The following is a 144,179-nucleotide window of genomic DNA, read 5'->3' as shown; positions in this document are numbered from 1 at the left end:
TCGCACATATATTGCCTGGGGTAAAGAATAAAGCACAGGGAACCTTTTATTCAGAAAAAAAGATATCCCAAAAGTTTTATTCCAATTTTAAATAAAACCTTAAATCTGAAAGTATCTCATCGAAAACACAAGTCATATTTGTTTGATTTTTGTAGCATGTAAAGCTCGTAAAAATCTGCAAAATGTGAAGTTCACCCGAAGTTTGAGGGATAACTAGAATGTCCTCTAATTCTTCATCGTAAGTTGATTTTACTAAACCGAGGCTTATCTTGATTATTAAAGACTTATACTGCGACGTGTTTTCGCCAATGGAGGAAGTAATATTTTCATCTTCTAAAACAGCGTTTCTTAATTTCTTTGATCAGTGGAACCCATTTAATTGCTCACATTTTTCGTGAAAACCTTAGTTTTTTGTCAGTAGTTTGCAGTAGTGTAACCAAGGTTCTGTTTGAGAGGGAGCCCAGGCTTTTATATCAAAGAGACTATCACATAACTATTTGTCGTTAAAATGATAATTAAATAGACTTCATTATAGTCCATGGTAATTATTTATAACTGCTAATTATTTATTATTATAAAACACCAAAACAATCCTATTTGCATAGGTGGCTGGTGCCCCAAAAAAGTGGGGGGGAGGGAGTGTCGAAAGAGGTGTGGGGGGGGGCAGGTTTGTTGGGTGACACACTCTTGAAGCTAAAAAAGAAAGAAAAAAAACATTCTTCGAAAATTCATGCAAGAATTGCGTTTTGTAAGCCAGTGGTAACAATCCGTCGTGCTTTTTAGTGACGCAAATAGTGACGCTAATAGTGCAAACAAACAAAAGGTTGACTCCCCAATTATGGCAACAAGTCATCTGACCTGATGAATCTATCTTCAACATATTTCGGACAGCTAGATGTGTTTAAGTGTGGAGAACGTTCACAGAAGCATTTTCTCTCGGCAGCCTTTTGCTGACTGTGAATCACGGAGGTAGTTCCCTAATTAGTATATGGGGGCGTCTTGGGCCGCTCTGAATGGTGAGGCAACAGCTGTTTGTTTGAAGATATTCCATGGGAATGTGGTACTTCATTTTATCCATAATTTATTTCCACTAGATTGTCCACTGTATCGAGACGTCCTATGCAGGGTGCTAAAATATCTAAAAATATGTTGAAAAACATGAGGAGGAAGTAGAACATTTTGCTTGGCCCCCTTAGTTTCTTGACTTGAACATTCACAAACATCTGCTGGGATATTTGGAGTAAAAACTCCGCAATCAATTTTGCACGTCATCTGAGCTTTTGGAATTTGAGACCTTTCTATAGGAAAAAGACTTCGTATTCCATTAAATGTTGCTCATGACCTGTGTAAGTCCAACCCACGTCTCAGACAATCCATTACTAAGTCAAACGGTGACACAACTCCTTACTAATTAAGCTTTTATCTTATTTCCTAAGTGTTGTGTTATTTTCCTCCCACCTGTATGTATAAATATGTCGCTTATTTTCAGCTCATAAGCGAAAAGTGAAGTCTACCGTCGTATCAAGCAGCTTTGCAGCTTTTTCTCCGAAACCATCGAGTAATGGGACTCTAATAGATTCCAATCATTTTCAAGTTTCAGACGACTGGGGACCAAAAGTGAAACCTGTGAATGCTAAGCATGGCAAATACCATCGACATAAGATTCATCACAAAACTAGAAACCATATTCGATCGAGTATGGTTCGTTTACCAAGAACTAAACCAGGTAAACTACATTTTTTACATGGTAATAATTTAATTTTGAAATATTAGCACTTGTTACTGATCAGTAGAGAACAGTTTATCATGTAATATCAAATTAATAAGAGATTTTTTTTTTTTAGTTTTTACGTCATTTTGGCAAAAATTGCTCACAACGTGCCAAGAAGTTTTTTTCGTCTAAGTCTAAATTTGGTAGCAGCGTCATCTAACCTAGCACGATATCGTGCTTTTGCAAAAATTTATAAATATTTATTTGACTTTTCAAAATAATGTTTATTAGTTGTACCACTTTTCAATTTTTTTAAACTTAATTATTTATTTTAAATAAGACCATTTCGTTGATTCTTATTCAAAAACTTTCATACATTCATGTTTTTGTAGAATCTGAAGGGTTCTTCGCTTCAACTTGGCGAAAAATAACAAATCTCTTTGGAGGGACTGAATCGACAACTGAAACGTCAAGCATAAGTACAACTATCAATCCAGGAATCCTAACAGCAGAAAATTCAACGGTCAGCAAGCAGACTTGGATTATAGCTAAACCTCATGCGAAAAAAACTCGTTCTCAAAACGAAAAGAAAATGAAATATAAATATAAAAACTTAGGTACATTTCTTCATTTATTTACACAGTTCTGAATTTCGAATTAAATGAAATGGGTATTTAAAAAGTCTCATTAAGTTTACTGGTTTTATTTATTTCGACTTTAGTCACACGTTGGTTATGACGTCAGACAGCGGCGACTGACGCTGAATTTTCCAGTCAAACCGCATCAGTTATTGGGTGACTAACATTCAACTTTCTGTTCAGCTAGAGAGTTTCGACAGTGTTTGACAGCATAAAATGCGACATGAAACTAAAAAATTACTCTGTTGGTAACTTCGAAAAAGTATCATTTATGTACTTAAATAATTACTTATCAAAAATTTTAGTGAATTTCGTTGAAACAGTTCAAAAAAAAAAAAAGGTTGCCCTTCAATACCTTCGCACTGCATTAAATTTTATTAGAACTAATTCCTCGAATGTTGGAGTTACCACGATTTGTTTATTACATATATCTGGGGTTTTCTTCAATAACTTGAATACTCGAACATTTCCAGAAAAAACGCAACTCTGGTAATAGTTTTTTTTTTCTCTCTCTCTCCGCTCTGAAAGGCAAAAAAGCATTGGTCATCCAGTATTTATTTTGCCATCATTAACCCGCAATTCGAAAGGATTTATCATTCACTGTTTGAGATCTTCCTATTGTTGTTGTTTCCGGATGAAGCGGCAACTAAAAAGGGAAATACAGCTATATGGAAAAAAAATTAAGTATACAGGGTGTTCCGTTTTAACCTGCAAGACCTTTATTTTCGCTATCGTTAGTCCTAGATGTATACTTGCAATTGCAAAAATGTTCAAAATCAGATGCAGAGTTAAGGTATTGAAAGTTTGAAGAAAAAATTAAAATGAAACAAAAAATACAAATTTTAACATTTTATACGGGCCCCAGGTCCTCTAACTAATATTTAGAGAAATAATCTCTATTGAAAACTATTACTGACGCAAAAAACTTGACATTTGTGCGACCGAAACTCAAATAGATATTCCAGTTTAAAGTTTTAAGGGACCATACGGAAGATGAGATTGGAACTTGTCGTCCTTTCAGTGGAATGACAGGTTGTCAAAGCAAAAAAAAAAGTATTTATATTTTTCACTGTTATTCAAAAATAAATGCGAATGTTATGTCGTGATACGCAAAACACACTACAAAACTCGAACAATTTGAAAAACCGCACTCTATGCACACATAATTTTAAACTCTTGTTAACCGCTATATTTTCCCACAAAAGGTGTTGTTGACGACGAGAGAAAAGTGGTGTAAGTCACAAAACTGCGTTTCATCTCTCAGTGAACATTGGTTGAGCTAATTTCAAACTTTTTGTGTTAGAATTATTTTTTAATGGAGATTATTTCCTTAAATATAATTTAGGGGACCTGGGGCTCACATAAAAAGTTAAATTTTGTATTATTTGACTTATTTTTACTTTAAACTTTCAATGTCTTAACTCTGCATCTGATTTTGAACATTTTTGCAATTGGAAGTATACATCTAAGATTAACGGTTGCAAAAATGAAGGTCTTGCAGGGACGGAACACCCTTTGGACACTTGCTACTGAATAAAATTTTGAATTTTCAAGTGTACCTTTACATATAGTTCCTGAAAAACTCCATTTTTTTTTTTACAAATGCCTCTGAAACCTGTTGTACTCAAAAGTGCAAGCTCTCCTTTAAAGATAATGTAGTACTTACTCAATGATACTAATCAACAGTAAAAAAATCAACATTTTTGAAATTTGGTTTTGAAAAAAAAAATCTAAATTATTTTAGGATTTTTTTTCTTTCAAAATTTTTAGCAAGAAAAAATAATTCATACATGCTTCCCAGTGGTGCATTGCATAGCGTTTTATTGCAGAATTTATTGTTTTTAAAGTAAAAAAACTGAAATAAAATAACATGCAATATCTGAGAAATAAAGCATTTTAAAGATTTTGTGAAAAAAACGCGAGAGAGAAATAGCACCTAAGTTGCCATCTTTGGCAGACTGTGTCGGGGGCCATGAATTTCTTTGACAGAAACAAAATATGCCCCTATTTTATTTTTTATGGATTTTAAAAAATATCAATGTTCAAATATTTCGTTGACTATGAAGGTACTATTTTTTAACTTGGCCGCCTGAATTGATATACTACGCTACCTGTAAAAGATTGTAGATATTTCTCGAAAGTGAAAACTCAGTTCGCTTAGGAAATGTTTGTTTTTTATTGCTGGTCATAAAATGTTCTACACAAGCTAAAACCCAAGTTTTTCAAGCTTTAAATTTTGACATTTTTTTATTTCAGTAATAAATGTAAGTTCAATTTTTTTGAAGAGATTATAATCGTATGGTAATTTAAATTTTAAAAATAGTTTTTAAGTTATTCGTTTTGCAATTAAGGTTTTACAATTTGCAATTGATAGTCCATGTAAACACTTTTCAAAAAAATAGAGTTGTGACTTGTCACTCCTTAAATTAGTTGAGACATGTTTGAGTACAACTTTCATTTTCAGCCACACGAAGTGACTATGTCAGTTGACTAAAAAAATAAAATAATAAAAATTGATGACCTCAAACGAATCTACCGAGCCTCAAAGGGCTTAAATGATAGTTTCTCTTTCAGTCTTTCAGTATAAAATTAAAATTACTAATAAAAGCCTTATAAATAATAAACCTAATAAATAATAAATAATAATAAGCCTTATAAATATTATTTAAAGCCACTAGGGTAATTCTTTCACCAAAATTTTCAGCAAATAATAGCATTTATGAAATAATGGGGAAAAATATTTTTCATTCCAAACAGGCATTGTTAATGCAACATCTCCTGTGTTTAACTTTGAAAAAATATATGCTCACGTTTATAAATATGTAATGGGCATTTTATTGCTTGAAATTTTCTTACATTTTACTGTTGAGGTCACTTACTCATTATTCGTTTGCAAAACAACATTAATACAAATGAAATTGTCGTATAACGAATCGTGTTCATCAAAAATAACCTCATCAGGTCTGGATATTTGTTTCCGTTTCCTCTATGCTCAGTTCTGAAGGATAAAATAGTTTTATCCACTGGTTTCCTTAGTAGGTTTTTTTTTTATTAATTTAATAGGTTTGTTAACATGTACAGGGCATTCGTTTTGGTTTCATAAATAAACTTAGCGGAGGGATTTAAAACCATCTTTCTTAGTTGTTGCAATTTTAAATTTCCTAATTGTTTTAATTGTGTTCATTTTTAATTTTTAACTTCATTTTATTTTTTTAAATAGCCGCTTTTGGTATTGAACCAGTTTTTAAAACATCATGCTACGAATTGTTCCAGATTTCTGCTCAACAGTTTACAATCGATTACTGCAGAGAATTTTAATGGTTTGAATTAGACATTTCTCAAAATAAGTTTTAATGTCTTTGCAAAAAAAGGAAGATATTTTCCCCAGAACATATTGATAAAACTACTAACTACTATACATACTTGCTTAATTATAACTGTTTTTTTTAATGATCTAATAAGATGAACTTCTTTTTCTTTTTTTTTTTTTTTTTTTTCAAATGTGCTGATTTGGTGAACAAATAGTTTTTTTTTCTGTTCTGTTTTTTCGTTCTTTTTTATTATTTAATTTTAAAAGTGCTGAGAAACTCCACCAGATATTTGATTTTTGTCTTGATACTTACCCACATGCTGAGTATCTGAACTATGTTTTACGTTTTTTCCATAAAAAAATGCTGCCTGAGGAGAAAATTAAACGATATCTGATGATCCAGCATATTAACAAGGTCTAAATCGAGTTTTTAAAGGTAATTAGAATGTTAACAAGATGTTTAATTTTTCTTTTGTTTTAGGTAATCGTCATAATCATAAACACAAATCAAATCACATTGCTCCAGTAATTCGGAAAAGAAAATCATTCCATGATTTAAAACCACATTTTGTTCAGAAGAGATTTGAAAATATTGGCAATAACACTAAAAATGGTAAATAATTTTCTTTGCTATCTTTTTTTTTCGGGGGTATATTTTTTTTTTTTTCCAATTTTAATAACCATTAAAACCTCAAACTTTTAGATAAGGTGAAAAACATTGCAATTTTTAAAAAAATATCCTGGGATTTAAAATTTTTGACATTCATGGTTCGGTACCATCATTAAACAGCTATACCTTGTCTTCCTGTCGGCTGGGTGGCGTACCGGTTAGGCTTTGGCCTCGTATGCTTTAGGTCGTGAGCTTTGAATTCACAGCACAAGTGACCAGTCGGTGGATTTTCAAGATACAAAATATTTCCAGTGCATTGTCGCATGATTATGATGCGTTAAAAATTCCTCGGTTGCCAATTTGGTTCAGGAACTCTCGACCAAATTAAATTCTTTCTGCAATTTCACAGAGTGACGGCTCGTTGCCCGCCATCTGGTGGGAAACTTAGAGTCAAAATTCTCGGGCATTGACATCCGCACTTTAGCGATGCCCCAGGAAAGACTAGTTTAGGAGTAACCCATCGTGAGATTGCAAAGTTCAACAAAAGTTCAAAAGCATTGATATACTTTTTTCCAAATAATCCTTATTTTTTCACTTAATTTAATGTCAGCAAAGTGTAAATAATTAAATAAGAAATTGAACTAGTTAACCATACGTCGACGGACCAGATTAGAGGGTCTTGGTCCAGTTGGGGGTCATAGTCAGGCTCTAAATACCACGTGTTAAATTTAGTACAACGGAATTTAGACCGATTAGTTTCTTCCTCTATTAAAACCAGTAATTCAGACATAGTAATAGATGACAAATTTAGTTTTTTAGTGAATTGTACGGAAATCATTCTTTATAGCAGCATTATTTTGCTGAATTTCAGATTCGAATCCAGGAATTCTTGTTTCGGCTTGGAATAACATAAAGAATTTCTTCGTTCCGACAACAACAAATGCTTCAACAACATCCGATAATAATACAAGTGATGATACTATATGGACAGCATCAAACATCATAACTAATTTGCCTCCCAACAGCTATAACTTCACTACTGAAGTCAACAGGGAAGTTAAGAAAACTTCAGAAGTGACCAGAAATAAGAGATTTGGTAGTGAATCAAGAGGTAAGAACTTTTACTTTTATCCATTTATTTATTCTATTCATTTTATTTATTAAAATCATTTACTAAATCATTCATTTATTTGATTGCCTATTTCTTTGTGTGTGTCTGTATGCGTGTGTTTTAGAAGAGCATGTTATAAACAAAAAGGACAGTGTCTAAAAGACTTAGAAATAAAAGTAGTACATACTAATTCGTGAGTTAATATCTAATACTGCCATTGTGTTTGAAACAAATAATCAAGTTTATAGAAAGCATATCACAAGAGATGCTCTTTTAAATATCTATGTTTTCCGGCATATGAAGCGTTATTCCCACTTCTCTTGTTCACACTTATCATCAATCAAATATTAGGAGATCAATGGATCATATTCACAACAAATTAACTATTTTATTGCTCTACACAGTGATATATTTTACAGGATGGGCAGCCAATTTGCCCCTTCCCCCTAATAGCGGTCAAGAAATATTCCATAAAATCGCTATCCCTTTATTCGGTCTGGATGTCTCATCATCTCTAGATCACTGCTAATAGCCTTATGACCTCAGGCACTCTTAAGCATCTGTGCCTCAGGCAATCGCGAAACACCTCATTACGCAATTATGGTAATCCCAGTTATATTAGTCATGAAATCCCTTGAAAGCGTTATGCAATCGAACCTCGTGCAGCATATAATTTCTTACAGCATATTGGATGCTTCACTTGCCAAATCGATTAACTCCATAAAACAAAAAGTCGAGAAAAGTGATGAAGAAGATAGTGTTATCTATAGGAGTAAATGGGCCCTCGTGTTACATTTTCTGCCATCGCAGGATCAGAAATGTACTAAACTAAAAGTTTAATATAAATTCCCACTCTAAGCGTTGATTAAGCACTACTAAAGCAGAAATGAGGATTTTTTTTATTTTTAAGTAGAGTTAAGCGATGTAGCAACTGAGGCATCCATATAAGTGTCAATACTATAGCAGATTATACACTTTAAAAAAATAATTGTTTGTATGTTTGTTATTATCATTGATGCTTTATAATTTCAAAAACCACATGCTAAAATGTTTTTCCTGTACGTGTACCGTTATTTTTCCGAATCTAAGAGCGAGCAACAAACAGGGCTCATTTCAGATATCGGGAATCCTAGGTTAAACGGCTTTTCAGGGTCCCTCTGCAGTCAATCCTTACATCTTTAACAATTGATTAAAACAGTTCAGTTCATAGAAGGACCCCGAAAAGTGGGAGCCCTAGGAAACGGCCTAGTTGGCTTATTCAATAATCAGTCCCGGGCAACAAATGTCATGTAACCACCAGTAGATGAAGGATTTATTGATTACCGCTGATTGAATGGAGGACACTTGTCAATTGAGTGTTTTCCTTCAACCGTGTACCAGAAAGTGACTTTTAGAGACTTATTCTTTTTTTCTTCTTTTGCTACAGTTTTATATGACGTTTTATGCAACCGTACATCTTCTACAATCGCTTCCATAGACTCTTGTGCATACTTTCTGTAATGTCCTTTTGTTGGAAGCATCTAAAAAAAGAAAAGAAGGAATCATTCAGCAGTTGACGCGTTGAAACTCCAGTAGTTGTCGTTGGTGGAGTCAATTATTAAACACGATGTTTTAAAAATGTTTCATAGTTTTTACAGGTTTCTCAGCCTTTAATAGGTTTCTCTATGTCATGTTTAGCATCGGCAAATGGGTTTTCAAAAATATTTCGGTTAAGAGCAAAATTTCTAAGAAAAATATTGATTTGTGTTTAAAATAAATAATTTTGATCTGCACAGAGTATCACAAACATTTTATTTTGCAAGTTCATACATTTATAGATTTTCATCTAAGCAAAATTCAAAAGGAAACAGATAAATCCATTACAAGCTTATTTCAAATTTTTAGATGACCCAAATCTTTGGAATGCTTCTGAAAACGCATCGGAGCCGATTGGGAATGATATTAATGTCGTTCTGGTTCATAACCGTTTGCCAATACTATATGAAAATGATAACAAAGACCAAAGTGATGCACACGGTATGAAGAAGATTTTCTTGCGTAATCCTTCTCTAAAGAAAGTCGTTTTTTTTTTTTCCTTCAGAAAATGAAGACTCCCACACACAGGATAAATAGATAGACGCCAAACCTTCCCAATAGCGGACACCGTCTGGACCAAAGTTTGTGTCCGTTAACAGGGAGTGTCCGCGATTTGGGAGTCTGAATTTACAATGAACTTTTAATTTTGTATTCTAAACCTACTCATACAGTGTATAATGCTAAATTATTAAATAGCGCTTATATAAGTGTACTTACCCAATAAGTAAATAATCCGCTGAATTTATCGGGAAAATAAAATAGGAAGGCATTTCTTATGTGTTACATCACTTGTTTGAAAAAAAGAATTGTTGAAACTGCTTTCTTTGCATGGTTAGAGGTATAATAAAGGCTTTTCCCCAAATTAATTTTTAGTTTGTTGGCTAGTTCCAATCCTTCATAATCATCCGCCTTGTATCTTCCCGGCACTAAAATCCTAAGAAATTTTTCCAATGCTAACTTTTTCTTTTTCTGCATGCTCAATAATCTCGATTTTTTCCTTTAAAGTCAGCCTTTTTCTTTTGCACGACATTATTTATGGCGTAAATACAACTAAATATTCTCTTCTAATGAAGAATGAAAGTCAACACAATACAGGGTTGCCACTTCCTAAAAATGTTCTAACTAAACTTAACTCATATAACCCCGAATTTCTATTGGATAATTCCGTAAATTCTACTCAATAAAGTTTTAAATCGTAGAAAAATGTAGCCCAATCGGCTACTTTTCACTTAATCTGTCAATACTGTGCCGATTCCTCATCAGCCATTAATGAATAAGTTATTAAAAATGTCGAATTTTAATACCTCTAATCTGCACTGAAATCGGTTTCTATATGGGGGAAATATTATGCTAAGTCTTGGGAAAGTATCTGAGCGCCCCCCCCCCCCCCTCTTAAAATTTTGCATATGGATCCCCATGATAATATATCTAAAAATCAGACTTTGAAACGCAATCAAAAGCAAAATGTAAGGAAGTAACGCGTTTAAGAAATAATTTTGATGTCGGGAATGTGCGCTGGTTTGAGATTGTAAGAATCCTTGCTTTCATTTCTAAACTTGGTTTTTTTAATGCAACGACTTTTTCATTTAACTATTACTGTGAAAGCACTTATTTACGCGAGTCTTTAATTTTCGAAAGCCCGTCGTAATCGTAAAAATTTTATCTTCACGAGAGGTTTTTTTCAACTTTCAGTTCTGTTCATATGAAAGTAGCGAAAATTTCAGCTCGCAAAATCATCAATATCTTCATTTTCGTGATAATTACAGCTCGCAAAAATAAAAGCTCTTTCATTAGTATTAGCTTGCATCAACAAGATATTTTCTTAAGAAATATTTCTTGCTTTCGAGCTTCTTAAATATCCGCTACTAGAAGAAAATATTTTTTTTCTTTTATTGTTTTAATTAAGATTTGAATTCAAATTGGTTGCAATATTTAGGAGAAAAATATTTCTTTATTTGAAAAGTTTTAACACTAATGAAATGTTAACAGAAACTCTATCTTCAGGGGAACCCCTATCCCAAAGAGCAGGGGTGAACCCCCACCCCCAAACATCACGAAGACCACTTCTTAAAAGCAAGAGCCTCCAAAATGTAAAATTACCCCTCAATCCCCTCCCCCACCCCCTCAAAAAAAATTCAATAGCGCAGTCTGCGCCATGACCCGTGGGCGCTAACCCCTGCTATGTTATTACTTCTGTATCAAATTTCTCAAAATAGTTTCATTCGTACCACGAAAGCGTTAGAGCTATCGCTTGTGCATAAATATTGTGAAAGGCAATAAAATGAAAAAGACAGTTATTTGTTTCTTCACTATCAGTTGGAGGTGTCGTTAAAGTAAAGCTTGCGTCATTCAAGGCTGTAGAAAGAAGATTATGATGTGAAAATTTTCAGGTTTGCTCTCTAACTGTAAATTTACATGTTCCAAAGATAAAATAGGGAAAGCGCTTCTTCAGGCGATTTAATTAACCAGCTTCATTCCTTTAAAAAAAAAAAAAAAACTAGTTCCTCTTATGCATTTTACTTAACTTAAAATATTTTCGAAAACATAAACCTTACTCAAAAACCTTTTCAAAGTCAAATGCTCACTCAGGACGTTTGAAAGTAAGCAAAAACTGAGTCCGCAAGGGTTACTCTCTTAAAGTGAATATAGGGTGCGCATGTGAATTGCGCATTCCAAATGGAAACTTCGTTTGGAAGAACGTTCGCAAATTCTGAACAGCTCGTTACAAAACTCGAAACTGAAGTTTTGTCCTTTCTGGGGGAGTTCGTTAGACTAAAATAACCAAGGCTAAGAACTTCACAAAGAAGCTGAGTATGGCTTCGCATTGGTAGCTATTGATGCTGCAACGAGCTGTTCAGTTTTTGCTTGTAATGTAGCCTTACATCCGTCTGTGGGGTGATTACTATTATAGTAGCTTCATATTCGTATCAACTGTTTTACACATCAAGTTCTGTATATTACTTACACTTGTTAGAAAATGGATGAAATATTTACCTAAAGCAAGATTATTATTTTTTTTTTTTTAAATTTGAGGACATTGCAAAGAAAAATACTAAACAAGAATCTCTAAAAACCAGAATAATACGAACTGAAAACATTCTACTTAGTGTGGGTATCGGGATATTAGCAGAAGACATTAGTGACTCATTAGTGTGAGTTCATTGCTTAAGTATAGCGTAAACAGACGTTTTAATTTTTAAAAAAATCACATACTGGTAGATTTCCGATGAAATAAGACTAACATCCTGTTCACATGCGGAAACGGGCGCATCTATTAGTTTGCTGAGATGCTTGCTTGTGGAAATCGAAGCAGTGGCACTTCGAAGTGAACGAAACATGCGAGAATCAAATTTTCCTTTTGTCTTCTAGACTAGTTCAGATGGAATCGTCTTAACTAGCCGTTTCCCATTTTCTATGGCAAATACAGTCGAACAGTGCGAACACTTGTGTAGCAAAATAACTAACATTTTAGTAGCAAACTACTGTAAGAATCATCACTCTGAATATTTGTGCCGCACGGGATTTCTACGACTGGCAAGACAGTTTTATGAGGCAGCGTTGGCAAAAGATATGATTTTGAACTTCAGAGACATATTCCGGTGTGGCGGGCCGAATTGGAAAAGGAAAAACGTTTATGAAGTCTACAGTAGTGCCGTATCCTCGATATTTCCGTGCTGAGAGAAATCTTTAAACTGCCACCCTTACCCATTTTCCTTCAAGTTTTCCTATCGAGTTTCAACGGGGGAAAAAAACACAGAAATTGGGTGTAAATTTGCCGCCTCAAAAAGTTGTCGCTCGTGGTAAGTTGACCTGACTTGCTCTCCCTAGATTCGGCACTGGGCTACAAAGAGCCATGTTGTTAATATTCTTTTGAACTTTTCATGTGACTTTCAAGTTTTAATTAAATGTTTCAGCTGTGCTTGCTTAATCTCGTATTTCATTGTGGTTTGGAATTGTGTACCCCAAGCAGAGGTTAAATTACGGAATTTACTAATGGAAGAAGAAATAATAGGCACAAAATGTTTGACAATGTTTAGAAATAAAATGTGGAAGAAAGAACTCATGCTGTACTCACTTTTAGATTTGACAAAAGAGCTCCTTGTTGCTCCGAAACACGTGGGTACACGGTACATTTTAATTTGATTTTTTTTGTACATCACATAAGTAATATTTCTAAAAGCGATAGCTTTTAGTAGCGTAAGGTTTTGGATTATTCAGAAGTAAAAAAGTGTCATTAATTGCTTTTTTTTCTTACGTTTAGATATTCGAAATCGCCAGAAAGATTTGCCAAAAATGTATGAAAAAGGATTAAAACTATCCAAAGTTATCGTAAAATCAGTCCGCCAGGATATTAAAGAAATGGTTCAAGTGTATGATGTTAAAAACAACCCATTCCAGGAAAATGCTTTAAGTAAAAGCCACAATGAGGAATCAGAAGATTATGAGCACATTCCGAATATTTTGAAAATTGGAAACAAGCCAATAGATAGTAATTTGTTTCATGACATTTCGTTGCCAAACACAAAAGTTTCCGATCAAAAAGACGCTGTTAGTAATTCAAATGTTCTAATAAAAGGAGATGGAAGGGAGTTTCTGTATGGAAAAAATCAAGTACCTTCAAAAAATACGTCTATGAGCTATACTATCAACCAGCCTGGGAAAGAAAATTTATTTATTTACAGCAGTTCTTTTCCTGACATTTCGTTGCTAAATACAAAGTTTTTAGATGAAAAAGGCATTGGCGATAATGCAAAAGTTCTGGTAAAAGGAGATGCAAGTGACTCTCTTCATGGAAAGAATCAAGTCGTGCCAGGAAATACTTCTATGACCTTCAATACTAATTCTCTTGGAAAAGAAATTGCACCTGAAGTCAACTTTAGGGACAAAGAGAGGATGACCCCTTTGAGATCTTACCCTAACGTCCTTTCCAACTTAATTCAAACGGAAAATAGTTTTATGACAACTACCTTGAAATATGCTTTTAAGGACGGAAATGGAACTGGTTTGATCATAGTATCATCTCAAGAAGATACCAAAAAAGCTCAAAATTTGTTGACGTCTGATCAGAAACTTGAAGCCATCGTTGAAGAAACCAACATATCAAAAGAAGAAATGACGAAATACTTACATGCTCAAAATGACGACAAAGAGGACGGTAATGTCAAAAAGAAATCTTTAATCAAAGCACGAAGTAGCCCGGAAAGTGCAAATGGATATTCCAATGCTTCGAGTGGAAATTTTACCTGGAACAAAACGCCTGAAGGCAATGTACCACCAATATCAACTTCCACCCAAGAAAGTGCTACTGGACCAAAGACTGTCACGGAAGTAACGAACAATGACTTCAAGTCAGAAAACTTCACCAACCCTCCCACGATAATCGATACAGCTCCAGGTACGAGTTCAAATCGTTCAGAACCTCCGACAACTCATTCCCCGTTTACAACGAATGTAACAAATGAAACTAAGAACTTAAGCGATGTGTTTAACGATTCTAAAAATTCTACTAACAATGAGCTGCTACATAATATAGGGTCGTCACATACACCTGTTCCCATTTCTTCAACTTCAACACTAGCATCAAAACCAGATGAAACTTTGAAAGGAAATTTATCGACTTCTTCTGAAATCTCGAAGAATGATACTGTTAGAGGCAAAAGGGATCGTGTTTTCTATCGTAGCAATTTCCCAAAAAAACGGCGAACTTCGAAAGAAATGGCAAAAAGAATAGAAAATATTAAAGCAACTGCAAATGACAGAAAGCTGAAAGCAAATAAGGAAATGAAATTAAGAACGTTAGAGAAAGTTAGTGATTCTGGTTATGACGAAGAAAGTTTAACTGATGAAGAGAAGACATTTAGTCATTACACTTATCCTGATGAGGATTTTATGCCTACAACTGAAGTATCTACTGAATATTTTATATCAGATAGTGATTTGGCAGAGGAAGATACAAGTTCAGTGGATAATGATTATGAATAATTCTTAATAATTAACCTGACGTTTGGCATTTAACTTGAAAAATGAAGATCTAATATTCAATACAAATACAAGTTCATAAACTCATTCACAGTTTCCATTCTTTTCCCTCAATTTTCTTTTTTTCATTTTATCGATGAATGTGAATAAAGTTTATAATCGTAATAAAATAAAATCAAGCTCTCAACAAATTATGTTATTTATTTAAATGACTAATGAGTGTCCAATATTAAGTTTTTAGATTCTGGTTTTAAACTAAAATTGTGTGTGTTTTAATTTGCGAATTGTAAGTGGTAACTTTTCCGCAATCATATAAATACTTCACAAGAAACAAATTTGTATGAAATATTGCATGCACTTGCACATGCATCAGAATAACTGAAAACTTCTTCAGAGACTTGAAAAGTTAAACGGTAAAGTAGATATGTTTCATGCAATTTGGTCTTTTCGCTTCTAATTTAAATTTAACCTGCGAAACTGTACGTTAATGTAATTATTAACTGTAATACAATGGATACCGGTTAATTAACTTGGTGGAAAATTGAATAAACCGCTTTAATGAATCAAATCGTCAAAAACGGAGCAAAATCCAGCTTTGTTGAACTAGTCGCTTTTTCGAATCAAAACTGTTTAGAACAAACGTGATTCATATAAGCGGCGATCACTGTATAAAGCACCGACGTACGGACCTGAAAAAAAAATCTAAACAAAACGAAACTCTTGACTAAGCAGTCGTTAAGCGGATCAAGAAAACAAGTAGGGTGTCCAATGTCCCCCAATGGTGGGCATTGATTAATAAATTTCTGAAGTAAACTTTTACAAAAGGAAAGTAGTCACGCTAAAAGAAACACTTACTCCGAATTTCTGATTGGAATGTTCCCCTCCCCTCGCTAACTTTAGCAGGAAAAATACATTAAGTGTCCATAAATCAACTTAAATATCATATAAATTGTATTCTGACTTGTAGAACAGAAGTTATTCACTAAAAGGACCATTACTATTTTTAATTTTCAAGTTTTAATATTAATAAGAGCATTTTTAATGTAACAGGTCGAAGTTCAAGGAACACAATAGGGAAGTATCAACCTATCAAATATTCCAATTTTAGCTATTGCACATTGTTGACAGGCTTACAAAACACAAAAATTCACCATGGCCGGATTTTTAAAACCAACGATTGATGTTTTATGAATTTTTTAAAGAGCGATGCGCAAAAAAGAGGTGTGGCCTAAAACGTCAGCAGCTGACGTCATTTCCCTGTTCCGATCAGAGCTCCATTTCCATGCCGTGTTGCGCCTACCAGGAGGTGAATAGCACTGTCTTTTTCAGCCTTTTTAAAGCCTTTAACCAGCATTTTTTCCATCATGGAGCTAGGATTCACGAAAGGTCAATCCAATAACCTTCCTCAAGTAAAGTCATTCATGGTGTTTGACTTTTTTCGAAAGGACGAGAGATTTAATGTCCTAGAAGTACGGGGAGTGAGACAACAAAGTTTCACCATTCTTATTCTTTAAAATTGTACGTACAAATCCGTCTATGTTTGCAGTTCATATTATTCGCATTAGTTTCCCTTATCAAGATTGATCATTTCCATTTGTGTGTCGATGGTTTTTTTATCTGAATATATAAATTACAATGTAAGAGCGCTATTCCAGTTCTTACTTGGCGGCTTTTAATGAGGCGCGCATTTTGTAACAACCCTACTGCAAGTGATTCCAGTACTAAGTTTTAGAGCAGTTTTTGCATGAAAATTTTTCGCTTTGTTGGCGATAAAAGTTGATCTCCTTTTTTTTGGTGTGTGTGTGGAAAATTGTTTTAAATCCATTAAAACATGTTTATTATCCTTGAGTTTTTGTGCAATTTAGCAAAAAAAGGAAAAATATATTTTTTTGCTCTTTTGATAAAAATAATAAATTTGAAAATGGTGTTCATTTCATAAAATAAGTACCTTTTTGCATGTGAGAAAGGTCTTGTATATATAGAAACGCTTCTGGTGATAAACTGAAAATGTATTTTTAAATTATCAATTTATGATAGTTAAAATTTGAAGATAGTTTGAATGTTAAAAAGAAAGTAATAATAGTTTTTGCATTGTTATTAAAATGCTAATAGTAATGCATCTATTACTTTCTATTTAAGTTTATTGTGCAGGGTTTAAATTCCTTTGTTTACTGGCATTTTTTAAAAAATATCTCATATGCTTATTAAACATTTATTTATGAACAGTTGTGAACATATGTTTCAAACTGTATTTCTCACTTGACATAGTTTTTAATTAAAATGCAGTGCAAATTTTCATTTTCAAATTTTATTTTCAAGTTATTAAAATGCTAATAGTAATGCATCTATTACTTTCTATTTAAGTTTATTGTGCAGGGTTTAAATTCCTTTGTTTACTTGCATTTTTTAAAAAATATCTCATATGCTTATTAAACATTTATTTATGAACAGTTGTGAACATATGTTTCAAACTGTATTTTTCGCTTGACATAGTTTTTAATTAAAATGCAGTACAAATTTTCATTTTCAAATTTTAATTAATAAACACACTTGAAAACACTTCTTTCGAAGATCCTGCTGGGACGGAACAATAACAAATCGCTTGTGAGGAGTTTTTTTAGATGTAGATACGCATCCAGGAACGAATCAATACTTGTAATTGATTCTACTAGCCATGACAAAGAAAATCAAATTAAAAACAATCGCAGAATGCATTAAACCCTGCAGACTGCAAAGGATTTTCACTAGCCTTTTATGCGCGCTGCTGTTAGAAGGCTCTTGTTTTCCCGCGCCTTCCCCCAAAAGATCGCCAAGCACTTCTTTGTCCTAGCCAACCCCGCCGCCTCGCAGCGCGGCAGTGACGTCAGTCAGAGGACTGATTTCGTGAACAAACAAATGACGTCACTCGCGCGTGAACTTTAAAAAATTATTTTAAAAAAAAGTATTAGTCGTATCGTAAAAATTTTTTCGCAGATGATGTTTATGTATGTTACTCTATCATATAAAAAAAAATTAGAAAATCGAATACTTCCCTATTAATTGAGTTTTTCGTGATACTTAATTTTTAAATTAACTCCTTAAGAAAGACAACAGTTTTGATAAGATTTTTAATTTTTAAAACAGAATTTCAATTTATGAATTTAGTAGTGTTGTACGGCGTCTAAAACAGAAACCAAATGCATTTTTATGTAACAAAAAAAAAAAATACATTTTTGACTGAAATTTTGAATTTTCATACAAAAGTTACTCTACATTAATTTATCGAAATATAATAGTTTCAGGTCCATAGAGTAAAGAAATTACACAGAGAGATCCGTTGCACCGCTTTATCCCAAGATCCTTAGCTTCCTGCTAAGTATCTTGAGATACATCTTGGTTCAAAACATTTTATTACTAAATCTCAATTGGTTGTTAATTTAAACTTAGATATTAATGCAAGTTTATGAAGCACGTTTTTGAAATTGCATTAAAACATGAATTAAAATGCAAACCAATCTGCCAGCTACTAGATTTGGCCTCTTTGCGAGATTGGTGAAAACTATTCTCGCGAAACGATTATGTTATCATAACCCCGCTTATCATTGCACCGCAGTATCCCATAATTCCGGCTTCAATTTCATCTAATTTTTACCATAGACGGGGCATCTCTATGTTTACTTCTTTACTCTATGTTCAGGTCAGATTCAAAACGAAAATTAAATTAATATTTACAACCTCGCAAAACATGCCTTTATTGGTGAGCTGATTCAAAGTTTATATATAAGAAAATAATCAGTGCGTTCATCACGGTAGTTAAGAAAAGATGTAAAAGACAAAATATCTCAAAACATTTTATCATTACGAATCAGATTATTCTTAATTTCGTTGTAAAGCAATAGCTGTCCAGGTACTGGTGGGAATTGGACCCGCGATCTCTGAAATGCAAAGCAAGTGCATTCCCGCTCATCCAATGAGGCCCAGATGCATCAATTAATGGAGGGAAACTTATCTTGTCCGTCTTGAGAACATTCGTGGATGATTTCAAAAGTCCCATGGATCATCTTTTAACAAAGGAAGCTAAGAAAAGCCTCTTCCACAATTATCTTTCGTAATGTGTATCAAACGCGCTGATGTGTGCATCACATGACTTCCTTTTACTCCAATTTAATGTTATTTTCTCATTATTGGCAGTTTTAATATGATTCAATAATTTACTCTCTAAATATCACCAACAGTGGCCAAATTAAAACCAGATTTAAAAAAAAACAGTCAAATTTGTCGCCAAGTTGGCGACAAAACTTGGCGACCAAAAGACTGGCGATATATCGCCGTGTCCGCCAAATAATAACACCGCTTGAGATTACATCGAAATTAACAATGATTTCCCCCCAAAAAGGGACAAAAGACCCCCTTTGGAGCATCCGAATGCAACCGAAAAAGATGTACAACTAGACCCCATTAGGACCCCCACTACCAAATTTCAACTTTCTAGGACATTCCGTTCTTGAGTTACATACACACAAACACTCATACGCATATACATACGTATATACAGACGTCACGAGAAAACTCGTTGTAATGAACTCGGGGATCGTCAAAATGTATATTTCGGGTGTCTGTAGGTTCCTAAGCACATAACCACGTGTGATCGGATTGAAAAAAAAAAACTCAACATTTATTTGGGGGTGAGCAAAATGGAAATGAAGGCCGATTTTTGGGTGAAAATTTTTTCGCGAATACAATACTTCCTTTTTTGTAAAAGGAAGTAAAAAACACATAAAACTAAATAATAACTTAATCTTCATATTATGCAGGGTGTCAAAATATTAATCCAGTTGGATATAAGATTTTTTTTTTTTTTTCCGCAGCATTGTTTGTAAACGTGAAATGTCTTTACAGATTCCGACGTAAGCATCATTGGTTACCAGGAAATATAGAGTTTAATAACGATTATTTATGATACCTTTGGACCACGTCTTCTATACTTTTAAGTTCCTCATTCCAATTTCAAGAGTATTTGCATCTACTGGGATAAAATGAAAGAAAAACCCTAAAAGTAGGGTTACCGGGACACATTTACGAGGATTTTTTTCAATGAATTTTCTAATTTTTATGTTTGAACCTAGGAAATTTTAGACATCGTGGTCTTATTAAGCAGTTAATGAAGTCAAAATTTGTATATTTAGTTGTTGCTCAGCTTGTTTTTTTTTTTTTTTTTTTTTTTGAGCAATCACGATTGCTTATTGTTCTCATTTGACCGTCCTTGGCGTCTGGTTCCTTTTTCAGCTTGGGCCAGGGGCCTCAGCAGTACCACCGCCCATCGGCTTCTGCAGGCGCGCCTCCTCTGGTCCTGACCACTGTCCCCCGGAATCCGGTGGTGTGCATGTCGTACACACACGCGCGCTCATACACACTCACACACTTGCGTGACCTTTACACACACATACACGCTGACAAACATCCACCCGCCTTTACATACATACACTCACGCGTACGTGCAAACACGCGGGTCTACGCACACACACAATCCTAACTTACACATGCACCCACGCACGCACGCCTACACACACATATGTAACCACCTAGGAGGAGGGGCAAGCTTGAGGGGACAGAAGCCGTTTCTAGCAACAATAACTCCAATGAGTAGAGTCCTACTGAAACTCGTGATTACGGAAAACATAATTTGAATTCCAAATCTCAGAATTCAAAATTTTTTTTTTTTTTTTTTTTTTTGAGTCCAAGTTGATTGCGTAAACTTGCTCCGAACACGGTGCAAGTTTACGCATCAAGTGGGACACGTTCACGCACATTAAAAATGATACCAAATAGTAAGTGAAATAGATATTTAACCAAATTTAAATATTTTATTTCACTTAAAACACTTTAAAAATAAGAAAAAAAATTTAATTAAAGATCATTTTATAGGCTAAACTAAAATCATAGGACTTATCACCAATTAAAAACAAACTATTTAGTCATCTTCTTCATTACTGTTACATTTTTACTAACAAAAATAAAGTATTTCATTTCGTATACTTGTCATGGGACTGCGTTTTGACATCTGAGACGGTGAACCTTGTCTTGTCCTTTTTTCGATTGGTTGTGTTCTTTCGAACAATAGATGCAAGCGCAATTCTCCACTTTGAAAAAAAAATGGTTCACTAATTTCCTTTTTATAGAGTGTACCAACTTTTCCCTGTCGCAGGTTTCGGTTTCATACTTTTTTCTTTGATACCTTCTATTTTTGCTTCAATAGAAACTTGTAAATTTTAAAATAATTTCTCCTTTTTGTTTTGTTCTGCCCACTTTGTTCCTTTTCTTTGTAGCTTCTAACTGCTCTTGTCTAAGGGCTTCAGTTAGGATTTTGAGGTGGGTTAGGATTGTGTAGGTTTTTTTTTTCCTTTCCTGGTTCTTAAGCTTTGGTCCTACTTTTTCAAATGGTCTCAGTTGAGGTAGTCCATATGTGATGATGTGGAAGGCTTACTGGGAAAAATACTTGGATTATTGATAAGCCCTTTCATTATTTCAACATATAATAAAGTTAAAGCTGAACAATCTTTTACTTAATTTAAAATGAATGGTTATTTTTAAAATTAAATAACCTGAAAATACTAAAGGTTTGAAACAATACAGAGCGAAAAAAGCGTCCGAGGCTCGTTTAAAAGTAAGGACAGAGTAGTAAGACACATTAAAAACGTGCGTAAATGTGCCCCGTCAGCAAGTTTTAATTTAATTTTTAGGTGCAACAAAATTCTAAAACTTTTCTGTCCACACAAATACAATTCACAAAAAATTAAAAATGTCTGCTCATTTTTATATATTTACTTGTTTTTAACTAAGTATTATTTATTCACAATAAGCTTCAAAATGTTCAATACAACATTTACTCGACTTGGTAGAAAACAGATTTTTCTATCCGCATGCTAAGCCAAAGCTCTGCTGATGCTCAAAAACTTGTGAGAATATTTGTTGGGGAGCAGCATCAATCTGGTACCATTGTTGGCTCTCCAGTTATAACTCGTTTTGGGAGAAGGGTACTGCATAAACGTGCCCAATGCGCAAATGTGCCCCGATCTACCCTGTTGAGTAGTTACTCGAAATTAAGAAATAATATTTATTAAAACCTTTAAAATGAATTATTAATCTAGCCCAAAGTTAGCCTGACACTCAGGGTGCTTGACACTCAGGCTTTTATTGCGTGTTTGGTGCTTTTTCTAACGAAATATTAGTTTTGAAAGCAAATAAAGAACAATTAATTTTCTGTCTGGAGAAGTTTTATCTGACTGAACCGAAAATGAATAAATAAATAAACTGCTCCTGTGCAAAAACTGATGGCATAGTTAATAGATTTTTAATAGACCGCAAGCCCTAGCTCTCGTTTTTGAAAATCTTACGACGCTCTCGGAGGGGGGGGGGGAGTGATGCCCCCTTCTAGAGCAGCCACTGATGAAAAAAAAAGTAAGTTTCATGGATTTTTTTGATGAGAAATCAAGAGGTTTGCAATATGGAAATACATTGGGGAAAAAAGCATGTTATACCGAATAAATGATTTATTTTTTTCCTAGAACATTACTAAGTGAAGAACTTTCGAAACAGCATTTTTCGTACATAAAAAGAAGCGATTTGCGCAAAGAAATACTGGACGCTGAAGAACTGAAACTGATCTTACCCACGTTAATGCAATGGTTCGTTTAATATTTGCTTGTGGCTGTGGCGGACGGGTATTTTGATTTCGGATGAATGTTAACAAATTCTTTATACCGTCAAAAAAAACTGTTGCATTTATTTATCTCTGGATTTCGCTAAAATTCTGAGCATGCTTAGGGTTAATACAAACTCAAGATAAAATTAGGTAGGGAAAGAGTATTGAAAAAAGTGCTAAAAGAAAACCGATCCGTTACCGATCGCATATATGTATGGAAACATTCTACAGACACAAACCAGCAGGAACGTCGTCAGCCATCATGTGATCAACGCCCGAAAAAAACGGTGTATAATTTCGAACACGACCTAAATTAAAATAAAACTTGGAGTGGCAACCAAACATTTAGGGTGCATTCGGAAACGCGGATCGGTCGCCTCGGTGCAACCGCAAGCGTTCGGAAACACTTGCGGTGGAACCGGTGACGTCACTTAACCGCGTTCGGAAACACTGCGGTTGTTTTCTGGCGGTCGACTTGGTAGCAACCTGTGGCACCGCTGTCTGGAAGCGGTTAGCGAGATCACAAACGTCACAAAGTCTGTGTTGGCCAATCCGGTCGTGTTTCATGTTTTGATCGTAACGCACGTGACTTGCCTATCATGAAAATTACGCGTTGATTGGAGTGTCGTTTGCTGCTGAACTAGAACTACCGCGGTTTAACCATGAGCGTTCGGAAACACAGCTGTTCTACCGGAATTCCTAGAGAAATTCCAAATACGTCATAACCACACCGGACTAACCACGCGGTGTAACCGGTAGATCGTTTCCGAAAGCAGCCCTAGTAGAAGTAGTAGTAGTAATTTGCTTGGGTTTCTTTTTGTTGTTTGTTTCCTTCCTAGTTTAAAAGTTGTTATCGTTATTATTTGAATCTGAATGTAATTAACGTTAAAAAAATATACGTTTCCCCCCAATTATTATTATCCCCAACTATCGGATATTTTCTTTGGTTTTACCTCATGTTGCTTAAGGGAAATTGAAAATGTAGGCACTACTTTACTTTTAGTTTAGATGAGCTTTGTTTATTTCATGTGCTTACATTTTACATTTTTCACTTATGTGATGAATGTTTTCACACCGTTTATTTTATCCAAAGTTACTGTTATGTGTTTTTGTAAAATTTTAAAATGATAACGCTGGAAATGTATAAAGATTGTTCATAGTTTCATTACATCTTGCTTCATTTATTATAATTTTTTGGGGAAATATTTCGCCCTCAATGTGTGCAGTTCCTATTCTTCCAGTGCTCCCATAGTTTTCTAAATTTAGAGTTGCTTTATTGCTTTGATTTTTTTTCACCTGAAGAAGGTCAAAATGCTGTGCACTAGAATTTAATTTGAAAGGAGTGTATCATAAGTGACGCAAAAATTAGTTTTTGTTAACAATGTACTTTATTTACGTTGTAATTTTGAATCATATATTGATTTTATTTTGAAAGAGAAAGTAATTTATCAAAACCATTTACAGTTTACATAAGTTTCTCTCTATGTATGTAAATAGTTTGCACTAAGTCAAACATGATTGAAATAATTCAGTGGCATTATCTTATTGACAACTTTTGAGCAAAAAAAAAAAAACTGTAGTCATTCTTTATGGTCCACCCTGAACATTGATTATTTTGCTTTATTCTTTTTTAGAAGTAAAAAATATGGGTGAAACTGAACAACTTTGAATGTCTGGGTTGAAACCATTATGACAGCTATAAAAAACTAGTACTTTTTTTTTTACAATGTGTGCCTCTAGCAGGGGCGTGCACAGAAATTTTGGGGCCCGTCATAAAATGTCTCCATTATACTCATATATAACTCCATATTGTTTTCCCCTATATTTCACCCCTAGTTTTAAAAAGATTAGATCCCTTTGAGGTTCGGGCCCGGGCCAACAGGTGTCCCTTCTCCCCCCCCCCCTCCCCGCCCATCATGTCCTTTGCACGCCTTTGGTCTCCAGTTTGTATTGTTATTCTTATTCTTCAGAAGAAAAAATGTGAAGTAAATGTTAAAAATAATTCTTTTGTTATTTTTAAAGAGCTGTAAACTAGTTCTAAAATTCATAAAAAATCATGTGCTTAAGTAGACTCAGATTTAAATGAACTTAGCGTTCAAAAGATTAGTTAATGGCAGAAATGAAAATAGAGGTATTAATTTAAGGAGCAATTTTAGATTCCATAAGTATTTTATAACCTGGAGAGTAAGGGGAAATTTATTGTATTTATTTATTTGTTATTTTATTTTTTTCTGCTCCAGCTAACTAACTGATCATGCTGGTGCAGATCCTAAAAGTTAGTTTTTGTAGCTCAAGATACATTTTTACTCCCACGTTAGGGTTTATTTACAACATTCACATGTTGGTATTCTTTTACTTAAAAGCATTTTTCTCTAAGCAAACTGTCAGATTTACATGTTTGGGGGCGGGCACGTTTGTATATCGTCATTTGTTACATGTTGTTTTTAATCCCTTGAAGGGTTTTATTTCCTACCCTAAAGTCACCTTGCGATTATTACATGGTAAATATGCTACTGAGCAAACTATTAAGATGAATTCTACAACTTCATTATTTGCTGTTATATTATTTAACTGTATTTCAGAAAAAAAATTCCTGCATACATGAGACGCAAGCCCTGACTTAAACTGCTGTAAGTGCATTAAAAGGCTTTTCCATTTTCTGAACAGAGGTAATATACCTGAAAATATTGTTTTTCTGAACAAAGTTGAAATATTTCATCAAAATGCTATTAATACCTTTTTCATAAGTAAGCAAATTTTTGAAGGAAAATGGTAAAGATGAACATACTTAAACATATAGTGAAAAACTAGACATCAAATTCTGATAGCAAGAAAGACATTCTTAAAAATTAAAAAGATAAACAAATGTTTAATATTAATTAAAGTAAATGAAAAACAAATGAGAATTAGGTAAAAAAATTAGGTTTTACTTAAAATTGCTTTGTGTTCTACAAGCCTTACAAACCCGGGAATTCAAAAGAAGAAAATAACAATTTCTAGTTTCAATTATTTTTTTTTTTTATGTAGTCTCAAAAAATTTAAATAAGGGATAACTCCAGCATTGAACTTAACACTAAAAAGAATCCCTCTCCCTTAGGAATCCTAACAAGATAGCTTTTACAATAAGTATAATTTTAAATTTATAGAGTATGGAACCAATTATCCCAAATACTTATGTCCAGGCTTCAAGAAATTTGAATTGTCACTTGCCCCTGTTGTGTGGCCATTGTGAATTTTACCTTTCCTGGAAAAAGTTTTACAGATCCTCTTACTACTTTTTGAACACTATATTTTCATTATATATATTTTAGCCACATTCAACAACTATAACAAACTAGATGTGTATTTACTTTTATGAAGCTCTAATCATTAAAACAACACAATTTTAAAGAAAAATGTATAACTCAAAAATTTGTTATATTTCTTGTGAGATTGCCCATCATTGAGCCTCATGCTCTATCATTAAAGCAGCATCAAATTCTTTTTTTTTTTTTTTTTTTGGTTTGAAGAAGGTTTTTTTGCTTTTAACATCATTTGTAAGAAGAACAATTTTATTTTTGATAAGTATGATTAATTAATTCATACTTATCAAGATTTTCCTTTATTTTATTGAATTTTACGTTTTGTCAGCCATCTGTTTACAGGAGCGCTCTGATGGGAGGTTACTGAGACTTTCTCAAAAAGGTTCTTTTTTGACAAATTTTACTAATGATTTGGTTAATCTGGAGACAATATTGCAACATTGAGAGTTTTTTTTTTTTTTTTTTTTTTTTTGAGCAATCACGATTGCTTATTGCTTTTATTTGACTTTTGATGTACTATCATATTATTTTCGCGCCAGCACCACCCGTTAACTGGATCCTCACGATGCTTCTCCTCCAGCGAAAACCGTCTCCAGGTTGCGTCCATATCCTACATACACACACGCATACAACTGCACACACATATACACACAACCAATACACACACATGCACATACACACAACCAATACACACACATGCACAAACACATACACACACACATAAATACTGCCGTGTGCAGGTAAAGGGCAATAACTGCAAATTTTTCATTTTTTTGCATTTTTGTCATTTATTGTAAGCTATCTTTATTGTACAAGCTTGCTTATTTGGTTTCCGCTGAAAAAAAAGGCGCTAAAAAGACGTCTAATTCCAGCACTTCCCTATTGTTAGTATTGAATCCAAAACGCATTTCTTCAAATATCTCAAACTCATTTCTGCAGATACTGCCGTTTACCTGCACACGGCAGAATACACCTACACATACACACAACTACCTACACATTCATGCCTGCATACAGACACAAACACACATGCAATACCCCCCCCCACACACACACACAAACACAGGCCTACATACACACACTCGTGATTGAGAAAAACGTAATTTAAATTCAAGATGACAAAATTCAAATTGATTTTTTTTTAAAGTTTTTAAATTATTTTTAATGATTCTTTCTCATTGCATGTTATGCATGGATGATAACATATTTTATCATTTGATAAAATTGGAATTGTGTTCTGTAAATTGAGAATGTTTACCCTCTTCAAAATTTTAGTTTGGGTCCTCCTGTCCATGTGTGTAATATGAATTTAAAAAATATATATATGTATGTTAGACCATCCCAAAAAAAATTTTTTTTTTTTTTGAAAATCAATATGCAAACCAACTAAACTTGTGCCAAATGACATTTTAAAGGTGTGGTGAAAATTTTAACCAAATATTTTAAAATTAACAAACCTCTCATGAACATCCAAAATAATTTTTTTTTTTTTTTTTGCGCTCTTTTTTTCATACAAAATCTGCGTGATGTAAAAAATATTAAACAGAAAAATGTTTTTGTTTTTCATTAGTTTATTCATCTTAAGCATAATAAAGTGTTAAACATGATGGTTTTTACAATAAAAGCAATCAGTTCCGGTTGACTTAGTGTTTTCAAAACCCTGAACCTCTTAATTTTGACTGCCATCTTATAAAGGTTTTATATAAAATCTATATAAAACCATCTTATAAAATACGATCAATATATATCATTATATAACACTGCCATTTTGTAATTGACTTATTGTAGTTCTAAAGTTAAAATTGAACGTTAGCGATTTGTACAAAAACTAAAGCTTACATTAAATACAGCGCCAGCTCAGTCATTTCCAGCCGAGGACTGCAGTTTCGTGCTTATTAGCACTCATCAGCCCGGCATAGGAAAGTGACTGAGCTGGAGATGGAAAACCTCTTATGGAAGCCAAGAGAGCCAAACAAACTGGTAGCTAATGTAGAATTAGCACAGACCAGCCGAGTGACCGAAGCAATGGCTCGGTTCAACTCGAAAATTAATAACATGCTCCTGGTTATGTTTTATAAGAGAAAGAAAAGCAGTGGTTATAGAATAATCAAAATGATGTTGTACTGTTATTTAGGCAACTACTAAAAGAGGAAATCTAACTTCCGTGATTATTTAGAATTTTTTGGAACTATCACTGATTGCTCTTGGTGATGCTGATCAAGTTCCTTGTAGTTATGTTGAGTTCACCTGGTGCTATCAGATGGATGGTGAAAGACATATATTGCTTGCAGATTGTGTGCTTTCGCAAGAAATTCAAGCTAACATCATATGAAATCCAGGCATTAAAAAGAATAAGTTTGCTCATGACAAGAATCTAAAAATGAGGCTGAATGCACCATATAATGACTTGCATCTTTTACAAATACTAGAACTAAATCAAGAAACGGATAGTGCTCTTATAGCACTTAAAAGTACAACTTTGGTATCTAAGTGAAGATTCAATTTGAATAGCTTTTTTTTTTTTCAGATCTTGTGTCTCCGTAGGAAAATGCTGCCCATGTTAAAGCTTTACAGCGACAAAAATCTAAAACGTTTTTCAGAAGACAAAAATATTAAATCTTTTCTAAATAAACCATTATCAGATTTTGTTATTGAACAGACTCTGAATATCTTACTGTAATGAAACTGTACTAATTTTTTACAAGCTGAAACTCATACCTAGACTGAAAAAAAATGATTACACCCAAGCTAGGGAAGTAGTGTCTGCATTGAAGGGAAAGACTGCCATGGCTAAAGCTTTACAGAGACCGAAATCTGAAAAGGTTTTTCAAAGTCTAGAAGTCAAAGCTATCAAATCTTTTCAGAATGAACCATTGATACATTTTGTTACAGAATAGACTAGGAACCTGTTTACTGTAATAAAACATTATACTATTTTTTTTGTAAGCTGATGTTCATACCTGGACTGAAAGAAATGCTTAAACACAATCCAAGGAAGTAGTGTCTGCATTGAAGATAGTAAATGATTGTGCTGAGCGAGCAGTTAAATTTGCAAATTATTTTAATTTGCAACTTACTAATGAAGAAGAGAAATCAGCGTCGACTCATTTTTCAAACAGTGGAACATCAAACCGAAAATTGATGCAATTGCAGTTTTAAAACAAAATTAAGTAAGTTCAACAAAAAGAATATTTAAGATTGAAACTATTGTTCATTATTAAAAGAAAAACACTAGAAAAAAGGCTTTTGTGTTGTGTAAATTTTATGAAAATTTAAAAAACAGAAATATTACTCGATAAATTAGCTTTTCGAAACTTTTAATGGCATTGAGCTGTCACTTAATACTCCTCAAATTGTTTAAAATTTTGCAAGACAGTTATTTACACCAAATGTCACAATAATACATGGTATGAGAGTTGAAATTCCAAAAAAAATTTTCCCCCGTACAATTTTGGGGCAGTCGAATATATATCGTATATATTTCAGACCATTAAACTAGTATTGTATGAAAATATTTTATTAATTCATAAAATGTGTTCTATGCTCATAAAAATTTACAGTCCCTACAACTCTTAAGTTTTGTATTTCAGTAAAAGTAAAATATAATCTATGGTTTAAGATAAAGAGATTGATTTATGTTTTCTTTAAAAGTGCTGGTGATCCGTAAATTCCAATAATTTTGGGTTGCCGTAAAAGTTTGAGCTGACAACACATTCTGAAACTGATTTTTTTTAAGGAATTTTGTATGCATATTCAAAGAGTTTTTTTTTTGGGGGGGGGAGGGTCAAACTTTCCCATAGTTTCCAAAAAATTCAGTGTCGTCTAAAAATTTTACTTCAGTCCACTTGCACCCCTGGTTTTCTTATTTATTTTTTATTTGAGATTATATAATAGCTGAAAAGCATAAAAAAAGACATTTTCAGGTAACTGTGCTCTTACGTTTTATGCATATTATACTTATTTTTAAATTAAAATATTTCTCTTTTTTAGTTTGAAATCTTTCTGGACATGTTTTTAGTTGGCTTAACTGGTGGAATTTCCACGGGTAAAAGCTCTGTGGCATTAATGCTTAGAAGTATGGGTGTAGAAGTTATTGATGCTGACATTGTTGCCCGTGAAGGTAAGTTTAACTTCAATGTTTAGCTAGCTGCTTTCTTCCTAGCATCCTTCATTCGTGTTTTGATAGGAACATTAAAATGATTCATTTAAAAAAAAAGACAGAAAAGCACAAAGAAACTATATCCTTTGATACCGAAGTTGACTTTAAAAAATTTGAATGTATAGTAGAATATTTATCAAGAACTTCAATAGCAACATCTCATAATATGGAGCATTTCAAGTCCTAAAAATTCATGCTTTCATGTACACACGTGCAATGAAAATGCATACATCTATTAATTCTTTTTTTTTTGGATGTGAGTTTAAACTGAGACTTGATTAGGAAGCTAAACTAGTTGGGAACTAAGATAAATAAATACCTTTGTGCTGAATAGTAAAGTCAGACCAAACAACGTAAGTAGAAGCACAAATTTGTAAATTACAGCAGACACGTGTTTCGGCGTTACAGGGAACGCCTTTTTCAATGCAAAAATAATGAGTTTATGGATGAAAAGACATCCGACAAAAGCTTTTGTCGGACGCCTTTTTCAATGCAAAAATAATGAGCTTATGGATGAAAAGACATCCGACAAAAGCTTTTGTCGGATGTCTTTTCATCCATAAGCTCATTATTTTTGCATTGAAAAAGGCGTTCCCTGTAACGCCGAAACACGTGTCTGCTGTAATTTACAAATTTGTGCTTCTACTTACGTTGTTTGGTCTGACTTTAGTTGGGAACTAGTTTATTTATACAAGAGTTCTGGCAAAGCACATCACCTGGATGTTGTTTGATACGCCCCCCAATTTTTCAATATCCTCAAACACTTGCTGCTTGCATTTTTCTTATTCTAGATGAAAGCTTGGCAATTGGAAGTAGCTGGTGAATTCTTTTCTCAGTAACTAGAACTGGCAAGCACTTCATCCTTTCCAGACAAGAGACATATTAGGTTAAAACTTAGCCATTATGCCTGTAAATTTTTGAACTCTTTGGCTTTACTCTATGACAGCAACTTGAGTCCCTACTTATAAAGAAATCATCAATATTGTGTCTTGAACTGTTTGTGTCCTGTTAGGGCAAAAGCAGCTTCTGATCAAACTTTTCTTCTAACTCGACAATTTTCACTTGTTGTTTTGGTGATTTTGTCTTTTTTTCCTCTTTCAAGAACCTTTTTCTTTCTTATATCCATTTTATTGTCAATATCCATCATTCATTCACACCTACCCTTCTTCCTATGTACCATTAAAAAGTATTTTCTTTCTTGCTATACCAATTTACTGGTTAAGACACCCACGTGAGCAACATCAAAAAGATTGTCCAGTTTAGAAAGAAAAGCTGATTTCTTAGTTTGCCTAGTTGATGAGTTTTGGTTTTCTTTAAATGTTGCTGCTCTTTGAGAAACTGTTCAAGTTTTATAGAAACACTTTTTTTGTCTCCCAATAAGATTCTTGCTCTTTGCCAAAATTTTGGTTTTTCCTCTAACGGTCACTGTTGAAGCTTCAGTTCAAAATGATGATATAAACTATATCCTGCAGACGATGTAATGATAGCAATTTCTTAACTTTCAATTCAGCAACTGACCCACCAAGAAGTATAAGTTGGTTTTAGATATTGTGGCTTTTATGGTGATTTTGGTTTCAATAACAAGTCTAAAGTAAAATTCTAAAAAATAAAATAAGTGTGAAAATAAAACAATTGTATACAGCTAAGAGTATCTTTATATATTAATAGGCTAGCCGTTTTCTTTCGGTACCGATTTCTCTTCTGTTTGTGAACCGATTTCCTTCATTCTTTTTTTGTTCAGTAGCCATTGCCGAGTTTTAGTGTCATCAACAAAATTTTTTGAAATCGAACGCTAAGTAACGGAGATATTAATAAAAAAACGCATTTTCGTCCTAAAGGGCACTTTCTACGCGAACGGATGGTCCATTTTTTTCGAATTTGATATGGTTGGTCTTTAAAAAATGCTCCTTACGAAGAAATTGTCAGGGCGCCCAAAGTCCAATAACCTAAATCCACTAGAAAAAAGTTATAAGCGTTTTTTAGTAAGCGAAACCCACAAATTACAATTTTATCTCTTTTCCATTGTTGACATTCATTGTTGGAAGCGTGAAATATTTAGTTTTAATTCATATTTTAAACCGCTTTTTCTGCCTGAAAAATGCATTTTAATGCTTTGAGCAATGTATGGTTGAAAAGCTCATGAAAAATACTTTGAAACACGTTCTACCCGGTTTACCGAGCAAAAACGCCAACCCGCTAGAAGCAATTAAAAGTTGGTGAAAATTATCTTTATTTGCTTTTTCACGTGACATGGTTAGCATGAAGAAATTGCTGGATAATATTGTAGTGTTGCCAATTCTCGCTTGAGCATAAAGAAATGAAATAACTGCATTTGTTAAGAAAAGAAATTAAAGAGTAGGGAAATGTATATTTGCACACTGTTGCCACAAAATTGGGGCTGTCCACGAATGAAGTCCCGCTTTAAGGTGGGGCTCACGAAATAGTAACAGTTTGTGACAAGGGAGGGGAAAGACGTGACAAGAGGAGCATACAATGGGGAGAACGTGACAAGCCTTTTTTAAATAGGAAGTTTATGAAAAACAGCGTGACATGTGACAAAGGGAAGAGGGGGGTATAGTGAAGTGCAAAACATTGTGATAAAGGGGGGGGGGGGTCGAAAATGTTGAAAAGTGACATCAGTTATGCACCGCCCGTAACCATAAACAAATCACAAAGTCAACCTTTTTTAAAAATTTTACTATTATTACAACGGCCAGTGTTTTTGAATGGACAGTTATATGTTGACACAAGTAGAGTTCGTTCATTTGATACTTGGAAATTTATATTTCTAATGACTAAGAAGCAACTTACTCAATAATAGTAGACGTTTTATAAGTAACATTGTCCACACAGAAGTTTTACATATAAATTAAGTTTTGATGCTTCATTTCATACAGGAAGATTTCAAAAATTCGATAATTGGTGATTTTTATCCATCGGCATCATTTTTTTTTTTGTTTCCAATGCCAGTGCCAAAAATGTTTTTCCTTCGCATACGTAAACAAACGTAGGGAAGTATTTATTTGCATAGGGTTAGCTCAAAGCAACATGATATCCAAAATAAAATTGTTCAAGCCAGCAATTTGTCGACCGCACCAATTTCTCAATGGGGTTGTTTCCTTCAATCAAAAGTACTACTTTTAGTCACTAAAATATATAGAATAAGAAAAAAAAATGTTGAGCCAGAAATTTTTTTTATTTTCTCAACAGTTGTTTTCCTAAAACTTTTTTGAATATCCGATTTTGGAAATAAGGCGTGGTCTTTATGACGTTATAAGTGATGTACTTTGCCCGCGACTCCATTGCCGCACTAAATATTTACGGTTTGCTCTCAACCACATTTTCGGGTTATGATAATTTACGCTGTGCGCTAATGGCATCAATGCGTGGCATTTTATCTCTTTTAATGCTAAAAAAATAATTTCAATCTGCACATCAATCAAAATAGTTGTTAAAAAATATTAATTTTTTTTCAAATTATTTAAAAAATGGTTAGAACCTTTGTTTTTAAGCATCCTCTTCCAATAAAAAATACTTTGAAAATTTCGGAAATGGCCCCATTACCGAAATATCCCCTTTCATCCATTTATTTTGAGATTAACAGATAAAAAGCAAAATTGGCATAAATTATTACTGTGGTGTTGTATGTTCGTATAAAAATTGTATGTTTTCAGATATGCAGTAAACATGAGTAAGAATAGAAATTATAATGTTGGAAATCGTTAACTTCATACAAGTTTTCCTCAAATATTCATTTATGAATATGGTTGAATTTCGACCACTGGGCAAACACTAGTCACATATTAACATGAAATGGCTCAATTAGAACTTAGACAGGCTTATAAATATATCTAGGTTGAGCAATGATGTCATTTTCATCCCCATATGTGAACATAAAATAGCTTTAAGGTATATTTATAAAGTAATGTTTTATGAACGGGCTGACTAACACCATCCATAAAACAAAAAAAAACAAAAAATAAATAAATTTTTGGTCAGTTCTAAAAAATTTTGGTGCGTTTCCTTTTGCTCTCCACATTAGCTCTTTGTTCTCTCACATGAACAGCTATCCTTGGAAACCTGAGCTCATTACATTCTACAATAACAAAATTCCATAAACTTTCCAAAAAAATTAACAAAATTTATTAGAAGTAAATGCAACTGGGTCAACATTTTCTAAACCTCTTGCAATTTTTTGTTTCTCTTCATCTTTTATAATAAAAGCTATTGAGCCCTGAGGATTTGAGTCTGTAATGGCTCTCTTAATCTGTTGCTGAGAATTCTTGGTTTTTTCTTGTAATTTTTCTGTTTTGAAAGGTAATTGACCTGGTTTTATTTTGAGCTTTTCTTTTCCAAATCTCTGATGTTTTTTTTTTCTTTTCAAGTTTTTATGCTGGGCCAAAGTAGGCCGCATTTTTAGATTTGGAGATTGCTGTTATTGAAAATGTTTGAATAAAAACCTAAACAGAAATGAAAAGAAAACTACACTACTACATAAAGTATTTAATAGTGTTCATAAATAGGTGCTTAACAAACTCTTAGCTGATATAGAACTGCTTCTACATATAAAAGTCTGAGAGGTTGTAAAGACAAATGTTAGCACAATTATCACAAAATTAGCAGAGTTCATAATTTTTTAATTTTTTAAAAAAATCCAAAAAGTTGGATTTTTTAAATTTAAATCAGATTTTTTTTATTTTTTTTAAATCTTCAAAAATTTGTAAATATTAATAACTTTACATTTGTAAACATAATATATTTCATACAATAGATGAATCCATTTAGCTTACTTTTTAAATTAAGATAAGTTCTCTAACTATTCAATACATTTTTAAAATTTATAAATGCTTTATAATGTTTAGATAAGATATGATTTTGTTTTATGCTTGCTTAAAGATAAGATTTCAATCGTCATGTAAATTTTTAGTGTAAATTAATATGTTGAACAAATCCTTTTCTTATCTATATTAGTCATGGTGCATAAGAAAAACTGCAAATTTTTGTTTTGTTCTGAACTGTAGTTTTGGAGTAAAAGCAATATTGCAAGAGTGAAAATCTGTTACATACACAGAAAGAGGTAGTTTTGCCTGTTATAGTTAAGATGGTATAATGCAGTGTGGTGAAATTTAGAGCAATGCATTCTAAAAATGCAAAATTAATTTATAAAAATAAAATCAACTGATTTTAATTAATGATTTTCTTTAAAAAAATCACTTGATTTAAATCATGATTTAAGTCAATCTGATTTAAATCAACAAACCCTGAAAACTAGTGTGTTGCTCCTTGTAGAGAGCTATCTGCTTAGTATACATTACTGAGTCATTGAGACTGCTCTCAAACAGATCTGTCAAAATACGTATCTTTAAAAATTGCTTCTTGAAAGTTGATCGAGAGTATTGTATTGTTTTCTCAATTTGAGCCACAGAAGGACCCTAGGGCCAAAGTAGCCCGCATTTGCAGGAATGTTTGTTTTCTTGGCTATGGAAGGCATTGTTTCAATTTTTTTAAAAGGGGATAAATTCAATGTATTTCACTAATCAGAGTTTCAGGAAATGAATTATTATTATGTGAATATTTTTACTACTAGTTTGATTCATGTAAAAGTTTTGATGCTTATGTTACTATTTTAATAATTTATTAGACTGAAAAGGTCAAAATCCAAAATTCCCTTTCTACAGCATTTTATTTGTACATTATTGCATTTTGCAATACTTAATAATATTTTTAAACTTTGTTTAATTCAAACAAGAGAAAATGTTTTTTATCTATATTAACCCTTTTTTTAGGGGAGGGGGGCTAATTTTCATAGCTTAGGTTGATTTTTTTTTTTTTTTTTTTTTTTTTTTTTTTTTTTTTGCATAGTGTAATTATTTTTTTTTTGTTTTGTAAAAGCAGTTCCAAAATCACATAATCAAATTTAATGAAATTGTTCAGAATAATGTTTTAAAGTATTACACATGTTTTAATTTTTAAGTGTCTTGGGAAGCAATTCTCTGTATGATATTGGAAAGTGAAATGCATAAATTTTGCTTGATATTTATTTATTGTGATGTTGTTAGTGGTTGAACCTCAAAAACGAGCTTGGCGAAGGATAAGAAAGGAGTTTGGAGATGCTGTATTTCATACTGATGGTTCTTTAAATCGTAAGGCCATGGCTGCAGTCATATTTGCTGAACCTGATAAGAGGAAACTTCTGAATTCAATTACACATCCTGAAATATATAAATCTATATTTTGGAAGTGTTTGAAACTATTTTTTTCTGGTAAGTTTTATGTTGTTCTCCATAAATTGTAGTTTCATTGGCATATTTCTTTCTTTTAATTGCTTTTACATTTTTCTTTCTTTCTTTTTTTTTTCCTGCAATTGATCTTGATCTTAACTTTCTGCTGGTACCTACTTTCTAATAAAATGCATTAAAATACTTTCTACACTGCCATGTTTCATGCATATATTGAAAGCAATGTCAGGGTTGTGGCCACAAGAAATTTGCCTTCGTTTAGAGACCCTTAACAAAACTCTGATTAGCCAAAATGAAACCTTTAATAAATTCCAATTGAACCAAATCTCACCTGTTTAAAAATGATTTTTAAACAGAGGTAAGCAGATCCTAAACCTAAATACTCTCCTATTAAATTGGTTTTAAAAAATGAAAGGCTTTTAAAACAAGGCTATTAACTATTTGACATTAAAAGAAATTATTATTCAGTGCAGCAATAGACCAATTAGGTATTGGTATGTTATGAAAAACCTTTTAGGTAAAATATTCACTTCACTCGTTGAAATCAGCAGCACTTTTCAGGATGGCCACAAATCAGGAAAGACGAGATTTATCAGGGAAACAAAAGTTTTGTTTCATTTTATTTTGTTTATTTGCTAGAGCTATCCACAGGCTTTGCAGGTATTAGAATATTGAAAGGTTGTTTGGTTCTCTTGTATATTTACAGTTAACGTCTACTATGCATTAAGTTTTTTTTTTTAATCTCTTCATATTTTTGGCAGATTTGAAACTTTAGCATATTGCTCAACAGAAACCAGCAAATTCCTTAAAAATAATTTAAAAGAGGAAGGAAGTGACCCTTCCTTGCTTAAAATGCAAAATAAGACATTTTGCCGAAAAGGTTGTAATTTAATACAGTAACCCCTTGTTATATCGCTCATTCAAATATATCGCTCTTTTCCTCTCTCTCCCAAAATATTTAGCCCCCCCCCCCAAAAAAAAAAACCATTGAACAAAACAAAAATGCTTCCATTCTTCTGAATTCACTGGAGATGCAGTAGCAGTAATTCCTGCCATCCAAATGTACATTACTACCAGTAGAGTATTTCAGTTTAAAATGATAGGCAGGCACTAGTCCAAGTAGATGAAGCCTTTTAGTACAGAAAAGATTTGTGCTTGCATGCATAAATCAGGATTTGCATCAAAGAAAGGAAGAATGATCTGGACAAGCAAAAGAGTTTTCTGGAAACAATCTGATTACTTTTACTTTTTACATTTTTTATAGAGCAAATCGAAAAGATTAGAAAATCTATTGAGAATAATAAGGTATTGGAAGTTTCACTCTTATCCGACGGTATTATGAAAGATCAACTTCATTCGCCATTTGATGTTTGTACCTTTCTGACGCTGAAATTTTCATAAATTTTAGTTTTGTTTAAGTTTTGATGCGCGTGATGGTACATTCACGAACTACATCTGAACCAATTGAAAATTATGTCAAAAAGAGTGAATTCTAATTTGCTTGTGTGTTGGATGGATAACTATTTTTAATGACCTTGGTTATATCGCACTTTCGGATACATTGCGCTTTTTCTTCGTCAAACCAAAAAAACAGTGGCGTAGCTAGACCCGACTTTCGGGGGGGGGTTACTTCTTTTATATATATATATATATATATATATATATATATATATATATATATATATATATATATATATATGTGTGTGTGTGTGTGTATATAATCGCTTGGAATTTTTTCCTTTCTCTTCTCTCTTCTTTTTCTCTTTTTTTTTTGAGACTAACTTTTCGGGGGGGGGGGGGGTTTTGTCCCCAAACCCCCCCCCCCCTTAGCTACGCCCCTGCAAAAAAAGGATGATATAACAAGGGTTTACCGTATTTTAATAATTTAATTGAACCTGATTCCTATAAAACTAAGAAAATAAAAGCAGGCAACTTTAACAGTCAAAATATTTTAATTTAGATCTTTTTCTATAGAAAGAAGGATTCATCGCCAAAATAAGCACGTTTTTAAAAAATTTTAAAACGAAAAAAAAAAAATTAAACATTCAAGGGGAGTAAAAGACGTAAACATAGTAACATACACATTTAATTTTTGCTTCAAAGATAATTTCCATTTATCTTTAATTTTTGGTTGTATTCTTGAGCTAAATCGTTTAGAATCGTTTGGCTTGCTTAAGATAAGCCTTGGATGTTAGTTTTCTCTAAACTATTCTTACAGCTCTCCTAATGCTCTTAGAACTTCAAACAAACTTCATCATAAGCAGAAAATTCCAAGCTTTCAGATGACCTAAAACTTAAAAATGTGAATAAAATATTTCTCCCTATATTATCAAATTTGTGTGAAAACGGACTGAAAATTAGAATTAAAAAAATAACAATCGAATTTTTAAAAAATTGCTTTGAGGTGCACACCCTACAAACTAATTTTGTGCCAAATTTCATTAAACTTGGCGGAACAGTCTTGGCGTTATGCGTGTCAAAGAGATCCAGACTTTGAACTTTATTAGTAGGAAATATTTTTTTATTATTTTTTAAATTTATTAATTATTTATTAACATTTTTATATTGTTGTTTGCTAAGTGCACTGTGTGTTATAGTGGTCGATCATCTTAGTTTCTAGTGTTCACTCTAGGAAAAAAAAGGGCAGGGTGCTGGCCTTTGAAAGGGGCACTTTTTTAAAAAAAGGGCACTATTTCAACGCGGTGTCCCCCCCCCCCACCCAAGACCAATGATGCACCCCCCCCCCCCCACCCGAACGCCATCACCACTGACTTTAGTACTAGCTGCGTCGCCCGGCTTTGCACGGTCCACCTCGAAAATAAAAGTTATATCAAGTGACGCGAGTTCAACACTCAGGCTTGAACCAAAAAAAAAAGTCACTGAAATTTTGCGGCAGATTGCGGAAAACCCCAAAAAGTAAACATTTTAAATCCCCTGATTACAGGAAAAGCCTCAAAATAAAAACAAGAATTTTACCTGTTCATATTCGAGAAAAAAAATGGCAACAGATCTTTCATCTCAATGATTTTCTTCACCCGCTATACATTTTAATAAAAGCATTGTTATGGAAAGTTGAGATGAAGCACTAAATAATAATTTGAATGGAGGAAAGCCTTCGAAAAATAGGGATTTGATTTTGAAATCTAAGAGTCATAATTAATAGTTTTTAATTGATATCTCCGCTAATTATTATCGGAGGATTATGTTAAATAGCCAAACATGAAGACGGGAAGATGACGAATCCATCGATACCTGGTTCGATGGTCAGTTCACTGTCGTTCGGGAGAAGAAGCTTGGACATAGATAGATAGATACTCAGATTTTATATGTATAAGATTAAATATGATTTCATCCAGAAAATGCACTTGTCTGCAGAATAGGGTTAGCTCACCCCCCCCCCCCACACACACACACACACAAATGCCAACTAAGCTAAGCACATTTTCCATACGCCATAGGAACATTTGGCAAAAACTGAAACTTGGCTTTGGGTGTTTTTCAACACTTTTCAGGCCATAATTTTAACTACCTATAAGAGTAAAAAAAAATTCTAGGCATTTCAAAACCCTTTGAATTTCAATTTAAGAAGAACAGTGTTTAATTACTGATCTCCCCTTTCTACCACAGAAACTGCCTAGTAATGTGCATTGTGCCATTGAGTATTTTAGTAGACATCAAAATCGTGATGAGTGTAAATTCTCCTTTTTACTTTCTTCTATATCTAATATATAGAAGAAAGTATTGGATTTGTGCAAATTTTCGAATTTCGAATTTTGACGGATTCGAACGTTTTGAGGTGTGCTGAGTCCATTTCGACTATTTTTGGAAAATGTCTGTCTGTCTGTGTGTATGTGTGTGTATGTGTGTCACGTGTGTGTGTGACCAGTTTTTTGTGGCCGCTCTACAGCAAAAACTACCGCATGAAATCGAACGAAATTTGGTACACATATGTGCCCCTATGTGAACTTGTGCCCATTGGTTTTTGGCGCGAATTCATCCAAGGGGGGTGGAGCAATAGGACGTTTTTTAAGTTACCCGTGAGTGCTATTCCTCAGGAAGTAACTGGCGGAATCAAACAAAATTTGGTCCATATGTTGCCAGTAACAGGTACAGGTGCTAATTCAATTTTGGTGTCAATAACTCAAACGGGGGTTGAGCTATAGAACGTTTTTTGTCGTCAATTGTGACTGCTGTATCTCAAGAAATAATGAACGGAATGAAAGAAAAATTTATCGGCAAGTAGCCCTTAGTGGGTATAAAAGCTGATTTTATTTTGGTGTCAACAGCTAAAAAAGGGGTAGCGTAATCGCCCGTTCTTTTTTTCCATTGTGAGTGCCCTATCTCAAGAAGTAATGCTACGTTCTGGTTGAAATTTGGAATATATGTGAATCCATATGTAAACACGCTTTGGTTCAATTTTGGCGCCAATCGCGCCAAGAGGTGCTGATTTAATTTTATTATCATTATTTTTTTTGCGAATAAAAATAGCTTTATTAATGCAACAATAAGAAAGATAAATCGTAATAGATTGTCGTCTGCGTATTTCTCGTGATTTTAACTGTATGGAAATGATCGGAAATATTATCTCAATGATTTAAAATTTTTAACTGTTGCCATCTTATGTTTGATAACAAATAAAATATTTGTAATTAATTCAAGCAAGGCTTTTAAAATAACTTTCAATTTTCGCTCTTTGCTTTGCTTTTGCAATAATTCAGACATTGGGATGGTCGTCAAGTTTTTGCATGTGTAATTTTGTTTTTGTTGGGAATATTGCTTCCTCGTCAAGCATGGGGAGGGATCAGAAAAAAAAAGAAAAATATAGAAGAAAGTTTCGTGATGGCCACAACATACTAGTTTAAATATACTACGCTTCAAATAGAATAATTAACTTAAAATACTGTGTGCAGTGCTTCAAAATGCAGTGGTAGCAAGTTGCAAAACTAAAAAGACTTTATTTGAGCTCTATTTCCTAGTCTTGGAGTTGTTCAAATTCATAACACAAATGTGTTGGCAGATGTATGCGCTCCTAAATGCAATACATAAGCAGCTTGGGCCAAGCTAAGATTTTTATCTCAGACAATTTTTGTGAAAATTTAATACATCAGCATTTTAATTTTGTGGTTTTTTTTAAAAATCAATTGTATAATATTTATAAAGGAAAAAGAAACAGTGCAAGATCATTTTAGTTAGAAAAAAGCACAAGTATGTCAAAAGTATGGTTTTTATTGTGTCAATAAGTGTTTTAAATAATCTGTTATATGAATCACACACACACACACACACACACACATATAAAAAGATAATAAAAATTCTTAGCAAAAAGGAAAGAAGTGAATGAACGCCCAGTCAATGCGATATTTTCCCATTTCAAACGGTTTTGGGGGGGGGATGGGGATGGGGGTTAAAAATCTAAGATATTAAAAAAATACCCTTGCATTTTAGCCCAGTAAGCTTTGGACTATGTTCCTCTTAGGAAACAATCAGAAAGTTAACTTTCCAGAAACAGATGTGAAAAGATTGCTACACAATCACTATCAACGCGCTAAAATTAGCTAGGCCTAATTTCCACGTGCAAACGAAAAACGGACACAAAGGGCTGAAATGTTAGGAAAATGTCCTATTCTCTCTCATTGTTGATTCTCAGAAGATCAAGGATGGGAAGGAATGAAACAAAGATCTCTCCCTTCCCAGAGGACCCTACTCCTTCCCACAACCTTTCAAAAACCTACCCTCAGTAGAAGGAAGAACATGACTTTGTTTCCTACTGATAAGCCTGTTTGAATTCTGAGAATCTCATCCCCTCTTTGCCTAGGTATTTGCTTCCCCTTTTGTTTATGGGGCCGTTTTCAAGGTGAAATTCTGGGAACAAGGATAAGACATGAGCGTTTTTGCAGATGATCGCTGGACAAATAAAATTGCCCTGATATCGCGGCAGGTCGAAACGATGGTTGAGGCATCTTTTTAAAAACACAGGGTGCCATTTCTTATTTTTGAAAAGGGCGGGGCCCATTTCGCGATCTAAAAGAAGGGCAGAGCGCATTCTGCTGATATGGAAAAGGGCAGGGCGCTGCGCCCTTCAAAAACGGCCTAGCGGGAACACTATTAGTTTCTTTTTGCTATATGTGTTATGTATTTAAATGTTTAAAACATATTTTTTTCGCTTATTTAGTTTCTTACATGTGTCAATTTTTCAGGTCATCAATTTGCTGTGATTGATTTACCTCTTTTATTCGAAAGCGGACAAATGGTTAAGTATTTGCATAAAACAATTGTTGTTGCATGGTGAGTTAAAAATTTTTCTTCTTTATAAATGAACTAGCTGCATTGCCTAGCTTTGCAGTCTATCTCGAAAAAAAAAAATTATGTCAAGTGTTCAACAATCAGGCTTGATAAGATAGAGGGTCTATCTTATCATAAATCTGAGCATTGAAACATGCATATTTTTCTAGGAAAGTTTGGTTTCAAATGACTTGAGCCGCACTTTTCTTCGTTTTGTTTCATTTTCTCGGAATAATTGAAAACTACCAGAATACTTAAATTGACCATCCTGCCCCATAAAAGATATTTTGTTCATTTGAGTGCATTATGAAAAATAGTAGTATTTTGTTAAAAATTACATTATTTTATTCTTTTTAGTGTAATATGTGTGTGTTAAATGTATTTCAGAAATAGTATGATGTTACCATCGCGAAACTTCACCATACTTTTTCATATAAATGCTCCGTACTAAAAAAAAAAAAAAAAACTATATACAAGGTCTAAAGCTTTAAGCAATGGGCACTAAAAATTAATATTTGTTCCTCTCTAGGATTTATTTGTATGCTAATTCAATTAAAACCATTTAATATTCAAGGTTCCCCAAACTAATTTATGTTTCACAACATACAAGTTATTCGTGATAACAGGGATCAAAGTCTTCCTATATTTCCTATAGGTCCTATATTTTTCAAAAAAGGTCAAAAACTATCCTATATTTCCAAAAAAAATCCTATAATTTTTTGAACCCCAGAGGAATTCTACACCAAATACATAATGAGCTATGTGACCTTTCATTGAAAGTCATGCCCTGCTTCATCAAAAAAGAAGCTCTGAAAGGGGAAAACTGGATGAAAATTTACTTGAGTTACAGCAATTAAAAGATTTGAAATTTCATGTTGATAAAACGTTGTCCCGATAGCCCCAAATGTACCACAAAAAGTTTCATTCAAGTTTAAAAATATTAAACTTGACCTAAAATTTATAATTTTCTTCAAAAAAACTAATTTTTCTATGTATTTTTTTTTTTTTAAGAAACATAAGGTGAATTTTCAGAAGTTATAAAACTGGAAAATATAAGCAATAAAATAGGTAATTGGTATTAAGTAGGAGATTTTGCTCTCATGCAGTATTTAAATCTCCCACATAGTACTCAAAAATATGGATTTTTTCATGTCTCAGATAAATTTTTTGTTTTAAATACATTACTTTTTTATTATTCATTTGTAAAAGTTGATTTAAATTTGTGTTTGCTAATAATTTTAAATTGCTTTTTAATATAAATTTATGTATAGTCTTTTAAGAAATAAATAAAAAATTTTTTTTTTTTTTTTTTTTGAAAAAGGGCCTCCTGCTGTATCCCATAATATTTTTTAATTTGGATGAATGTTTTTGTGGTACATATGGAACTATAGGGGCAACGTTATATCAACATGAAATTTCGAATTTCCAAAAAAAAAAAAATCTCGATTGAGCCGACATAAGTGCTGACTCACAATTTCAGATGCAAGTTGGCACAGGTTAGCATTGTTAAAATTAAATGAACATTTTTACAGTTGTTTTGACATGAAAGGAGAAATATAAGAAAATGTGCAACTTGAAAACAGAATTTTCGGGGGGTTTTTTTGGGGGGGGGTATACACCCTAACAGAGGCGGGGAGTGGAACTTATAAGTGCAGGGACAAAAAATTTTAAGTCTAGTTAATCATAATAATAGTAAAAACGAAGAAGTTTGGACTGTCTTTGGTAATGTAATGGTAAGAAATACTCTTCCCGGGAAAAAAAATGCTTAAACTGATGTCTTAAAGACGCAAATTAAAGCCATCTGTAGCAAACTTAGAATGCAAAGGGTTTGGGGTTCTCTCCCAGAAATTTTGTAAAGTTTAAACATCTTTTGAATCTTAATTTAGACTTCTCTTTTTATTGACTTAAGGAGAAGCGAAAAAATTCGGAAAGTCTCCCAGTTTTTTTTTTTTTTTTTTCTTTTAACTGATGAAATCTAAAGAATTTAGTCTTAAATATCTTTTGGGGACTTTAGAAAAAGATATCCTGATTTTTTTTTTTTTTTTTTTTTTTTATTGGAGACTTAAAAACAGTTTTTTGCTATCTAGAGGATTCTCTTCCTGATTTTCCCCCCTCAAACTGGAATCCTTATAACGTAAATTTAGGTCATGTTTGAATTAAAAGGGAGAAGGTAGTTTCCCGCTCAGGGATTTTCTTCCGGAAAATTTACAAAATTGAAGCTTTAAAACTGAAATTTTAAACATTATTTGGTGACGTATATTTGGTTTATGTTCAGGTAAGCTCACCCAGACTGTTTTGAAATTGAAATCTTAACGTTGAGGCGATGTTTGATGATGAAAAAAGTGTGAGGCAGTCGCCCCTTCATCGTATGCAAAATTTAATCATTTTTTTATGCCCTATAAATCCTATATTTTTTCAAAATGTGTCCTATATTTTTTTACAAACATGTCCTATATTTTGTCTGTTGGTCACTTTGATCCCTGTGATAAGGATCCTATGTCTCTTTATCTATCCTCATTATCTATTACTGTTATAGATGAGGATAATGCTATGAAATTTATTTTTAAATTTTAATTTTTTAGCGTTAAGTAGTAACTTAAGATTAAAGAAACCATTTAGGGAAATCCTGAAGTCTCTGAGTGGCCTATTTGCTGAGATATAAGCAAAAGCAGGCCTCAGAAATTCCGTTACAGACATGCCAAGTATATTAAAAGTGCTTAAAAATAGGCTTTATTTTTGCCCATCTATTTAAGCCAATTTTATGAAAACTCCTTATGTGATTGAAAGAAAAATTAATACCATGTTTAAAATTGCGCACCATGCAGTAAAAAAGTCACTCATTGCTGCACAATCCCTTTTTTATGGCCTGAATTTTGCAGGCCTGTAATTATTTCTAATTTCTAAATTGCTCTGTCAACAGTATAGTTTTTTAAAAAGCATTCATTCAAAGTAGCTGATTTCTGGTTTGACTAAAAATTCTTAACTCCTAAATAATCTTCGAAAACTTTGCAAAAAAAGTAGCTAGTCACTCATCTTCAATGTGTCAAGTTGAAGTGGGCACGCTGATAGTGACAGGATCAAGCACTTCCTCAGTCAGGAACTAAACTCGATTATCTGGGTGAAAGATCAAGATTCTTGACTACTGGCTCTCAGGGACGCTAAAGAAATGTACCTATCTAATCAAAAGGACATAAATTGATTGCCCAGTAGTGTAAAAGTACTTATGAAAATACCATTGCAGTTGTCATACTTTATAGCAGGTATCCCCAACCTTTTTGAGCCCAAAAACATGTTCTAGTTTATCGGTTGGACGACAGGCACTTTTTTTTCAATGGTGAATTAGTATAAGACTAAGGTGGATTGACATTCTTGTGTAAAAGAAATAATTACTAAAGAATGCGTACAAAAGCTACAAAGTATAAAAACTCTTTATTAACCTCACTGTCAGTAAAATTTGTATCATTGCATTTTGTTGCAAATTAAGTCAATATTAGAAGACACAATGATATTCCTCTTTGTAAACAAAGGTCCATGTGCACATCTGCAAATCGCGATTAGTGGTTGTCGAAAACGATAATTTACACAAGTGTATGAAATGGCAACAAGATATATCACAGACCTAGTATAACATTGCCATATCTCCAAAACTACTTTTCAAGAAGATCAAGTTAAATATAATGCTCCTTAGCTTAAATTTTTATAGTAACACACTCTAACATATAGTTTAAAAAAAATCTTGTTTGTGGCTGTTTTGCATTTTAATAGAAGTAATGAAAATGCACCATGAAATGTGCATATGACTCAAAATAGACAGTTTTTGACTTGTGGCAGTGTTGTATTAGGTGTGCAATATGTGCTGCATTTTTTAAAAATGGACATTTTTTTTTCTTTTAATTATATTCTCAAACTTATCTTATGCAATTAGTTTTAGTACAATGTCATTTTAAACAGCCAAAGTTTTTATTTCAATCTCTGTCTTTACTCGTACTAACTCAGAAAAGTATAGTTTGTACAGTTATATTTATACCTACTTGTTAATAAGTACTGTATATACTCGCATATAAGTCAAAAAAAAGTTTGTCTCAAAAATGAGGCTTAAAGTTAGGGGGTCAACTTATACGCAGGAGAGAATTTCGGAAAAGTTTTCCCTGATTGTTTTTGTAGAAAAAAACACTCAAAAACATGAATATTTTACCGATTTTAGCCCATTCCTTTTAAGTTAATGCTAAAGAAGTAAATACTTAAACATTCTGCTATGGTTTTACTTGGTCTGACTGAAATAAAGATTAAATAATTACACTAAACAGCCAACTATGCTAAAACTGCAAGGATCACCATATTTGCGAATTTTCCCGATAGTCCATAATTAATGCTCAGTTTTTAAAAATAATGTAATTTGGCTACAGCATTTTTTTTTTTTTTTTTTTTGGATATAAAATCAAAATAAAGGCAACAAATTTTTAAAATCGCATTGGCAAAATCAAACCCATTACAAAAATCGGATGTTTTTTTAACATAAAAATGTTCATTACATTTCATTTTCCTCTTTTTTATAACGTTCAAATTCAAAATTAGTGGCAAACGCTCCTTTTTGTTTCCAAAAATAAGGACTCAACTTATACATGGGTTTTCGATTTTGCTCCTAAAAGTAGGGGGGTCGACTTATACCCGAGTATGTACGGTATTGACTGAAAAGGGTGTCTTATGACTCAATGATACTAAAAAGTGAAAAACACTTTTCCAAAGGGATTGGTAGCATTTCACTTTGTGATTTTATGACTGTTGAATGCCATATCTACTGTTGTAGATAATAGAAAAAAAAAATGAAAAAACTTCCAAATAGCATGTTTTTAAAAATTGATATATATTAATTGTCGTCTTAGAGCTGCGGACATAGGTAAAACGATTGGCGGGCTCAATGGTGCCTGCTGACATAGGGTTGAGAACCTCTGCATTATAAGTTAGTGATAATGAGAATTAATTAGGGAAAATATGAAGCATTTTACAGAAAAATGCTTAGACCTTAATCAGTTATGAACATTTAGGTCCTCAGTAAAATGTAATTGAAATAAAATGAGTATACCTAGACATTAATTCTTCCCAGTGTGAAGATGTTAGGACAACCTAGCATTGATTTTAGGAATATACCAGACTTGAATTATTGTTTAACTTATTGTCTTCAAATGTTCTGAAGTGATACTGTGATGCTTCAGGAATTGATTCCAACCGAATAAACCTAACCTCCTTTCCTCAAACCCTAGCCAACCATACATATCTCAAATTTTGTGGGCATGGCATGTGGTTTATCAACTCTTTGTATTTGCATAAAATTATATTTAGTTGTCTTCGCAGTAAATTAGCATTGGTATTTCTAATGAAATGTTAGAAGGCTAAATGCAATTGCCTAGTCTATACAAATAATGCAAATTAAGAATAAATATTAATCATTCAAAATTTTAATTTGAGTCTTTTTTTTTTTTCAATTTCATTAAAAATAATTTTTCTACAACACTTTAATCAAAGTTGAGATTTTAAAAATTTATGAAAAAATCTGGTGAAAACTTTTTGATTGAAACCCAGGTGGGTTGGGCTTTCCAAACATCCAGAAGTTTTTATATATTTATTTACTTTTTATCAGTGTTTGTTATAAATGCAGAAAAAAATTAAAATTTCAGAATTTAATTTTATGAGTCTAATATGCTTCCTTTGCTTTTTAGTGAACCACATCAACAGATAGAAAGATTGATGAATCGAGACAAACTTTCTGAATCTGAAGCTCTGGCTAGAATAAATGCTCAAATGCCACTTCAAGATAAAATAAAGTTGGCAGATTTTGTTATATACAACAATGATAGCGAAGATTTGACAAAAAATCAAATCCAATCTGTAGTGAGTCAATTACGAAATTTTAAGACACATTGGAGAAACAGAATAATTTTCGGCAGCTGTGTTATTATTTTTGTTACTATTATTAGTGGTGGGACATATTCACTTTGGTCACTCTTTAAGCATTGACATTGGTTTATCCTTCTATCTATTTACATACATGGGAATTGGAAAATGTGTGGCCAAATTTAATAAAGGGCTTGAGGAGACAAATATCAAAACATTCACAGGATTATGTGTGTCTGGATGCAGCTTGGGTGGATTCAGGGAGGGTCAAAGGGTCAGCTGACCTCCCTGTGACAAGAATTTTAATTTATTATGATTATTATTAAACTTTAACTTTTTAGATCCAAAAAAATAGTACATGGAATCAATGTTAACCTTTTTTGCTTGGTTCTGTAAGGTATTCCTTCTCAATGCATCATAATTCAATTGATTTACAGAGTTTGTTTACTGGTCTATTGCTATTTTCAGATTTTTGTCATTTCTAATGAACTTAACGTTTTTTCAAAGCACTCTTCCGTTTTGAATCACACACGTCGTTTAAGTGTTATGCAGGGGTCCCCAGCTGGGGGGGTCATGCTGCAGACTGCAGCATTGAAATTTTTAGAGAAGGGTGTTTTGAGGGGTATTTTTCTTGCTTTTTTTTGGGGAGGGTCTTTGCAATATTTAGGGGGGGGGTGCACTTGCTCCTAGGGATGAGCACCCCTGGTGTTGTGTGTGCTTTTCTCGACTATTTTACTGCTGTAATCAAATACATTCAAAGTATAGGGAATGTGAATTGCCTGTCTGCCCAAAGAAAAATTTTGATGTACATTTGAGGGAGGTTTCCCCATTGAAAAATTTAGCGAGGATTTGAAAGGATTTTGATTTTTTTTTGGGGGGGGGGAGTATTCCATAGTATATGAGAGGGTGCCATCCTCTTTGCCGGATTGACTCCCATCTTAACTGATCTTTTTTTCTTTAAAAGTACAACAGGCTGGCAATTGAAACTTGACCCCTTTTACAAAAAATTTTCGGATTTGTCCTTGGGTAGAGGGCACTATGTAAAGCAATCGAAAAAGGAGGCAGGAGAGAGAAGAAAACCATTATGCGTTATGATTTTATGCAGCTGTGTAATACTGCTGGAGATCTGCAGCACATGGCTGGTGTTTGTTACAAGGTATGTTGTTCCATGCTGCAGTGATGTGAATCATGTATTAAATTGTGTAAAATTAGAACAACGAACAACTTTCCTCATTATCCCCTTATTCCAACTGATCTACATATTGTTGCCTCAAAGTAATAGTAAGATATCTAATCCCAGAAATAACACTGAGATATCTTACTATTGCTCTGAGGCGACGATATCGCCCTCTATCGCCTTTGTGTGTTGTATTTGAACATGCTCATATGGCCCACTACATTAAATACTTTTATATTTGTCCCTAATCCCCTTCAAAATTGGCCACACGTTTTCTGATCACCCAGTATACATATATGTTTCTGTATTTGTCATAAAAAAGAAAGTATAAGTGAAGGTTTTAATTTCCTATGCTTGATATATTTTGTATAATAATTCATATTTAAGAAATTTTTATAAATAATTTTGCGCTCATTATATTCAGCTGTGCACTCATACCGTCAACTCTCTCAAATTGCCAATACGAGAGCCACACAAAATTTAAGATGGAAACAATATCATGAATATAATTTGAATCATGAAGATTTCTTTGCTAGAACTTGCTGCAACCATATGATGAATTGCATTATTTTAGGCTTACTTTATGGTATATTTTTTGTTAATCTATTATTTTCAAGACAGTTTTCACAATTTGCATTTTATCTGAGTATGTGTGCATTAATAGGTTACAGACTACTTAGTTATATATCTGTAGATAATGAAAACCAAATGAGAATGCTCACATAGCCACTCACAGGTGAGATGGTATAAAAGAAAATTTAAAATCATGTTGGGAAAGAGGACTGGGAACTGTAATGATTGTTAAAAAATTGGAAGGTTGAGGATAAAAAAAAGGTTGTTATTGTATCCAGCTTGAGAAACTTTTTAAGTTAATTTCAGATAAAGTTATACTACAGTTGGACCTCCATATATCGAAGTAGCAAATTCCTGAAAAAAAATTCGATATATAGGAATTTCGATGTATAGAAACGATCTTTTTTTATCGTACAAATCTCCTAAAATACTAAAATTAAAGCTAATTTTCGTGTATGAAACCCAATTTCTAATTTACACGAGCATCAGATTAAATGAAAGTTGATAATTAAAAAATTAACAAATAACATTTTTGCGCCATCATACATCTTCATCCTTTGGCAATTAACTTGATCCGCAACATTAGGGGAGTTTCGTTTTGACAATGTAATCGAGAGAAAAGTAAAAAATCAATCTACTTAACTTGAATGATTTTTACTGAAGCTAAAAAACTAGGAATGACAATCAACCGACAAAAGGGATAACTTGAAACTGATTTTAGTGTTACTGGTTGTAACTTAGATTTGAAATGAACTTGAGGGAATTTAAGAACTCCATAACGGAACAACAACCTATCTAGGGGTGTGACCCTCAATCCCAGATTACTTCTTTTCGTAGCAACCTTTAGTAAACATAATATTCTCCCCTAACCTTCATTTTTCATGAGGCAGACAGTGTAAAGCGGAAAAAAATCTACGAATGTCTCGAAAAAAATTTCGAAATATAGAAACAATTTTTCTATGTAATGAACATGGAAATTTGCTGGGATTTCGATATATAGAAAATTTTGATATGTGGAAGTTCGATATATGGAGGTTCGACTGTATTGTAATGAAACTACAATTTTTGAAGATTCTTTTTTACAGAGTGATAAAAAGTCCTTTTTAAAAACTGATCATTTGATGTTTTCAATTCATTTTAAAATTCTAGATAATGTTACAAATGTAATAAAGGTTAAAGCCCATTTTGCTTGTATACATTACTTTCCTTCTCATGAAAAACATTATTTATTGTTGATTGATTCTGTGTATTATTGCAACTATTTTGTAAAAAAAGTTGTTAATTACTCTTGTACTTCTTGTAGAGATTATGTATATTTTTGAAGATTATATTTTATTATATTTATAAATTCATCTCATTAATCTAATTCTAATCATACCTTCATTTACAGAAAAACAATTTTTTTTTTTTTTAAATCAACTATCAGAGGTATTAAGAAGAAATATTCATTTACTTTCTGTTCAATACGAATGATTTGTATTTACTACTAGTGGCACGACTCTGTCCGTAGTAGAAAATTAAAAGGTCTTTTGGTTCACCTGTATATTTAAAAATAATGTATGGTGAATTTCTCGCCAATTGGCTTTCCCATGTTAAATCGTCCATCTTATGATAATTTTGCTCGGGAAAATGTTCTTAAAATTGGAATAGAAAAAGAACAAAATCAAATTTTCAAAAAATTGCTTCAAGGTGCACATGCCTATGCTACAGACTAATTTTGTGCCAAATTTCATGAAAATCGGCCGAATGGTCTAAGCGCTATGCGCGTCACAGAGATCCAGAGATTTTCAGCTTTACTATTAGTAAAGATAAAAACACATATCTTCAAAATTAGTTTCCTTTAGAAGCAAAGTAGTTATGGTGTTTGTTGGTTAAGGGACATAGACTTTTCCTCCATACTTAACTAGTTTTTTTTCTTTGGAGGGGGGGGGGGGTCCTACAAAAAACTTGAATTTACCATGTTGTTCTGAGTTTCGTCTTCACTTTTTAAATTTGGATCTTAAACTTTTCTCTAGGTATTGACGCCTAAGGCATCAGTTGTTACCACATTCCTTTATTATGTTAATAAAGCAGTAAATTAATCATATTCTCAATTTCCTGCTCTCTTTAGAATAGATTAATCTGCTGCCAAACCTCATCATTAGTGCTGATGCCCACCTGTCAAATGCTACAGAGACTCCCCCAGAACAAGAGGCCTCCCAAATTGAAATCGAAACCCTCGCAAATTATCCCTGCCCCATATAAATTTCAATGGTGCAGTCTGAAGCATGGACCCCCTTGCGGGCACTCACAGATAAATGTACAAGGCTGGATAATTAAAATATTTAGATTTGATAACAATTTTATGCTTGAAATATTGAAAACAAAAGCTAGGTTCAGGACCTACAACATCACACTACCCATAATGTTACAAGCACTGAGAAAATCTATTACTGAATCAAAGCAATGAGGCCATTAGTGAAAAACTGCTGTTTAAACTGGTTGGATTAATACGATTACCATTTTGATGATATGCATTGTAATTTCACACCTTAAAATGTTGTGTGTACTTGGACCTTGGTCAGTGTTTATCTTTCATGCTCTTCGTCTTTGTAGGTTATATCTCTTTAGCTTGTGAAAAATGTTTTTTTTTAAACTTCAAGATTTATTCACTGTGTGATATGCAGTAAGAAGTCAACAGCTCAGTCACTTAATTAGTGGACTAAAATCATCCAACCATAGTCCTAAACATTTAATTAAAAACATTAAAATATTGACAATTTCAGTACAGACAAATGCCCAAGGGCGCCCATATAGGGGGGCAAAGGAGGGCTCGAGCCCCCCCCCCCCCTTGAAATTAGAACTTCCTTGCTTGTAGTACTTTTTTCTTTTCAAAAATAAAAAAACATTTCTTCTCCAGCCATTAATGAATAAGTTATTAAAAATGTCAAATTTTAATGACTCTAATCTGTCTTGAAATCAGTTCCACAGGGAAAATATCCAGCTAAACCACGGGGGAAATATTTGAGCCCCCCCCCCTTACAACTTTACATATGGGCGCCCATGCAAATGCCAAATCATTTAAACTTTTTCTCAGGTCTGAAAAATGTGCATGATTTGAAAGTGAAAAAAAAAAAAAAAATGGTATAGCTGAAAATATTTTCAGAATATTTTTTCCTTCTGATAAGATTTTTTAATTGCACATGGTGTGGCTTTGTTGAAGTTACAAATAATACATTTCGGATATGAAGTCCCAGCAGTATAGGTGCATTATATCCTGACAGTGTTGTCTTAGTCCCTGAGTTTTACTAAAAATTAGGATTTCAGTTTCAATCCTGATACTACAGTAGAATATTTATGGGTAAGCTAGAAGGTTCCTATAACTCCCTTTTTTATATGTTGGCTCTTGCAGCCTGTTTTTCTGTGCAGTGACAAGTACTGAAAGCACCAAGGTAAGTACAAAATCACAAAATTAGGATTTAAAGCTGATGTTAGAGAAAGCTGGATAACTCATGCCTTGGTTGAGTTCGGTTATTCAAACTGGGATGTGTTTTTTGTTGTTAAGGTAAATAAGAGCAGATTAATTATTTTTCTTCCATGTTACAATTTATTTAAACCCCTCACATCATGACCGTAACTACATTAGTGAGGGTTCAACCAAATTAGTGATGTGCCGGATCGTTAAAAAAGTAGATCTGCGGATACGGATCATTGGTGTCAAGATTCACAGATACGGATCTCTTTTTTTACCCAATTCCACTATCTAAGTGTAAAATTTGTTACGGTTGGTATTCCCGTCAGAATAATGGCAGTTTCTTCAAAAAATGTCAACTGTGGCAAAAATATAATTAAGACTGTGATTTACTCTTAAAAGAAATCTCCGTTAAAATTGAGGGAGAGTTGGAAGGAATGTGTCAGCGCTGCATTAATGCTTGGATGGAATGTGAAAAATTATTTCTAGCTTACTCGGTAGATGTAGGATATAGGAGCAAGAGTGTAAAGCTGCTACTGGACAGGCTAAAAATAATTTTTCCCATTTTATTTCAGCATAAATGCAGCCCTGACCCATTCCACCGAACTTCTCCGACCGACGAAATACAGAGCCGGGAACACCTTTACAAACAATAAATAGAGAATTTAATCTCCCTTTTTTTAAAGGATGCCGAGAAAAACAAAAATGACGAATAACAGAAACCCCAAATCAATAACAAAAACTAATATTAAATTTAAAAAAAAAAACATGTCCCAGAGAGCCGACCTCATATTTAGATGAATTCCGCGGGTCAGAACACACATTTGTTAACAAATATGACTGACAGTAGGTAAAAATTTTAAATCATTGAGCTTTTTCTCCTTATCTTCTGACTATGAAATTGGTACTAATCACGCGTATTAAGGCTTAGAATTGCATTTAAAATTTACTTAACAATATTATAGCTCCTACTGTATGTAAATTGGAAGTTTCAAATAAATATAAACACAGAAAACTTCATTCTTTCAATTAGGGCCAACATTTTAACGTACGGGTAAATTTTTACTACCATAATTGTGAAAAACATTAAATCGGTTTTGAATTAATATCTCCAATAGTTAAAGTTCTACAAAAACGAGGCCAAGCTAAGAACACTTTCGATCAAGTCACCTTTTGAACGAAAAATGAACTATCAAAATCCGTTCATCTGTTTAGGAGCTACATTGCCACAAAAAGACACACTGATACACACTTTTAAAACTTATTTCCCCTTTTATTTTGCAACAGGGAGGGGGGGGGTACAAATTGGCTTCTGAAATGATACCTTCTAATTTAAATAGGGAATAAAACCTAATTCAAACGGAATTTAAGAATCTTTTATTCAAATATTTAAAAACTTTTAGAATAGAAATGATCCGTTTAAGATCCGTCAAAAAAGTAACGGATACAGATACAGATCTGTATTTTCCCTCAGATATCTACAAATACGGATATCCGGAACATCTCTAAACCAAATGTGGTGTCTGTGGTGAAAACAAGATCCTACAAGTGACCAAATGCGTACTGAGAAATAAATCATGTGTAGCAGCATATCCATTAACATGATGTAATATACAAAATGTTACAATGTACATTTTAGATGTAAATATAGTAATGTATACACAAAAACATTAGTAAAAAGGTAATGAGTGGAACAATTATGAAAAATAAATTATGTAGGATAAGTAAAACAATAAGAGTGAAATAGCATAGAAAAACCAATGAATGTTCCCTTAAAGTTATTTACAAGGAAATTTTGCTTTTGTGTGTTGAATAACAATATTACTTCATGCAGATTCTTGCAAGTGCTTTGAATGAATGGATATAGTATTAAAAGACAATTAAGTATATTCAGAAGTACCAGATGCCCTTAGTGGTGAATCAATTATCTTGACTTGGTGTAGATATAAGAAAATAGACCCTGTATACTGAGTAGTTGTGCTTCCATCAGGTGTTTTGCAGCATGGTTTCAGCTTGACTCTTGACTGAAAATTGTGCACCTTTTGACCAATTTCTGTAGTCTCAAAACTTTTACCTATTTTGAGAAAGTTTTCACAAAAGGAGATACATGATACATGAGAAAACATTCGGGCAGATGAAGTACAACTATTGTGTAATGTGTATGTATGGGATTTATTGCTGTTGTTTAGCAAATGAGTTAGCCAATTCATTGCCAAAGTAGTGCTTTTGAGCGCTAATCAAGGCCATTTTTAAACACTACGTAGCATAGAAAGTGTAACACTTTAACGTTTTGGTCTTATATTTTTCATGTAGTACGTGGCAAAATATGCCATGCAAATGATTTAAAATGTAAGTTGATCGTATGGTTTTTAAAATAATAGGTGGAGGACGTTGGAGGTGTCAAAAGTCTTATGCCTTTGACATTTAGGAAATCCAATACGTTGGAAAGTTCAAAATTGCTTCTAATGTAAATCAAGACATTTAAGGCAGTTCTGACAAACAGATATTAAGAAGTCAGATTGTAGGTTAACCAGGGGTGCCCACCTAGGAGGGTCGTAGTGCAGACTGTGCCATTGAAATTTTTAGAGGAAGTAGTTTTGAGTGGTATTTTTCTCATTCTCATTTGGGGGGGCACCCCTAGGTTAACATATGAGTGGTTGGTTTCACCATCATATTGCTGCAGAAATCATAGACTTTGGACAACATTGATGAATGAACAAGATGAAAATAATTCCAAAAGGCCAGGCCATTTAAGGCAGAGAACAGAATGTATGAGTTGACAGATCTGAAGGGAAGCCTCAACAGTTCCACAATCTACTTTTGCTGTTATTCTTTCTTTTTGATGTGCAGGGGCTTTGGGTTCTCCAATATGTGAGAACAGTTCCAAAATTGGTGGAAAATGTCTTGTTGACGTAAACTACATTAACCCCAAATCATCAAAGTGGAAAATTGTGATGGTGTCATCAAGGAGAGACTGATTGGCACAATGATATATTCAACAACTAATCTTAGCTTTGTTTTTCTAGTGATAGCCGCGAGATAAGCTGGAAGCTTCAAGGTGATGGAGAAAATTAGATCAATTGAAGCCACTTTGTTTGTTTTGTGTATTTTTAGCGAGCAGGTTTCGGATACAATCAGCTATGATGGCAGTTCACCAAAAGTATATATCAAAGGCACATTAACCGTTCAACAATGCACTGATGAAGGTGTAGCAAAATATAATGCTGCATTTCCTTCAGCAGCATCAAAATGAAAAATTTCTTTAGAACAAGATGACATCGCACATGGCACTTGTCTGCAGTGCAGACAAGCCGTGCAGCATATCCAATTGCATTCCTCGCATGCGCTGTTTTCCTGTCTTTCATTAATAGAGCGAATCTGGATAAGGAATTGGATATTGTTTATTTGTTATGCCCCAGCCTCTGCAAGAGGATGAAATTGGAAGAATGATTCTGTGTATGTGAACTTCCATTCCTTAGGAGACAATCCGCATGATAAATAAGTCCCTACCTAGCAGAGCATTTGCTAGTGCATGATGGCCGTGATTTTTACTGAGTAGCCTATATTTGGTCAATATAAATTTATCTTTTTATAACTAGCATCACTTCTTAACTTGCAATCTTGATCAATATCAGTTTTTATCCCGTTTTGTTTTATATTTTATAGTGCTGTATTTTCTAGTCAGGTAGTGTATTTCTGTGTTTAAATTTTGAAGCAGGCATTGGATCTTTCATGCAGTGCCGAATTTAGGGGAGGGCAGGCGGGGCTACTGCCCGGGGCCTCCACAACAAAGGGGCCGCCACAATAAAATTTTTACAAACTATCCTAACTTTCACAGGTCGAAAATATCGGATATATACATATATATCAAAATGTTCGGATATATATCAAAGTATTGGATATTTTCGAAAATATGATGATCTTTTCGAACCTGATTAGGGGCCTCCACTCCGTCGTTTCCCCGGGGCCTCCACACTTCCAAATCCGGCCCTGCTTTTATGACTTTAATATGACTACCCAAGGGTGCCCAAAAAAAGGGTAAGGGGTGACTCGAGTCCCCCCCCCCCTCTTAAAAATTAGAACTTCCTTGTTTTTAGTATTTTTTTTCTTTGCAAAAATATTTCTTCTCCAGCCATTAATGAATAAGTAATTATAAATGTCCAATTTTAATGACTTGAATCTGTGCTGAATTTGGTTTTCATGGGGAAAATATCATGCTAAACCATGCTTAAAATATCTGACCCCCCCCCCCCTTACAATTTTGCATATAGTCGGCCATGTGACTATCTACAAGTATTGTAGTAGTAGAGGATAGGTTTTTGTGGCAATATATATACAGTGTAAAGCTAAAAATGGAAGAAAATTCTGGGAATAATGGATTAGTGATTGTACATTTAAATGACCGATTTTGGCAACTTAATTATAGAAATGTGAGTTTGCTTTAAGCTGAAGCTGTTCCTAACATGCAATACTTTTTATACACCCTGTAGGTAAGAGGTGGTCTGTACCAGGGATGTTTTGGCAGTGGTCCCTCATTCCAGTGCTGCTTTTTAACAAAAAATATTTTTTTAAACAAATATTTTGTTTATTGACAATTTGTGATATTTTGTGATAAAAACAGAAGACTAACATCCATCTTTTGTAAAAGGAACATTAAAAATACATTCCATCCTTAAAACTGCTTTTCCAACTGTAATTCAATGCTTAGAAGCTTATTTAAGGCCCTTTGACCTGCGCATGAGAAATATAGGAGCTTAAAATTTGCATAAAAGATGATTTCGCTTGTGTAGAGTATGTTTGCAAATATCCTTGATATGTAAACTCTGCTTGAATGAAAAAGGAAACTGGCAAAAATTACAGTCCCAGCATAATCAACCTCATTCTCTACTGTCAGTCTTTGAACGGTATAGGGGAAAATATTTCTTTACTCAAAATTTTTCATTTTCATGTAGTTTGTGCAGATAATTTTGAGTTGGTCTGTTCCTTGGATTGTCTTCAACTCCTATCAGCACACATACTTAATTTTGAGTTGATGCAGTCAACTTGCAATGACGTAAAGGTGTATAACTTGAATATTCCTTTATCTCTAAGTTTTATTGGGCCTATAAAAATTTAGCATTTTTCAATACAAAAGTCTTTATATTGTGAATTGCTCAATTTTAAGTGAAGGTTTCAGGGAAGTTTCGTTTTCATTCCATGTATGAAAATGCACTCAAAAGGAGGATGAGCTAATTTGTTCATAGGAGATGAATTTATTTACAGCTAGTGGCACCCGCACGGCTTTGCCCGTAGTAGAAAATTAAAAGGTCTTTTGGTTCACCTGTATGTTTACAAATAATGTATGATGAATTTCTCGCCAATTGGCTTACTCATGTTACGGTCGCACGTTATGAGAACTTGGTAATTTACTCGTCCATCTTATGATAATTTTGCTCGGGAAAATGTTCTTAAAATTGCAATAGAAAAGGAACAAAATCGCTTCGAGGTTCCCACCCCCATGCTACAAACTAATTCTGTGCCAAATTGCATGAAAATCGGCCGAACGGTCTAGGCGCCACGCGTCACAGAGATCCTGACAGAGAGAATTTCATCTTTATTATTAGTAAAGATGATGCTTCTTAACTGCCCCCCCCCCCTCGAAGTCTGAAACAAATACCGTGTCAGAACGTGACAGATTGCGTGAGAAGTTGCCGATCGGGCAACTTTTAGCCTGGATGACGACTTCTTAAGCGACTTACGGTTTTGGCAAAACTTGAAAAGGTAGCCTTTATTTTCTGGATGGCACAATTAACCTTGCTTTCAGAACAAAATCTACAGCGTTCGGACGGGTCATGGAAATCCTGGAAAGTCATGGGAAAAAAAATAAGCAAATTTCAGACCTGGAAGAGTCATGGAAAATTGAAATTTTCAGTCTAAGTCATGGAAATTTATTTTCAGTCATGGAAAAATGTTCTGGGAAAAAAGTAACAGTAGCTAAAAAAAGCATTAGAAATCTTTAGTAATTTAGTATTGCACCATGAAAGCTATTTAAACTGGAAAATTGAACGATCTCAAAAAACATTGCATCCAAGTTCGTTTCCATCACTCCTAAATCTTTATTTTAAGATTTATCAGAGTTTATCTCAATTTGTTGAAGGTTTTGGACAATCTTTAGTCAGGCGATAGAACACAGAAATCAGGGAATTTTAATGCTCAAAAACAGTAGTGCCCAATATACGGCAAGCAAAACTAATCCATGCGACCTACTGGTACGTTCAGTGTCATTATTCAAACATGTTCTGGAATTTCTGAACCTATTAATTTATATATGCATTTGAAAATGTACAAATAAGTAAACAAGTACATTTAAATCAAAAGATTTATTTACTATGAAATGGTTTTTTTTTTAATTGGTTTAGAAACATGAATTTACTAAAGAATGTGGCTTTATTTTAAAGAACCAAAAAATTGTCAAGTTGACATTAAAAGACAACTTTTGAAGCAAATTTATTGAAACTTAGTAATGTTTCATTCAACCTTTTCCCCAATCATTATCATTCTGCCTGTTTAAAAAAAAAATAGTCGCCATGTTTCAGTATCATTCACTGTAGTTTTAACTTAAACTTATATGATGAAAACAGGTAAGAATTCAGTTTTTTAGGTGTACACTGATATTTTTTCAATCAGGCAGTGGCGTTCACATAATAGTTTTGCTAATGCCTGGAAAAGTCATGGAATTTTTTCATCCAAATAGAGTATGAACCCTGAATATAGCGTTCAAAATTTAAAAGCTGTAAACTGAAGTCAAGCAAAAACGAGTTGGACTTACAAAATCGTAATTGAGAGCTACCTCTGGAGCAGTGGTTTCATAAGCCGAAACTGCTTTAGCGAAACTGAAGAACGACGAATAGGATCGTTTTGAAATCTTTGCTGATATGTACTGAGCGGAAATGAAAGATTTAATCAATTTTGATGATGCAACTAGTATGTGTAAATCCCTCTTCGACGAAGCAGATACTCGTGGAGCGCCTTCTTGTGCAAAATTCTGAGAATGGAGAATATTTTAACACCTCCAACTAGTCAGCAAGTATTAGACTCAGCAAATATTTTACTGAAGTAACTGGACAGTTCTGGATCTGGAAACAAGACTATAAGTCGCTATATATACGTGTGTTGACGTTGACAAACTTAATAACGTTTTAAAAAGTTATAAAGGAAGAAAAAAGCATGCAGTAATAACTTTATTCTGAACATCTAAATAAAATTTATTCTCTGTGATACTTTTTATGCAATACTAATTGTACGAATTTCGAGTGTTGTAGCCTTTCTATTATGCACTATTTCTAAGAAGTAAAATAAGAGTTACTCTGGAGAAGATTAAGAGGCGGACTTCTCCCATAACTTGAAAGTGTTAGCAGGCCCCTTGAGACTTAGAATTATCGAGAGCTGACTGACTCTGGATTCTTACCGAGCGACTGGCAGTAAGCTTCCTTTCGTAAAATGAGCCGCTCTCTCAACGTTAGCAGTGTAAATGTGGGGCATTTTCGTCATATGATACTAAATAAAAGAAGTACTGCTTGAGAATTCACAATGCTACTTCTGTTCTATATCTAAATATACATGACGAAGCTCCATGGAATGTTAATATAGCATCTGTAAACTATTGGAATTAAATTCCTTAGAAAGAAGTTTAAACCATAAGACTAATAACTTAATAACTCTTATTATTAGTCTATGGTTCAAACACATTTTATAAATTTATTTTGTTCAAAATGACTCTGAAAAACTCATTTTGACCTGCAGTGACGAAGCTTTTAGAGCAAACTATCAAGGCCACACCGGACAGAAGGATTCAATTTCCTAATAGTCCCATCATTGTAACCTGGCATCAAGAATATTTATAATAAGGATTCAACATCATCAAAGTAAATTAGATTATGCTTCTTTTCTGCCTAATAAATTTAATAGTTAAATTTATCACTAACAGCTAAAACTAAATACTTTTTTTGATTAAGCGTTATTTTATGTTTTTTTTTCATCATCATAGTACAGTCGGACCTCGATATAAGGTCAATCCTAGGGACTTACCAAAACTGGCCTTATAACCGATTCATACGATAAGCAAGTAAAAATATAGTCATTTTCTGTCGGTATAGGAAGATTGGGCGCTGAAAACAATTTGGCCCAATGTACCCGTCACCCAATATGCCCGGTGCCCAATCTTCCATGGTAAGTTCCGTTGTCTGTTAATTTAATTTATTCAAAACTACCAGTTTTTTTTTTTTTTTTTTTTATATAACTCTTAACTGAGTTGAACCAATAAAAATTAATCTAATCAACAAGCATTATGTTTTATTTTTCATTCGGAATAAAGTTGTGTACAAATATGCTCGAGCAAAGTACTGATGTGCAACTTATGTTACTCAAAATAATCCAAGATACAGGCAGGACTGGTGCAATTTTTCTAATTTTTAACACTCTTTTATTAGCTTCACCTGTATGTATGTATGTATCTTGTAACGGAATCTTGCAGTTCAAATTTCGACCACTTCCTGCGATCGGATTCTTTTGAAATTTGGCACGCGACCTCAGACCCGATGACAATGAAATATTGTATAATCAAATTAATTAATTAACTCTTTTAATTGCTAGTTTCCTCCAATTTTAATCAATATTTTGGCATAAATCCAACAATGAAAAAGGAAAAATTTAAAAAAATACATTAAAAAATTATCGCAAAAGTTATTTAAAAATATCTACAAAAGCCTTTAATTTTTCTGCATCAGACAAAATTTGTTTCAATGTTCCAAGGAAATTAGAACATGAAATATAATTGTTTTTAACAAATTTAATGCCAAAGTTTAGGTGAGCCTTCAATTGGAAATTCATTGCTGATCAGACTATTGTTGAACAAAACTTTTATTCAAATGCATCTCAAATTTTCAAAGTAATCTATATATATAATTCTCTTACGTGCCGGCAAATGAAGGGGTGAATTTCTAAACCTCTGTTGGCAACACTTCGCCGATAAATCATGTAAACAAACTTCTACGTTGTTTTGAAATCTTGAATCACAGAATACTCAACGAACTTTTTTTTTTTTTTTTTGAGATGAGTTTGAGTCGGGCTGTGGCCCATTTCAACCTTAATCAGCAAAGAAAAGCTCAAAGAAGGCAGGAAACCGTTCTTGAATCCAATTTAAGACGAGCCATTTCCAGAGTTGTATTCTCTGATTCGCTGCCGATAATTTTTAGCGGCTGGGGAATTTTCAGTCAGCAGTTCCTTCAACAGATCAGGTGCGTCACACAATGCCGGTAACCGCACCTTTCCGTCATGGCAACATTTAGTATATTTATTTGCAGTATTACGCTCTTTCTGCCAATAAAGAGCACCACAAAATTCGCATTCTTCACACATTGCTCCACAATCATGTTCATCGGCAATGTTGTTTTGAACGCGTAGGCGCTTTGAGCGTCGTCTATTCTCTGCTTCAGTACGACAGTTCAGTTCAAAATGAATAACCGAGAAAGAATTTACTTTATTCCTTTTATTCTCAGCTGAAAGGTTTCGCCAAATTTGTTTAGGGTTATAGTAGTTTTAGTATTGTGCAAGCAAAGTAGCCTTGGCGAGTTTTCGCGTTTTTAGTTAAACCATTTTTTGTTCGTGACGTGGCAAGGATTCAGAATAACAACAAGAAGGACAAACGTTTGAGAAAATATGTTTGGTGCTCTCTGAGCCTGTTTTTAGTCATGGCCAGCTCTATGTGGCATTATCAAGAACAAGATCTTTTGAAGCAGTGTCAGTTGTGGCTCCCAAACGGGACATTTTTAATTGTGTATATGAGGAAGTTTTCTCAGATTAGAATATATAAGAGTGTAAATATGTAAATATATAAGAGTGTAAATAATGTAAATACATCCCTCGGGGGAGCCTGTAACCCCTAGAGGGCGCGTCCCCAGGTGGCGGATAGGGGAATGCCTTCATTGGTTTTCCAATGGGTGGTAGAAGGGAAATAAAATACCTTCCGCGGACCAACAGGTAGAAGTGCAATCTCTCCAAAGCAATGACAGACACTTTTGTATCTATAATGGTAAAGTTGTGCACATTGCCAAGGCAGTCATCTTACATACAGCAAAGTTAAACTGTCGAAAATCTGGCTAAAGCAGACAAATTAACATTATGAACGTAATTTTCATATTGGTTAAATGGATGGTGACCTAAATGCAATTACCAACTTTAATTTTTACGGAAAATTTTAGCTAGGCTAATGTATTGGCATACAGCGAGCGAGCGAAGCGAGCATGGATCGCGAAGCGATCCACAGGGAACTGCGTAAGCAGTTCCGGGGGTTGGCGAGCGATAGCGAGCAGGGGGCGATAGCCCCCTAGTATAAATATGATTTCCCCAAACATACATCGATGACTCACAGTAGTTTCCCATCAGGGTGCCCTTGTCTGTAAGATATTACTTCGCATTCGTTTTATAAATAATTTCGTCGCCTGATAATTCTCCTACATAAGACTAAAAAACACAAAAATTACTGAACCAATCACTTAATTTTAATGTAATACAAAAAAGCGTGGGGGGCTTCTTATCAGTTGTCTTGAATTTCTTCCATTTGTTGTCCAAGCAAAAATGTAAATAGATAGCACCCCACGCTTTTTTGTATTACATTAAAATTCAGTGATTGGTCAACTACTATCATCCAAAGATTATTTTTCACGTTTTAGTTCATTTTGCTACGAAAGCGTGTTTTTTTAGTTTTTTAAACTATTATTTTATTAAATAGTAAAGATTTGGATTTTCAGAAGAAAAAAAAAAATTAGCTCTCTTATATCATTTTTAAAAAAAATTATGATATTTATGCTCTCAGTGAGTGCTGCTTGTGTCAACATTTCAGTATCTTTCGTTATATCCACCTTCTATATATTCTCGGCACTTTTATACACGTTAGTAAAAAAATAACTTTTCACCGATAAAAGATTGCAAACCAAGGAAAATTCTTGGAATTGGGTCTATGTGACATTGAAATCCCTTAAAAAAAGTCAGGCGAAAGTGACCTAAGCGATTATGGTATTCAAGAAATGACTGTATATCAGATAATTCATAATACAGAATTCCTATTCAATGATCCTGCACTTAAGAAAAGTGATCTTACTTGCGTTTGACCTTTATATGGAGGTCTGACTGGAAATTCATTATCATTGGTTTAAAGAATACTTATTAGTAAATTACTACGTCAAATTTGCGATCTTGGAAGATTGGGTGCCGGGAACATTGGGCGCCGAGTACATTGGACCCAAGTTCCTGGCACCCAATGTTCCCATTTCGTAAAATTTGAGCCTCATTTTACGCGAATGATACATAGAAAACAAAATAAAATGTTCCACTCTTTCAAAATACAAGCTTCTGAAATTGCAAGTAGATAACATAAAAGAAACAACATTTTGTAGTGCTATAAGCAAGCTTGAATCGCTAGTGACGTATTTTACGATTTGTTTCAATAGCGATGGTTTCAAAGCTCATTCCAGAAATAAATTAAGCTCACACAATTCAGAGTTCACTGGAAAAAGCTTTTGGAAGTGACGAATGAAGACGAAACCCACGAGGATACCGACATCGATGACACGCAACCAAAATCTTTCACATTAAAAACTTGGAACCATAATCCTTGACTGTGGAAGAAAAAAATGAATGACTTTTGAAGGATTTTCTTCATAAGTCTTCATAAGTCATTATGAAGAAAATGACTTATGAAGGAATATGACACGGGTGATCATAGATGCGTTAATGCCCTCCAAAAAAACTAGAAAAAAAATGACTGATCTAAGACTCATTATAACCAGTCCTTTTTAATAAACTCTTAAGTTAATTCATCTTTTCGTAATGCGTGTTGTGCATGGGCATCAAAATAAATACACATTAAAGTTATACATTGATCCATCACTAAAAAAGTTTTTTTAAAATCTATGGAACCTAACCGCTATTTTAACCCTACTTACTAACGAAAGTAACTATAGGTGGCGCTATAAGTCGGATAAAAACGAAAGTATTAAGCTAGCAATTAATCTTTATTTTTCTAAAATGTTTTTAGTAATATTCTTGCCTTGTTTTCATATTTTGAGCTTGCTTTGTGAGGATGTGGTTATTAATGCAGTAATTATTCATAAACTAGTTTTAATTGTTTTCTTTTCATATTTTAATTTATAGTATTGGCATTTGTTGCACGTCCCATTCTTTGGCTCTTTGCAATCATTTCATGTCAGTTCCATTTCTAATTTTAACTTTGATCTATTGTCCACTATCTCTTTGTCGCTGTTGGTGTTTATTTCTACACAGGAAGATATATTATTATTTGCACTCTGATTGATCTTATTGTTTCCGTGCTGATAAATACCAAGTTTCCTTTTAAAATGCAGTATCATAGCAGATCGTAGTAATTTAGCAATATACAGGGTAGTTATAAAATAGCGTGAGGTGTTCAGAGTCCTCTAGCGAGTGAAGTAGTGGACGAAACATTGCCAAATTTCATGGGCATACACAGTAGACCATGGGATTTCGTTTTCTGAAAAAAAAAAAAAAAAAAAAAAAAAAAAAATAGTCCCAAAAATCGACACCAGGGGAAATTTTGTCGTTGAAAAGGTGTATTACTGTAACTATTGAAGGATTAAATGCTAATAAAATATGTATCAATTTTATTCACAAAATATGATTTTTACCAACGCGTGAGGTTCAATATGACCAACATTGAGATTTTCCAGGTACTGCATACAATGCACAATATTTTCCACACCTCTGGGGGAGGGGGATTAAATTCGCCTACCTGTAACATTTTTCTAGTTTTGAGAGTTGAGATATCGGGAACATGTCAGAAGGACAAGGGTATTAAAGAAACCCATATTTCATTTGAGTTTTTTTTAAATGAATTTGTATTTTTACTGGGTAATATTGTGTAAATAAGAAAATTATAGCTTTATATACACTGGTTATCACAAATTAAAGAAAAATCACAAATATAGCGATAACTCTATCAAGAAAAGGCCAAATCGTGTAAAATTGGAATACGTTGTCGAGTAGGAATTGCTCAATAAAAGTGCAACATGCAAATTAGTGGCGCTGAAATCGGAGTGCGTCATCTGTGAGGAGCATAAAAAGTCCCTTTTCTAGAGCAAGCCTATTAACTGCGCTGTAATACTGCCATAAGAAATCCGAGATAACCATTTTGTAACAAAGACTTCCAAGCATCATTTGCCTGCCGAACTACGATGGAGAGCCATTGGGAGACTAGAGGCAGGGCAAAGTCAAACAAAAGTAGCCAGATGGCTAAATGGGAGTAATTTTGTGGTTCACAGACTATGAAGCCAAATTCAAACGACAGATTCGGCATCCAGGAGGTTTAGCCAAGGACGACCAAGGGCTACGACGAGCGCCGATGACCGATTTTTGAGGTTATGTGCACGCAGGAATAGAGCCGCTACTTCGACTCATCTTAGATCCTTCCTTACTGCAGCCACCAGATGGTTAGTGTCAACGTCAATAGTACGTAGAAGGCTTCACGAAGGTGGTCTGTATGCGAGGCGACCAGCCATTTGTATGCCACTCACGGCTCGCCATAGAAGGGACCGTGTACAGTGGGCAAGACAACATATCCACAGGACGCCTGCTCAATGGAGGGCTTTTCTATTTACGGATAAGTCTATATTTAGTCTAAGAAGCGATAGTAGACGTTATTTGATATGGACATAATCTGGAACCCGTTATCATCCGTCAAACATCCGCGAAAGAGGCAGTGTCTGTGTTTGGGGTGGCATCTCTTTAGGTAGACGCACAGACTTCTATGTCTATCAAGGGGAACCGTGAATGCTCAGGTTTATAGAGGTGACATCCTTGATGCTTTTGTGCGGCCATTTACCGGGGCAGTAGGTGATGATGCTTTTCTGTTACAGGACGATATCGCAAGACTACACAGAGCTCGCATCGCATATGATTATCTTCAACGGGCTAGAATTCCCCGCATAGAGTGGTCAGCTCGATCCCCGGACTTGAATTCTATCGAGCACGTTTGGGATGCTTTAGGGAGACCCTTGCCGCGCTTGATACTGCTTGCAAGAGCAATGGCTCCCGTTTCCTGTCCAACTGATAGACCACATAATTGACAACATCACACATCGCTGTATGTGCTGTATTGCTTCTAGAGGGGAACAAATTCCATATTTAAGGTACTTTTCCTGTAGCAAACTGACACTTTCGATTTATTTATTTCACGGATGTGTTAATTTCTACACAGCCATAACTGTCTGATAATTTATTTTTATTTTATTATACATAAAAATATATTACATACTATGCGTTGCATATTGTGGGTAAGTTTCATCAAATTCTACATGTAACTTTTTGAGTAATCATCATTTTTGTGATTTTTCCGTTATTTACTATAACCAGTGTATATAGGTTTTATTGAAAAATTCAGAAGCTACATCTTTGCGAATTTCAAAGCAGTCGCTGATTTCTTTTTAAACATTTTAACACTAACAGGAAGTTTGCATTAAAATTATGGTTTTGCCCAGAAACTATTATATGATTTATTTCATTTTGCATTTTTCATAAGCTGAAAAAAATGAAAAAAATATCTATTATTTCGCTTACAGCTTCCTGGATTAAAATGACTTTTCTAGGCATTCCCTACACATTAAAAAAAAAAAAAAAAAGTTAATTACCTGCTGATTCCATCAAAGAAGAATTAATAGACGGTAAAATCGTGGTATTACGTTCCTTTGAGTTCGAAACCAGTAACTTGAAACCCTTTTGCGCTCTGATCTTTGATGCCAGTATAACTTTTTTAGCAAACAAGAATGCTTTGATTCAAATGAGATTTGTGTGTTTTGTGTTCTTTTAAAAAACTAAAACATTTCTTCATGTTATATAGGGAAGTCAAAAAAAAAAAAGAAATAGTAAAATGAATTTTTCCTTTTGGGGGATGCCGCCCCTCCCCTAAACTCCGCTACTAGTAACAGCGAACTGGTGACATTACACATTATACAGTGAACTCTCTCTATTCTGAACACTCATGGGACCGAATAAAAGTAGTGTTCATATTATGGGGGTGTGCATATGTGTTTAGTTCTATTGTGTTTAGTACTTTGCCTAGTAAGCTATACCAGTTACTGAGATACAGTAACAATACAGCTATTGGTACAATACCTGAAAAAAAAGGGTTATTTTTAATCTACTTTTGCATTGTGTATTTCTCATGCAAGTATGGGTTATCAAACAAGTGAAAATGTTTCCGGGTGATTCTCAGTCACGTTTTGCTTGAAGGTACTTTAAAGGTCTTGAATACAACTTGATACAATGGCTGGATTCCTGAAATATAGTTCAGTGGCCGAAACTGCAGGCTAATATTGTTCAGCTGAATGATTTCATGTGATGCAGTAATATCCAGGAAAGTAATTTTTCTTCTTCATCTCTTCATTTTCTCTTTAATGTCATTCAATCATTGTGATTAAGTCGTGAATGCATTTCAGGATTTTTAATTTCATTCGTCGGCATTCCCGAGTACCGATTGTGAACATGTTCAGTATATAGAGAGATAATAATTGAACAGGGTTAAAAAATACCGTTCATAATATTGGGGTGTTATATTATAGGGTGTTCGGAGTACAGAGAGGTCAGCCTATGTTAAGGCTACGGACTTTCGCCGGGACAATTAAAATGTGTTCAGAATATAGGGGTGTTCACATTAGAGAGTGTTCAGATAGAAGGGTCACTGTTTATCTATTACGTAGGAACTTTTTTTCCTAAATACCAGATTTATGGACATTAAATATGACGCAAATAATCAAAAATACAAATTTTGTGACAGAACAACATGTAAAATTTACTTTTTCTAACTTTTTTTAAATTAACAAAAAAAAAAAAAAAACGAGCTGATGTGTGCCTCACACGACTTTCTTTTACTCCAATTTACACTTATTCACCTGTGGTCGAGTCGAAAAAAAAAAAAAAAAAACTCAACATTCATTCAGGGGTGAATAAAATGGAAATTAAGGTCGATTTTTGAGTGAAATTTTTTTCCGAATACAATACTTTCCTGTTTTGTAAAAGGAAGTAAAAAGAGTACTTTTTCACATTAACCCTCCCCCATACAAATTTCAACCTCGCAGTCTACGCCACGACCCTTTTCTTCCTGTGAGCATCTTTTATGCTGGGGGATCTTGATGGGAGGTCACGTTGACCTTTCAAAAATTCTCTTATTTGGCAAATTTTGTCTGATAAATTGGCAAAATTACCATTGGCCGAAATTTCGAGTTTTATTCGGGAAATTGAGAACTTCGGCCCTCCCAAATATTTGGGTTCGGGGCACCCCCTGCCTGTGCAAAATTATTTTTTACATACTTATTAAGCGAGCACTTATCTTTACTAATAATAAAGCTGAAAGTCTGTCTAGATCTCTGTTACACACATTGTAAACTGCTCTACATTGAAAATGCAACACCAAGAAGAAGTGTTCAGAAATTTATGCAAATATTAGAGTAGACGTACATCACTGAGTTATGTAAATGATGTGAAATGCGCAGCTCTCCGACGCACGTGAAGTAAGATATAAGGGAAGGAACTTGCAGAATGGGAAATATTCGTGTCCTTATTTCTGACTGGAGAATTATCGAAGAAATTTTGTTTTTGTCTTGGAGGATACGTGAAACACGAGAGAATGGTAGGCCGACGTCAACGAAGGCACTTCCAGCAGATTAGACGATTTTATGAAGAGTATAGGAATCGAACTCAGAAGGGGAGGTTGGTCCGTACGTCAAATCGCAGCTGATACCCACATGGATGCGAGCATGGTGGTATCATACTCGCATGGTGGTTGCCTGTGCCGAAGATGGTTGGAACAACGAAACGTGGCAAGATTGAGGGGTGCAGGGGCAGCCAGAGTGACGTCAGAACGCCTGGATTGACGCATCTACTGACAAGCTGTAGCAGACCCACAAGTCACTTGTTCCTCGATTCTGCAGCAGGTGCAACGGTGCAAGATACCCTGAATGTTCCCGTGTCAACCAGAACCATTTCCCGTCGTTTGGTCGCACGTGGTCTGCAATCACGGCGTCTGCTAAGAAGACTGCCTTTAACCCCACAACATAGACAGCAACATTTAGTATGGTGCCGGACTAGAGGGACGTGTATGACAGAATAGCGAAATGTCGTGTTCTCAGATGAATTCCGCTTCTGTTTATCCAGTGGTAGTCGCCGCATACGTGTGTGGCGTCGACATGGAGACAGATCTAATCCTGCAGTAACTGTGGAACGTCCCACCGCAAGACAACCTGGCATAATGGTTTAGGGCGCAATTGCGTACAATTCCGTATCACCTCTAATTCGTATTCAGGGCACTATGACGGCCCAACGATACTTGGATAATGTGCTGCAGCCGGTGGAATCCCTTACCTTCAAGGGCTACCTAATGCATTTTTTCAGCAGGATAACGCCCGACCACACAGTGCTCGCATCTGCCAGCATGCTCTCCAAGGCACACAGATGCTTTCCTGGCCACCATACTCTCCTGACCTGTCACCAATCGAACATGTGTGGGATGTGATTGGACGCCGTTTGCAGACTCTGTCCCTGCCTCGTTCAGAAGACGAACTGTAGCAAATGGTTGAAAGGGAATGGAGAGTCATCCCTCTGGACACCATCCGCACCCTTATTGACTCTATGCCTAGACGTGTTTCTTCGTGTATCGCTGTCCGCGGTGGTCCTATATCCTACTGAGCTGACTCCGTTCTTACTCTGTATTCTGTCTATCATTTTGAAATTAAGATCATTTATTATTCCTTGCTGTCTCTGTCTTTTTTTCAAATTTCATCACTTTCTGACCATTCCTTCTTGGTGTTGCATTTTCAATGTCGAGCAGTGTATGCAGACCGTTTGGCCGATTTTCATGAAATTTGGCACAGAATTAGTTCGTAGCATAGGGGTGAGCACCTCAAAGCGATTTTTTGAAAATTTGATTTTGTTCCTTGGCTATTCCAATTTTAAGCCTTCATTGGTGGAACTAATTCCTCTGCAGCAATACCGAGCGAATTACCATAACAAGGACAAGCATTATTTGTCAATATATAGGCGAACCAAATGAACTTTTAATTTTCTACTACAGGCAAAGTCATGCGGGTACCGCTAGTTTTAAATAAGAGCGGGTTTAAACTAACATTGAAAGTGTGAATCAAATGTTACAAAATAATTTTTTCACCTATTGTAGTCGTTTATTTGATTAAATATAATACAAACAATCAAAAATAAGAATTAAACATACACATAAGAAAGGCATATGCACGATACATAACAGTGCAATGTACTTTATTCCTGTAATTATCAGGCAATTACAAAACTGTAACTAAAGATGTTTAAAACTTCACTTTCAAAAACATTCTAACATCAAGTAAAATACATTATCCATCACTGTTCATGATTGAAATGAATAACTCTTGCTGTGCTCTCAATCTTACAGCACAGTTAAGGCAACCACATTTTAAATATGTGTACTAGCTGAAGAGAAAAAGCTAAATGACTTTTAAATTTGGCTAAATGTGATCGTTCTTAATGTTTTCTTTGGCACCATTTACATGTGCTCAATTTGAAATGTAAAGAATGCATTAAAAACCACGGGCATTACTTTGACATGGTAACACTGCAAGCAAAACTCCATTTTTTACCTAAAGTACATACATTGTTCGTAGCAATCGAAAGAGTTGAAATTTAGCGATCTTGCTCTGCGCAGTTCCATCTTTTTGGCTATCACTGAATTTCGAAACATAGCTTAAACTTTGCAGTGTTACATAAATCTAAAGTAATGCACTTACAAATATATATATATACACATATAAATTTTCATATAAAAGATTTAAAATTTCAAAATGCAAAATTTTACAATTATGTCAACTAGTTAAATTATGAATTGTATAAAAAGTTGATGTAGTATAAATAAAATATAACAATGAAATCGAGCGCATTTTTAACGTGCATGATATCAACAAAAAGCAAAGTTCAAGATTTTGTAACATTTTTAGAGTTTCTTTAAATATACTTGAACCTAAAATAAAACTTTGCAACAGCTTTGGAATTCATAAACCTTAATGATAAAATAAAAAATTCTTTGCTTAAATTAATTTCATGCACTTAAAAATAAAAAACGTATTTGCACAATTTATATATATAAAAAAAAACTACAATAAATATTTTATTCTGTAACAAGAAACTTGAATTAAAAAGTATAATTCCAAATCCTCGACATTATGGCATTTTTTTTGAAAGTTATTAATAACCAAGATTATACAATTATTGAGAAAAGAACCAGCGGGGGAAAAAAAACATTTCGCATTATCTGTTGCCGCCAACGGTTATCTTGCTTGCGCAATGCATCGCTTTTTCTCCTTTATTTCGATTGCCACGAAAAGTTAATGTACTTTAGGTTTATCATATTAATGTATAATTAAAAAACTGGTTCTTTTCTCATTATTATATATATGCTTAGATAAAGTTCAAAGTTAATATCAATACAGTTAAAAAGTACAATTTTGATTTATGTCCAAAATGCCAATATGTTTGATTCACAAAGCACTTTCTAGCCTTACATTATTAAATTATATTTTACCTAAGATGACAAGAAATAGCTCACAGAATTTTTCATGATCAATAAATAATATGTTCAGGGAGAATTGCGACAAACTATGATTATGTTCTGTTCTTTTTTACTAGAAAAAAGAAAAAGTATAAAATGCAAAAAATACAATAGTGAAAAAATATAAATTAAGTCAAGAGAATTTAATACTAATTTTTGAAGGTCAAGTTTGCTTTAATGTTATGTCAAAAAACTGTTTCAAATTTTAATAATTTAAAACGAATAAGAACTACATTTGTTATAAAGGTAAACTGCAGTTTTAATTATATATTGAGATGGTTTTTAAATATGAATTGTTTGGTATCATTAGTATGATCACCTCTTTTCAAATTATCTGTTTAATTTATTTATTTTGTGAAATAATATAATTTTAAGATTCCTAGAATTTAATTAACAAAATAGCTTCTTTCTATTTTTAATGGAGATTCAAGGTTATATAATAAAGAGGAAAAAAAGTCTTAATAATAATCAACCGCCACATTTATTTTCCTTCTTAGCATAAAACTTTTGTTTTTGCACTTGTAAGAGTAACAATTGTGCTTGTAATAAAGGTTCAGAAAGCAATTAACCCTAATCTTTTTGGTAGCAGCTGTGTTTCAAAGAGATTTTTAAATGAAAATTCAAACAACATTTTTTAAGGAAGTAATAAGGATTTTGTATTATTTGCTCTCAATGTACAAAACGCTCTGTATCCCAACCTTTTTTTAAAACAATCTTTTATCATTTTTGAATATTACACAGCGCATCTTTCATGTCAGAATCGATGACTCATAATAAATGAAATGAAATTAAACTTCTAAATGCAGCTAATAGAACTACAAAATTCTAAATAAAATAAACTTAGTTTGTTATTATTCTAAGTACATCAAAATAACTTTCTTATAAAATAATGGATATATTGTTTGAATGATTTTTTTGAACTGCTTTTGTTACTCAAATGTTTCACCAGCACAGAAATATAACACTGTAGTTTCTTCTTGACTAAATACGTACACAATACATTTTCCTGAAATTGTACAGTTATCAGTAAAATCTACTATGTATTCGACAATATTTGGTTGCACTAAAAATGTAAAAACACACCAATGATAGCAATCATACTCATGGAATGAACAAGAACACAAAACTAATAATAAAGTCATCACTAGATTCATTCAATTCACTGTAGCAGTGAAAACATGACTATTTTATACACGGCACCACAGTAGCAAAAGAAAAAAAAAAGTTGGCCACTCAGTTTGACCATTTCCTTTTTCAACAATTTACAAATACTCAATAAAAAAATTTCATTCATTAAACATCTTTGGAGAACAAACCTTATGAAACATTACTTTATACAGATGCTTATATATGGGTCCCTAGCATTCCAAAACAACTTTTTTCATCAAATATATTAACATGATAAATATTTTTAACCACATCTGATATACACTATAATCATGCTCTAGATTCTACTGAACATGGAGCCTAGGGATTTCAAAAGCATAACTATGTTTTTGACTGAAGCAGCACCAGCAGATAACTTTGACAAATAACTGAGATATATAAACATGCTCAATACGCAGAGCCATAAGCGAATAATGAGATATGCTGCTAAAACAGAGCAAAAGACAACAACATTTAGTTTAGTGCAATTAATATACAAACCTCCCAACGATTCAAACAAGTTTCATCCGCCTAAATTTCTTTTCATATAACAGCTTAATATCAACCATATTTATATTCGTCACAAATTCTTTCATAGAAAAGGGAGAAATATTTTCATAAATCTATTAAAGTTCTCACAAGATATCAGTTTCATATATTTTATTCTTAAGCAGCTGTGTTGTGGATGGTTTGGCAGGCACAGCTGGTGCTTTTGAAGTAGCTGAAGTAGTAGTAATGACAGTTGAAGGTTTAGTTTCTTGCTTAGTTGTAAATGTAACTGCAGTGCCAGCCAGATGCGTTAGAGAGCCAGATGAGGGCGTTAATGAAAAAGAGGATTTTGATAGTATATTACTCTCACTACCTGTTTTTTTGAGATCATTCAGTATTGGCGTAGATGCTGCAGAACGAGGAGGAGAGAAACGTTGTAGCAGCTGGCTTCTCTGCAGTTGTTGCAAGCGTGAGTATTGATCTTGAAGATGTTTTTGTTTGCGTAGTAGTTCTTGATGTCTCTGCTCTAGCACTTCTGTTCTAGAACGAGGCGGAGTTGGAGGGCCTAGCTTTTTGGAATCTTTATTAGGAGTCCCACCCTCTGGTGGAGTACCATGAGAACTACCACTAGAAGATTTTCTTTCAAGCTTTCCAACTGGAGACAAACCACTGCCAGTCTGAGATACTTGAAGACCTTCTTGGGAGTTCACACTCTCACTACTGCTACTATTGCTAGATAACTGATCTCTGCGAAGAGCTTCATCAGAAATAGCACTGGTTCTCAGAAGTTCTTCGTCTTCCTTTTCTTTTTGAGCTGTACCTTCATCCTTTGAAACGGATCTGGGTGCCGCCATTCGTTTTATGCTATTGTCCGTTTCTCCAGCAGGTGCCGAATTACTTCTCAGTTGACTAAACACCACATCTCTTGGACTTCCAGGCACACTGTCTTGATTATCGGTAGTTGGCGAAGTCATAGGAGATCGACTTGTTGTTCTTGGAGGCGGCGGAGGTGGTGCTTTTTTATGAGCAACAGGGTTTGTAGTTATTGTTCCTTCAACCCCATCAATTAGCGTTTGTTTGGTGTTCCCACCAGGATTAACAGCAACCCTAATTATCATGTCTTGAGGTTTTTTGGAATCAGGAACTGGTGAATGTGATGGGGACATTACAGTACGCTGTTGCCCAGATTCATTTACTTGTAATTTACTCGTTATTGTGGCTGGAGCTCTGAAAGCACTGTTTCCTGAAGATGTAACTTCTGGTTGGCCTGGAATAGATGGAGCAAAAGATCTAGCTGGGCTGCGCACAGGAGATTCAGCACTTGGATACGACGGTAAACGTCTTTGAGGGCCTAAGAGCCCTGGAATATTGTCCCGAGGTTGCTCGAGTGGTTTAGTAAAAGTCTGTAATTCATCAAGCAATGCATCCAAAGCATTTTCAGATGCCCTCTGATGGCCGCCAGGTGGAACATGTATCACAGTGTGGGGATCGGAAGCAAATGTCTGTAAAAATACAATTCATAAGCATTAAATTTTAATATTAATAGACACATCACTTTCTTATTTTAACAATTCCCAAAAAAAAAAAAATTTTACATACAGATTACAGTACTGAAATGTTTTTAGTGACAGTCTAACATAGATGTAATTATTATTTTTGTTTTGTTGCATATATATTATAGCAGTATAAAAATAAACTTTTTTTTCACTTAACAATGCTGAAATCATCAGAAGTACATGACTTTGACAAAAAGCAATTAGTAAAATTACAGAATTTCATTTGTAACAACCATTTTTATAAAGTAAGTTTAATACACTAGAACTTTAATAAAAGTATCTAAAAATGAACATTCTTATGCATTATGTACTAAATGAGGCCACAAACAGCAGTGCAAATTTTTTAAAGATAAAATAAGACGAAATACAAAAAAGATGTTACATGTAATTGAGGAAGGTTACTTTCAGGAAATGATTGAAACCTACAGAGTATTTTTCAATCCTCTTGACAGTTATTTATGATTGCATATTCATATTTGAGGTGTGAAATTTTTGTAAAATATTGCAATTATGATATATAAGAGACTAATGGCTAAAATAAACTTATACAATAAGGGAATTTTCTTATTTTCTCCAGCTGAGCATTTTAAAAGTTCAGTGTTGCTTAAAAATTAAAATTTGTTACTCAATTCTAAATTCTAGACTGTTATTAAAGCATTAGAAAAGGAAACTGCGCTCGTTTTTTGTATTTGATTAACTTGTTATCTTCAAACTCTTCACCACTTTTTTCAAAAATGACTTTTACCACTTTTATGCAATGAGCCATCAATATACATATAGTATTTTAAATTAAGTACGTATACTTTAAAATTCAGAGTAAAACTACTTGTATAATCAACACAAAAAAATATTTTTGAAGCAGTTTAAAAAGATACTGTAGTCGGAACTGGGTTGGTATGGTATTCAAGATTTATTCATTTTAGCAAATACATAAAAGAGCTTCTACTTGTTCTAGTGAATTTATTATAAGTCGTTTGTGATATTTTAACATTTTATTACAAGTGATTCTCCCAAAGTTTAGCATAAGATTTAAAAAAAAAAAAAAAAAATCTTTTGTTTCTTAGGATCTCTTAAAGTCAATTAATCAGTTTTAAAGCACTGACAAAAATATGTACTAATTTACTTCAAATGAGAACAAATGAGGTAGTGAGAAGTAAAGGCATGTAAGTGCCAAAATATAAAAATTTGGAGTTAATCAGTACCTCCTCTCCTCTATTTTAGGGCAAGAGATGGTACAAGTAGCTCTGGCGGTACTGCTATACAGCATAGTTTAGAAAAAGAAATACAATGAAAGCCCCTACTTACTATTTGAACTTTAAATACATTTTCCTCAAAACTTCAAAAGTCCACTTACATCCCTTTGCTTCTCACTGCCTCAAATAATATTAAAGAATTTTTTATGACCAGTTTAATACAAAACTCTATACATGAATTTATCAAATGCTATAATAAAAATCCTTAATAATTAAAAAGTGTCACAATAATTACACAATACCACATAGTTAAGCAAATCATAGCATTTAATTTTTACTGAAGCATTCAGAAACTTTCTTCACAACTTTTAAAGCAGATGTTACTTTATTTATAAAGCCATGTTGTAGCTGAGATTACATTGGCACAATATGCAGTTACCATTAATGTAATGGCTTTGCCAAGAAAGTTCCATGTGGTTTTCATTCCCCCTTTTTGCTTCTTATAAGCTGAAAAGGTCAATATTTCATATTCATCCTTAATAAAACAAGCGGTTTAATTGCATAATTTATTCGGGTAAATTTTGACGTTCTTGATTTCAAATGAAAACATATAAACTTGACGTCAGTTTTTTAAACATAGTGAATCCTAATGATTAAGAATTGAGGTATTATTCGTGTAACAAGTTTTGGAAAGCATGTAATATATTTTTAGAAAGGTTTGTTAATTGTGACGTTGTACGGCACTTGATTTTCATTGGGTTTGGAACTGGGACAAGCATGGGTGCCCATCCTCCCCAGGAAAATGATGTACCCCCTCAATTGCTACAGAGCAATCCCCCCAAGACCAATACTCTCCAAATAGAGATCAATACACAATAAAATTATCCCTTTAAAAATTTTAATGGCACAGACTGCGACATGTCCCCCCTCATAGGCACCCCTGAGAACAAGCACCTCTCTGAAACATGTGGCTTTTCAATTCTTTTTGTAATTATCCGTCATCAAAATTAAATACTATGCAGCCAAATAATAAACTCCAAATATAACCTTCAAAATAATTAAAGCATGTAACAAAATGATTTTTATTTTAAGGAAATTTACCAAGAGCTTTCAATTAGATGTGAGGACTGGGAATGGGTACATAGAAACTCTACATTACAGTTTTACAAAAGGGGAAAAATTAAATCAAACTTTGGTGACAAACCTTCTCATCTTGTCCCTGAACTTGTGAGCCCTTCCACAGGCTGCATTAAAAAGGAAAAAACAGCAACCTCAAACTATTAAATTTGCGCAAAAACTCTCAAAAATATAATTCTGAAAAAATGTCTAAACAAGCAGCCTGACACAAAAGTGTAAAAGAACTGTGCTATTCAAAATAGGCTGAAGATTTATCTAGTTAAAATTAAAGATCCGTGAAAGTAAGACATACCCCCTTTAACATCTTGTAATTTAGATGTTGGAAAAGCTATGAAAAGTTGCCTGTAGGGTTTTCGAAGTATCATTTATTGTCTTAATACAATTTCCCTGTAATACTAAATACCTATCACATTTGCCTCAAAGAGTGATCTTCCATATGCAGGACAGCACTATCTGGTGGCAACCCAATGAAAGTGTTACTATGGTGATGGATTCAACCAATTCAAATTAAGTTGTTTATTGGTTAATTTCCATTTTTAAATTTAGAAATTAACCAATTGTTGATTTCTTCAATATTAATTTCTTATAGCTCTGATGCATGGCTGTGGCCTCCATACAAACTGGTCCTCCTTCCCTCATCATTTTGAGTTCATTTTTGCTCAGTGTTAAAAGCAAAAAAACAATAGGCATTTAGTATTATTACGGGGAGTTGCTCAATAAAACATAGAGCATGTTTTAAAGTAGGTGCATGAAATAATTTATGATGACAAGACTTTTTTAAAGCACAAAACATGAAAAGAAAAAGTGTATGGTTCGGCCTTAAATTAAATTTCAACCAAAATATTAAGTTTAAAAATATGTAAATGCTTTAATTTTTTTTTTTTTGACTCTTCAAAATAGTAATAAACATATTACAAAAAATTAGTTTCAGTGATTTGCAATTAGATAAAACCATCGAGATTACTATGTTTTGTAAAATATGCAAATGTTTTTTTTTATTCTGTGGTTGTTTCGTCATAGCACAGTTCTTTCAAAAAATTTCAAAAATCAAAAAGTTGTGGTGAAACTTTTTCACCCAAAAAGAGAAAAAATATAGCAAAAAAGTGTTCATGCATTTCACTCCACATTTATTCAGTGCTCAACTGTGAAAAATTGTGCAAAAAAAGCATGCTTTGTTGAGGGGCAGGTATAAAGCATGCAGCAAGGAAGTTTGGAAGAGGTTCGTGCAGTGTTCTTCCTAGGCATTCATCATGACTTAGCATAGATGGCACTCTATAGCACTTTCCCTTCAGACTACCCAAGCAAAAGTAATGCTGTTAATATTTTAAAAAATTAAAACTGACAGTAAATGGAACATTCTGTTATAAAAACAATTTAACGAGTTACATGTTTTTAATAAATATGTTGCATGAAAAAAATCAGTCCTTTCTTTCCGGAAAATGCATTAAAAAACCCCCCTTTCTTTTTGAAATTATATTATTTTTGTTTGTATTTTCAAGACATCTCTGATCTCTAAACTTCTTCATTTAATGACAGAGTTAAAAATAGATGTTTTGTTTACTTGTCTTTTCCCAATATTTCTCAACAACTTCCCCAACATTAGTAAATATTTATTTTTTTTCCATTTCTACTAAGCAAATTTCAAGCATAACCGATATAAAAATTATTCATCATTATTTTCAACAAAATATTATGTCCAAGTACAAAAATTAAATTTTTTAAGTTCAAAGAAGAAAATGTGAAATATCATAATGTAGAACTTCTTCAATCCGAACCAATTGGGACTGGGGGATTTCGGACAATCAATTCATTCGGATTATAAAGCATTTTATTCTTTTTGTATGTCCTGTACACAACAACAGCTAGAAACTGGCTGTTTATTTAACTAATAGTAAACATAGAATATTACAAAAGAAAAAAAAAATATTAATAAACAAACAACTCAGTACAACACTGCACTGCTGTGAATGCTGCGCTAAATAGCCAAAGTTTTAAAATTTAAAAAAGTTACTTTCTTTTCTGAACCAATGATGAAGAGATTTTTTTGGCTGGGTGTAGCTCAGTGGTTCCCAACCTTTCTGAATGTGCGGTCCACCAGTTTTGTAGAAAACACGATTGAGGCCCACTAACTACTATACATTACTTGCACGGCCAAAATTTACTTTCTGGGGAGGAGGGCACCTGTTCATAACTGTCCTTTAGTTTAAATAATATACTGTATTAGTACTGAAAGTGTGCTAAAAACAAGAGTTCTGGAGATGTTTCTCCCCTTATGTTGCACCAGATATAAATATACTGTACAAGAACAATTTTCAAAATAGTTTTTAAGGAAGAAAATAACTTATAATTGCATTCACTTAGCTAGCATAGCTGTAAGGAAACTTAAAACTACAGTGCTGGCCAAATTATTAGACTAAGACTGTTTTAAAAGTAAATTTTTTATTGATTACATAACTATAGACACATTAACGAACAGTGAAATAATTATCTAATATTTAGTATGCATTCCCTTGTTCTTGATGAGCATTTTAAGTCTTTTTGGCATACTTTTCACAAGGTTTACACCATTTCTTAACTTTTTAAAAAAGGAGGTAAAAAATTGTTTATACTCTTATATATACTCACATACACATACTCACTAATTACTAAAACTAACTTTAAATGTAACAGAACACACTAATAAAAAGAACTAGTGAACTGTTTAAGCTGATTGAGGTTATGCTCCTGGTAGGTAGATAAACAAAGAACATAAACAAAGCAGACAGTGCTGCTACCTGCAAACATTAAATTATGCTAAAATAACATAATAATCAGTGTACAGTATGTACTGTACTTTAACAGTAAAATATTATTTTAGAACAAATGGTGTACAAAATCAAAAAAAAAAAAAAAACTCTTCAGTCTAATAATTTGGCCAGCACTGTAAGTCATCAAAGTTAAAGCTCCGTGGGATTTTTGGAGTTTTCCTCTACAAGGGAGTTGGTATCTGGATTGAAACTGGATAGTTTTAGTCTCAAATAATTTGCAACATTCTATGCATTAATATATATATATTTTTTAAGCTGCAATGAAAAGTCTCATTCCAATAGGTATGTTGTCGAAAAGCGCCTCACGTGCCTCAATTCACTAGTTAGTCATGTCAGTTCAGCAAAGGAGGAGCATTTTTAACTTGAAGCTAATACTAGTTTCTTTGACAATTTTAATTAAAGAAATTTCTGATTCATTAGATTTCATCTTTAACTATAGGGGAAATGTCCTCAGAGATATGAAAAATCTTAATTTGAAATTTCCTTATTGGCGTTGAGCCAGGGAGAGTTTTTGAGTGACGGTTTATCTTATAAATGAATTTTCGCAAAAAAAGGAAATTAATACCCCAAGATTGATCTTGGTTCAGATTCTCAACCAGTGTCCATGGCCCAGTAACATGCTGTTTGCGGGCCACTTGTGGGTCCTGGCCCATGGGTTGGGAACCGCTGATGCAGCCCATTTGATGGAGAAACGTTGTTAACTTCAAACTCTTGCTAAGCAGTATGCTAAATTAATTTCATTAACTGAACATGTATTTTATCTCGGTAGCTTTCAGATTAGCAGAAGTTTGGATTACGGGGGTTCAGATTAAAGATGTTCCACTATACTTGAATACCACACTAGGAGGAACACTAAGAGGATGAGCTTTTACTCTAAAACACATGCTTAAAAACCAAATTGAATTTGCAGGTTCATTATGAATGGAAAAAAGCCACAATTCTGAGACTTGGGAGTACAGTAAGTGAGGTAGATCTTATATTTACTCAATTGACTGTCGGAAGTTTGAACTCCGCTTCCAGCCATACTTGCTAGGCTGATAAGGTTTGAAGAAATCTTATTATGACAATGATTTATTACAAAAGCATCAATATAAGCCAATAAGCCAGAAGAGCAACATGTATTATACACCAGTAATATTTTAAAGGAAAACATACTGATTGATATCAGTAGAAAAAAAAAACAATAAAACTCATAAAAACATCAAAAAGTAAAAACATAAATTGATTTTAATTTTACAAAGGTAATGTAACAATAATATCTCTTTTACATGTAAACAAAATATAATAAGAGTAAGACTAGTGATGGTTTTGTTGATAATGTATAAAGTGCATTACAAATCATGTGTATAACATCTACTGAAGGTGAAATATATAAGGACTAATTTTGGGATTCATACAAGATCTGTCCAATACAAAACCAAACTTGCCTACATTATTCTTTCGTGTACAACTCCTACTTTAATCAAATCAGATAGTTTTAACAGTAGTCAAGATATCAATCTTAACAACAGTTTTGCTGTTAAAACTCAATCTAGAGTCTAGATTTTCTTTGGAAATGTTAGTTTTTGTTGTTCAAAATGCTATCTTTTAAAAATGAATTTAAATTTCATGACATGAAAGAAGTTCTGCTTTGGGGGGGGGGGGGGCAGAGGGTTGGGGTCCCTTGAATTTTTTTTTCTTTTTTCTTTTGTAAAATACAAATGTAATGTAAATAAGCTTTAAACCACTTTTTCTTCCTCCTATCCCCAAGGTGAGTTCCTTCAAATATTTGTTCAACTTTTTTACAGCACTGACTATTTCCACTTAGTTTCCCTTATAAAAGTTCAATTTTTGGAGAGACAGATCTTGTATGCAAAATTTGCTAGCAATTTTTAAGGAGTCCAAGTCAAACAAGTGCAAAGTGGGTCCACCAATGTATAGTAAAAATGTGCAAAAGTGATCATAATGAAAAAGATTTTAATAAATTGTGAATGGTGATCATAGTTAGTAGATTTTTTGCTGCTCTTTTTATAGGGTGATTATCAAAGTGTTCAGTGCTAATCTTATGTTACAAATCTCACACATGGCCATTAGTAATAAATATTTGAAAAAGTAAAGCAATGGGTCATTGTTGCTGTCAAAACTAAGCTTATTTGCTGCAGATAACACATCATATGAATTGAAAAATTGTTTTATATTTAATAAATTGCTTCTTTTAAGTAAAAACCTCAATTTTGGTTAGCTTTTTTATTCTCTGAACATTTGTTTGAAATTATTTTACCATGATGAAACAATACAGTTTGGGTATTAAAGATCTCCCTAATATGACTGTAAAAATAATTATTTTTAAAAGGTTAGTTAAAGATATCTGAAATTCCCAGTGTAATACAGGCTTTTATCAGTTGAAAACCTCCAGAATTACATGGATGAATTGCAGTTCCCAGGTAATATTTTAGTATGATGCGAGGACAATTCTCATGGCTTTGTAGAGCACTTTAATAGTAACAACAAACACATGAAAGATTAATTTTGGTATGCTTCAAAAACAAGTAAAAGCAATAAAAAGCTTCTTTTCATAACTTTTACAGTTGAGTCAAAGTCTGAGCCCTCTTTTAGTTTTATCACTTACATTCCAAATTCAAGTTTTTTACTGGAAGTGTTACAACTTAGGTACAAGATTAAAATATACAAATATACCAGGTGCCAATTTAAAAACAACATCAATTTTGCAGTGTAACAGGAGAGCAGGAAAGTTGCAAATTATATTCATTAGCTAGGTTGGAATTTATTTTCATTTTGTATGAGTTTCCATGGTTCACTAAACATACTTGGTTTTTCTTAAATAAACCCAACAGCAGGAATTCCTTCAGCAGCCAAACAGACCAAAAATCCAAAAGTAGTCTGCGGGCTAATCTAACATAAGATTTCTAAAAAAATCGTAAAATCGTTGGCTGAAAAATATTGATAATAAATCCAAATAGGATGCTAAATTTGAAAACTACAAGTACATGTTACCTCTGGATTACATTTAAGAAAATATGGTACATTGCTTCGTTTTCTAAATGAAATTCAAAAGTTTTTTTTTTTAACTTTTAGGTTTTTCTTTCTCTCTCAACTAAGAAATCATTTGCAGATTTTCTCAAGAATCTGCAGAAATCTAGCCGAAACAGCATCGTGTTGTTTCTGCTACCAAGAATAAAAGTTAAATTAGGATGAAAGTATGACTTGAAAAAAAAAAAAAAGAATTTATGTTAGTTTTTTTTCTTCAAAATTTAGTATGTGAATCTATTAAAATAATCAAGGATATAGGCCACAAGTGAAATTCTATACCCTCAAATCATAAGCAAAACCAATTAAATAGTATTGAAATATCTTCGAATGTCTGCACATACAAACAATGAGGAATCTCACAATTATGTAATTATTCAATGGTAAGTATTGGATCTAATATGAAAATGCACTTTTATGCTGCAAAATAATATAAAATGAATGGCAGTATTTGCCATTCATTCATTTGCCATATTGTTCAAAAAATATTTTTTGAACAATTTTAAGCACTTAAATTGTCACTCCACTAATTTTCCACAAAATTACACTTATAAAACAAATTAGCATAATGTTCCCACAAATGAATAATAATTTTGTTCCTTTTTTCATGCAAAAGTTAAATAAAAGTTTTCTAGTACATTAAAATGCATCATTTTTTTTCTTAGTGCTAAAAAAAATTCAGAAATCCAATCATGATGTATGGTATTTAACATTGACATTTTAACATCAATTATTTTTTGAATAACTTTTTATTTGAAAAAATACTTTTAAATGTTTCTTGTCTCTATGAGTAACTTAATTATAGTTATCAAATTTTTACAGAAATGGAGGCACAAGAGGTATTTCAATTAATAGCTTACACTTATAAAAAAAAAAATAAAATAAAATAAATAAAAATATCTTGTCTAATATTTATTTTTTTGAAAAGAGACAGCAATGCACCTACAATCATAACATTGGAAAAAAAAATCTATTATTGGGTACAAATTATAAATTCTAGTTTCTTCATAATACTCCTAACCCTATTAAATGTACCAGGAATAGAATTATTGTTTGATCAATGGCAGATTTACCAGGTTGCAACTGCTGTCGGGCCCAGATGACCATGGGAGACCTTGAGCCAAAGGGAATTGGAAAATGCACATAATAATCTTTTTGCATAGTTCTGTGATATACAAATGGACCCCCCCCCCACCCCAAATCTGTGAATTTGCCACTGAGTTTGAGTAACAAAGTATACCGTAGAATACCGTATTCTTTATAAAACTTTAACTGAAGTATGAGTTTATATAATAATAGAACAATAATGCATTTTTAGCAAAACAAAATATTAAACTTCACACAACAAAGGAAATTCTAACACTTTTATATTAACTATGAAACATAGTTCTCTATTTTTCACTTAGCCTTTTTCTGATATCAAAAATAAAATGAAGGTTTGTATTAAAAAAAAAAAGTTATATAAATACAGTAGACCATTGTTTTACGCAGAGATTATGTTCCAAAGAAATGTTGCCTAAATCAAAAATGCGTAAATTAAGACTTAACAGTAGTGTTAAAATAGGGATTAGGTTCTATAGATTAAAAAAAAAAACCCTTCATTTTAATGATAGATAAATATACTCGAATATAATAAGTTTAATAAGTGCCTATTCTGATACTTTATGCACAACATGCATAAAGAAAACATGAACTAACCAAGTGTTTATAAAAAAACAGCTGGTTATGATGCTCTTTTTGCAGTCATTATTTTTTTTGTGCAGCTCTTTGTGGGGCATTACTGTTTTCATAATCACCTGTCTCATTTACATGACAGGAACAATGTCGGCATCCTTGTTGGTTTCATCCTCCTTTGTAACTTCTAAAAGCTCTTCTTCCAGTGAGCTCTGAATTGTGTGAGATTAATAACTTTACTTCTGGAAAGAGCTCTGGAACCAATTGCAAAAAATGTCTGCAGTGGTCCAAGCTCGTTTATTAGCACTCCAAAATGTAGTTTATTAGTGTTATCAGCAATCTCAGGAGTTTGGATTTTGAAAGAAAGGAAAATTTTGTCTATTTGCAATGCTGCATCCGCATAAAATCAATTAAAGATGTCAAATATTAAACCCATAATATCAAATCCGTGTAAAATAAGCCTGTGTAAAACTAGGGTCTACTGCAGTACATTTCAAGTAATATTTCACACTATTATAAGAAGTTAATTTTTGTAACTTATGTATGACATTTGTATAATGGCAATAATATACATAGACACAAATACAGAGATGCTTTTAAAATTATTAGAAAATGAAAGAGAAAATACAAATAGTTCATCACAAAGATAAAACTCATGTAAGTGATTAAAACTCTAAACAAAAAAATACAAGGTTTGAGGCATGAGAAAGCTTTTGTTCTATGTTACTGCAACATACCTTTATGTTTTGGACTTCCCCATCTGAATGGTTCCCTTCAGAGGATGATGACTTCTCGGGGGGAGGGTGAGCACCAGTGTTGCGCTGCTCCTGTACAGATGCCAAGCTGGCGGGACGGAAAACACAAAAAAACAAAAAATAACCAGCTGCAAAACTAAGCAGAAAGAAACTGAAAAGTACTTTTGTTCACAAAACATAACCGCTGGTGTGTCCCTGGCATGGTGTTCAAACATCAGTGTGATGGCGGCTTGCAGTAGCCAGGCTGCCAAAAGGGAAAGAAAGAAAAGAACAACCCATTGGCAAAGAGGAGACCATCCTAGCAATCAAACTAAAATCGCTAGCTTAACTACATTTACATGCCATAAAGATACAGATTAAGTGCAATCGGTTTTTAAAGCAGCATGGAACAAAAACATAGCATATTCTTTTTAAATCTTGGAACAAAATATTTAATGCATTAAAAAATCAAAAGAATCACACAGACAATATTAAACAAGTGACTTAACTTATTATCTGCAAACAATACTTCCCCACTGCACTGATTTTTGTACTAACGGTTTTAACACATGAAGTACCTTTATTTTAAGCAACTTATACTAAAGTACTCTATATTCTGTCATGCTTAATAATTTCTGTTGTATGAGATTACTTGATAAATATTTAGAGACTTTTATTTTAATTGAAATACGTTGCTTTGTTTAAAGTTTATTTACCTTTGATTCATTAATTAAATTTTCAACTTAAATACTTTTATGAATAATAAATAATTTTCATTTTATTATACTTCTTTTTTTTTCTGAAAGATTATATATTTTCAAATTCAAACAACTTATTTCATTACCGTAAGTTTAATTGCGATTTGTTTGTTCATAGCAAACATCAGGAGGTTATATGATGCTTTAAACTGAGAACATACCAGTAATGCTATGAATTTTAAACTAAAGAATCTGCAATTAAGAGTAAAATGATGTGTCACTACATCCATGATTTGATTTACTTTATTTTAAAAAGTCTTAAAAAGAAAGTCGAGTTCTATTAATCTCAAGTCTGCAACTGCTTTTATCTTTTCAAAAGACATATCTATTTAAAACTTACTTCCTTGAATTTTACAGCCTTTTTTTCAATAACTAAAATTTAAACAACTAAACATGCAAAATTAAATAGTTTTACTTTACAAAATATACAGCTTTACATTTCAAGTGAAATGCGTTTTAGTACCCTAAGCAAAATAGGAAATTATCTTATATGGACAATTCCACAGGTAACTGACTGACATTTTTGAAACAAAACAATTCGTATTTTGTAACATTCAATGAAAAAATATGTTGCACAAACAATCTTTTACCATGGAATATTGTATTTTTAAAGCTGAATTAAATGATATAATTGAATTCCCGAAATACATTTTGGATGATTTTTAAATATTTATTAAAAACATGGTCAGTTACCATTGACTATTGACATTTAAAAAAGAAGTATGTCAGTACGTTACCATGAATTTAACTTTTTTTAAAAAGCGTCCAAAATGTATTTTGAGAATTTAATTATATCATTGAATTCAGCCTAAAAAATACAATATTGTTTTTACAATGTATATTTAATGTTTAATATTACAAAATACATATTCTTTGTTTCAAAAAATGTCAGTCAGATACAGGTGGAATTGCCCATATTTAATTTTCCAAAGAAAAGAATAATACATGACAATATTATCTGTTTTGAGTATAAGGAATTAGTCAAACTTGAAAAAAAATCTTCAATTAAATCTAGATTTTAATTTTAAAAACAATTTTTTCTCTTTAAGCTAACAACATATGCATATTAGTTTTTGATAACTTATCCAAATAACATTGCTTCTATGAAGACCTGAAGCTTTCAAATATTTAATTTATTTGAACACTGAACAAATTTATATCTTTAATGAAGTTTTGTACTAGTGTAAAAATAAATCACATATTTCTAGCAACTTCAAATTTACATAGTACGATCCAAAAGTTCGGGGACAAGTTGTAGAAAACCTTACCCTGAATAGTTCACATCAGTAAAGCACATTCACCTTCAAAATAGTCACTTGAGCCACTATGCACTTCTGCCACTGTTCGTATAACTTTTAGAAACACTTCTGGAAGCCATTTTTTCGCAACCTGCTCTAAGGCCTCCTGCAATGCAGCTTTGACTTCATCGTGGTGAAGAAGGTGGCTTCCATGTTGATGATGTACACTTTGATTGGATGTCAAACAAATAACTCCAACTTTCATTGGATTTAACCCCATGTGACTTTTACCTGTTCCCAGCAGTTAAGACACATTTGCAGGGATGCCATTTTCTTTCATCAGATGAAGTTAAAGCTACATCACAGGAGGCCTTACAGGAGGTTGCAAAAATTGGCTTTCAGGAGTGCTTCCAAAAGTTATACGAACATTGGCAGAAGTGCATAGTTACTCAAGGTGACTATTTTGAAGGTGGATGAGCTTCGGTGAACTATTAAGGGTAAGGTTTTTATACAATCTGTCACCGAACTTTTGAATTGTACTACATATTTATAACTAATGCTTATTTGTTTCAAACTCAGTGCAGAGGATTTCAAACATACAAATACACAAGTTACTTACTGAACATTTAAAACATGCCAGAGCTCAATTAGGATAAGTAATTATTGTTACTTTATTTAATTGTACACATGATATGTCATAAAAATTACCACTATTGTTTGCCAAAACAAATTAGGACACATTCAGATGCTTTTGAGCAGTTTTTTTTTTTTTTTTTTTTTTTTAAGTTACATTATATTAGATAATGGATCAAGCAGAATTTTCGACTCAGGCTGACTGTCAGCCAAGTGGCATAAGTAACAGAAACAACATTTTATCAAATTTTAATTCTTCTAGTTTTTCCCCTCTACTCATATTTAAGTTGTTAAAAAATTTAACAAGTTCAGGCTAACTACAAATAGTTTATTGATGAAATTTTAAAAATATATGAAATATATTATACGTATTTTAAATTATTTGGAATTGACCTACATAATCAATACATTTTTTAGTGTAACTTTATTATATCCTACAATTTGGAGGATTATGCTAATATTTACATTTTGTTTAAAATGATGTCGAAATGTGTTTAATATGTGAAAGTCATACGACCCTAATTTTAAACTTCAATTTAAAAAAAAAAAAAGATATAGGATGGTGCTGTCCAAAATTTAGAGTTGTAATTTTTTTTTTCAGTTGATAACGTGATGCACCTGCTGTTGTTCTGACAAGATAAACAAAATATATCACTGCAGAAACAAGCGAAAATTGCTTTTTGATGTGCTATAAAGAAATTAGCAATAGCAGAACGAATGCTTAAAATAATGTATGAAAGAAAAAGATCCAACGCCAAAAGCATTGAAGATTGGATCAAACATTTCCTCGAAATCTCAAATAGCTCTAAGAAAAAGCTATGAACACACTGGATCTGTGCTATGGATTGGTCTGACAACCAAAGTTGTAAACACTAAAGGTAACTAAAGGAGGACACGTGGAAGTGCACAGATTTTTTATTAAAAACTTTGTATGAATTACAAACTTATTTTTTCTACCTCCTTGAAATGAAGCAACAAATGGAAATAAGTGTCATTTAATTAGATCCTGTGTGTGTGTATATGTTTATTTACTTCCCATTCAATTTTAGCTTCTTTACTGCAAGAAACTAAAAAATATGAATGAAAATTTAGGATAATGAATAAAGTACTTAATAAATATTAATTTAGCAAATGTTTCAATATAATTTTGTTTTTACAGATGTTAAGTATTACTATTGTGATTTTAAACTGTGTACTTTTATTCGTGAATTATTTCATAACAGCAAATATTTAACTGTTCAAATTATAAGATGACAAGCAAAACCATAATGGCTTTATTATCTCGTAAGTTGCAAAAGTGCTGTATGAGTAAACTTCAATGTAAATGAGTTCAATTACTAGAATTGATAAGTTTAAAAATTACTAAAACTATTTCCAAAAGTGCAAATCATACCAGTGCTAATATTTTCATGCTTTAAATACCATTCCAAGAATTAATAATAGTAACAATATACTGTTACATACTCTTCAGGATAACAATTAAGTATTATTAAGAAGCATATTCATTATCCTGAATACTAACTAAGGCTCTGTTCTTTTCAAAAGAGCCTCTTGAAGAGTAATATTAATTATTCTTATTTATAAACATTAAAAACTTTTAATAGTTACAATATAGCAAAAATGTATTGACTTTATTATATAATAAGTCATATTAGTGCTGCATGAGTAAACATTAATTTGAAATTAATTTGATAAGTTGATCAAATAAGTTCAAAAAATCTGATGTTTTTTTTTCTTTTTACAAAAGAGCAAATAATCTAAGTGCTAACTTTTTCATGCTTTAAAAACCAGCCCAAAAACTAATATAGCAGTAGAAATAACAATATATTGCTAAATACTATTAAAATAGGGTTAAGAGTTTTAATAAACACATTGATTTGTCAGAATAATAACTAAGGCTTTGTAGTTTTAGAGTGAGCAACTTACTGATCAACGAATTTGATTTTTAGATGTTCAAACTTTTGATACGCATTACACATAAAATCTTGAGAAATATTAATCTAAACGCCTACAATCTACTTTGGTTATTTCAAATGCAGCACGCATGCAAACTGTTGTGTAGTTTACTTGTTAAAAATAAAAGAAAAGCATATGTGCATACTTTATTAGTTTTATGCAAGGACCAAAGATATAAATGATTAAAATCAAATTAAATCAGGGAAAAATGGCATCTCAAAGCACTAATAATCAGAGTGTCAGCGTGGCTACCTTTTCCTACATAAATATATATATTGATCTGTTTCCTGTCAAATTAAGTATATTTGTATTGATTCTTAAATCAAATTTTGATTACAATTATTACAAAATCTTAAAAACCATGTGATAGATTCGTGCATTTAACAACTAGACCCGTGTCTTGTGGTGCAAAATACAGAAAATTCAAACATATTTTAATATTTCTAAAAGATGAATTTACGCACCAGAATTTTAATGCATTCATCAAGAGCAATGTGAAAATATGAAAGTAGGCAAATTTTTACAAACACATATTCATGCAAACTAAAAAGCATCAGAAAATCAAGAACTAAATGTTATGTACAGTCAAACCTTTTATCTTGAGTTCAATGCAAATTTGTTTAATCATTTTAAAATGCTCCTCACTCTCCCCACTTCTACTACCTATAAAATATAGGTTCTAACAGTCAGAAAATGAAATAGTTTATGTAGAATGTTTCTTCTAGACTTGAAGGCAAGAAAAGTAGATGAAGAAGTTCAGTAACTTGCATTTTAAAAAGTGAAAGCAATCATGCTTTTGGGAGTAAAACTCTTTGAATGATAAACAATTTTTATACAAAATTTAAAGCATCATATTTTTAGCAAAATTAAGAAATGGGGAAAAAATATTCAAAATCCAACTAAATGTACAATATCTTTAAAAAGTTATTGTCAGTGTATACCGAACTTCCTGTGAATGCAATTTAACACCTTTTGTTTCAACAATTATTACATGTAAAAATTATCTTCACAAAGATTGTAATTTTCTTGAACTACAATATAGTAAAGGAAACCTCACAGCAATAAAATATTTTGTTCAATACAAAAACGGTAGATTATTTTAATAATTGTTTACTTGACAATGTAAAACGTTTATTATTATGTTAAAAATGTTTGTAAAATGCTCAAGATATAAAGGTTTGACTGTTAAAAAAGCATTTTATGAGATACTGTTGATAGTGAAAGTGCCATATAAACTTTATTCTACTAATCAACTGATATTGTGATAATTGTTTAGAAATAAGAAGTTATATTATGTAATATTGTTTCCCAAGATTGCCAACTTTGTGTAACAAAATGTGTCAAAAAAATAAAAAATAATAATAATTTACATGCCAAGGCATAATTGGACATGGTTAATTTAAGCTATTTTTTAAAATTGAATATTAAAAACCAAGAAAATAAAAATATGCAATGTGAAACGCAGGTGTATTGTTTAAACATGCATATTTTGCTATTTCACTTCTAAAATATTTTTTCTCTTACTAGCACATAATCATGCATTTATGCATACAAGAAAAAAAAATCAACTCCGTATTACTTGATCCTCATTCACAAGACATCTATACAAAAGGTACTGGGGCTAGCAGCAATGCTGTTAATAATGTTTCTATTTGTAAACACCATTTTAAATAGGGTCATATGGCTAATAAAATCAAGATTAATGGCTTATGGAAATTTTTCAATCATAATGATCGTTTTTTGACTCAAAAATAAATTCCTCATAATAAAAGTAATCGAAATATAAAAATAGTGTTTTTTTTTCTTTTTCTTTTTGTATATTTTAAAAATCTTGCTTGAATGTTGTATTCTGATTTTGAAACTGTGTTTCTATCCGTATCTTTTTATAATCTTGGAAACTAAAAAGTAATTTGCACCATATTACAGTGGCTTAGATCAAATGAACTCCTATTGTTGTGCCTCAGTTAGTCATGAGCAAAAAAAACTTTTGAAAGTAGCTAATGTATTTTCAGATGCCATATTTACATATTGTATCCCCTTTATAATATCAAAAGGAAAACTACAGCCAAAAAAAAAAAAAAATTACGATAAAAAGGAAACTGCAGTGTCTTGACTCGGAGAATTATTCATATTTAACAAAAGACTGCGTCCTCGAGGTGCACACTTTTTAAAAATATAGACAAAAAAAGAAAAAGCACTATTTGGTTTTTTGCTTATTCAGCACTTTCATTTATAAGTTATAAGTCACCAAAATTATTCAAACTTGTATTATGTATGTATGTTGTTTCGTGTATTTATTTGTAACACAAGCAGGTTTGTGAGACGGCCGAAAGCTTTTACTATTATAGCAAAAAAAAAAAAAAAAGTCAAAATAATATTATTAATAATGATATGATGCTGTGTAACAATATGAACTGAATCTTCATTACAACTTAGAAGTGAATTAATCAAAACAAATCAAATAAAATTGCAACATTAGAAGGCTAGGATTCAAGTAACAGGGAATGAAATTATCTTTGGAGTAAAATATATTTTTTTTGTTGGTATAATAGGTATGCAGTTGGAGAAAGAAAAATCAATGAATAAAAGATTTTAAATTTACAGATGAAATTAAATAAATAGTGTGTATATTGGTGTTTTTGTTAGTGAAATTCAATTTTTGGGTATGTCAAACATACCAACTTAGAGGAAAAGCAAATGTTTTAACTAAAGTACAGCTGTGTTTTTTTTAAAACAAAAGCTTGGAATTTAAAACAATGTACACCAATTTGAAATTATAATGAGCCGATATTACTAATCTGTGTCCCATAAACTAAAATTTCAGAGCTTTTCATGACACATATTTTTTAAGAACTTAGTATTACAAAAGATAAAAGCAAAGAACATATCATACCGCTTTAATGTTACTAGTGTTCCTGTTAATTTTTTACATCTGCGAAGTGCTGTTTCTAATCTATCAGGCTCCTCTTTCAAAAACCTAATAAACAGCAATGGGAATCAGTACACAAGCAACTCTCATAACAATAAAAATACATAATATCACCAAAAGTATTGGAACAATTTCAAAAATTCACATTTTTATGGATTTTTTGAGAAATAAGAGACTAATTATTCTTTAACTTTTATCACATAAAAGGTATGCTCCACCTATCATTTTCGAACAGAAATTAAAACACCAATGTATTTAGAGAACCAGCAACAAATTGTGAAAAAAAAAGTTTTTGATCACCCTTAGTCGTGAATAGCAGGGAATAAGCAATAAATTACAGAAATAAGTTTACTTATAATGTAGAATTTTTTTTAATATTTTCGTGAAAGTATCACTTATATTCACAAAGATATAAGCATGTCTTTCAAAAATACTAATTTTATTTCACGGTTTTTGACTCATAACACCTTGAGTTTGCCATCAAACCTTAACAAACTTGCAGAAAACAGGACAGCATACAAGAGAAGTTATAATACTAAAATCTGAAATTAAAATGTTGAAAATTTGATAAAATATTAACATTTAAAGCAATTAATTTTTCACTGTGCATATGCAAAACATAGAAATTTATAATAACCTTTACAAGTATTTTATTCCAGTAAACATACCATCCTGAAGTAATGAAGAAAGCTGCATGTAATTGGGAGAACATAGAAGAAGAAAACAAATATACATTTCTGGAAAAAAAAAATGCAAGGACTCCAAGTGTTCGAGTACTACAGATTTTTTTTATTCTACAAGTAACTTAGCGAAGAATTTCAAAATATTTTACATAAATTCATCATGGAAAAGTGTGCACTTACTTTTCTTCTCTTACCACAACTTCCATTTCTGCTGCCATTACTGATTTAAGACTATCTTGTAAATTAGGAAATCGGGCTGTAATTTGAAAAAAAAAAAAAAAAATCACATTTTACTATAAATTTATATTAATGAAAGAGAACAGCATTAAATATTAAATGAGTAAAAAACAAACAAATTTTTAACTATGAATTATTATTTTGATGATTTAACATGTCTTTAATTTTTACTGAAAAAAAATTACAATAATTAAAAAATAATTACTGCAATATTTCATGTATCATTCGTGTTATTTCTCAAAGGTGTTTTTTTGTGACAATGCCATAACTCCCTCAATACTTCATGATACTTCATAAGTTAGGCATCATTTTAAAGTTTTTTTTCTTACCTCTTTAGGAGAAAAAAAAAAGACAATTCACATGTTGCTTGTTTTGCCGACCCCCCCCCCCATTTATTCAGTTTTTTGTTATGCATTACTTTAATGCATAGCTTCCTAAAATGAAGACCCATCAGGTCAGATAGTTGGAGCCTCGTGCTTATAGTGTAAAGGTCGTGAAGGGCGGGACAGGGGACTCAGCTCTAAATATTCATGTCTTTGTAGGCCAGAAACACATGTATAGATAGCTTGCTTTTTTTTAGAGGATAGATTAGTCAATTCTTTAGAAAAAAATTATTGCATTAAAATTTTTTGTGGAATTGATATACGTTTGGATGATACAAATTTTATTTCAGAAAGTACAGTAGACCCTTGTTTTATGCAGGGGTTACGTTCCACGGAAATGGCTCGTAAATTGAGACCTAATATTAGTGTTAAAATAGGGGTTAGGTTCGGTAGATAAAAAAAATACTTCATTTAGTGATGATTAACTGTACGTATAATAAGTTTAATGTGTACTTATATCGATTTCTATGCACAACATGCATAAGGAAAACATAAATTAATTTCATGTTCTGTTAATAAAAAGAAGCTGTTCTTTTGGCAGTCATTAAAAAATTTTCTCTGTAGTTATTTGCAGAGCATTAACGCATCTATGATCACTTGCTTCATTTTCATAATAGAATCTTTCTTCACTAACAAATCAGAAAGATCATTTCTATTGTCAAGGAATGGCTCAAATTTTTCAATGTGAACGCTTTTGGTTGTGTGTCATCGATGTTGGTATCTTCGTTGGTTTTCTCATCCTTTGTCACTTCTTAAAACTCTTTTTCCAGTGAGTTCTGAATTGTGTGAGTTTAATAACTGTACTTCTGGAAAGAGCTCTGGAACCAATCGCATAAAATGTTTCCAGTGGCCCAAGCTTGATTATTAGCACGCCAAAATGCAATCTATTATGTGTAATCTGCAATCGTTAGCAGTTCAGATTTTGAAAGAGGGAAAAATTTTATCTGTTTGCATTGCCACATCAACGTAAAAACGAAACTCATCTGCATAAAATAAAGGTGTCAAATCTTAAAACCGCGTAAAAAAATTCTCATAAAACCAGGGTCTACTGTATTTCATTATTTGGAAACTAAAAGAATGAAGGAAAATAAACAAATATCTGATCAAATAAAATGCTACATATATTTTTGTGCAGTGCAATTGTATAAATGTTTATGCAATGCAATTGCAAAAGTTTTTATGCAATACAATTAAATGAATTTAGTAACTGAACATAATACTAGTACCTTTTAAATCTGCCACTGTTTTGCTAGCTCTACTTAGTACCAAGGCCATGCCTTCAACATCACTCATATTTACTCGGCACTTGCGATTGATTACGTTGCTTCTTAATTCTTCTACTTGAGTTTCTAATTCTCTATAAAAGGGAAAAAAAAGATCTTTTTTTCAAACTATAAAATAGTTTTAAAATTTCTGATTTTTTTTTTTATATTTACAAACACACAAAAACTTCTGTTTTATAGATTTTAAAACATTTTAGTGAAAACAACACTAAAATTCCCACTTACTTTACATAAATTTACGAAATTTAAAATTATTTTCCCACAATAGCACAAAACAAAATTTTAAATTGATAATCTTCCTATATATTTTAAAGTACTTTTTATAGTATTAATTTGCCGTGTAATAACTAAACAAAAATACATAGCTTAGTTTAAAAACAATAAACAGACAAATATATTGCACACATTATACGTTTCAAACAAGTATTTATATATATCCATCTTTATTTGATGCACTACCAAAGGTTCAAATGCTGATTTCAGATAGCTGTGAAGGACAGAAAAATATGATTAACTCAAAAATTGTACAGCAAATACTTAAAAATTACTAAATACATTATGTTTGTAACATTAAAAATAAATTGATGTGTTGTACTTCTACCTATTGACAAGATAATTTAGAATAGCAAAATTTATTAACATTCAGAACATAAAACGGTAATACTTAGGAAAATAAAAATAATTTCGTATATAATTTTCAAAAGCGAAACATGACAGCACTTTATAATATTTAGTACATTAACAAAAGTGTTAAAACTTACTTTTGAGTACAATGCAACTCATTATTCTAGAAAATGTAAAGGAAAATAAACACAGTAGGTTCTCTGTTTAATGAAGCTCTATTTAATGATTTTCTCAATTTAAAAATGACGTCTCATGGTCTCGGACAATCCACTGTAGTTTTAGAAATATCCTGTTTAAGGATGTATTCTACTTTAAGAGAATTTTTTGCAGTCCATTGAAAATCATTAAGTAGAGAATTAACTGAATTTGTACATTGATGTTTATTTATGTGTTTTTACTAAGTTTTAATATGTTATAATCTAGCCATTTTTAGTGTTTGTCCCACTAAATTCTGCTCAATTTTATCATTTTTTTAATCTGTCTGTAAGTTGCTTTTGTTACTAAGTTAAGAATAAGTACAGCATAGGGGCTCAACAGTCTAACTAAGAAATTGGTCAGATATCGCCCAATTTTTAGAGCAAAATTTTGCATGAATTCCTCAAATATTGCTTGACAGCCAAGCTTAATGACTTTTCCAACCTAACCGATGGTTGTTTGTGTACTTCTAACTATTTCTGAAACACTCACTTGGGATGAAAGCCAAAGAACTGAGGGTTTAAATAATACACTGAAGATTTGTAGTCAGTCGATGGGTTGTAGTTCAGCTTCGTTGCAAAACACATGTGCACTATACACTGTGTGTTTCATTTTGCTTTAGTGTTCTAATATAAGTTATTACAAGAACTGCCATCTTTTTTGAGCAATTTAAAATACAGCCAAACAGTTAATCACATTATAAAAACTTACGTTAGATCTTTTTCTAATGTTGTTACATCTTGTCTATATAGATCTTCCTCCCGAGAAACTCTTAATCTCTCGGCACATACTTGGTCTTCTCCTGCTTGAGCTGATGCTAACATAGACTAGTGGGGAAAAATAAAATTAATTAAACTGAGTCATAGAAATATTAATAATTTTTGTATCATGTGAATATGCAGTATAGAAAAAACTCGTTTTTAAGGTACCTTAATTTTGATACAGGTTTCCCCTCACTGTGTCTCTTGCTGTAACTGACTGTGCTTGTGCAATTCGTCGAAGATTGCGTACCTCAAGGCGAAGATCTTTGGTCTGCTTCCTTAAATGTCTTAATTGAACATACATTTCAGGAGTAAGATGAACTTCTAAAAATAAATAAATAAATATAAATTCAATACTACAGATCTTTGGTATCCTTTATGCAATCCAATGAAAAAACAAATTAAAAATTTTACTGTTAGCCATTTTTCAAATTATTAAACATTGGGATTTGTGTCATCATTGCTTATGGAATACATTGAAATCATATTGAAAAGTCATTAAAAAGATCAGGGATTTTTTCGAAAAACTCAAAACTATTGTAAACACACACAACTTTATACAGTTTTATATTTTTTAGGCTGGGAACACAGCCCGAACAGGAAGAGTGAAATATCTTGGGTGATGACATGCTTTAGGAGTTTTCTTTTCAAGGCCGAAGATTATTTTAAACTAAAGTAAATCAAGTGAAAAGGATAAATGAATATTTAAATAAATAAATAAACACATGCTGGAAGTACAATTAAATGACTACCTTTGGGTACAACATGCTCTCTGCTGTCGTACATGACAGCTGTTTGAGTAGGTTTTTGGTAGAAGGGAAGGTTTAAATCTTGCTTGCAGTCTATCTTCTTTATCTATTATTGAAATACAATGATTGGGTGATTTGAAATAAATTAAAAACATGCAAACACAAGACACAATAAAAGGAAAAATAAATAAATAAAAATAAACAAATAATACTTTCCTTCTTTTGAAGAATTAGGCAAAATAATCTTCCTAGAGTATGAAACTGAGTTTTAATCTTTTTATGTAAGCTATACATTTATTTTTGTTTCTAAAAAACTTACTTTGGTAAATATTTCAATTGTATCAAAATTTTAAATTTTGCTTCAATACAAGTTTCAATCATATGTTATGAATTTTTCTTCCTTATCCCACTATTTTTATTTTGGTCACTAATAAATGCAACCAAACATATCTCTTGAGTCAAGTATCAGCAACAATAAACCAATAATTTGTCTGTGTTTTTTATAACTTTTTTTTAAAAATAGAAGAAACTATAATACATACTGATGTAATTTTTGCAAATCATAAAGAAAAATTTCTTTTTTGACTATTATTTGGCAGCTAAGTGATTCAAATGAAAATTCATTTTGGATGTAGAACATACTTTTATCGTTGTACAGTAAATCCTAAATATATTGCGCGTGTCGGGAGACAACAAAAAAGCGTGATATATTCTAAAATCCGATATAACAGAAATCATAAAAAGTAACAATTCTATTAACCTAAAACTTAATGAAATGAAGACAATTTTTCTTAATTTAAAAAATAAATGTCTGCCAATTTCTCTCTTAAATTAATAAAAAATAATTTTAAATATTTTTATTGTTTTATGGTAGAATACGAATCGAAAGTTACCTCTTAAACTGCAACGAGTTAAGTCGATGGAAATCATGACAATTTTGTTCATTGATTACAAAACGAAGAAAATACTTTTCTGAGAAATATAACCTTCTTTTCCTGCAATGTCAATTGTAAAGCAACATTGTTTTTTAATATAATTTTTTGGGGGACAAAGAAAAAACGCCAAACATTCGAATGAGCGATATAACAAGGCACATTGCAATAAGGGGTTACTGTATTAGAGAAAGAAAATTCCACTTACTAGTATTGTTCTTGCCTGGATCACAATCTCGAGTTGGTATTTGCTGAAGTGCCTGCTGCTGTGGGGTTGGTACTTTATTTGGTGGTCCAGTTGTGAGTGCTTTTTGCACAAGTCCAGTCAAACTAGCTAATTGCCTCTCCATATACTCCATCCTTAACCTATGCATACTAGAACATGTTATATTAAGAATTTTTATCAAAAGGAATATGATTTTAATTACAAACCAAAGATTTTACATTTGAGGCAGTAAGAAGCAAAGGGATGTAGGTACCAAAATTGAAAACCTGGAGATAGTCAACACAAGTAATAAGAGGGCCCCACCACTACTTTGGGGCAAGAGATTGTACTTGTAACCCTGCTAGTTTCTGCTGTATAGCATGATTTTGAAAAATGTTTCACTGAAAGCCATATTAGGAGGTAAACATTAAACTTGTTTTAACCAAAACTTAATTTAAAGTCCACTTACATGCCTTTGCTTCTTATGGCCTCATTTGGGCTTTTAAAGTAATAACCCAAACGGCAGGCATAAAAGTGTCAGTTTAAAAAAAAAAAAAACTGAATGGATTTAATGTGGATTGAAAATTACTACAATAAGGACAAGCATATTTAGATATGTCCTATTAGATACACAAATCAGGATGTTGTGAAATGCATTAAAAATACTTTAAATTACACAATAAAATGAATTGATGAGATAAGTAAAAAACTACCAATGATTTAAAAACAACAACAATAAATAAATAAATAAATAAAATAAAGAGGAAAAATAAACAAATTATTGGAATAAATATTAAAATGAGGAGATTAAAGCTAATGTATGCTAAAAAAGTTTTCAGGTTTCAGAAAAAATAAAATATTTGCAGGATGCAAAAGGATTGAATTTTCTATCATGGCATGCCACTTGCAGCGATGCACGTTTCAATGTTGGCATGTTTTCAAAACAAATTTATTTTTCGCTTATATGTGTTGGAAATAATGAAAATTTATTCAACTACTGCAACTGGTTTTTAAAAGTTATCTCCATCCATATTTTTGGTCATGATTTTCCAATGAGTTTAGGTTGATTTCAAAAAATTCAATGTTTTAAAAATTTGGATTTTTGTGGATAACTTTCATGCTTGCAATGGAGTTGGATTTAAATGCCTAGGCACATAACTAACGCTTACAAAACTTTTAATATAATGATTTTAATGGATTAAACATACTCTTAGGACATATACTAATGAAATACATTTCATCCTTAATCCCAAGAGCTGTTAAAAGGGATACCAAAGATGAAATTTTTAGATAAAAGTCTATAAAAAGATTGTGAGCAGTTTGAATTTTAATAGCAATAATAATCTATGCACAAAAACACTCCACAAAGGCTCTAAATAAGAGCTGTGTTTCATCGCATGAACCCCTATTATGAAGAATGTACTTTTTTATACTGAAATTCAGTTTTGAAGATTTCTATGAGCTGTAGGTACAATATTTTTTGAGACTAGTACTGTCACAGTACCGGACATATCTCATGACATCCATCCATTACTGAGCTAAAAAATATTTAAAAAATAATTTCTGGAAACTTTCAAAATTTAATTCCATTATAGAAGTTGAGTCCATGGTCTTCATAATGTTCATCATGCAATGAACAAGGATCTAATATATTTCAAGCATTTGTAGAGAAATTTAAAAATGTATCTGCCTATTACTGTAGAATTGCCCTAGACTGCCCTCAATAAAATAATGACTTCTCCTCTATAGGTTCAATTGGAGACTTTCTATTGTAGTCCACATAACCTTTCCATAGAAACCTCGTACAGATTCAATAGAAAACCTATACATAACAATGTTTAAAAACTCTAAGTTTCCATAGAAAATCTACACAGTCTAGAAAATGGGCCATAATTCTACAGAACAGGAATATGTAGAAGTGATTCTACAGAGGATCTTTAACAAACTTTTAGAGCTGTTGAGTTATTGCAACCATTAACTATCACTAATAACAGCTCATTACACAAGCAATAAAATGTGAAACATTATCCATTATTCCAAAAAATCTGAATGTATAGAGAACATACATAGTCCTTGAGGAAATTAATGATTTTTATGCATTTACGCAGAGGTAAGTGAAAAGTAAAGTTAATCATTTAAAAAATGACTAGCTTTACAAACCTTTAGAACAGGGGTTCCTAAAGAGGGTGCCACAGGGACAAACGAGGGGGTATCATAATGCCCATGGTCTCTCTATATATGTTATATATAACAGATATAGAACAGGTTGCCATGAGGAGAAAATCCAATTCTTTAGAGGGTGAAGCAAATCAAAAAAGTTTAGGAAACCCTGCTTTAGAAAATATTACATTTTTGAGTAATTCCACATCAAATCAACCAATGGCCAAAACATCATGACTTTGGATTTTGCTGATTTTTGGCTCAAATGGATCATTAGCAGAACAAGAAAAATATACCAAGTTTTGGATTTTTTAAATCATTTGTTGTTTACTTATAATTTTGTTAAGTTTTGATGAAGTCACAAATTATACATTACTGAGTAATCTTAAAAAGGCTGTAATTAAAAATCTATTTGACTTAAAGAGCTAAAACTGGTACTGTTTTGTTCAGTATTTAATGAGCTTTTTATAAAACATATGACATGACCTAGCAACCAGACTTAGATAAAATGAAAAGCTTTCTGCGAACACAAATCCTAACTGGAAAATTTTCTGCAAATAATTATTTTGCCTCACTCACCCTTGAATAAAAAATTAAATTTATATTCAAATATGAAAGAGACAAAAAAAAAGTGCTTTAAATCATTACATCATTTAATTTTTTTTTTACAATAACATATAGTTTGCTTATTTTTCACCAACTGAACCAAACTGCCAAAACCATTATTTTTTTTACACATGTGCTTTAAAAGGCTTTTGGAGAAAGGCTTTAACAGAAATAAATTCTGGGATTTTCTTAAAAATTCCCTTTAAAAAAAATAAAAAATATATATATATATACATATATATGTATATATATATATATATATATATATATATATATATATATATATTTTAAATCAACGGTAGCAGTTTGAAAAAAATTTCTGCAGAGCCAAAAATTTTCTGCGAACGCCGTTCGCGCGTTCGTCTATATTATGTAAGACTGCTAGCAACTATTTCCCCCCTCCCTTTTTTTCAAAACAAGTTTAAAATTAAAAAAAAACATAAAATTGAAATTTTAATTTTTTTGAAAAAAAAAAATATTTTATTTAGTCTTATTTTGGCAACATTTATGCAAAATTTCATGATGGCAGTCTTGTAATAATATAAGGAAAAAAATATTTCCTCATTTAACCTCTTCATTTACATAACATTTCGTAGTAGCTTGACCAGATGATTATCGGGGGGGGGGGGGGGGGATAGCATGGCAAATACTGTGCCATGAAGATATTTAAGGGGGTGTTTAATGAAGTCATTCGTTCTCTGTGAATGGGGTTTCATTTGAAGGGTGAGACACCCCAGAGTTGATAACTTTATTATTATTATTATTTTTGTAATTTGTAAGGTTTATTCATTTATCTTTTACGTAGTTCAGAGTTATCAGCATTAAGACCTGATTAATTGTAGCTGACCAGGAATGAAATCTTGTCTTTTCCAGCCTTAAATTTCTTTCTTACGTTTTTTCTTTCTTTCTTTTTTTTTTTTGACTGTTTAAATCCAAATAATGATCAAAAAAAGTTCTTCGAAAAGTGAAAATTAGGCATTAAATTTTACTTTTAAGCGCAGAGTTTCATACATATTTATGTTTTCAAAATTTGATGCATCTTTTTTTTCCTTGTTCTGACTGTATTGGATTTAGAGCCATTATATGCCTTCAAAGTACTCTTGAACTTCTGTAGTTATTTTTTTCTCTCATTATTTAACAATTACTTAGAGTTTGAATTCATATTATACATTAGCGATACGTGATGCATGATGTATCTCTATAAATGTTAAGTAGCCAAGCAAATTAAGCAGTAAGATGAAGTTTTGACTGAAATATGCTTTTTGGGCTATTTTGAAATGTAAAAGATGGGGGGGGGGGGGGGGGGAGAATAATGACAGTGGACTACTTGGGTTTTGCTCCATTTAATTTTTAAAAACTTAGTTTGTCTGCCTTGTGCATTTAAGTACCTAAAGTTGCATTGATGCATTGATTGGAAATACTGGGAGGAAGAGGAAACAGAAAACTTGCAGGATATTAAAAAAAAATAATAAAAACAATTTTGCAATTTTTTTAATCTGTTCTTTTATTACTAAAGATTTGTTGGTAACTTTTGCATGAATTGAATTTTATATTTTCTAATAAGGTTAAATTTCATGAAAACTGGAAGGGGGGGGGGGGAATTTGGCTGCTGTACAAAAAAAAAAAACATTTTGGTTTAAACCAAATAACTCTGTGTATGTATAATTATAGTATATATATGTATATTGGATAAAAGTAGAGTAAATTTATTGCTAAAATAGTGCTTAAAAAGTTTCAGTAAATCACTTTTTTTAAATAAAAAATCTCAAAATTTGATTAATTACGTTTTAAATTATTAAATTTTTTCACCGAAAAATTGCTTGTACTTGTAGCTATAAATGTTTGTAATTGCTAAGTACTTGTTTCTTTAATGCAATATAGCTAGTCTGGTGTGTACATGAATTACTCCTTAACAGATCAGGTGTTTTTTTTTTTACACACTAGAGCAGGGGTCTGGCCAGAGGATATTTGGGTCCGTTAACGGACCCTTCACAAAAAATCCGATCAACCAAAACGGACCCTTTCACAAAATCCCGATCAAACAAAACGGACCCTTCACAAAATTATGATAAACAAGATCGGATCGTTTCACAAATTGTTTATTGAAAGAGCAAAAGCAAAGTAACGCATATTTCAGTGTATAAACCATAGTTTCTGTGTATACAACCGATAATTTTTGGAGCCTTTTTTTGAAGTCAAAATAGAGGGATCAGCATATACTAAACCGGCTAATTTTGAAAAAAAAAAAAAAAAAAAATCGGCACTCTTGCGATGCTCCTGCAAGTGATAAGTAATTGCTACTGCCTAATTAGCAGCGGTGTTGTAGTAAAACTTTTCTGAAAAGGCATTGTTAAGCACTTTTCTCCCCGCTCATGATTTAATAAACAATAATAATATATATCTGCGAAATGAAACTTAGAACTGCAAAGGGATAGATAGTAAGGGTGGTGGAAAAAATATGATCTCTTCAGATTAGGGTTACCCAACTTCAAAATTATCACCACTTAGCGTCTGGCGTTGAACCTTTATAATGACTTGATTAGAAAATATTCTTATCATTTTACCAGCTTGTCAATATTTGCGTTTTTGCGGTGCGTGGTGCGATGTTTTAATTTGTTATTTTGGGAGAAAATTATATGAGTTTTGATTTTTTCGATGCTAACAAGGATGATTAACTTTAAATAAACACACAATTTCACAAAATTAATTCATTTTTCACAAAATTATTTGATTTTTCACAAAAAAACGGACCCTGTGAAAAATCCTGGACAGACCCCTGTAGAGTTGAAGCAAACTGTTGAAAGAGGGACTATTTTTTTTTCTGCACGATACCAAAAAAATTGCCACCTTGAAATTTTGCATAAATGTTGCTAACCAAAGGCTAAGTAACATATATTTTTTTTCAAGAAAATTAAAAATTTTGATTTTGAATTTTTACAAAATAAAAAAATATATATAAACTTTTTATTAAAAAAAATTATTTTTTTTTTCAGGAACTAGGCTTTGTTACATATTTTTTAAAATTTCATGAAGGAGGGAACAAAGCAGCACCAAATTGTAGACTTTTAACTCAAATAGTTACTTTAATTACAGCCCCTCTTAAAATTTTTATCAATGCAAAATTTAAGATTCCCCCAAAATTTAAAAAAAACACATTACTTTGCAGAGAATTGTTGAAAAAATTTGAAACTTCAGTTTTTCATCCTGAAGGTAAGTATAATAAACAGGCAAAAAATCATAAAACATCTAAAATATTGACCTTCAAAACTTATTTTTTTATTGGTTGATTTGATATGGAATGACCATTTTGAGTGATATTATAAGAGTTCACCTCTTTTACTTCAGCTAATAAATAAGCATTATATTTAATGAGGCCAACTTTAAATTATATTTTTTTATTTTACTTTTTAGCAAAGGTTATTGATTTATTTGTTATTTCTAGTATGCACTTAACTGTTAAGTTCCGTTAACTTACTTCAGGTGAAAGAGAGCTTTTAAACAGGATCAATCAATTCGTAATAAATTTTACCCATTCCATTTTCTTTTATTCTTTTTTTTCTTGTAAATCATGTAATACCGATCACTACGAACAGAACATAATGATAAGATCGTCTCATTCTTGCGCTCAATCGTTAGATTTTCAGCAAACATTAAAATATTATTGCAGACAAAAAATAGTTTTTATAAGTCAATAAAAAAAATGCCAACTCAGAAGTGAAGTCTTTTCAGTGTAACACATAAACACTTTTTACGCAAAAGAATACTACTCAGACAGCCACAAACTTCACGAGGTTCCCACGAGTGCAATGTAAACAACAACAACCCCAGTAGTTGCCATCCGGAAAAAAAAAAAATAGTTTCGATATTATCGTTGCCATTACGAGTAATTAATTTACGTAAGCATAACTATTGTGTCTTGTGCCCAGGGCTGCGGAGTCGGAAGGAAAATGGCCCGACTCCGACCCCGACTCCGGGGTTTCGAAAACACCCGACTCCGACTCCAACTCCCGACTCCGGCCTTTTTTATTTATTTATTTTTCAATTCAACCCCTATCCCCCTCATGAGAAGGGAGGAAAACCTCTATACATAGATTGAAATATTAATTTGTTTCTTATGAAATTTAAGCGCTGTATTTTTTTTTGTAAAATTAAGAAGCATACAACGTCAGAAATTGAATTTGAAAATCAAATTGTTCCAATAATTACGATTTTAAAATTGAAATCACATAATCATCCTATTGTTAAAAAAAAATTGAAAAGGTTTAACTTGCTCCCCATTAATGTTTAACGAATAGATGTTTGATCAAATCGTGTGATTTTCAAAAACGCTTTTTTTTGCTAAGTCAAAAAACCTTTCTAGAGCGAGGGCGGTCCCGCTCCGGCCGAGATCCATCTGGTGGGTGACACCTCAAGTATATTTCAAAGTTTATAAAAACAATACACATACATTAATTCTGAAAAAAAAAAATCCCCAATAAATTTGAAATTATATTTCATCTATAAAATTTCAACGAAAATAAGGCACTATACTTGTATTGAGGGAAAATATGGGGTACATGTACGCTTGGAGAAAATTTTACAGAAAATGCGGCAATATACAGCTTTGTACAAATAGCTTTTCTTTTTCCTATAATTAGTCCCTCAATTTTTAATTTTAATTTTACTGGCTGCTTTAGAATTAATCTTGAAATGAAGATTTTAAGAGTTAACTGCAATTATTTGAGTGTTGTAACCAAGATATTTGTTCTATTTCATACTTTTGTTGAGAATCAAGCTTGTAGATGATGTCCTTAAATTGAAAAGACAGATATATTTTATCATGTCTTTTAGATTTGCGCCTTTGCACGCCAACACTAAGTTGAATTACAGAACACCGTAAGATACCTCTCGAACTACGGGCTCCAACTTGCTCAAGGGGTACATTCCTTTTACAATTTTATAACTGAGGTCCGAAGTAAAAAAAATGTTATTATTGTTGTTTTAAAGTGATTTAAAAAAAAATTTATTATTGTTGTTTTGAAGTGATTAAAAAAATATAAAATGTTAGGTAAGAAAACCGTGCTCACAGTTGCTATTATTTCAAGAATGTTGAAAAACAAGCAAACTAGGGAACAGCGTAGGTGGCTATTACAGAAAATTCGATGAACAATCAAGCCAGCTGGTTGTTAATGACAGTTGTTTTCTTATTAGTAGGCTGTTTATACATGTAATCGAATCAACTGGTAGTCAGTTTTTCAAAAAATGCCAGGAGAGTCAGCGAAAATTAAAGAAAAAAAAGTAGGACCGGAGTCGGAGTCGGAGTCGGCATATTTTTCTACCGACTCCGACTCCAACTCCTTTACGCCAAAATCAGTCCGACTCCGACTCTTCGACTCCGACTCCGACTCCGACTCCACAGCCCTGCTTGTGCCGATCGACGGGAGAAAAAGTGAGATCAGCAGGGTGCTTATTCCAAGCTCGAAATTCACCTTGCGAGATTAGTTCTGATCGTCTCACTAGATGGCGCTTTAAGGAAAATCGCCAGTCTCGCAGTTTAAATGTCGCAAGTTCGTATTCTAAGCTCCAAAAGAAGGGGAAAAAGTGACTTTTCGCGCCTTTACTTGCGAGCGAAAATCTCGACTGCCCCGAAGTAGGTGAGATTATGCGATTTTTGTGATACAATTATGGGAGTTTGTTTTTCTGAAAGGTATTGGATCGAGGAAAACGAATTTGGATGATGCCAATCTTGGAAATGGTTCAGGAAGGGGGGGGGGGTTAAAACTGCAACCGGGGGGGGGGGGGGCAAGTGGTTTTCTATTCAATTTGTGATAAAATTGCGGGAGTAAGTTTTCTGACAGGTATTTATTGGCAGGAGGATAACAAATAAGGAATTAGGATTTTGCCCGGCGCCGAAAATGGTGCAGGGGGCAAGGGGGGTCGTAATTGTACAGGGGGAGTGGTTTTCCGTTCCATTTTTCGTGCCGCAAAAAACGGGAGTTAGTTTTCCGCTTGCCAATACATTTCAGAAAAACTAATTTGAATGTTGCGAACACCGAACATGGGTGCAGAGGGGGGGGGGGGGGGTGCAAATGGTTTTTTAGTGGAATTTTTTTTGATAAAATTACGGGAGTTGGTTTTTCTGAAAGGTAATGGCACGAGGAAAACGAATTAGGATATTGCCCAACCCTGAAAATGGTTGCAGGGAAAAGGGGGGGGGGGTCATATAACTGCATTGAGGGGCAAGTGGTTTTCCGTCCAATTTTTGTGACACCAAAACGGGAGTTTTGCAAAAACATTTTGCTGGGAAGAAGGGGTGGGGGGGGGGCAAAGTGGATTTCGGTGAAGAATTTTCGTATTAAAAACTACGGGAGTTGGTTTTTTCTAAAAGGTATATGGTATTGGTACGAAGAAAACGAATTAGGATGTGGCCAACCCCAAAAATGGTGCAGGGGGTAGAGAGGGGGAGGGAGAGTTACAACTGCAAACATAAAATAGGTATATATGCAACATTTCTCGCTTTACAACAAGTTTTCAATGCTTAAAAGACTTAAACCCACTTTCACAACATTATAATACACAAATATCCGAATTAAACTGCAGACACGTGTTTTGGGAGACATTAAGAGCTCCTTTTTCAATGCAAAAGATGTCAGTTTTATGAATAAAAATGCATTCTCGGCTAAGGTTGTTTATTTCCATGGATTTCATTTTCTTTTAACCAAATCCATCACTTAGGAAATACGTTGGGAGGGGGGGGGGGCGGGGATCGGGGACTTCCATTTTCAAGAAATAATGCATTTGAAAAAAATAAGGAGCTATGAATTTTCTACTCCCCTTTATTGGTTTTGACCGCTTGACGGCCTGCACAAATGCGTCTAGGGCAAATTATATAAAAAAGCGTTCATAATTTTTATTTGTCTTTTTGTACATTATCCCACTTAAAATTTAGTTGTTTTCACAAAAGTACTATTTGTTTTCTGAAAATTGTATGAATTTCAAGTTTACACAGAATATACAATCCCTCTTTTTTTTGCGTTTAAGGGGGGGGGGGGGCGGTGACATCACAAATGACAGCCCCGTCTGTCACCCATGCTAGGTACACCACTGACGAATGTAATTTTTTTTTCTGTCTTCTTTTGCTGTAAAATCCTCCTCCCCCTTTTTTCCCCCTAAATTCTTTATTTGTTACCTACTGTCATTATTCAATTTCAATTGAATTTAATTTTGTAAGAAAATTTTTTTTTTTCTTTTATTGAAATTTGATATTGATTAACTAATTACAAAAAAGTACAAAGCCTGGTAATTTCTGGGAAATTGTTTCCAAAATTTGATTTTCCATTCCGCCCTGATTGCTCCTTTTTTTCATTTCTTCTTCAATTTAGAATCTTTCCTTTGGGTTTGAACGTTATAAAGTTCTTTATCAGCTGAAGTGAAACGATGATTAAAAAATCTTACTCCCTTTACGAATATTTTTCAATATACATTTACAGAAGCCGAGTATTTATTCATTTTAAAACTGCTCTTATAACCAAGATTGCTGTTTTGACTTTTTAATCTTGAAGACTAAAGATGAAATTTATGTAATCATAGTTACAAGTTGCTTGTTTTGAAAAGGAAATCTAAAAAAGTTACTGTTTTGAAGATATCTTAAGATTGGGTCTTGAAAAACAATACCTAGAAAAAATGGAATTTGAAACCAGGAATAATGAAGAAATAAAACTTTTTATTAAAGCATATGCTTATTAAATTATAATTTTAAAGAAAAAAGAGAAAAAAACTGGAATATGTCTTTGATACTGAGATTGTTGCTATAATTACAAGTTACAACTGAGGCGGGGGGAGAAGGTTGGTTTTTACATTACCAATCCTAATATGGAAGATTATACTCTGTTATGACTGCTCTCATCCCCAAAAGCTCAATTAGCCCAACAAACCTTTTACATGTTGCAGGGGTGCCCCTCCCCCCAAATATCGCAAAGACTCCCCCCTTACAAAAAGCAAGAGCCCCCCTCAATAAACAAATACCCCTCAAAACACCACCACCATCCCCTACAAAAATTCAATAGCGCAGTCAGCGCCATAACCTAGCCCCCCCTCCCTGCATTTTAGTGTTTTTACATTCAATTTGAATTAGCAGATTTTTTCATCAAGACTTTTGGATGCAGCTAAACCTTTTGCATTCGACACGAGACACGACAACAACATAATATACAATCCCCGATTACGGACTATTAATATTTCTTCGTCTGCATTTATGACAGTTAGGATTTTTTTTTTTTTTTTTGATATCATGATTTTTTCTAAAGTTATTATTATTATCATTATTTTGATTATAGTTTCTCGGGAAAAATATATTTCATACAAGACGTTCTTACTATTACAGATGGTTTTATATTATAAATCAACAAAATGTACGGTTAATTTTTTTTCTCATGTATGTATTGGCTTTTTTCCCCTTTTCGATTTTTGTTTTAGACACTGTAATATTGAAATACTCGTATGCATAAAATATGACTTACCTTTAGCCCTCGGCTCATTTTTCCTTTGTGTACTGTTTTGTAAAATTTTCGGTGAATTTATTTTTATGAATTCTGGATTTGCTTCTAGAAAATCTTAAATTATTTCGATGTGATTCTTTGCAACGTAAAACGTATTCTTTGAAGTATGAGCCATTAGCGTGCCAATCGTCAAAATTCGCGCCTTATCTTGCATAGATGGAGCAAAACAAAAAGTATCTACGCCTAAAGACCATTGGTTGAAAGAAATCACGGAGCACGTTATGGTTCTCAATCAGACTCGTTTTAAATCAGCGATTACATGTTAATTTCGCTGCTTAAAAGCCCCGTTTTTCGAATCAAACTTATTTCATCGTAAAATATAGATTCTAGAACAAGTTCTATGTCTGGCAGGGGTGTTTATTTATTTTTCGAATCTACACAAACATTACATGACTCCTCTTTAATGATTATAGTAAACTGTAAGCTTTTAAAGCAATTTTTTTAAAAATAATTTATTGAAATTTTAACACTAGTTTGTTAGCAATAATGGTTTCGTATTTTACTTTATTTCGTCAGATATTTCATCAGCAACTAGCGTGACCTTTCATCTTCCTGGAAAGAAAAAAGGAAACTGGATAATAAAATTTGTCAAAAGAAATTTTTGAAGGACTGCGTGTCTCTTATTTAATTATTAAACCTGCTTTGAATTGTTTCAGCTAATCAAAATTTCATGACTTTTGGGGGTGGGTACCTCTTGTTAAAGTTACTGCATTCTACTCGGTAAATAAATATTCCAGTAATTTATTCAAATAATATTAGTTAAAGCAGGGGTGCCGTCGGGGGAAGAGGAAGTGGGGGGAGGGCTCATGATGGAGACTACACTAGCGAAAATTTCAAAAGAAGGCATTTAAAAAGAATTTCAGTCTCTAATTTAAGGGGGAACATTTTCGGGGGGAGGAGGGGGGGCTCTAAAATAGTGAGAGGAGATGCTATCGCCCTTAGGATGAGCTTTCCTAACTGAAGTTTTTGCATAGAACAGTCTGTGGTCATTTTGTTATTAAAATGTTTCAGTATTTTTTCCTAATATAATTATAGCTTAAGAAAGGGTGGCGATCCCGGGCGGGGCGGAGAGGGGGATGGTTTATGGAGGAGACTACACTATTGAAATTTTTATAGAAGGTGTTTCAAAATGATTTTAGTCTCATAATTGGGGAACTACTGGGGGGGGGATGCCGAGTAACATGAAGGGGGGAGCGGGGTTTACTTTGCGTCATCACTCTTAGGAAACGTCCATAGATTAAATATCAGCACATTTGTTTCTGCTTTGTAGAAAATCAGTCTGTCGTAACGGTAAGTAAATATTTTAGCAATTTAATTCTAATTATTTTACTAAAGCGGGACGAGGGGAGGGGGTAAGGCTCTGTTTATGCCATTCAAATTTTTACAAAGGGTGCTATAAAAAGATAAAAGTCTCATTTTGGGGGATAGCATTTCTGAGGGGTGGGGTGCTTCGTAAAATTTGAGGATGTGGATGGGTAGTGCGTTCGCTCCTGGGGGGGGGGGGGGCATCCATAACTAAACCATCTGCATTTTTCAAAACCTATCGGCTATCTCGAAAAGCAAATTTCCCAGTAAATAATTTTAATAATTCAAGTAAAGCTAAAACAAGGATGACAAGGGGGGGGGGGGGCGTGGTCAGGGTGCAGATTAAACCATCAAAAATTTTAGAGGTGTTTAAAAAATACTAAAGTGTCATTGAGGAACTTTTTTTGGGTGCGGTGGAGCTTCGTAAAATTTGAGGAAGGGGGGAGAGTGCACTGTCGTTCTTGGGTGGGGGGGGGGGGGAGGACACCCAGAACTAAATCTACATTTTAAAATCTGTAATAAAAGCAATCGGTCATCTCGATAAACCAGCGATTCGAGCAATTTATCCTTAGCTGTGCAGGGGGTGCCGAGGTGGGGGAGGAAGGGGGTTATGGCGCAGACAGCACCATCGAAATTTTTAGAGAAAATCAGAGTCCCATTCTAGAGTCCCAAATCAGAGTCAGTGGCGTCACTAGGGGGGAGGTCCGGTCCGAGTCTCACCCGTCTGGGGGTGACACCCAAAGTGGAATTGCAAGTTTCTGAAAAATATGAAGCTAAAATGCATTTTTAAGGCTACAAATTTCAAAATTTTCAGGAGTAAACCCCCCGGCAACCCCCCCCCCATCTTTCACCGCACATTATGGAGTGAATACTATACTCCGGATTCATACTGTCAATACTTGGACTGAAAATTGTATGAATTTTATGCTTACAAAGAATACTAAAACTTTTTTTTTTTTTGTCGAGGGGGAGGTAGGCGTGACACCACAAATTGGCGGCCCGGGTGTCACCCGTGCTAGGTACGCCACTGCTTAAGTTTCTCCTCATCTTCGGTAACTTCGAAAAGCGAAACGTTTTTTCTGCCTGATCTGTAACCACTTTTGCACACTGGTATAAAACAAGATGTAGCTTTTTTCTCTTAATATTCGACTTTGATGTGTCCATTAAAATATTTTAGAACTCTTTCATAATTATTTTACGAAATGCGGAAAGACAACATTAACGCATAACCGAATAATAACTATAAATCCCGCATCAACTAATGTGAACTCCCGTCAAAAGTAACGTGCTCCCTAACCGCACTGCCCTCTAGCGGAATTCCTTAATTTCGTCCTCAAGAATCGCGGGGAAAACAGCGGCGGTCAACACACTACTCTTTCTAGGCACTATAGCATAACGGAGGACACTGTTACAAATTTGGAGCCAAATACAGTATGAGACTCATAGAGTTGAGATTAGTATCTCCTCTCTACGATGAGACCCCAATTTCGGAATTCTGAAATCCGAAATTTTTCGCTTGAATATTTAAAAAACAACATCCGCGAATTATACGCCGCTACCTGCAAATTATCTTCAACTTTTGTTTAAGCATAATGAACGTATACCTTTATTCAGATTGAAACAAAACTCAAGAAATTTAACGCGAAAATTTGCAAAACCAAGAAAAACATGACAAATACCGCACGTCAGGAGAGTTTTCCCTATTTTTTGAGTCAGAATCAAAAATCCAGGCCTGTAAACTTATTCGAGGTAAGCATGGAAAAAATACCGAATTTATGATACAAATGACAGAAATTGAAAACTTTCGACATAGAGGGATTTTTAAGATGAATAGATTCGACTGGATATCCCAACTAGTATATCATAGCAGTATTTATAGTAATTCTTGCAAATGCTTTTCTTACATTGGTCAAAATAAAAGTGCACTCAAGCACTGTCTGAAACAGCAAGAAACAACTGAAATAATATTCCAAAGTTGGTTCGTACCTAGCCTCTTCATCGATGACAGGAGTAACACTACCCGATCGCGTCCCGTAAATGCTTCCACCGTACAAAGATTCCTCATATGAAGAGCTTGTGGAGTAGCCAGAGAATGATCGCTGGTGGTCCACGCGCCTTTCAGGTGATGACAGGTAGCCCGACTCCTGTTGTGAGCGTCGTTCTGGAGAGGAATGGTAAGGTGGGTCGTATCGTCGTTCTGGCGAGATGTGATATGTTGCTTGCCCAGCCACAGAGTATGGACGGTCCGGGGGAGTGCGATACGAACCGAGGGGTTCGTGCCTTCTCTCTGGTGACATTGGTATCGTAGAACCAACGGGAACTAGAAAGAGAAGTAAAAGATAGTTTAACGACCAGAAAGAGTACAGATCTCTCTGGAGCTACAAAAAAAAATTGCCTTTGAGAAGTTCAGATACATAATACTTTATTTAATATGCACGAGTATATAATGTACACACGTACACACAAAGTAAAAGGTTAAGAAATCATTACCGTTTACCCCACAGGGAGAAGTATCGTTATATCGAAATGGAAAGTATTTTTAATCCGAAGGAAAGGCTGACTTGATGTGTTTCGGGCACAAAAATGCTGGTTGTTTACCTACAGCCTACACTGATAAAGAAAGTTTACTTAAAAAAGAACGAAAAACGATTTCAGATTTAAACATAATTCTTTTTCCATTTTCGTTCTTATGTGTGCAACTTTTGTAGTATTGAGAAGATATAACGGCTTTGAATTTCACGTCAAGCACTGCAGCGCTAGAATTTTACTAAGAAATTTCAAGAGAACTCATCAGCGACTTCAAGAGAATTAAGAGATGTTGAAAATATCGGCTAATCAAATGCCTGATGGTAATGAAGATGTAAATGATGATAAAGAAGAACATGACGCAAAAGTTCTTCTAAATCCTGTGTAAGCCTTAGAAGCTATAGATACTATTCAAGACTAATTGCAATTTAATTATACCACTGAAACTCCCTTTTCTTATTTGAACGGACTTGAAATTTTTTTTTTTTTTTTTTTTGAAATTCATCGGTAAAATATTACGACTATTTTGATAGGAAATAAAATGTTTGTTATTTTACAAATTTTGTTTTTATTTTAAGAGAATAACAGTAATTGCCAAACCGTTATAAATATCAACCTATTTTGTTTGGAAATATTCTTATACTTTCTCTCATACTTTACTTATGTTGGCCTTTAGGCTTCAGAATAGACTTTTTCACGTATGCGCCTTTTTCTGCTAATCCCTTTGGTTGGTGCATAATAAGGACTTCACTATATATCCAAAAGAAACAAGACGTCACTCTGTCATAACGTTTATCGAGCGGGAGAAGTAGCACATCTCTAGTACGTCCACTAAATTTCTTTTGACGGTAAATAACGTTATTGATTTGAAAGCTGTCTACGAAGTCGCGTGAGATGTTGCAGTAGACAGAAAGAACAAAAAGTCTTATGAGTCTAAGAAGGTGCTTCAGACATTCACTAGGCTGCAACCTAGGGACAATTTTTAGTACATATTTTCGAGTTTTTTGATTTACTTACACGTGATTCTGTGAAATAACGTGTTAGTAAATCATCCGCATTTCGTTTTCATTACTTTATTAATCATCATCCTTTTTTTCCTCTACTGAAAAATCAATTTGGTCTCCAGACAGAATTTTTTTTAATCTTTTTACTTTAAGATAGAACGATATCGTCAACAATACTTGCGCAGTTCCTAACACGAAAATATGGCTGTTCACCCAAATGAGCGTTACATCCACAATTCTCACTAAAAAAGAATAAAACATCTTGTGGCAACACATTCAAATTATAGACAAATTTCGATTTTCTGAAATCAAAGGTAAAATTGTAACGAATCGTAATTTCATAAAATACAGATAAGATGACTTAGCATTAAGTATTATGCCAAATCCAATTGTATGGGATACCTGAAAAGACTTAACAGGCACATTGTTGCCTGGGAAGCAAGAACGTCGGTACTAACTTCACTTAAGTCCATTTTTCGAAATTACAAAAGAACACATCAAATTACGTTGCCCTCTTACATAAGTTTGCTTCTACATTCAATTTTAATTAATCTTCCAAACAGTGGTAACGTTTTTCTTAATTAACAACTCAAAAATCTATTTCTTACCCAGAGGTCGCGGTTGACCAGATCTGGGTGAAGGAATCGAAGGAGGAGGCCCAGTGGGTGGAGGAGTTGAACGAACAGTCTTGCCCAACGGTGTCAGCGTCTGTTGGAAAGAGCGCTGAGGCTTTGGGGGAGGCTGTGTTCCACCTGTAAAAAGAGACAAAACTGTTAATGAAGCAACTCCATTATGTTTTTTTTTTTAGTTTACACATTCAAAATCCTTTGATAAAATGTGATCGACAAAGTTAACAAGAAGCAATTCATGATGAATATACAGTAGTGTTAAAAACTAAATGTAACGCAAAACGAACAAATGAAGCAGCTAGAAAAAAGGGCGCTCATATAGGGGGGCAAGGGACACAAACATTTTTTTTTCAGCCATCAATGAATAAGTAATTAAAAATGTCAAACTTTAATGACTCTAATCTGCCCTGAAATCGGTTTCCACGTTGAAAATATCTAGCTAAACCACGGGAAAAACATTTGAGCCCCCCTTTCAGCTTTGCATATGGGCGCCCATGACTAGAAGCAAAGGGGTATAACAGTCGAAAATAAAAATTTTGAAATAACTAGTACTAGTACAAATGGTAGGAGAAACTCGAATCTGTTTTAGGAGAAGGGATGTTACTAGTAATCCCGGAAGCTGCTGCTATTACAGCATTTGTTAGAAAAATTTTCCAACGAAAGTCTACGAGCAGTTTGAGCAAAGCATGCGTTTTATTCAAAATTAAAAAAAAAGTCCATTTACATCATCCCCTTGCTTCTTATTGTTTCAAATATAACATGAATCATTTTATAACAGAATAAATATGGCTTCAAAGTAAATAGGGTGACATTGAAAACACAAGGTTTTAAATTCAGTTTAGTAGAAACAGTAATATCATTTAATTGAAAATAATTCATGTTAGAAAGATTTGGAAATGAAATGGATTTTTAAGGTGCGCACTCAACTGAATTAAAAACATAAGGCAACATACACGCAATTGAATTTAATACCCAAGGTTTGTAATTCAGTTTAGTAGAAATAGCGATATTATTTAAGTGCTTCACGTTCGAAATACATGTTTGGATATAATGGGTTTTTCAAGGGTGCACAAATATAAATGTCAGGAACTGTTTATCAGCAAACAAACTCTTTTTTGAAATCATGATGTGAATGATGTTGAATATTTTCAAAAATGAAATGAGCTTAAAATGTTAATGATACAAAATAGATCAGAATTCATGCAACGCAAAATGACAGAAAGTGTTTTGGATCTATTTAAATGTCTTATAAGAAAGACAGTAGATTCTCAGCAATGTAACATTTTTAATTCAATCTCTTTCATCAGGTTTGTTGACTTCAAATACAAGTATTTGTACTAACGCCTGCTTTAAAATTTATCAACGACATTCAGCATTTATTTTCTGTTTAATGGTGGGATTAAGTTACAATATGTATTATTAAAAAAAAAAAAAAAAAAAAAAAAACATGGCACGTGTCAGAAAGAGTGAGGTAGCATTTCTTACTGTCGCTCTAGTATTACTATAAGAGGGGTACTTAAAGCAGCTTAGAAAGCCAGTTCTTCATTTTTATGAAAAATATTTGAATCAAAGAATAACCAAGCAATCGGTTTAATAAAAATATTAAAAGGTAAATTTTGCTTAAAAATACTGTTTTTACAAAAAAAAAAGTGTTTTTACTTCTCTTTCTCCGTAAAAAGCCTGTAGAACATAACTTAAAAATTCAATATTGTAAAAGATGATTTTGCCCTACTGCAATTTTATTACGAACGGCGCAATTTTTGCGGTAATTTGCACAACAGTTATCTCTGCATATATGTAACTGCATTGGCTCAATAACTCTGACCATGTTCATTATTCCAGAAAAAAAAAGTTTTTGAAGAATTTACTAATTAACATGCAAAAGATATAGAATGAAAAAAATATATATATCATTTCTAAGCAGTGTTCTTTCTTTCATAATGATGGAAAGCCAAACAGGGCAGGGAAAATTTTTGAATCTAAAAGTTTTCTAAAAAAGAGATGAAGTTAAATTGCAAGACATTCTTTTGATTCAAGTCTAAGGTAATTTAAATTCTGATAAACGGATGATATGAAAGAATCTACAAATCCTTTCTTTTATTCTTGAACTTTTATCGAAACATAATAAATGGCCGAACCACAACTTCACTACGCAGAGCAAGATTTTATAGATCGGCACTTGTTATTAATAGCAGTCACTAAATATTTCTGTAAAAGTTGTTTTTCCTATCGCGCACTTGCCTTGCAAACAAGACAAGATAAATAAACAGACGATGTCGTCATTAGTGATACCAAAAGCAGCCGTTTTTATTTAATACAAAAACTGTTGACAAGGTAATTTATTGGAACAAGCTCAGATTTTTTTAGCATAAATTTCCAAAGGTTTATCAATTTTAATTTCTAAAACTTGTTTTTAAAACCAAGATACGTAAGATTAACTTTGGACAAATATGCTATAAAAACTTTAAAAAGTAATTTATGGGTTTGATTACAAACTGCTTCTTTTATACTGTGATCCAGCAATAATCTACGACGAATCTCGCAAATTGAGACATAATTAATGGCATTTGTAACTACTTCTTCCTTTTGGCCGAGTCATTGATTGACTTTTTATTTTGCAAAAAATAAGCCATTTTGAAATATTTTCTGGGCGATCATCTTAGCGCTGTTTATATAAAATACCAATAATGCACAACATATATGTGAAAAGTGTGCTTACTAAGTTTGAAGAAATCTAACTAAACACATATGACATAACGTTATACGCTGCTGTACGTATAATTCTGTAAAACCGACTCATTTTAAATTCTCACTTATATTTTCACATTAAATAAGTCTGATGAAATACGCATGAAAGAGCTTTAGTATCACAAAACATCCGTTTTCACTAGGGGTGGTGCACAAATGACGTCACGCTTTTAGGGATGAAGAGAGGTTTGTGAAATTGTGACAGTTTGTGACAAGGGGGTGTACAACAATACGATTATGGAAAACAGCGTGACATGTGACAAGGGGAGGGGTAAGGTGAAGTGTCACACTTTGTGATGCAGGGGGAAGGAGTGCAAATTTGTTGAACAAAAATGTGACATCATTTATGGACAGTTCCTTAGAGGTCAGTTATGACTAATGTATCCATTTAAAGTGAACTTTCTACAATGTGTGGTACAAATTTTTCAAGTGATCAGTATGTCCAAAATGCAAATCTAACTATTTATTAGAACATTAAAAATGAGTTTCCAGTACAAGGGTGAATACAAGGGGAGGGTCATGGGGGTTATGCCCCCCAACCTCCTAAATCACCGGCAATAGAATCTGTCCCATTGTGTTCAAACACTTTATGCATAAAATGTAAACGATTTCAATAGTCTTATATCAATTCATTGATTATTTTTAAAAGTAAATAGTTGAAAAGCTACTTATTTTAATGCTTATGATTTAATTTATAACGCTTATGCCCTATCAAGTGCCTTATTCCTGGCCAATTTGTTGCTTTTTATTGACGCAGAAGCAGTTTCAGAAACTTTTCGTACCAAAAGCGAAGGAAAGGGGGGTGAGGGGGGTCGTTCTTCAGCCTGACTCCCCTCCCTAAAATGGTAGCTTGCATCCGGCTTTAATTGGAAGGTTCGGGGGTCCCTGGGGTGTGTTAAAGTGTCTATTGTTAAACACTTCTATAATAATTTGGAGAGTTTTGAATATTTTTATCACTTAAAACATTTTATCAATGAAGCAAATAAATCTCATGTTCATTCAAGAGGTAAAATTTGGACCGAAGAAGAGTTACAAATGTCTCTTGTTCCCGTAATACAATCAAAAACGTCATTATAAAAATAGCACAATTCGTTAAATTCATTACATTTGACTTGAAAAGTAGGTGTATTCTTTCCATTATCTGAAGTGTTTCATCGCAACAATGACTTACAGGAAGGATATAATAAGTGAACACACAACTCGAAAGAACATTCACAATTGTTCCAAATGTAAAGGAAGATTCTTTAAAATGGAACTGATGCGCACTCTTAAATGCAATGGGATGAACATTGTTTGAAATTTAATTCTTTTTCTGAACGATACATTATTTTGAGAACTCAGCACACAAAAGGAATTAATTATATAATTCCTTTCCTAATTATTAATTATCAAGCCGACGAAGACTGATATTTAAAAATCTTTTTGTAATTACTGATAATAAAAATATTGAAAATTGTTTCAAGCTATCAAATTATATATTTTTCATAACAAAATAAGATGTTTAAGAAATTTACTTTCGACGAAAAGAAAAATTTTCAAGGGAGTATTCCACACTTTTCACTCCCAAAATACATATGGGAGAAGGGGGAGGGGGACGCTACAAATAGGTAACTACAACTCAGTTTTTTTAACACAGTTTCGAGGAAAACTCAACGAATGAATATTTTTTTCATGACTTTTGGGGAATGTGGAGATTTGATTTAAATGTTATAAAACTTTCAAAATTTGATTTAATTAGAAGCATTTATGTCCTCTCTCGAATAAATTTTTTTCAGACATTAGTGAAACCTTCTATTTCTTTTACATTTAGTTACCTACTTTCAAAATTAATTGCTTCAACATTAAATTAATCGCTTCTGACGAACTTTGAAAATTTAATGGAATTATCCGTTTAAGTTTTCGATTAGCACAAAACTTGTACCCCTGTTTTCCCCTTTATTTTAAAAAGTTTTTCTACATCTGAAGCTCATTAAATAGCTTCCATATTATTACTTGTCCAGTATTCCAATGGTTGATTGCTAATATAAAATTATATATATATATATATATATATATATATACTAGCCGACCAGCTGGTTCGCCTTCTTACGTCATTCGCCTTTCTGTGCAAGCAGCCACCTACGGCTCATTTACCTTGTCATTTACCTTTTTAATTCAAGTTTGCCGCCTTCGGCGGCTTTTAAATAAATTTGGCAGCATTATTAATCAATCCATCTCTATCTTTTTTTTGTGCCATTTTTACGCCAAGATTGGCGCCTTCGGCGGCTATCTACCTTTACGATCCATCTTTAAATTTTCTTATCCATCTCTATTTATTTTAACATCTCCGCCTACTTCCTAATAAAAGCAAAGATTACTCAAAAAACCGCTTTTTTATTTAAGTAGAGCAAAAAAAAAAAGTTACAAAATTCCCCGTAGTGTGCAAAAAGTATCGTTTGACAAAGAAAAAAAAAATCTCCTCGCTTTTAATGAATTAAATGCGCACAACTGTGAAATGTAACGTAATATAGATACAGCAAAACGTCCAGCTTGGGGGGGGGGATTGTAAAAGAAAAAAATGCAATCCCTAAACAAAACAAAAAAAGGAAAGAAAAAAGCAAGCACTGCAGGAAAAACACGTGGTCATCACGTCATAAAATGTAGAAGTAAGCTATATAGTAAAAAAAAAAGAATAACATTGTTTGCGATTAAGATTCCGTCGTAAATATCGAATCGAAATCCAAGTAGTGACGTCAGATGCATAAAGGAATGATGAACCGTTTTCGACCGATGCATGGAAAGACATGATGTGTTCAGCATTAAAAAAATTGTAAAAAAAAAAACTATTGCTTATTTTTAAGAACTTTTTTCTTCTGAAGAGGGCGAAATGTTTTTACTATTACCAACTTAAATTTTAGAAATGAGGCTTTGATACTTCTCGCAGGATGATATTAGAAAAAAATAAAACCCATAAAAAGCTGCAAATTAAAGGTTTTTTCAAAAATTCGTAAAAAATACAAAAATTGCTCTGTCTTCAAATTTTTTTTCATTCATCATATTTAAAATTAAATTTCCTACACTATAGTACAAAAAATATTTGAGTGGTGCGATTGGTTCGGGGTTTGTGAGGTAAAAAGTGCAAAAAAACACATAAAACATTACATAACTTTTTTCTAATTAAAATATCAAAAATCGAAGCCCGAGGTGCACATCTTCGGCAAAAACAACACCTGTATACCAAATTTCATCTTTCTAGGCCTTACCGTTTTCCCGGGAAGCGCGCCACACACACACACAAACATCTTATTTTATTATAAGTATAGAAGATAAAAAGATAAACTATAGAAAAGATATGTAGAGGTTTATTAGTAAAAAGTTATAAATCACTGCCAGCCGGCAAATGAACAAGGACTAATAGTATTTCTTAGGTTTTTTACACCGGTTTTAACCAGTAAAACCTAGTTTTTTCCCATGTCCTGGTAAAAAACCAGTTTTTCCCGGCAAAAACCCAACACTGCTTAATACTTCATCACAGTTCAAAAGTAAGACATTATTTTACAGATTTTTGCATCTCTATCAGCGAAAGAAAAAGGGTTTTTGATTTTCTTCCGTCGAGCGTGCACGGATCAGCTAGTATAATATCTCTCATTAGTCATACACTATAATAACATTCAAAAATAATGTTAAACTTAAATGTTTTTATTCATCACATATTATTTGAATCAGAAACATTTCATCAATGTTGATATCAGCGTAAGGTAACCGAGCTTAACCGGCTAAATGCTAAACCACGGCTGCAAATGACAATGAACCAAAAATCAATAAAATTGCAAAGCACGTTAACTGTTTAAACAGTCTTACAACGATGACTTGGATATAAAACATTCAAATCAAGAGAAAATATATTTTTAATTCAGGAAGCGTTCTCACTAATATTTTACCCAATTTAAGCATTGCCGTTATGAATACGTAAAAGGGGTGAGCTTTTGGGTGTAAATAATTCGATTAAAGCTTCACACAATTCCATAGCGAGCAAAACTACTGCAACAGAAATCAAACGAACAAGCTGATATAGGCACATTTTAAAAAACATATTGCAATTCAATAACTTTAAATAATTTTAGAAAAACTCTTTCACAAATAACCTTTGTTTTCCTTTCAAATAAGTAAAATGCTTCTCTTCGAAGAGGAGAGTGACTATAGTATAAAGTTTAAGCTGACATCATTTATTTAATAGCGTTTCATTCATATCTGGCATTCATTCATAGAGCTTTGGCGTGGACGACAAACAACAAACACTTTCTAAGCTTACGTTCGACGAGCACGACCGAGAGCGACCAGTTAGTTAATCACGTGGCAACTAATGATCACGTACTCCAATCAACCAATCAACAGCTTAAAATGGTAACCGGTGAGGAAACCGATAGATGATGGAACGCTGCGGTTTGTAACCGGTTACTTACCGGTCGACCGGTGAGGTTTGTCGAACGCAACATATGACGATTTCGAAAATCGAAAATGGATCGCGGTTTTCGCAATCGTAGTGAGAGTTAAATTCCTTTTTAGTATAATTCTATGGAAATGAATATGAAACAAACACCAGTAGATTACTTTAAACTTTAAACTAAGACATAAAATTTTCCCATTGCTCTTTACTCAAACATCAGACTCATGGCAGTGTTACGCAAGGAAAATTTTTGGCTGATCTTTTAATCGCAAAACATAGCTGACAACCTCTCTAGACAAAAATTCAGAAAAGTTTTCTCAAAAAATCAGAACATAAAAAATGAGATTAGAGAGTACCATTTTCCAAAGGAGGAAAAAATATATATGTTATCTTGAAAGACCAGAATCTGAGAATATTACCTTTAATAGGTGATTCACCGGAAATATTCAGTCTTCCACCGATGTCTTTGGTATTCGGATGTTAATATTCACTGACTAATGTCGACATTTACTAGATTTGGGACATTCACAGTAAAAAAAAAATCCGTTGATTGAATATAACGAGCTGATGTGTGCATCACATGACTTCCTTTTACTCCAATTTAATGTCATTTCCCCGTTATTCGCTATTTTAATGTGATTCAATATTTATTCTCTAAATATCACCAACAATGGCCAAATTGAAACCAAAAAAAAAAAAAAAAACGCCAAATTTGTCGCCAAGTTGGCGACAAAACTTGGCGACCAAAAGACTGGCGATATATCGCCAAGTGTCCGACAAATTATAACGCCACTTGAGTTTACATCGAAATTAACAATGATTTCCCCCCAAAAAGGTGCAAAAGACCCCCTTAGGAACATCCGAAAGCAACCAAAAGGGGAGGTGCACAACTAGACCCCACTACGAGTCTATGTACCAAATTTCAACTTTCTAGGACATACCATTTTTGAGTTATGCGAGATACATACGCACATACGCACATACACACATACATACAGACGTCACGAGAAAAGTCGTTGTAATTACCTCGGTGATGGTCAAAATGGATATTTCGCGTGTCTATACATTCTTAGGCACTTTTCCGCATGTGGTCGAATCGAAAAAAAAACTCAACATTCATTTGGGGGTGAGCAAAATGGAAATTAAGGGCGATTTTTGAGTGAAAATTTTTTCGCGAATACAATACTTCCTTTTTTGTAAAAGGAAGTAAAAAAGGGCTGAAAAACTAGTACGTATGTATATTTTTTAAATTTCTAAATAATTAAAGTCATTAAAGGCTAAATACTAGACTTTATCATTAACACCTGAGACCAAAGATTGCTGAAATTTGATTCAAATCGCTAATTTTGTGCAAATATTTCCAAAATTAGTTCACACAAAACAGTAAAAACTTCCTTAGTCTTACACATTATGTTTTTGTTAACTTCAATTTACATGTTTTCTTCCCTCCTCTATCGGAGCATTTTATACATACATACATGCATACATACATACACACACACACACACACATATATATATATATATTATTCAGTAAAAATTTTGAATCTAATTACATAAAAGTAAATACTGGTTAACATAAAAAGAGAAGTTGCTTAGGTGAAAAATACCTAAATCGAGACTCAAAATCAATAATTAATACTTTGCATAAGATGCAAGTTATCAGATTAAATAGTTTAATTAATGAAATTAATACGGTATTATTGCGACAATAAAAGTTGAAAAGTAAAAAAGAAAAATCCATATTTTTTTTTATGTCAACAATATCTTCATTTGATGATGCAAAGCCAACGAAGAAGAAAATACTAAACCTTGATCCATTAATTTAAATTAAAGTCTATGACAAACGCTGGCACAAAAATTTCATGAATGGGAGCCAAAATACGAGCTTCGCACTCGTCACAGTTGCTTGGCCTTGCAAATTATAGGTGTCTCAGCCAAGGGAGTTTTGAAAGTCTTATTCCGAAGACATGAAAAATATCCGTTTATCGCTTTTTATAGTACCTCATGAACATGTACACGTCGAAATTCCAAGTTAGAATTAACCACAATTTGATACTGAACTTAAATTTCGTACTTGGAACAGCTGTTGATTCAAATAAGTGGAACTGGTCGCATGGATTAAGTTTAAGAGTGAAGTTGAACTAAAAACATTAAAATTAAAAAGTTTTCCTAAACAAAAAAAAAAGCAAATGTATTTTGTAATATCGTTTTTCTTTTCATTTGACTATGTAACACCAACGGAGTAGCAAATAATAAATCTTGATCCATTAATTCAAATTAACGCCTATGACGAATGTTTAAAGTAAAATTTCATGAATGGGTGCCAAAATATGAGCTTCCGTACGCGTCACAGTTGCTTGGCCTTGCAAATTACAGGTGCCTCAGCCAAGTGAATTTCGAAAGTCTTATCCTCAACAGATGAAAAACATCCGTTTTTTTGCTTTTTATCACGTCTCAAGAACACATGCACATCGAAATTCCAAGTGAGAACTAATCACAATTTTATAATGAACTTAAATTTAGAACTTGAAACAGCTGTTGATGCAGATAAGTGTAATAGATCGCGTGATTGAGTTTAAGGGAGAATTTGAACTAAAAACTTCAAAATTAAAGGTTTTTTACTAGTTTAAAAAAAATGAGCGTATTTTGTTATATCATTTTTTGTTTCAGTTGACTATGTAACGCAAAGAGAGAAACGGATGAAAAACATCCGTTTTTTGCTTTATATAACGTCTTTTGAACACATTGACATCGAAATCCCAAGTGAAAACAATTCACACTTTAATACTGAACTTTAATTTATAACTTGAACTGCTGTTGATCCAGATAAGTGAAATAGGTCATCCGATGAGACAATTTGAGCTGAAAATAAAATTTCGACCGAGTGTAACTTATTGATTTACTGATGATTTCGGGGAGCATCGTGAAATATTGATTATAAATGCTCTTCAAAAAATTAACGACGCAAACACATCGAGCTATTTTTACACTGATTTACGTCAGAGTTTTTTTCCAGTAAATTTTATTTTTGCATACGAATAGGAACAAGGACATTAAGTTTTATTTTAACAGTGTTGAGTCTCAGATCTAAATGTCACTCAGATTTGTCACTCAGACTAAAACTCTCAGATCTAGCTGGTAATTAACAATTGGAAAAAGATCAACGTACAATTACATTGTCAACCAAACTTTCTCATTGTAAATAAAATTCATTTGTTTGTAAAATAAGTCTCAGATGGAAATTTTATATCAATTTAATTTGTTCAGTTCAAAAAAAAAAAATAAAATAAAATAAAAATAAATAAATAAAATAAATAAATTAAAAAAAATAAATAAATAAAATAAAAAAAAAATGCTGCTGAGTTCTTTACTACACTGGCAGAACGACAATATTTATGATTCTTCATTCTGCATCAAACTGCTTTTTTTCAGTCAAAAATTTGAACAAAGTTTAAATTCCTTTCATTAAAAATGTTTTTTAACACATAGTTTAATAAATTTAACCAGATTCGCTGAAAAATTGCAGCATTTGAAGCTTTGTTTGTTGTACCTCTAAAACTGATATATTTTTACATGACATATATTTAAATTACTTATCTTGTTAAAAGTTATTTTATAGCAAGTTTCATTCAAATACCAAATTCAAAAAAAAAGTTCTTATTGAAAATAGATTGACTATAACAACTGTTGAAATAATCAGAAAGTTAAAAACTAACTAACAGGATTATCAAGAGATTTTTAGTTAGTATCAAGCGAGAAAAGGGACCTAAATTCTAAAAAATGGGGTGGAAAAGGGACCTTTATCTTAATATTGAAGGTTAAAATAGGGGATACACTGATTAATTGGTAATTGTCAACATGTTACCGATTAATCGGCTGAAGAGTTATTTTTTAATTAAAATATCTTTTGCCCAGAGCAAGAAACTACGCTGAATCAATAGTTTCGAACTTCAGCTGTCCTGCACCCATTTGACTCAAAATTCATATTATCGTTTAGGGGTGTGAATAACACACTCATATTTAAAAACTAAAGAAAAAAAATGAAGATATATAAAACAGATACCATGGAAAATTCAAAACGAACCTAAAATATTAAATTAAAAAGGACTAAATTTAGAAAAAATGGATTTATAGAGATTTTAAACTAAAAACGAACTTTCACACGAAAAGGGGATCAATTAGCATCGTTAAAGACACTCGAAAAGTTCCAGCCAACCTTCGATTTAAAGTACATCTTCCCCATACTTAGTTTAATAATAAATCTAAATACAAATTATCGAAGAGGAAGAGGATATTTGAGAAGTTGTCAGAGGTTATGAGCAAAATTATTTGATTTTGTCACAATTTCCCAATGATACTTTTTTAAGAATCAGTATAATCTTATATACACTTGCTTTACATCACATTCATACACACACATTCTTTACATCATTATCCAAAGTTAAAAGAAAGCATTATAAATGAAAAATTAATCATAAAACATACTTAAAAATCAAGTCCTTTTTTTTTTTTTTTAAAGTGCTGCAAGAACCTATAGAATGCGTGAGCATAAGAAGAATAAAAAATTTCACATACCTTCGGCATCTAGTTGGCAATGGTCCTCCAGTATACCGCACACAGAAGCCATTATTGATTAAACCGAACGCGATACATTACCAAACAATTTTTCACTAAAAATAGTTCCAAGTAATTGGAGGAACATACCTCCTCCTGGGGGTAAGGTCTGTGATTTTCCTCTGTCGGCTGCATGGCTAGGGGAATAGGTTCTCATCGAAGCACTGTGTGGCAGCGTCTGTGTTCGATTAGCAGGTAGATACTGCGTCGGCAGAGTCCCGTAATACCCTATGGCAGGCGGCAGAGGAGCTTTGGAAGCCTGTATCCGAAATAGAACGTTCACTGAGTCAGGAGGAACAAATAGGACATTCCGGAAATGTGGAGTTTTGCTGGTTAGATTCATGGCGAAGTTCTTTTTATAATTCGTTAAAGCACCGTCTGGCGAGTGTTTACTTCCATTTGATGAGAGCAACGGGGTGGTGATGGAGAAGGGAACTCTTTCGAATGTTGTTGGAGTGGGTTATGGGGATCACCAAAACAGAGCCGAGTGTTCTATTTTTGTTTTTGGTCGAGTTTTTCTGAGAGGAGACGTTTTTAATGGCTTTGAATGCGAAGTTCAAGGAAATTCTAAGTGCTGTCACGGTCTCGGAATGACAGCAGAGACATGTAAACGATAGTGGGCTTACCAACTAATTTCATTCGAAACTACTTCGTCTGTCTAAATTAGACAACCACTCAAAGGCAATTGATAAAAGTGAAATAAAACTGCATACAGTACGACTTCGATTTAACGACACCCGATTTAACGATATCCTCAATTAAATGAAACATTTCACTGGTCTATATTTGACTTCATTAAATGTCTATGCTCTTCGATTTAACGATATCCTTGATTTAACGCTAACTTTTCCCAGTCCCTTAACAATCGTTAAATCGGGGTTCTGCTGTATAACAGTTACTTTAGATCAGCATTATTCATGATTGCAGATTATGTTTGCTAAGGATTTAAGCATTTATAATTATAAAAACCGTGGTCGTTGAAAAAGTAATTTTTATTCAACATCATTGCAAGGGTTGTGACCAGAATACGTTGTGGCCAAGGTCCGACTATGACTTCTGAAGACACTGGCCGTGAGCGTATTTTCGAGGAATTTTAGAACATTAAATCGAATTGTTAAAAAACGGTATATGTTCAGTTTATGGAGAAATTATCTTTACTCCAAGAGTTTCGAATATAGTTGATCTAAATATTCTTTTCATTTTCAGTGTGAATTTTTTTTTTAACTCACAAAAAGAGGTTGTCAATCTGTATTCTTGTTCTATGAAACTCGAAATATTTTATAATTAAGTTGATTTTATTTAGGAACATGATAAAAATCATGGACGGTTTGTTGAAGCTTTATTTTTCAATAAACTGCTACGAACTTGAATAACTTGAATAGGGTTTAAATTCATGAAAGGTTTTTGACTTATTATAAAGGTTGTAACTAATATGCTATTCCTGTACTGAATTTGTAGACTAGAAACTCAAATATGATTAATTCCCATTGACTTTGAAGGACATTTGATTATTTTTACGGGATAACCTTTTTATTTTTTAAAAGTTACAATAACTGCAACTGTAACTTGTTTGTGTGCGTCGTAATTTTCATCTACGCATGATTTATTTTAAAGGATTTATTTCAGAAGCTATTAATAAACAAAAAATACAAGCAAAACATTTAAAACAATGCAAAATACATGAAAATGAAATATTTAAATGCATATAAGAGCATACATGTTAATATATCACGTGCGAAAAAAGCCTTATTGTACTTCAATATTTTTAAGATATAATATAAGCATTTACTTATTATTTCTATGGCATTTCTCATAAAACTGAATCTTCACGATAAGTAAAACGTTTTTCTTGTTATAATTAATTATAATCAAACAAATAATTTATTAAGCATTAAGTTACCGCCCTTAATCCAGTGCTACGACAGAACTACATAATGTGCTAAATTTAATTTAGCTATCAGTTTGTTGGCACTTTCAGCTTCAGTGAGGCGGCATCTGCCTTAAGCTCGGTTATTGTCTATTCCAGACTGATGAGTCCATAACTAAAACGAAACTGTTGCCGCTGGATGGCGTAACTGGTCTATCCGTACATAGCATTGCAAATAATTTATATTAGAATAACAATTCAAAAAAAAAAGAAAAAAAAAGAAAGAAAAAGAAAACACCTACAGCTAACTCAAACATAAATGCGCAGGTCCTAAACACTAATAAGTTACGGTGAAAAAAGAGCAGAGCACTGCTTTCCTAATCTCGTTTACTTTTACCTTTATTTGAATTTCATTGAAAAATTAACAGGTGAAAAATTAGGAAAACTTTATTAATTTTGGTCATCAGCTTACAGCTCAGAGAGAAAAAAAAAGCCGCAATAAAATAAAACTAAGACAAAAAGGGATAATTACCTTGCTTCTGTGAATGTGCTGATGCTGATACTCGGAATCGAATTCGGGTTCAGAGAAATAACTGAGATCTTGATCGTAAGTGCTATAAACACCGCCACCATTGACGTCTTGTTCGTAGATTCTCAAGACAGATCGATCACGAATGTCTCTGTAATTCAAAGACACGAGTTAATCATAATGTTTTTACCTAAAATGAATTTATCTTACATATTCAACATTTTTTTTTTCAAATAAATAATTTTAAGCTGACTTTACGCCAAGAATGGTCATGACCAGTGGTTGGAAAAACTAAATGTTTTTGTAGTGAACTACGACTACTTTGTAACAAATGTAGTTAACTACAGCTACAACTACTTTTTTTTAAAATAGAGACTACAAATTACTTTAAAAAAGTATTCGCTATATTTCACTACTTTAAAAAAATAAATAAATAAAAAGGTAAGTAAATAAAAAGTATACACACACACTGTTTGAGGATTAAACGAAAAGTTGCTCAAATTAATAAAATTAGCTCATTTGGACATGGAATATTACTATCATTTCTTTCTTTCTTTTCTTTTTAAAAACAATTTTACGAATATTCGCCGTAAGAAAGGATTAAAAAGTTGAAAGATTCAAATTTTTACAATTCCGATATTTGAAAAATGTAAATAGAAGCAGTCATAGTTTGATTTAAATCTTACATTGGCACACATATGCATAAAATTGATTAGATGAGGAAGACATTTTTTAAGCTGAGGAGAAAAACATTGGATTAAATTTTACAGGAACTTATATTTTTTAGGATCGAATTAATTAATTTTGAACTTCAAGCTAGGAGTCTGGATCTGTACACCACTCCCTTTCTTACGCTACCCATAAATGTTTTCTTTTTTTTAAACTTAATTTAAAAGTAGTTTCTAGAAATCGCTACAAACTACTACTTTTTTTTTGTCTCGAACTACTCGCTACTCAACTTTTTAAAGTAGTGTGCTACACTACAAAATACTAAAAAATGTAGCTACTACAGTAGCGTCGCTATTTGCAGCGCGCTACTTCTGACCACTGGCCATGACGAATTTTGCAACGAAGAGATTTTTTTAAAGATGTTTATTATTTTAAAGTACTTTAAGTATACGAAATTTATGAGGTAATATCGCTTCTCCATAATGTAGAGTATGAGAGCCGAAAAATGGGGGAGGGGGGGGGGGGTGTTCTACCATGGTGCTCAACATAGGGGTGCTTGGAAGTTCATCAGCAAAGATTGCCCGAGGTGAAAAGGGAAATGCCGTTAAAACCACCATTTTCTAAACTTGACACGATCTGATAAAAGGACCCCAAAACAGATGAAGTGTTATGAAGCTTGCTGCGCTCTTGAGCTTTAAAGTTTTAGACTTCATTTACATTTTGCTTAAATACGTTCAATCAAACAGTACGGCTCTATCCGTACAATCGTAGTTACGATACATTTATTATTATATCCGTATCATATAAAGTAACATTTATGTTTTTTTTTTGTATATCTATTTGAAAGTACACAAAACTTCGAAAAATAACCCTTAAGATTCTATTAATGCTGCGTTTTACCCAATTGCTAAATTTAACAAGTCATTTCAGAGCAAAATAGATTTCCAGTACCAAACTCTGGTGTAAGATGACATTTAGGAAGAGAAAAATAAAATGTATGGTAAAATAAATAATGCCATCATATAGGCATGAACAAAATTAATTTTCTAGAAAAAAAATACTGTAATGATTATACATCCTTCAATCAAATTCATGATTCAACGTTTAAGAGTCATCTTGTCCTCATTTTTTGCAGTCAACAACTATAATTTCTGAGCTTCAGGAATCTTTACCAAGTTTCCAGAACGAAAATTTTCCAACCATGGCAGATTTTCGAACAAAAGGAAATGAATAATTACTGCTATCATGGAATTAAAAAAAAAAAAAAAACAGCCATATTCAATGGGTTTTTTGTGTTCAATCCTTTCCATCCGTAATTCCGTAGTAAACTCTCATATTCAATGGGGGTTTTTTTTGTGTTCAATCCTTTCCATCCGTAATTCTGTAGTAAAATTTCATTGATGTTAATAGCGACGCAAATTTACTTATAATTTTAGAACCCCTTTCCAAAAAACTTCACGGCTCGAAGATTTGGCAACCAAGTATAGAATGGCTCTGATCAGTTGAGCTATGACCTTGACAATGTTTACTTCTTTTTTGGGAGTTCGGTGAAAAAGGGACGTATTACCAGCACGGATTTGAGTGGGAACACTTTTGTAAAACTACTACAAAACCAATCTCAAACCATTGGCAATTACCCTTAATTATTTCCCCCAAAAGAGATAAAAAATGTCAAAGTCATAGCTCAGCTAATCAAAACCACTTATTGCCGTGGGAAGGTAAAGCGTAATATCTGCAGAAAGGAGTTTTTGAGGTATTTGAAGAAACGCGTTTTGGATTTCATACTAACAAAATGGAAATTTTGGAATTAAGACTTTTTTAGTGCTTTATTTTTGGCGGAAACGTAATATGCAAGCTTGCACAATAAAGCTAAGTACAATAGATGAAAAAAGTGCAAAAAAAAAAAAAAGTGCAAAAAAAAAATGCAGATATTGCCTTTTACTCTTGACCATTCCACGGCAGACTATAACTTCATCAGTCGAAATAAGCTTACGATTTGTAGTCATTACCTGAGATCTTCGAGCTCGTAGAACATATCTTTGGCAGGGTCGTGGATGTAGACTCGGATGTGTGGAGAGTCGAGATACTCCATGGTCAATTGCTTGGGAAATGAACGTACGAAGAGAGCCCTCACAGTGTCCATCGACGTGATTTCATTCGGTAATAGCGCCCTCTTGGTCTCGCTCTGGTACTGCAGAAACACGAGACCTGGAAGGAGAAAAAAAGGCAAATATAGATGATATTCAATCAGCCTACAAGTAGGTGCAAGTTAAGCTTTCACACCACAGCTGGCGGGGTAGGAGGGAAAACATCAGACTCCGGCTCCGACTCTAGGAATTTTAGAGCATTCGACTCCGACTCCTTTACTGTAAACTCAGTACGACTCCGCGATTCCGCAAGCACTAGCAGAGTTGTAGACTTTAATGGAAAATGGCCGCCTCCGACTCTTAGAATTTTAAATACCTTCGACTCTCCCCAACTCAGACTTTTTTACCACAAAATTAGTCCGACTCCGCAATCCTCGTTCACAATATTTTATCCAGGAATAAATAAGCTCCTTTACAGACTATACTGGGTATTCCACAGTAACAGATGCATCATTTTTGCACAAAACACCCTTTAAGATCCCAAATATGTTTTATCCCTGTTTTGTTTCATGTACTAGGATATTCATAGTGCATTTACGCACAGAACACTGTTACAAATGTGTTATTTTTGCTCAAAACACTCATAAAGACTCCAAAATATGTTAGATCCTTGTTTTATTCCATGTACTATGTTATTCCACAATAACAGATGTTAAGTTTTTGCACAAAACACCCTATTCTTCGAATATAGTTGGTCCTTGTTTTATTAAATGTACTAGGTAATTCCACAGTAACAGACGTATCGTTTCTGCACAAAATACCCCGTAAAGACTCCAAATATGTTACATTTTTGTTACATTGCATGTACTTTATGAAGAACATCGACTCTTTTGCTAAAAAAACGCAATTAAATTTTTTAGATTTCCAAACAATATTCAAAAACTTTGTTTTTGCTTAGTAACGGACGTATTTCATAAAATATGCTCGTTACTGAGCAGAAAAATATAATTCAAATATTATTTTTGGACAGATTCAAAATTTAATTGCATTTTTTTAACAGTCGAGTCCATATTCTTCATAAAGTACATGCAATGAAAAGAAAGATCTAACACATTTGGAATCTTTGCAGGAAATTTTATTGGATTCTTCAATTCGTAAATCTATTAAAATGGAATTTCCTCAACTACTTTTTTAGTTTCGAAAAATTAAAAATGAAATGTATTGCAAAACTACTTTATTCCGGTGAATAAACGAGTACTTTATCCACGAATAAACAAGTAACACCATTTCTTTCATAAATAAGTGCCATATGCAGAAATAAACAAATATGTATACCATTTTCTCTATGAATAAATTAGTACCTTTCCCCATACGCCATTTGTTCAAAGAATAAGCAAGTTTCTTTATAGGTCCTACAACTATTTTGAAATAAAACATAAATTAAATGCATTAAAAAATACTTTTTCTTTCACTCTACATGACTGGGCTTCATAAAACACAAATTCAGTGCTGAAAGAACAGGTCTAATTATATAATCTGCAACAATATGCACCAAAAAGTTTCATAGCCTTACTAAAAAGTATTTTTCTTTTAATGCTTTTCTTTTAGAAGATAACTTGACTTTCTCCTACATTTCATATTGGGAAAAAAAAAAAACTCGGTTTATTTCAGATAGGCTTCGAAAAAGTGATTCATTATAACCACGTGTGAATAGCTGAAAGGTAATTAAAAATTCACATCAGGTTCGATATAGGTGTTCATTTAAGAAAAACTAATACCGTCGCACTCGTATAATATTTTCAAAGAAGATTTACTGAAGATTATTTATTTATATTTTGTTGCAGCAAATATTACATGTATATATAATGAAAAAACTGCTTGAAAGCCTACTTTAAAAATTAATGCTATTTCATTAAAAGTATAGTGCATCAACTAACATCCAAACACAAAATTCATTAGGAAAATCAAATCTTTCTGTATTTCATTATCAAAGCATTTGATTTAAATTATATTTCGAATTGAATTTTGCCCAAGAGCTGTATTTTTCATTAATTTACTCAAATTTCCATTAGAAATCAGCCCACACCAGAGGAATAAATTTGTTAGGATACCAGTGATTATAGGGCAGGATCAAACGGATGGCTAGGAAGCAAGCAATGAATATTTGTGTGCTGAAATGTCAAAGGGGGAGGCTATTTTGCATACCGAACAACAACGGCTAGGCAATTATTATAAGCTAATGAATTATGGAAATAAGTCAGAAAAGATTATTCATCCTTAATCATTATTTTCTAAGGGTAGAATTGCAGCATTATTTTCGTTATGCAACCGTTACGAATAACGCCACACCAGTTTGTTATTTCTATTCGTAAGTTTCAACCATAGAATGGAAACTTTCCCTAATAGGTTGAAGCAATAGGGTTTAATTAGCTACTCGTTAGCAAAAAAAAAGTAAACTATTAAGTGATTTTAAAATCAATAAAACGAATTTTACAGTCCCACATTTCTTAAACAGAGCATGCAAGTTTTGTTCAATCAGTTTCAGTGATACAAATTTAAAAATGATTATTTAATTAAAATTAAAGCATTTTTGAGCGGTAAACTATTAATTAGGATTTAATCAGAGAAAGAACTAAATGCAAAATATGAAGTGGTTTAAAAACCAACAAAGACGAATGCAAGTTCGACACATTCAATATGGGAAATAGCATTTCATATACATGATTTCATTCGTTTATTTAACCATAACTCATTTAATTAAAATATTATGTGAACATTTTTTTAAATACTCATGTTACGATGAAGGGCATCGGCCGCCTTGTCAATTAGTCAGACAAGTCTGGCTGAGGATAGGGAGGTTCTGGGTTCGAATCCCGGCTTGGATATAGATGTCCTTCGCTGTCTTTGTCCATTTTGTGCGTGGATGTGTTGTTGTGCCGTGAATGGTTACCTATCCTATAAACTTATCCTTATGACATGTGTGTACTGTGGAAGTCTTTCACACCAAATTACGGTACAGTTGGAAAAACGAATCAGCGCACCCCAAATTGCCAACCTAATTTTCACAAGGCAACTACTATAAAGGATCAAAACCGGGAAAATGCCAACATTCACCGATGAATGTAAACATTCCCATAACCAATACTTCGGCAAAAGACCGAATATTTCCGGTGAATGTGGACATTCTCCAATTTTGATCCTTTCACAGAAACATATTATATATCACCCGACACATGTCAAATGAAGCAAGTACATTACGTGAACAGCAGTGCTTCGAACAATACGTCCGCTGAAGAATCGACTGTCTCCGAAATAGTCTCTTAGTATCTTACAAAGAGCAGTGAAGAAGTGTCTTCTTTATCAGGCAATCGTATTTTATCCGGAGAGAATGTCTTATTTTTTTACTCCGGAATAAAATGCAAGACACGTGTTTCTCTAAAAGAGATAGGATAATGGTTCTGTAAAAACTGATGATAATGCAGAATGGTGATGGGCTAGTAGAGCCTTTCATACTGTTTCTATGAATTCAAAAAATACGGAAATATTTTAGTTTCATATCTAGATAAGAAGCTTTATGAATAAATAAAAACGTACGCGCTTTGTCAACAAATTTTGAATTTTTTTTAGTTTTAATGAAGTAGTACATAACTTATTTTTTCATCCTTAAATAGAGTAAGGCGTGAAAGAAGAATTTTTGCGTGAAGGAAGAAATTTCGACGTGTCTGACTAACTCTGGTCATACTGAGCAACATATTTTAAGCAAAAAAGCAGAAAAAAATAAAACCCTTGTTGATCATTGTTTTATTTGAGCTACAGTACAATTTTAACATATCTGTTGTTCAACCGATGTCGAAGAAGTGTATAAAGAAATAAAATTAATAAATCAACAAAAAAGAAAAAAATAATTAAAAAGAAAAATTAATTTGAATTTTGAGATCTTGAATTCAAATTATGTTTTTCGCAATCACGAGTGTGTGTGTGTGTGTGTGTGTGTGTGTGTGTGTGTGTGTGTGTGAGGGGGGGGGGGTAAGTGTGTTTGTGTGTGTGGGGATGTGTGTTTGTGTGTAGGAGGTATGTGTATGTGTGTGTATGTATATGTTTGTGTCTGTGTGCAGGCATGAATGTGTGGGTATTTGTGTGTATGTGTGTGTGTAAGTATGAGTTTGTGTCTGTGTGCAGGCATGAATGTGTGGGTAGTTGTGTGTATGTGTGTGCATGTATGTGTGTGTGTATGTGTGTGTGAGTGTGTGTGTGTAGTTGTGTATGTATGCGTGTGTGTGTAGCACATGGATGCAACCTGGAGACGGCTTTCGCTATAGGAGCAGCATCGTGAGGAACCGGTCGACGGTGATGCTGCAGAGGGTGGGGAGATAAAATGATAGGACGCCAAAAACAGTCAATGAAAGCAATAAGCAATCGTGATTGCTCAATAAATATCTGCGATCTTTTCTAAAACGTTACATGAAATGCTATCGCTGTTCGTATACCATGCACATATTTATCATTACAGTAAATATTTCGGGGAAAGCTGCTGTCAGTCTAATATTTTACTTAGTATTTACATTAGCACAAACAATTTTATCAAGCAACATACATAGGAAAGATTATTCATAATAGAAGCGGGCACAAACTTTTTTTTTTCTTTCTTCTGCGTTTTTTTCAAAAAGTAATTTAAGTTCGGGCATTATCAAACAAAATAATTCTATAAAATTCCCCTTTTGAAGCATTGATAGTTTTTTTGTTAAAGTTACGCAATTAGCGAGAAAGGTTGCATTTTTATGAACATTTTCAAAGGTTATAATTATTTTTGATACAATCAAATTCCTTATTTGAATAAAACAATAACAGAATATTCTAAAAAATATTTTTTTCAAAATTTTCAACACAGGAAAGAGAAATAAACGAATACAATAGTTATCTTTTCTTTTAAAAGACAAGTTTTTTCAGCATAATCTTCTTTACGCGAAAACGGTATCCAACATCCAGCCACTGGCATTCATTTGAATTTAGACGTTTTAAATTCAAATTATAGTTGCGATAAAAACCATTAGTAGAAACAAGAAACCCAACTAGTAGGGTCCTATCGCAACTCGTGATTGCGATAAACATAATTTGAACTTAGATCTCAAAGTTCAAACTATTTTAGTTTTTCTTTTTTTTTTCTTCTACTTCTCTGCACATAGGTATTCATTTATTTCCTACGTTTATACATGCTTAAAATAAAAACAAGTTACTCAAGAAGAATGAAAATATTATAAACAATTCACATCATCCAATTTTAAGAAGCTACAAAGTTTCCACATCAAAACAAAACTGGAGTAAAATCGGTACAAATGATGTTAACTATTTTTCCTTTCAAATGAAATCCGAGAAACACCATATTTTATCATGATTCCATTCTAGAAGCACAAGTTTTTCGGAACACAAAGCGCAAAGAATTTTTCCTAGAGAATCTAAACGTCGTCGATAAAAATTCGTTGCCGTGATTGATAAAAGAAAATCGGAAGCGCTAGGCGGAAAAGCGATTTCAAGTTACGATGGAAATTCAAGTGGAAATTTTCACTGCAACACATTTACGCCACATTCTCACTGCAGTGCTTGAAAAACTTTTGTGTTTTTCCTTTTATTTTACACTGTAAAACATTGGAATCACATTCTTTTTGTTTTGTCTCCCGTATTCCGTCAAGCCTTACCTCAGGGAATTTCGAAGAAAGTAGAAGTCATCCATTACATTCTTTAAAATGATTTAGTAATTCTCTCTAAGAATTTACGAGTGTGGGAAATTCAGTTTTAATACATACTAATACCAACACAAGTGATTAAGTTATATTTCGTAATTTCGACTAAATCATATATTGCTACAGCATAGAACATTTGAGCACAACTCGAAATAATTCATATTCTTCAGAACATATAAGTGAATATTAGTCAGAGAAACACTCACGTAAGCGCAAGGTAGAAGGTTCAAGTTAACTTTTTAAGCTAATTATGTAGATGCAATACTAATCATTTTCTAAAAGTCGAATTTTTCGTATCAAAAAAAAAAAAAAAATAAAAATAAAAAAAATAAAATAAAATAAAATAAAATAAATAAAATAAAATAAAATAAAATAAAATAAAAAATCACACGAACACGCTAATTTTTGACTACTTTATTAGCATTGTATAACATACTTAAAAAACTGGAATAAAGACGATCCTTTTGCAATGAATAATAGTTTCTACCGAAAAATACAAAGAGTATACGTTTCACACGGAATTCACAACTGCTTTTTCGCATTTCTAGACACTGAGACATATCTGGCGTTTTTGTAAAATTTCTCTTGAAGTTATAAGTTAAATTTTTATTCATTAAAAATGCTAATACTACACAAGTTGGAGAGCTATGGATGCTGCTATATTTGTGCACCCCGATTTTATACTATAAATAGTTTTCATTTCGAATGGAAATTTTTATCTTTCAGATGCAAAGCTCTCCAAGATAAGACGGTTTTCTTGAACTTTCTAAAAACGAATGACTCATATAAAGAAAAATAGGGAATTTGACTGAACTCTGGTCTCTCCTTTGTTTGCGATAGTAACCAACACTAAATTCAGATCCCACATCTTTTGATTGTCGACCAAATGCGTTAACATTCCAATAAAAGTTGAGAAATGTTTAACATTAATGATGACAACTACATAAAACTACAGGGTGTTCTGAAAAAAAATGACTGTTTTTAAAAATTTATATCAGGGAAACGGTAAATGATTAAAAAGTAATTCTTGCAGAAAATTCATGTGGTGGGCCGTAAATTTTTTCCCCCTCAGTTTCATATTCTCGTTGAAAATTTTTGCAATAGATAACGCTGCAGATAGTAAGCCCGTAAATCAAAAATAAGATGGACAATTACACCATAATTTTTCGAAAAAAATGAGCAAAAGAACAAAACAATATTTTCAAACAATCGTCGGCTGTGTTCCCATGTCGCAATCGGTGAATTTCAATTCATCTTTTTTGACTTACCGGCTTGCTATGTGCAGCGCCATTTATTGAAACATTTTGAACTAAAATTTGGAACTCTGAGGGGAAAAAATTTAGCGCCCACCACATGAATTTTTTACAAGAATTTCTTTTTTATCATTAACCGTTCTCCTGTTATCAGTTTTTGAAAACAGTCAGTCTTTTACAGGACACCCTGAAGATAGGTAGGTTAGTTGCGAATCAGGTTTCAAAATTCTCCCTTTTGAAAGGGTTTCTATGGCCAACATGTAGAATATATCAGAGAGAGAGAGAGAGCAGCATAACAGCTAACTATATTTTCTTCGTTTTTAGTATAGTCACTTCACGAAATTTCGCAAAGACACTGCACTGTAACGACTCGGTGAGGTTGATAGCAAGGTCTATCATTCAAGGCAAAGTCGAGGATTATCCCATTGCTTAAAATTTCAAACACTTCACGCTGACTTGCACGTTTCAGCAGGGGAGTTATAACTAAACTATAAAGCAGATACATATTCTTCAATGTTCAACGTGCTGTAACATTGCTCTTACTATGATACACTAGAATATCTTCAAGTTGAATAATCGTTTCAAGAGTAGTTGGTTAACCATATTCTGAAATGTGAACTTCGTGACCCAAGATGGCGACCAGACGCGTCGACCAAGTATTTCATTTCTGACACAAACATGTCTATTCGCTTACTTTACCTACTAAAACACGCCTTTCTATTCTTGTTTCTTTTCCTCTCACATACCTCTTTTAATATGTGTAATCCACTCGAAAACTGTAGGAGAGGTTAATGACTTATTACTATAACACAGCCTCATTCCTTCTCAACACCACTCTCATTATCACCATAGCAACCAGCCTCCGCATTCCAGACGATGAAAAATTAAATTCAGTTACGGCTATTGTGTATGTGTGTTTTACCGTTCCATCTCTCGGGAATTCTCCAGAGGCGCGTCTACGTATATTTTGTGCAAAATGTCGGCTAATATTAAAAGGGTTGCCTCTGCCAAGACATCTTGGGAATTGTCGACGAACAAGATAAAGGAATGTCTTGCGTGGACGGGAGATAAATGGATTTTTTCCATTCCAAGCATGCTGTGCACGCCAGCGTGTGAATATCTCCAATCTTTATAGAATTGAAGATGAAGAAATAATGGCACTCCGGGCGGTCGTGACACGGCTAAAATGATGTTAACTTACTTTTATACTTTTATGAAAATATACTTTTTATCGAAACGAATTTTCTTTTTTAACAAAAACATTCAATTTTGCGTGATAGTGGAAAAATGTTCCAGTGGGAATATATAAAAAGGATTTTGGAAACATATTTTGTGCGTTCTGAAAAAGTGTTATCTATCGTAATTGGAAGAATTGGGAGTAGAAGAGTACACTAAATAAAAGTTTTTATATCAAGCCTATTTTCATTAAAAATATTTTATCCTATTTTCTTATGTAACAGGTATTTATTTCTTATTATTAGCTAGGTCAAAAACCAATATACTTTTTTCAAGTTATAATCATTTTAAATGTAGCTCTTAAGCCAGCTCACTTCATTTTAATACAAAACACATTTTATTTCTAGATGCTCAAGAGCGAGAAATGACAATAAATATTATTCAGCTTTTCTTCACGCTAATCAATCTCGCCTAAATGACGATTTTTTGAAAAAAAATTCCACTAACTTAAAAAACGCTTATTCCTATATTTGTAATCAATTCAGGCACTTTTAGCTTTGAAGCATTAAAGAAATCTTTAAACAGTTATTTTTACAGGCTTTTTAACGTATCCAAATGCGAGAAGATTGAACAATTTCTTGGCATAGACATATATTCAGGTAGACGCAAAAATTAGTTTTTCCTTTATATCTCTTATTAATTAGCTAACTTGCGTCCTACGAAGATAATACCGAACTATCCATGGCCCTCATAAAATTTCAAAATTTTTGATACCTGGTTTGACTCTGAACTCTCCCCTTATCTCAGAGATTTAGTATCTAAACATGCAAAGTTCCTTCTCTATTTCTCCTTTTTAAAGTTAATGATTTCCAAAAATCCTTTCTTAGCCAGCACTCACGTTATAAAATAAACCCATGTTCCAAGTTTTAGCTTTTCAGACTTAGGTAGTTTTAGCTGTGCGTTGACAGATCAGTCAGGATAAGCTATATGTAGATGTTTTACATTTAGGAAATTTTTTCTGATAAAAAATTGCACAGCTAGAGAAAGTTAGGTTAGTTTTAGTTACAGCAAAGGTTTTTCCCCAAGTTATAATTGAAAATACTCCTTGACATTTTTTAGCGATGTAAAACATACAAAACGAATGAAGATCCTTTCTCTTCACTTTCCACGAGGATGCATTTTTCTTTCAAACACAAAACATGCTTGACTAAATTTTCGAGGTGCATTTCCGATTTTCAATGAGAGAAATACGCTTGTAGGAGCGTTGCTTTAAAATATAATTTAAATAATTTTAATTTGCTTTTACGAAATATTCTGAAAATTAGTCTTAGCGTTTAGTAGACTTAGTGCTTAGTAGATTTTCTTTTCAGTTTTTCTCGAACATAAAAGTTTTATCAATTTTAGTTCCAAGAAACATGCATCAGTTTCAATTATACAATTTTAAAACCCCATTTCAGCCGTTAAAGTTCAATTTATTTCAAGTGATAAAATTAGTTAAAGTATTTGTTGATTTGAGGTACGTATTGACAAAAATAAATATAAAACAAGCGTTTGGATTACACATTTTCAAAACCGTATTTTAGCTGTAAAAGTTCAAATTATTTTGATTGAAAAAAATAATCAAAATATC

General features: G+C 32.9%; 2 protein-coding genes across 2 annotated transcripts; one reads left to right on the top strand and one right to left on the bottom strand.

Moving 5' to 3' along the window:
- Positions 1–29,911: 29,911 nt before the first annotated feature.
- Positions 29,912–51,538, top strand: LOC129222216 (dephospho-CoA kinase domain-containing protein-like). Its single transcript, XM_054856694.1, has 4 exons — positions 29,912–30,037; positions 36,136–36,339; positions 42,513–42,600; positions 48,315–51,538. The coding sequence occupies exons 1-4, from the start codon at positions 29,926–29,928 to the stop codon at positions 48,610–48,612; spliced, it is 702 nt and encodes a 233-aa protein (XP_054712669.1). The 5' UTR covers positions 29,912–29,925; the 3' UTR covers positions 48,613–51,538.
- A 22,366-nt stretch (positions 51,539–73,904) lies between these two features.
- Positions 73,905–134,453, bottom strand: LOC129223418 (coiled-coil domain-containing protein AGAP005037-like). Its single transcript, XM_054858016.1, is given in 14 exon segments — positions 73,905–76,481; positions 87,111–87,216; positions 94,586–94,669; positions 95,485–95,560; positions 97,151–97,281; positions 98,738–98,853; positions 98,956–98,976; positions 98,978–99,111; positions 100,677–100,834; positions 115,268–115,601; positions 117,420–117,563; positions 129,321–129,489; positions 131,630–131,777; positions 134,305–134,453. Coding segments are annotated over 14 exon segments (3,111 nt in total). The 5' UTR covers positions 134,439–134,453; the 3' UTR covers positions 73,905–75,125.
- Between the last annotated feature and the right edge of the window lie 9,726 nt (positions 134,454–144,179).

The sequence above is a fragment of the Uloborus diversus genome, chromosome 5 (assembly GCF_026930045.1).
Source record: "Uloborus diversus isolate 005 chromosome 5, Udiv.v.3.1, whole genome shotgun sequence".
NCBI classification, from domain to species: Eukaryota; Metazoa; Arthropoda; class Arachnida; order Araneae; family Uloboridae; genus Uloborus; species Uloborus diversus.
Note: the sequence above shows the minus strand (reverse complement) of the source record. Positions and strands in the feature narration are given on the sequence as shown.

Coding starts and splice junctions, on each gene's coding strand:
- LOC129222216 (XM_054856694.1), top strand. CDS start 29,926: ATGTTTTTAGTTGGCTTAACTGGTGGAATTTCCACGGGTAAAAGCTCT. Junction 36,340..42,512: donor TTTGAAACTATTTTTTTCTG/GTAAGTTTTATG, acceptor TCAATTTTTCAG/GTCATCAATTTGCTGTGATT. Junction 42,601..48,314: donor AAAACAATTGTTGTTGCATG/GTGAGTTAAAAA, acceptor TTTGCTTTTTAG/TGAACCACATCAACAGATAG.